General features: G+C 42.7%; 3 protein-coding genes and 1 long non-coding RNA gene across 9 annotated transcripts in view; 1 reads left to right on the forward strand and 3 right to left on the reverse strand.

Annotated features, from left to right (window-relative positions):
* Positions 1-3,180: 3,180 nt before the first annotated feature.
* On the reverse strand, positions 3,181-76,394 carry CEP192 (centrosomal protein 192). The gene is made up of 44 exons (XM_040264584.1): positions 76,312-76,394; positions 75,869-76,039; positions 71,696-71,863; positions 70,488-70,613; positions 68,009-68,184; positions 66,026-66,075; positions 64,827-64,947; positions 63,241-63,389; positions 60,002-60,362; positions 59,441-59,584; positions 58,269-58,333; positions 57,490-57,699; positions 55,459-55,585; positions 54,217-54,335; positions 50,783-51,614; positions 50,563-50,689; positions 45,084-45,255; positions 43,343-44,249; positions 42,567-42,715; positions 40,754-40,984; positions 36,294-36,419; positions 35,959-36,102; positions 35,795-35,858; positions 35,257-35,396; positions 35,067-35,159; positions 34,500-34,618; positions 33,693-33,869; positions 32,329-32,419; positions 31,990-32,166; positions 29,260-29,520; positions 28,912-29,027; positions 27,291-27,400; positions 24,402-24,552; positions 21,987-22,162; positions 21,343-21,466; positions 19,889-19,994; positions 19,285-19,489; positions 18,248-18,327; positions 17,313-17,408; positions 12,985-13,104; positions 12,487-12,608; positions 10,946-11,075; positions 10,414-10,472; positions 3,181-3,618 (listed from the first exon to the last, which is right to left on the reverse strand). Exons 2-44 carry the CDS (start codon positions 75,976-75,978, stop codon positions 3,477-3,479), a joined length of 7,473 nt encoding a protein of 2,490 aa, XP_040120518.1. The 5' UTR covers positions 75,979-76,039; positions 76,312-76,394; the 3' UTR covers positions 3,181-3,476.
* Positions 76,395-79,265: 2,871 nt separating this feature from the next.
* On the reverse strand, positions 79,266-99,979 carry SEH1L (SEH1 like nucleoporin). 2 transcript variants are annotated; one of them, XM_040264590.1, is made up of 9 exons: positions 99,749-99,979; positions 96,955-97,005; positions 93,098-93,244; positions 90,789-91,000; positions 86,921-87,019; positions 84,923-85,063; positions 84,061-84,218; positions 82,670-82,820; positions 79,266-81,675 (listed from the first exon to the last, which is right to left on the reverse strand). In XM_040264590.1, the coding sequence occupies exons 1-9, from the start codon at positions 99,857-99,859 to the stop codon at positions 81,663-81,665; spliced, it is 1,083 nt and encodes a 360-aa protein (XP_040120524.1). In that variant the 5' UTR covers positions 99,860-99,979; the 3' UTR covers positions 79,266-81,662. The 2 variants fall into 2 exon arrangements, with proteins under 2 accessions (XP_040120524.1, XP_040120523.1); XM_040264589.1 differs by having other exon boundaries at positions 79,266-80,052; positions 99,749-99,974.
* Positions 99,980-132,245: 32,266 nt separating this feature from the next.
* Positions 132,246-132,937, reverse strand: LOC120881048. Its single transcript, XR_005725195.1, has 2 exons — positions 132,624-132,937; positions 132,246-132,390 (listed from the first exon to the last, which is right to left on the reverse strand). It is a non-coding gene; the product is annotated as an uncharacterized LOC120881048 (long non-coding RNA).
* PTPN2 (protein tyrosine phosphatase non-receptor type 2) overlaps positions 132,629-144,179 on the forward strand; it is a 65,565-nt gene continuing 54,014 nt past the window's right edge. For 4 of the 5 annotated variants that reach the window (XR_005725193.1, XR_005725194.1, XM_040264592.1 and 1 more), the window contains exon 1: positions 132,660-132,846. Coding sequence is in view for 3 of the 5 variants with exons in the window: in XM_040264592.1 (XP_040120526.1) it covers positions 132,778-132,846 (69 nt within the window). In the remaining 2 variants the exon portion in view is untranslated. Of the gene's footprint in view, positions 132,847-144,179 lie in introns of all 5 variants that reach the window. The other variant, XM_040264593.1, reaches the window with a different exon arrangement.

The raw sequence follows: 144,179 nt of genomic DNA on the forward strand, positions 1-144,179 counted from the left end.
CGAGCTCCTCCAGAAGGGAAGTCCATCTAGAACTTTACTGAGATGTTTCAGAATCTTCTGAGAAAGATGGTCAACAGGCAGCATTTGGCTACCAAATACCTACATTAATAAGTGATACATTCCTTTAGGTTAACTAGCGTTGGCAGAAAAAGTGACGTTTAGATCTCTAAATATCTTATTAAAACAATTTTTTTAAAAAAAAATTTATTTACTTTGGCTGTGCTGGGTCTTTGTTGCTGCACTCAAGTGGGCTTTCTCCAGTTGCAGTAAGTATGGGCTTCTCTTGTGGTGACTTCTGTTGCAGAGCACAGGCTCTCGATGAGGGGCTCAGAGGATGTGGCACACGGGCTTAATTGCTCCCACAGCATGTGGGATCCTCCCTGACCAAGGATCGATCCCATGTCACCTGCACTAGCAGGCAGATTCTCAACCCCTAGACCACCAGGGGAGTTATGTTAACCTCTTCAAAACATTTTTTTATTACAAAAATACTTAATAGTTGAACATGGTAGAAAGTTCAGACAGTCCCATGAAAGGAAGCTCCCCCTTCCCACATCGGGACAGGGTCGTAAGGAGAGGAGGGGCCTCACAGGTGGCCCAGGCGGAAAGCGCCCGAGGCAGGTCCATCCTCCTCACTGGAGGCACCTGGAGGAAGCAGGGAGGGGAAGGAGTGACTCCAGGATGTGCCTGCCTGGGTGTGCTCTGCTCCCTGAGTCAGAGCCAGCGTACCTGTCAGACCCACCTAATGGAGTGGGAAAAGTGTGTGCAGATATTGTTTTGGCAAAAATGTAAAGAAACAGGCACTGTTCACAGAAGTCTGGCAGGACAGCAGTTGGGAACGTCCACCAGGTCACACTGACTGCCCTGCCGTCCCATTGACTGCGCTGCCACGCTCCACCCAACATAACAGCTACATAGGTGTAGTAGGAAAAGACTGCAATGGCTAACATGTCCGTCAACAAGAAACTTCCAGTTTGTCCTTTGTCTTTGGCCTTTGGTTATGCTTTCTCCAATGTGGGAGATGTAGGTTTGATCCCTGGGGGAGGAAGATCCCCTGGAATGGCAACCCACTCCAGTATTCTTGCCTGGGAAATCCCATGGACAGAAGAGCCTAGCAGGCTACATGTAAATATTACACACATTTCTTCATATGTTTATTCCTGGGGGATTCCTCGTGGATCTTTTCTTCCATTACTATTTTCTTATATAGAAAGACTACTGATTTTGTATCAGTTGTGTATCCAGTTACATTACCAAATTCGCTTTATGATTTTTAAAGGAAACTCTCTTGGAACCCAAGGTGGACGATGACATCACTGTCCTGCCTCACCTCCGCCCCCTCCACCTGCCAGGGTCGTGCCTAGCACAGAGGGGGCTGAAGGTCCCTGCCTGCTCCTGACTCAGCCCTTCCAGCACTTCTCCATTTGCACGGCCTGCTTCTGACTTGAGATGCAAGTAATTATTGTATACATTTACCATGGACTCTCGATATTTCTATGGAAAGATAAGATACCGACACTCATCCATTTGTTCAGACCATGAACCCTCCTCTCCCCCTCTCCCCACCTGCACTTCAAGCACTGAGGCTTCAAAGAACCAGCCTTCAGTACAGGTACCTGTCAGTCAAATGGGCCACCTCACCCAAGCACCTGGAAGGCAGAAAGAGAAGGTTCCCTGTGGGAGGGCAGGGGCTGGGAGCGCCGCCCCTGACCCCCAAGGACAGGCCTATGGAAGAACAAGTGAGGGGGATCAGGCCCAGCCTCAATGCATGCAGGCCTCCAAGAGTTTAGGAAGCTGCTACAGAATCGGCCTCTGGGACCCAAAGGACCAGGGTGACGCTGACAGCCGTTGCAGACCCAGGGTTTGGCATGGCGGGTCTGTGGTGCTCGCTGTGAGTCAGCTCAGATGATGGGAGTCCCTGCCCGGATTTAAGGCCTCAGGGAGCAAGTCTCACATGCGGCTGAGTCCACAACATAGCCTGTCCCCAGGTCAACTCCTCAAAGTGATTTCGTTGGTTAACCCAAGTGCAGGGAGAACTTTCTGAATGAGGGGGACAGGGCTGCCTGCTGACCTGCGGGGGTACTGAGGAGGAGGCCTGGGCCAGCCCTGCTCAGAATGAGCACAGGAACACCTCCACGTGCCCACGGACATCTTCTGGGGGCAGCACCGGACAGACAAGACAGGACGTCTATAAACACAACCGGCTCCTCCTCCACCTGCTGTCAGAGCTCTGCTGTTCCAAGTTCACCACTGCTCTCAGGGCTCAGAGCGCAGGTGAAAACTCACAGGCTCCCTTGGTCCCAGGCCACTTCCTGGGGATGAAATTAAAAACCTAAAGAAGAAACAAAACCAGGAAGTATCTGTGTTAAGACTGAAGGGAAGGTTTTAACCAAGAGGATGGGCAGTTGCTGGACCACCTCTGCTCTCACCTGTGGACAACAACCCACGTGGCTGGCAGGTAAGATGTCCTGGGCTTGCGCACAGGAAGGAGTGCACTTCCCTGTCTTGGGTGTAAACGTTGGGGTCAGAGCCCTCCCGGTGGCAGCTCTGCACATGCTCCATGATCCTCCTGCTCTGTCAGCAACATCAGCCACGACCCCCACGCTGCTGCACAACACCTACCAGCGATGGCCACCACTAGTGGAACCAGGGAAGTCACAGCACGGGGGCTCTGTCCCTGCCCCTGGGTCCCAGTGGTACCTGATGGCTGTGCCCTTCTACACCAGGTTCTGAAGTCATCCTGTTCACCTTTAACTTCAATAAATGCTCTCCTAAAATACACCATCAACCTCTCCCAAGTGTCTGCACAGATAAGGACACTGCCCCACTCTGGAGAAAGACAGTTTCTTTGGAAGGAAGCTTTCCTTTCTATTCTGGGCAACTAGATAAAAGACCAGAGAAAGCAACGGCACCCCACTCCAGTACTCTTGCCTGGGAAATCCCATGGATGGAGGAGCCTGGTAGGCTGCAGTCCATGGGGTCGCACAGAGTTGGACACGACTGAAGCGACTTAGCAGCAGCAGTGGAAAGACAAAGGAACCAAGAAGGAATTGCTTAAGGCAAACAAAACTTTGTGATGGAGGAGAAAATTCACAGAACAGAAATGTAGGAGCTTGGAAATATAGCAGAATAAAGTGATATTCTAATTTCTATATGACATCATATAAAAAAGACAAGTTCAATGGAAATTAAGTTTATTTCTGGATATACCAACTAAAACATATGCCAAATTTATTCAGAATATCATCATCAGTGCAAAAATAGAACTCTCTTCTCCCCTGTAAAAGTTAAATACAAGACTGTAGGCTAGATACATGATTATTTTAGTCTGGTATTAGCTTCTCAAAGCAACAAATCTACAGTTATAGACATCCAATTTTTATCATACAAAATATATACAAATGCATAACTGTAGTGTAGAAAAAATGAAATTACCAAAATGTAACTTAGGTCATTTACTTTACACACACTGGATTCTAGCTGATGTTTCCAAGAGCTTCCCCAATGAGTCGGACGGCGACACTCTTGCCTTCATCTGTTTGAATAACGAGCAAAGCTTCAAACTTGCCAACGGACTTGGGCTTGAACTGCACGGGCATGTTGATGTAATGCTGGGCTCTGCAGAGAAAAGGGGGTGTCAACATGGCATCAGGGCACCCAGAGCCCTCCAGTCACACGATGCCTGGTGGAGAGCGAGCCTGGTCAAGGAAATGGGAGCTGTGAGGCTTGGAGCCTGGTGCCACGTCTGCAGGAGCAGGAGGCAGCCAAGCCCAGGAAGGCTCAGGGCGCACATGCCAGCGGCCGCCCCATGGGTGCAACCAACGTTTACTGGGGCTGACAGGTTTGCTCCAAAATTCTTAGGAAACCTACCAAGAGTTTCTTTGAAAATTTATGATCGTATTCTACTTGAGGCACGTACAAGTAGTATGTTGGCAGGTTTGTTTCTGCTCACAAAACGAGGTTCCAAAAACTTCAAAAATAAAATACATTTTTATTCCTGAGAGGAACAAGATGCAGGCCCTTCCCACAGCCCATCTGATGCCACCGACCTTCCACCGTAATGGTTTTTAAGTGAAACCTCACAGCTTTCAGACTCTCCTCAGAGGGCAAGTCCCTCTGATCTCAGCCACACGTGTGCGGGCTCAGTAGAGGAACCGGACTGCGTTTGTTTCCAGCATGTTTCCTGACCCAGCACAGTGGGCTAGAAATTCAGAAAACAGGCCAAGTTTTCAAAGCCCTTTTCCTGGATATAACAAAATATACATATTGAAAGTCTGGGTCATTTTTCACCAATGCATTTACCTCATTTTTCCACATCAATGCAAAGCTGCTTTTAAAGAAACTGGTACCTGTTGATGGCACTGACAAATGACAACTTTCTCTTTCACGTTAGCATCTTAATCCTCAGGATAATGTAGTACAATCTACCAACCTAAAAGGCTTTGTAACTTATGAATTACTAAAATGCATTAAAATATCCAAAAACAAATCTTTAGATGATTCCATAATTAACAAAGTTCAATATGGAATGCAGAACTCTATGTTTAACTGAGAAAGAATTTTGAAAAACATACTATGACAAATATGTATCACCTGCTTTAGATTCACACACTGAATAAACTGGGACACAACCTAGGAAGAACCAGGGTCCACACAGCTCCAGCGCCCAGCAGTGTGGTGACCAAGGGGGCTTTACACCCATACATACATACATACATATACACACACACACGGGAACATGTAACTGGAAAGCATGCTGACACAATGTGGAGATCCTCAGCTGAGGACAACTTTTGCAGCAGAGGCATGAGAGCCAGTGCCTGATGGTGGAGAGGCAGGGCTGGCGAGGTGCCGGAAACACCTCAGCCCCTCACAACCATGAACCTATAAACTTCAACAACCCGAATCCTTCTTTCTCTGTAACTCAGGAGCGTCCCTCTGGCTGCTCAGCCACAAGGCCAGCTCGCAGAATGCATGTGTGTGTGAGCCCGGCAGACGGGGCATCAGCTACAAAGTCTAAGCAGACTAGACTTGAATAAACAGTCAGCAGAGGACGCTCTAGGGGCTAACTGGGAACACAACAGATTCTTCTTAAAAAGTCAAGAGAAAGAGGGGACCACCTAGAGCCCACAGGAGAACGTTGACCAAAACCCCGCCCGTCAGTGCCCCTCTTCCATCACCTCCACCATCACCTACCTTCGGTGGGCAACAGGATGTGCCCGGTACATGCCCTCGCCCCGTGCCTCTGCCCCAGGCAAACCCCCAGAACCTAGTGTCAGCTAACAGCCCTGCTGCAGGACAGCCAGGACAGGGGACTTCCTGGTATGGAGCAGAGCTCCCACTTGAGGAGTGGGGCTTGCTAGCCCCACAGCAGGCAGCCCCCTGAGAAAAACAAGGTGACCAGCAGGGACTAGGAGGGGCTCCCCTGGAGCCTCGCACAGACTGTCCACCTGCCGAGTCCAGCACTGTCGCTGCACCAGCCTCTACAGCTCACGAGACTGTCCAGCGGCCTCACCCCTGGGAGGAGTAAAAACCCCCAAGCTTACACGGGGAGTAGCCCCACCCCTGTTTGTGAGAGGATTCTCAGGGAGCTACGGGAGCAAGGCTCTACTTCTCCAAAGTGGAAAGAAGCCATTCTTACATATGAAGAGGCCAGCTTCCCGCCTTCCTCTATGTAAGATCTAAGCCTATGCACGTGTCACGAGGGAAGAGTTTTCTACGACGTAGAGTTTACTTCACCTGGTTGAACAGATCAGAGTTACTGCTTTGCACGCATGGTTTTCTTATTCATATTTCACCAAGTTTATACCAAGTTGCTAATTATTAAAGTTTTGATGGTGGAATCTGTAAGATTACATATTTATCCTAAGTTCCATAATGAAATGTATCAGAATAACTTCAGTACCTGCCACCAATAAAGCATAAAATTATCTTATTTAAATCTCTTCAAAGTATAAAAAGTTAAAGATATTTTAAAGTAATAACATGTTTAAGAGTATAAAGCAAACATATCTTATGAGGCGATTTGAAATGCTACCTTATGTACACTGTCCAAATTTTGCCTCGTTAAAAAATATTTTCTCATATTTCTAAGCTCTCTTAGATGCTGTGACATGACCTAGGCTGCACAGAAAAGCAGTGAGTATTTAGGACAGCTAAAAATGTTCTAGCACTGGAATGGCAAGTCATCTTGTTCAACTGTATAAAAATGTCTACTTTGAGATGGCAAGAATGAACACATCTTAGATTTTAAAACTGTTTTTTAGACAAATTGAAACTAAGCAAAATGCCATCTCACTGATAAAAAGTTCCATGTTAAGAATGCTTTAAGCATCACCCCTGTCACATCTACAGCACTGCAGGCATCTGTGTGTGAGGAGGAGGAAGAGCTCAGGGACAGGACGACAGGCAGCCAGGCAACCAGGAAGAAGGATGCTACCAGCTGGCCACAGGGTCAGATGAGGAAGCTGACGGTGGCAATGTGAAAATACTTTGACCTGTTCACTGCCAAAACCACATTTGCATTTAGGTTATGTGGTCGCCTGTAAGGGCCTCCCAGCTCCCAGGCAACCACAAACTGCCCATGGACCTCCCTTAGCCAGCCTTCTCACAATCTGGCTGGGAACAGAGACTGCTGCATGTGATACTACTAGTATTGAACAGAAACAGGTCTTTTCTCTGCAAAGGATCAAGAAGGAGCCGATTTACAAATTTTAGCTATAGTAGTTTAAATTTTTAAAAAGTCTGTGAAAGCAAATTAAGTGAAAAATGTGAAACTATAATGTATTCAGGAATGAAAGTTGGAATGTTCATCTCCAGGTAGATTGACTGCACCATCCTTCAGTCATAAAATGGGGAACAGTGACATAAGGCCTTTCCCTGGTAGCTCAACTGGTAAAGAATCTGCCTGCAATGCAGGAGGCCCAGGTTCAATTCCTGGGTCAGGAAGATCCCCTGAACAAGGAAACAGCAACCCTCTGCAATATTCTTGCCTGGAAATTCCCATGGAGAGAGGAGCCTGGTGAGCTACAGTCCACAGGATTGCAAAGAGTCGGACACGACTGAGCGACTAACACACTGACATAAGGCCAAACAATTTAACAAGTTACTGTAAGTCCTGAGTCTTTATCAAAACTGTAGATGAAGTGAATGCAAATATTGTTTCTTAAAAAGCTGTTAGCTCTTCAAACAATTTTTTTTTTAAATCTGAAGGTGTCTTAACTTTTTAAAAAAACAAGTTTATTTTTTTTAAAGATAAGTGCTCCTGGAAACAAAGATCTGAAGCCCCAGGTGTATGCTGGTTTACACAAGTGTTCCAAGACCCCTATGCTTCATGCTTAAAGACACAATGCCTGCAAAACACTGATCAAGGTCAGGGATGAACCAAGTAGACAGCAAACAGGAAGCAGAGTTATGCACTATGGCCATTATGATAAGGTTCAAATTCAGATAACAACAGTGTTCAGGACTAATCATTCAATCAGGATCAATCTGTCCTTAGTTACTAAAAAGGGCCCCAACTGGGAATTCAAATGACTATCTGTGAACAGCAAACTGCTCCTGCAGCTCAGCCTCAGCTCGGCAGAGCCAGCCTGCTCTAAGCACCCTGGAACATCACCAGTCTCAGGCCCCAGGGTAGGGACCCACAGACCAATGGGAGAGGAGAGCTCAGGGCAGAGAAGTGGGAAAGTTTGGACTGGAAGTGTTTAAGGCCGCCATCGTCCACGTTCTCGATGAAGAGGCTGGCTGGGAAAGCACTGACAGAACCGTGATGCTCTGTCAACACCTGTGGGTCCTGCTGGGGCTTCTCAGGACCCCCGGGACTGCCTCTCACGTATCCTGTAACAAGTTCAGGCTGCTGGCACCTTTACAAATTAAGACACTGAGGCTGAGAGAGGTCTAGGTGTATTCACTGCTGACTCCACACAACTTGTGCCTTTGGGCTGGGCTCCTAAGAGCTAGGTTTCCTAACACAGAGGATGGGGGAATGGGGTCGTGAAGGGGAAGAAAGTAGGAGGGGTGGAGGGAATGACTTATCTTCCAACAACAAGAGGAACCGTAAGCTTCTGAGTCAGTGTGGCTGGGCTAGTAACTCAGTCAGCCCTCGATTGCCTGCAAGGGGCCTATTTACACAGAATAGAACATGCTTCTAGGACTGCTTCCTGATGCTAAAGTGAAAAAGCTTATAATAAATAAAGTTTAATTAAAGATTCAAACATGAAGATAAAATTATTTTTTAGTATTAAGTGCAATGCAACCTTAATGTTAAAATTGTAAATATCAGTGACAACCCAGTTTGAAATTTCAACCTTTACAGGTGTCATATGGAAAAATAAAATTAGCAAGAAAGACCCCAAAACAATTAGCAAAATTGATAGTACATACCTATCCATAATTACTTTACATGTAAATGGATTAAATGCTCCAATCAAAAGAGTGGCTGAATGGATACAAACACAAGACCAGCATATATGCTGGCTACAGGAGACTCACTTCAGATCTAAAGACTTATACAGACTGAAAGTGAGAGGACTGGAAACAATGTTACACAGAAGTAACCCAAGTGCGGTCAACAGGTGAACAGATGAAGATATGGTACAGACACAGTGGTATACACCCAGCCATAAAAGAGAATGAAATCTTACCATCTGCAACAACATGAATGGACTGAGAGAGTATTATACTAAACTGAAGTAAGTCAGAGAGACAAAACATCAAATGACCTTACATGTGGAATCTAGAAAACAAAACAAATGAATAAACATAACAAAACAGAAATAGAGTCATGGAGAAAAAGAACAAACAGATGGCTGCCAGAGGGGATGGGGGTACAGGAGCAAAGAAACAGGTGAGGGAGATGACAAGGCACAAACATCCAGTTCCAAAATAAATGAACAGCAGGTATGAGATGTACAGCTAGGGAACACAGCCAGTAACTGTGTAATGTATTTGTGTGGTAATGTACCATCCTCGAGTTAGTGTGGTGAAATCAGTTTGAAATGTACAGAAACAAAAACAGAAATACAGTAACTAAGAGTGTTGTAGGTCAATTACACTTCACCCTCAAAAATAAAAAAAACAATGGTAAAAGAAAATATTAAAAGCAGCCAGAAAAAAAGACACATCAGGCAGAGGAATGAACACAAGGATGACAGCAGACTTCTTGTTAGAAACAATGTAAGCCAGATTTATAAGATTTATAAACCTGTGCAGCAGGTTTATAAGATGGGAGTGATTCTATCAGAATCATGTACTAAGTAAGACTGCCTCTCAGAAATGAAGGCAAGGGACTTCCCTGGAGGTCCAGTGATTAAGACTGCCTTTTAACACATGGGGTGCATGTTACATTCCTGGTTGGGAAGTTAAGATCCCACATGCCTTGTAGCCAAAAAGCCAAAAAACATAAAACAGAAGCAATATTGTAACAAATAAAGATTTTTTTAAAATGACTGTAAGATAAAAATATTTTCAGACATGAAAAAAAATGCATAGAAAAGATCAGATTTGTAGTTGGAGAAGGTGGTGGGTGGGACTGATAAAAAGTACATCAAAACTAGAAAGCAAAAACTTCCACTTGTAGGATAAATACGCACCAGGGATGTGATATACAACATGGAAAATATACTGAACATGTTGTGTTATATATGAAAGTTGTTGAGAGAATAAATCCTAATAGTTCATGTTGCAGGAAAAAAAAGCATTATATTCTGTTTAATTTTGTATCTATATGAGATGAGAGTATTCACAAAACTTACTGTGATAATCATTTCATGATGTATGTAAGTCAAATCATTATGCTACACACCTCAAATTTACACAGTGCTGTGTGTCAATTACATCAATAAAACTGGGAGAATATATATAAATACTTTAAAATGAATAAAAACAAACACTAACAAAATAAAATAAGCAAGGATGGCAAGAAAATGAGGCCTTGATTTAAGAACAATATAGGATTATTTTAAGAATTACACTGGAAAACAGGATAATAAAAGTTTTTCCAATTAATCTGGGAAGATTTTTGTCCAAATTAATAAAAATTTAAATCCTTGATTCTCAGTGTGATGAAAGTAACACCTGACCCAGAAATTACTCTAAAGTTAATCATAAGACAACAAAGGTTCTAGTTAAGTATATGGCTGTCAAAATACTGGGTAACAGGAGTCACACCCTAAGTCCAAACACTGCACAAATCTGAGTTGTTACTCACCACATACACCCACAGTCAGACTGTTTCCCCTGTAGGCTCCTCATCCCCTTTACCATGTGCTTAGTGCTCTGGGTGTTGGTGATGAAGATGAGGGGCTGTAACTGAGGGAGACCTCACAGTCCTAGCCCCCAAGAGCAATCTCAGTGTCCTGAACACAAAGAGCTACACCAGGATGAGAACACTTTGATTTATGATAAACTCACCTCAAAGAATATTTTGAATGTTTGACGTAGAAAGGCTCTCTGGGACTTAAAAACTTGAGCTGGAATTTAATATGAAACACTTTATGAAGTTACACAAGTTAGATATCTGTGCATATTTAAATCAACACATCGTGCATTTGCTTATGTATACCCACAAGATGAAGTTAAGACGATAAATGCTCATGAAAACACTTAAGGGAATTTTAATGAATTTACTATAGTTCTGACTGGAGTAAATGTTATCCAGAAATATGCTCATAGGATCATACAGAAGAAAACAAGAACAGAAACTAAAAAATGAAAATATGAAAATACAAAAGAAAAAAAAAAAGAAAATACTAGATAATTTTCAGACAAAGGATCATAAACTTCCCATGAGTTTCTCTTCAAGCACAGTATTAAGGTATTTTAAAAATTAACTATTATACCTTAAATATCATCTATAAAAAATCTTCTAATTCTTAGAAAAATGTTTATCAAATAGTAGAATACATTTATTTTTCCACAACCCACAGCAGTATTTCCAACTTACCGAGTGTGTAATAAAAGAATTATTTCGCAAATTGACTTTCAATGTCCTTGACTCCCCAACTCTCGTTGGCAGAAATTGATACACGTCTTCTGGGGCATAAACTCCACGGTGGGTCAAGTCAAGTTGCCTGCTATGGAGACAGGTTTGAAAGTTAACTATTTACAATCTACAGAAACTTAAACTATTTGTATATAATAAATTATATAACTTGTGTATATGGCTTTAACTTGTGTTTTCTCCCACATTTCAGTTAAAGTAGTTTTGTGAAGGTGACTGGCTGACCAGTATTAACATTGCTGGTGCCAGGAAGCAATCCAGGCATGCCTGGCAGCAGCTGATATGGACAGCAGAACCTCCTCTCTCGGAGAGATACTTAACATCCTTTTCTTAAGAGCATCTTCCTCCAGAACTAAGTCAAACCTAAGTATGAGTTAACTAAGAACTATAAGAAACGTTTTCATGTAAGTTAGAAAGAGAAAGCTGAATACTATACGATATCACTTATACGTGAAATCTAAAATATGACACAAATGAACATACCTACGAAACAGAAACAGACCCACAGACACAGAGAACAGACTTGTGGTTGCCAACGGGGAGGGGTCTGGGGGAGGGACAGACTGGGAGGTTGGGATTAGCACATGTAAGCTTTTATATATATAATGGATAGACAACAAGGTCCTACTGTATAGCACAGAGAATTATATTCAATATCCTGTGTAAACCATATGGAAAAGAATGTATATAACATTGCTTTGCTGTACAGCAGAAATAAACAATGCTATACATCAACTATACTTCAATAAAGTTATTAAAAAAACATATCCTTGAAAAAAAATTTTCATTGGGTAAAACATTCATATAGTATCATTAAAGCTCTGCAAGCCACTGATATACATTTTATTAAGTTTTAAAGAATCTACTTTCATACACTCTTTTTGGGAATATAAAATGGAAAGGCTACTTTGGGAACACTCTTCGATTTAAGGTTAAGGTTAAAAAAATTCCTTCCACATGATTCAGTAATTCTACTCTAAGACATTTTTAACCAAAAGAAATGAAAAAACATGTCCACAAAAACACACATATAACAATGTTCACTGCATCTTCATTCACAAGGGCTCCAAGGTGGAAGACACCAAATGCCAAAGGATAAAGAAACAATGGTGATGTGCCCCTGTGATGGGGCATGTGAATTCCACACGAAAAGGTACACACCACAGGTGGGCTCACCAACACCAAAGATCCCAACATCACCACCTAAGTGAAAGAAGCCAGGCAAAACCTAAGTGCAGGTGTACATGAAATCCACAGAACTAAGGCAACATACAGAACAGAATAAATCCCAGGTGAGGATGGGGGTGGCTGGAGAAGCCACATGAGAACTCCCAGATGAGAGGAACTGGGAGTCAAGTCTCTACCTTGACTGCAGTGGGGTGACACATGTCAATCACAGGTAAGCCACTGGGCATTTTGTCGAATGTGATTACACCTCAATAAAGTACTGGGAAAAACTCATGAGAATGAGAGAAATAACATACCCAGGTATGAAGGCAGAAGCCTCAGATACAGCCTGTCTTCGAAGCTTAAGTATATTATCTATTTTAATGAGGCTATTTGTGGAAATGCGTGAAATTCCAGGCTCACTTTCTGCTCTGACACTCTGTAGAAAAAGAATCACAGGGTGGAGGAGGAGAAATAAATACATGGACATTTACCCAACTGAATTTTACTACTTCCTAATTCTTAAAAAGGACACTTCAGATTTTTAAATTCCTTTAATTACAAATGCTTTATCTTATACTGTTTCTCTCTGTGTGTGTCTCACACACACACAAAACCTTACCTAATTAAGGCAAACACAGATTTCACAGAGCCAATAAATAAAGACACATAAGAAAACTAAGATGATAAGCAGCTACAGTAGAATTAATGGGATTATAATAAAACTGGGGACATACTTAGCTTTCTCAGGCCAGTTTCACCTGTTGTCTTCAAAACACACCCAGTAATTTACTTAAATTCAGTGAAATACTCACATGTCCAGAGAGCTGGAATCTTAAGGTGTGCTTCAGGTGAGGCTCTTTAAGAGGATGACACTCAACATCCCAAAACTGGGCATAGTCTCCTCTATCTCTGGGCAAAAACATGATGGAGACCTACAAACAACACATCCAGGAGAGAAATTTAGACTCTGAACCTTACACACATGCACTGAGGTTACCAATTCAAAGTGTGCTATGAAAAAATTGAAGGGAAAAACTCTTTGTATTAATTTTGCACTAATGGAAAAAGAATTTTAACATTTTTAGTGGGTTTGTTACTGTACCTGTACCAGAACAAGTATACTTTTCAAGTCAGGGAGCCAGATTCCTCCAGCTCTATCTTTCTTTCTCAAGACTGCTTTGGCTATCTGGAGCCTTTAGTGTCTCCATACAAATTTTAAAAATTTTTTCTAGTTTTGTGAAAAATGCCATTGAGATTTTGATAGGGATTACACCGAATCTATAGATTGCCTTGGGTAGTACAGTCATTTTAACAATACTGATTCTTTCAATCCAAGAACACAGTATGTCTTTCTGTTTGCATCAGCTTCAATTTCTTTCATCAGCATCTTATTCTTTTCAGAAAACAGGTCTTTTGCCTCTTAAGTAGGTTTATTCCTAAGTATTTTATTGTTTTTGATTCATTGGTGAATGGGATTATTTCCTCAGTTTTCCTTTCTGATAGTTTGTTCTCAGTGTACAGAAATGCAACAGATTTCTGTATGTTAATTTGGTATCCTACAACTTTACCAAATTCATTAGTAAGCTCTGGTTTTCTGGTGGCATCTTTAGGATTTCTTATGTATAGCAAGATATTCCAGTAAAATCCAAACGACCTTTTTGGCCAACGCAATATTCTGTCAAACAGAAACAGTGAGTTTTACTTCTTTTCCAATTTGGATCTCTCTTATTTCTTTTTCTTCTCTGATTCCCATCACTAAGACTTCCAAAACTATGCTGAATAAAAGTAGAGAGTGTCATCCTTGTCTTGTTCCCGACCTAAGAAAGAATGCTTTCAGCTTTTCAGTGTTGAGTATGATGTTACCTGTGAGTTTGTCATATGTGACCTTTATTATGTTGAGGTATGTTCCCTTCATGCCCACTTTCTGAAGAGTTAATTATAAACGGATGTTGAATTTTGTTAAAAGCTTTTTCTGCATCTATTGAGATAATCATACAGTTTTTATTCTTCAACTTGTTGATATGGTATATCACATCAACAAATTATGATTTGCAGTCATTGAAAAATCCTTGCATACCTGGGATAAATCCCACTTGATGACAGTGTTTGATCCTTCCAATGTATTGTTGGATTCAGTTTGCTAGTGGGTTTTTTTTGACAATTTTTACACCTACATTCAGAGATATTGGTCTGTAATTTTCACTTTTTGTGTGTGATTATCTTTGCCTGGTTTTGGTAACAGAATGATGGTGGCCTCATAGCATGAGTTAGAAAGTGTCTCTTCCTCTGTATATTTTGGAACAGTTTTATAAGGATAGGTGCTAACTCTTCTCTAAATGTTTGGTAGAATTCACTATACTACAAAGCTACAGTAATCAAAATAGCATGGTACCAGTTCCAAAACAGATACATGGATCAATGGAACAGGACAGTTCAGTTCAGTTCAGTCGCTCAGTCGTGTCCGACTCTCTGAGACCCCATGAACCGCAGCACGCCAGGCCTCCCTATCCATCACCAACTCCCAGAGTCCACCCAAACCCATGTCCTTTGAGTTGATGATGCCATCCAACCATCTCATCCTCTGTCATCCCCTTCTCCTCCTGCCCTCAATCTTTCCCAGCATCAGGGTCTTTTCAAATGAGTCAGCTCTTCGCATCAGGTGGCCAGAGTATTGGAGTTTCAGCCTTAGCATCAGTCCTTCCAATGAACACCCAGGACTGATCTCCTTTAGGATGGACTGGTTCAATTTCCTTGCAGTCCAAGGGACTTTCAAGAGTCTTCTCCAACACCACAGTTCAAAAGCATCAATTCTTCGGCACTCGGCTTTCTTCACAGTCCAACTCTCACACCCATACATGACCACTGGAAAAACCACTGCCTTGACTAGATGGACCTTTGTTGGCAAAGTAATGTCTCTGCTTTTTAATATGCCATCTAGGTTGGTCATAACTTTCCTTCCAAGGAGTAAAGCGTCTTTTAATTTCATGGCTGCAGTCACCATCTGCAGTGATTTTGGAGCCCAGAAAAATAAAGTCAGCCACTGTTTCCACTGTTTCCCCATCTATCTGCCCCAAAGTGATGGGAACAGATGCCGAGATCTTAGTTTTCTGAACGTTGAGCTTTAAGCCAACTTTTTCACTTTCCTCTTTCACTTTCAGGAACAGGACAAAGAGATCAAAAATAAACCCCATTTATGGCCAATTAATCTGCAACAAGAGAGGGAAGAATATAAAATAGAGAAAAAATCTCTTCAGTAAGTGGTTCTGGGAAAACTGGACAGCAATTAACACATGGAAAAGAATAAAATTGGGACATTTTCTAACACCATATAAAAAATAAACTCAAAATGGATTAAAGACCAGAAACCATAAAACTCCTAGACACAGGCAGAAGACTCTCTGACATTGCAGTATATATTTTTTTAATCTGTCTCCTAAAGTAAAGGAAATAAAAGCAAAAATAAACAAATGGGACCTAACTAAACTCATAAGCTTTTGCACAGCAAAGGAAACAATCTACAAAATGAAGACAACCTACTGAATGGGGGAAAATATTTGCAAATGATATGACCAGTAAGGAGTTAATATCCAACATATATAAATAGCTCACAGACAAAAAATCAGGCCAATTAAAAAATGAGAAGAACTAAATACACATTTGTCTAAAGAGGAAATGCAAATGGCCAACAGGTACATGAAAACATGCACAACATTGCAAACCACCAGGGAAATGAAAATCAAAACCACAAAGAGCTAGCACCATACAACTGTCAGGATGGCCATAACCAAGAAGAAGACAAATAACAAATGCTGGCGAGAATGTGGAGAAAAGGGAACCCTTGTACACTGTTGGTGGGAATGTAAGTGGGGGCAGCCACTGTGGAAAACAGCACAGAAGTTTCTCAAAAAACAAAATTGAACTACCATATGACCCAGCAGGGCTTCCCAGGTGGTTCAGTAGCAAAGAATCTGCCTACCAATGCAAGAGACATGAGTTCAACGTCTAGGTTGGGAAGATCCGGGGAGAAGGAAATGGCAACCCACTCTAGTCTTCTTGCCTGGGAAATCCCATGGACAGAGAAGTCTGGAAGGCTACAGTCCATGGAGTTGCAAAAGAGTCAGACAATTTGGTGACTAAACAACAATAACCCAGCAATTCCAGTCCTGAGTATTTATTTAAAAATAAATACATAAATAAAACATTACTTTGAAAAGACAGATGCACCCCAATGTTCACAGAAGCACTATTTACAATTGCCTAGATATGGAAGCAACCTAAGTGTCCATCAACAAATGAATGGATAAAGAAGGTATGGTATGTGTGTACACATACACACAATGTAGTATCAGTCAGGAAAAAGAATAAAATCATGCCATTTGCAGCAACATGGGTGGATTTGGGGGGCATTGTGCCAAGTGAAAAAAGAGAGAAAGACAGATATTGTATGATATCACTTATATATACGGACTCTAAGAAATACAAGTAAAAAATAAGCAGACTCACAGATGTATGGAACAAACTAGCAGTCACTGGTGGGGATGGGGGAGGGGCAATATAGGAGTAGAAGATTAAGAGGTACTAACTATTTAGGCATAAAATAAGGTATTGATAGGAGGATGTATTATACAACATGAGGAATATAGCCAATATTGTATAAAAACTACAAATGGATTATCTTTTAAAATAGTGATCATCATATTACATATCTATAACTTATATAATATTGTATCATAAACCAAATAAATAGAAATACAATGTTAAAATAGTGCAAATCCTTTAAAAAAGTTATTTTAGAGTGCAAGGTCAGCACTGGTAGAGCTTTCTGACTGGCTGGTTGACAAAACCACTATCTGGATCAGTCCCCTGGAAGCATGTTCCCAGCACAGGCTAGCCAGGTGACAACCTCACACCAGAATGAGTGAGCACCAGTCACACACCAAGCATGGTGTTGTTACCTACCTAGCAAGATGTCCTGCCGCAGGAGCACAGTACAGATTTGTGCTGCTGCCACTTTCACAGGAGCCTGGCTATGAGCAGCACCATCCAGGTGGAGTGAACTCTTCTGGGTGGAAACGAGGCACTCCTGGACAATTGACACTGTGTTCCCACCAGACGGCTATGAAAAGATGTCAGAACTCACCTTTTGGACACTATGGCCTTCCAGTACACCAGAAATAGGAGAACATCTGAATGCTGCATAGGTAGCTCTAAAAACATCTCCACTCTCATCAACTCCCTACAAAGACACCATTTAAACAATTAGATTTAAAAAAACAGTCAACAGATCAGTTCCACAGTGACACCACTGCCTTCACAGTCATCGAGGACAAACCCGTTTCCTGGAGACCAGGAGCACCCAGGCTCCGCTCACACCAGGCCTCACTGGACACAGACCCTTCCTCCCACCCCCAGCTGCAGTACTCTCTATAGGAGGCTGCTCCCTCGTCAGAAGACTGCTGCTTCCTCAAGAACCCTGCTGAGTGTGCGTTCAACACCCCCACGCAATATCAGCACTTCATTTCCTGTCAGAGGGCCCAGCACTATCTTTTGCACACAGCTTGTTAACATTATGGCTCAGAACCGTGATGGTCACATCAAGAAGAGAGCAGAGAGGCCGTTATCACATGTGACAACATGTGACCATGCACGCGGCTTGTGCGGTGCCTGCTGGCAGACACCACATGCGGGCACACAGGCTAAGACTCCCTGGCAAGTAAAGTTCAGCCCTGCCTCCAACACACAGCAGCACTCAGAACCAGGAAAAAGAAACACACACACATGTCTGGGATAAAATCTATATATATTTTTCAGAATAAAATTATTTCAGATAAAAAACTGGGCTGCAGGAGGCAGCACTAAACAGAGCAAGCACATATTTTCACATACATTCTCTAGCCTGATTCCTAAAACCACGGTGTGAACCAGACTGGGCAGGTCAGTTCCACCCACAGAAATAATCAAGTAAATGAAGCAGACTAACAAAAACCCAGTAATCTCTACCTATGGTCTTAATCCAGATTTTTAAACATCCTACATAAACATTAAAATGAGTCTATTAAGGCAATTATCACTGACCTTGACATAAGGTGGGGCTAAAGACGACAGGTGCCACCTCACTTCCCTGTCACCATGATTCTCAATTTCCAGATAATTTCCTATAAGGAACACATTTCACAACTCAAACTCTTTGAGGGGTAAGTAAACAAGCAGATCCCTATGATAATATGTGATAAATACTGTGATTTCCTTACCACAGAGAAGAAATACAATCAGATCCCTTTTAGTCCAACAAAGACACTATTTTCTAACTGTTCTGTTAGGTTCTAACAGAACCTAACTTTCTAGGTTCTGTTAAGAACCTAGATGCTCTGTCTTGTATTTTGACATTATTTTTTAAGTCCTATTTGACAGATGCCCTATTTTGTATTTAACCAAAGGGAAAAGTTACTGAAGGACTAAAGCATCTTCTTCATCACGTACTGAAGAAGCACAGAGCACCGTTCCAGGCCCCTGAGGAAGCTCAGAGGAGCTTCACACAGCACTTCACTATTCTCAGGCCCTGGATGGAGGGCTGGGTTGGGGTGGAGGCGGAGCAGGCAACGCAGGCCTAGAACCTGCAGTCACAGCCTAAGGGATGAGCCCTGGCTCTACCACCTTCCTCTCCTCTCTGGCCACTAACTTAGCAGCAGCTCTGGTCAAAGATCCAGTGAGAGTTGGGAAAGGATGGCTCTGACAAACAGTCTAAGCCTCTACTAAAGGCCTGAGAGGCATTGAGGGCAGGAGGAGAAGGGGATGACAGAGGATGAGATGGCTGGATGGCATCACCGACTCAATGGACGTGAGTTTGGGTAAACTCTGGGAGTTGGTGATGGACAGGGAGGCCTGGCGTGCTGCGATTCATGGGGTTGCAAAGAGTCAGACACGGCTGAGCAACTGAACTGAACTGAACTGAAGGCCTAGTTGTAGCTTCCTTGAATCAAGCTGGTCACTGAAACAATTTCTGAGAACTGCTGATTTTCTCCTGAAGTTAACACTGTCTCAAACTACGGTTAACTAGGAGCCGTTAGATCCCATCTATCAACATTTGAAGATGTAACCTTGTGATATAATACCTGAGGTCTCACCAGGTTCTGTTGGAGGAAAAGTAACTGTCTTGTTTCTTAGCTCAACTTTTGTGGAAGGTGGTTTTGTTGCTGGTTTTACCAGATTAACTGCACGCTCGGTTTCTTGGGAAAGGATCCCAAGTGGGCTGGAGGTCAAATGAGTGAAAAGTTCTTCCTGGGTCAAGTCTTCTCGGATTTGAACCTTCACAATTTTCTGAAATGAGACAAAGTGAAATTATTGGTTTTTTTTAATTCCTATTTTTTAATCATGTAGACAAAAGTAATGCCAAACAACTGAAACACTGATGAATTTAGAAAGTAAAGTCTATTCAGATCCCAAAGTAGCTATTTGACTTGATCTTTTTTCCCTACTCCCCTCTTTTTCAAAGCAGAATTTTCAAGTTAATGGTGGCTTCCAGGCCCTACTCCCCACTGCTGCACCAGGAAACTTACTCAGCTCACTGGTGGAAAAATCTGTACTAAGTGCTCTAGTTACATAAGCTGTTTGGGCTGAAAGGACCTCAATTTGATTTGTGAAATATAAGTGCCATCAATAGGATTATAACAGTTAAATTGCAAAAAAAATATTGATTAAAAAAATTTTTTTAAGTACCTTCTGTCCATTGTCACAGTGTATATAGATCAAGCCGCTCCACGGGAACATTGAATGTTTTGTGGATAAGGAGGAATTGGGACTCACAAGAATTTGCATCTTACTCCTTAAAAGAAGAATTGAATACTGAGAACCAAGAATAGTGTAGTAACAGCAATAACCACAAGAGTTAAAACACTGCACCATCAATGACCACCAAGAGTTTCCCCACTGTTCAGAAAAAGCAGAGAATAGAGGTGAGCTCCCATGTACATCTGATTTTACCTCAATCCCAACTTGGTTACTGACAAAAAGCTGAGTGGTGTAAAGCCAAGAACCTGAGGGCAAAGCTCATGTGAAAACAGACCACACCACAGAAATGCATCTATACAGTAATTCAAACTAAATATTTCTAGAGAAAGACCACTACCATGAATACTCTAAGCTGTCACTGTTGCAGAGAGTAACTGGAATGGGGGTGGGGAGAAGAGTGCTTCTTTCCTCCCCCAGTGGGTCAGGTTTCTGTGCTCACTGTGCTCAAGAGCTATGGGATGACAAAGACTGAAATGTGGAGTGTGACCAGATCTGTCACTTAAGAGACACTACCAGTTACAAGAGAGATCTATACCCACATCCAATATAGCTGAGCTAATAGCACAACACGAAGGGCCATGCACCAGTTGCTGTGGACAACCTGCTCTGTCACCTCCAGTTTTTCACCCATTAACAAGCAAGTACTTAACTGACTGCTTTGGTCCCAGAAGCCTTTCTGTGGAGTGTCTCTAACCTTACCTCAACCCAGTCTTGGTCAAATAAACTCTCTTGAAGTCCATACGCCATCATTTTGCAAAAGCAAAGAAAGCAGATTCCAAGTTGCTCTCGTGTGAAGCAACTTTCAGGTGTGCGTGTTCTGTGCCAGTTGGGACTGTTCTCAGGAAGTGGAGAGCTGAGGCTTACCCCACCAATAACCATGCTGCACAGAGAGGGCAGTGGCTCATCACCATTCGGCCCCCAAAGACTTCTTTTTAATCCTTTGTGGAAAACGGTAAGCTAGACTATAGCTCAGACACAGCAGAAGTCAGGAAGCCATGTCTGTAAAATGTCCTTAGACAAAACCAGCAGAGTAAGCTTCCAGGCCCAAGGTGACAAGCCAGGACCACAGGGCTTCGGGGACTACCATCCTCACCTCGTGCACAGATGTATACCATGCTGTAACTCTGTAGGCATAGCTGTGTCAGGAGATTTCACTCTAGGAATTCTCTCCCGTCTCACTCAGCTCTTGACTCTCTTAGGCTGATACTATAACTGGCTGTGGATGGGCCCCACCGCTAAGCAGTATGAGTCTTGAACTCAGTGTGTTCCCACAGAACCACGCATGGTGCTCTGTAGAGTCAGCACACTGCAAAATCCTACTAAGTTTAAATGGCCTATGAAGCATGTGAATAACACCCAGTGGACAAGGAGGTCATACTTACTCTGGTGCGATAAACCCATGTTGTGGAGTCACTGTAAGGCAGTGTGCTGGCCAGTACAGCTCAAATTTCAGCAACCTAATAGAGTTATTTACAATCTGGAAACGTCCAGTTTTTGCTGTATCACCTATGACGGCAGACAAAATGTTACTCACATTTAGCATTAATAATAAAGACCAAGATTAATAAATAGCAAAAACAAATCCTACATAAATATACTATAATACCAAATTATTTTGCTTTCTCAACTGCCCCTGACAGAAATTTCAAATTCCTGGTAAAGCAAGATCTTCATTCAACCTTGGGAACTACAAAGATACTGAATAAGATCAATACTGAACAAAGACAAAAAACAAAACCTGGAAATTGTTACCCTTGCATTATCTTGGGCACAGACATAGGTACTAGGACTTCCTCCTCTGGACCAACGGTACCAATGCTAAGGGTAAGAGGCCAAGTGTCAACTGGTTCTCAGGGTGGTGGGGAAGGGTGGCAGGAGGAAGGGTCTGTTCATGGGAGCTTGGCCTGGGGTCCGTGGCCTCATGTCAGGACAACACTCTGGTCTTCCCTACAAGAGCTGTGTGCACAGAACAGGGACAGCCAGGGCCCCAGACAGATTTTTGTCCTGCCGTTGGGGACACACTCACATGAAGGAGCAACCAAGATCAGGTGCTCAGGGTGGACAGCCCACACTTCCTCTGAGGCCAAGTTATCCTGAGGTGGATGAACAGCTTGTGAAAGAAGGGGAGAACCCTGAGGACCCTTCACTGGCAAAACATCCAAAGAAATGTTACCACCATGTGCTTCACAACTGCCAGATTCACTAGAGAGAGAGAAAAGAGATTAAAAATGATAAAAAGCAGATTGTGTCATATTTTTGTATTACTCATAAATCTGAAAATAGATAAAACTTCAAGTACACTATATACTATATATTTTTCAGCAAATAAAAATCCTTACCACTGTGTATTCTTAAGCAATGTGTATAAAGTACAGTATCGGTTAAATATTGCGTGTGTGTGTGTGTAAGTGCTTAGTCACTCAGTCATGTCCAACTTTTTGCAACCCTATGGACTGTAACTGTAGCCCACCAGGCTCCTCTGTCAGTTGGACTTCCCAGGCAAGAATACTGGAGTGGGCTCCTCTTTCCTTCTCCAGAGAATCTTCCAGACCTAGGGATCAAACCCCCATCTCTGGTGTCTCCTGAATTGGCAGGCAGATTCTTTACCACTGAGTCACCAGGGAAGCCAGGTTAAATATTACTAATCTTTAATTAGAATACACAACAATTTCTTCCCTGCTTTAACTTCTGAAGTATAAGATTTACTACAAAAATGCCCAATATTAAGAATTTAAGAAAAACAACAGAACTCTTTGTGTATCTTTAAGTGAATAATGAGAACCGGCTTCACAAAGCTAATAATACTAACAACTATGAGCACACTGCTGCCCGCGTCCGGGTTTCCAGGTTGTAAGAAAGTGAAGGATGAGTCTGTGGATAAGGAGGTGCCCACAGGTGCTATGGGCACAGGCACAGGACCGGGGAGCAGCTCAGGGAACCAAACAGTGACAAGGGGACTGGTCCTGCATCCGAGTCCACCCTGAAACACGTGAGTAAGAGGAAAAAGGACACTCCTTCCTCAGAATGGAAAGATAACTACAGAATGGAGAAAGAAAGGTGAGATCAGAAAATCACCAGTCAGCAGCCAAGACAGGAATAACATGGGTCAGGATGCCATCCATCCTCACTGGGCACACGAAGTCTGGCAAGGTATAAGATCATCTACCATTTTTAAGTCACTTACTGTAACACTCCTTCAAGATATTTATTAACTAACCTTACAGTAGAGAAACTTGGCAAGAATCTTCCCAGTAATGGGACAACCAGCACTGCTCAGCACCAGAGACGCTGCTCTGAGAAACAAATAGCATCACTCTGCATGTCCTGAAGTTGACGCTGAAATTAAGACTATTTCATTAAGTAATTGGCCTGCACTCTGTAAGAATACCAAGGTCTCTGGCCTATAGCCTACTTTTCCTGTTTTACAGGGAAAGCCCAGGAGAAATAAAGAAAGATGGCTTAGTCAAATCACCTGTCATCTTGCGAATGCCAGATCCCACAGCAAACGCACTCAGGTCCTTACCTACAATAGGCCTGATGGCACCTTGTCTGTCTCCTATCGTCCATGGTAAAGAAATATGAAACTTACTAATTTATGTGGCACAGTTGTTTAAAAATTTCACACAGGTTACATAATTATCAAAGTATGAGATACTTTTCATGATCAAAATAGTTCCCTCCTGTGTCACATATCAATCCAGAACTTACGGATGTGGTGTTAAACCTAAGCTAGAGGGGAGAGCTGATGCCGCGAAGGGGACCACGGGCAGTCCCAGGTTCTCCTTGTTTCATCCCAAGTCAGCACCAAAGATTCACTCTGGATAACACCTTTGACTCTGTAGATCTTACTTGCTAAACAACCCTGTGTTTTCTCAGGCGTGAAAAGAAGACCAAGGAACTCTCTTTATTGAAAGGGAGTAAAGGGACAAGATAACCAAACACACGTGTAATCTCAGATTCTGGACCAAAGAGGAAGTGGAAAGAGGCAGTGTCCTTTCTGTTGTTTGCCTTAGCTACACAGGGCACCACTGGGAAACTTGCAGGTACATGGGGAATCCACGAACCAGACGGTGGTCCTGGATCATGTCAGTGTCCTAACCTTGACAGGTCTGCCATGGCTATGAGGGGGTTAATGTGCAGCAAATTCAGGGCTGACTGGTCATCATGCCTGCGACTCACTCCTAAATACCTTATTCAGAGAAAGCTACATATACATAAAGGAAAATAATAAAATGTCATCAACCAGGGAATTTCTGTACAGTGTATGGAAGTTCTCTATACTATTTTTAAACTTTTCCGTAAGTTTGAAATTATTTCAATTTAAAAATAAAGCTGAAATAAACATTTCAAGACAAAAAGCACAAAGTATAAGGGAAAGGATCAGCTCTACTATGAATCAAATAATCTTGAAATCTGGTGAAAGATGTTTTGTTAGTTTTACCTTTTGAATTCCAAGCTAGGTTTGGCAGAAGGTGGAAGAAATTCTCTGCTGGAAATGGAATCTCTAAATTCTCCAATTACTGAAAGTATGATTTTACGCATGTTTCCATAAAAGAGCTGGACATCATTGGGCTGCTGGGGAAGGTCATACACTGAAACAGAAAATAATGTGTGAAATACATGAATCTTCACACAATCACACCATTTACATATATTCTTGTACTTTCTTAGTTGGGGTCAGGTGACACTCAGATTTTGACCCTACAGATCAGCATCAATGACTTGCAGCCCAGGTTCTGCCCTGGACTTGGGTGACAGCAGCACCCGTGCTCAGCAGTGAACTGTGGCCACCTCCTTTCCCGCCCTGAACTGCAGTCTTCCCCTACTGTAACATAACAACAAGCATCCTGACCCCTGACATAAATTACCCTGCTCAGTTTCTGCAGTGCTCAGAGGCAGCATCACCTCAACTCCAGAATGCAGCACCTGAAGCGAGGATCTGAGAGACCACCTCACAGACACTTAACCTCAGCAAATCCAGAAACCAGGCGGTGTTAGCATAACTACATGTATTTAGACTGATCAGACAGTTTATCTAGAGATAAACCCGCCTGAATGAATGCATACATACAAGAAATTTTCAGAGAATATGCCTGTATTCTACATATAAATTAAATATTAAGAATTATATATTTTTAAAATGAAACTTCAGAAAGAACACAGGAAGTATAAATTGAAATTTATATTAAGATATCTTGACTATAAAAGCTTAATTGTGAAATTATTTGCCACAATCATTACACATTTTACAAAAGATCACTATGAATGCTTGTCACAGTAATATGCTCAAACAAATGTTTTTCAAAATAATCATAGAAAAAGTTCAACTGCAATATTCTCATGGGGATCCACTATACCAATTAACACAAAACCAAGTGGGCTGCGTTCCCCCTCCATTTGGGCAGCATGCACAGCACCTCCAGGAGGCCAGTACACCCTGGGGTACAGCCTGGTGCCTGAGGACCCACCCACCTGAAGCCCCACTCAGCCCCAATGCAGAGGGGCTCAGCAGGTTACCTGAACACTTGGCTGGGTTTGTCAGCATGACCCTTAACACATCCCCTTCCAAATGCTTGCACACCAGCTGCCTCTGCCAGAACACACCTCTCCAGGCACCATGGTGCACATCTTCTCTTCCTTACAACCCCTCCCCACTCTCTTAGCAGGGCACCCTTCTTCAGGCCCCTGAGCCCTATGAAGGGTCTGTCAGAACTTTCATGCTGCACTTCCCCACCTATCCTCCTTGGTCTTTTAGCCCCCAGAGGCCAGGCTGCATACACGTTTCACCCCTATGACCGTGCCCTGTACTCCCCACCCACCAAGTCCATCCAATCAGTCCTGTGGCTGAGCCGAGAGCTGTACACGTGGCCCCGTTCTTATCAGGACTCACTGCTGCTATACCATGGCGTCCAGGGCACAGTCAGGTTAACCCTGCCACATGGCTTCTTCCTTCCTCTGAGGAGGGACATGCAAGGTGAAGCTTGGAGGAGCTGAGTTGGCAGAGGTGGGGCTATGAAGTTAGGTTCAGCTCCAAATCTGAGACTCTTCCCAGCCGTTTTCAATCTTTCCACTCTTCGTAACTAACCCACCCTTGAAGCAGATGATCTAGACTCCCAATCTGCCCAAAAGGTCATAAACTACTCTCTGTCACCTCTACACAGGAATAAATACCCTTTCCCTTATCATTTCCCACTTCAGAAGGAGTATGCACTTCACCATTAAAAAACTAGAAAATAGAAGTTGGGGGGAAAAGACAATTCTGCCTCAAATTCTACCACCAGAATATAACGATTCTTATTATTTTGGTGTGTACATTCCTGCAATTTTACCCACTTAACTATAAATATTATTTTTACCATATGGAGATCTTACATGCAAAATTTAAAAATAACTTTTTTCTTAATAAATGAGGAGATTTTCATGTCACTTAATACAGAATCATACTGTCTGAATGGCTTAAAAATATTCTTTTGCAAGATTAAACAATCCTCTATTCTTAGACATTTAGGTTACTTCTAACTTCTTCCTATAATGAACACTGTGATGAAAATCTATACATGTATTTTTACACAATTTGCATGTCTCCATTCTTATATTTTGTATGAGTAATAAATACCACTAAACACTTGAACTGTTCAGCTCAAACAGGTCTAAATATCTAGATTAGAGTCACTCAACCACAATCACATTCTCCAACAACTGCACACCCAGCACAAGAGCAGAGAAATCTCAAAATGAGCGTAAGTGTGAAATCATGAAACCTTAAGTAGTAATAACTTGAGTTTAATCATGACCATTCTCTGCCCACAAGTCCACCCAAACACTAAGTGCAATAACATATTAATATCTAACATTTACAAGGCAAAGCTCTCTCATCTGAACTCACAAGAGTTCACAAGAACTCTGTGCAGACAGTACAAATATTATTCCTCTCACTTTATAGCTAAGGAAACTGAATTTCAGTGATGTAATCTATCCAAAGTCATACAGCAGAGCTGTGACCAATTCAGTCTGACATCACATCTAAACCAACACACTTCTTCCTTATATCACATCACTGGACCCAAAAGATCTAAAATATACTGAAGGACTCCCCCGATGGTCTGATGGTTAAGAATCCACCTTGCAACGCAGGGGATGCAGGTTCGATCCCTGGTTGGGGAACGAAGATTCCACGTGCTGTAAAGCAACTAAGCCCACATGCTCTGGAGCCATAACTAGAGAACCCGTACGCTGCAACAAAAGATCATACACACTGCAACTAAGACCCAACGTAGCCAAATAAGAAAATACATTTAAAATAAAAAAAAAAATACACTGAAATTCTCACCTTCAGTTACAAGCAGCTCGTCCTGAAATGCTTCTGCAAAGTCGATGCTGTGCAGCACGCTCTGACTGGGCAGGACCTGCTCTCTCACCTCCGGCATGTGCAGCATAGCTCTGTCAGTAGAGATTTTATTCAAAGGCATTTTACAGACAAAAAACCTTCATTAGATTTTATTCATGCATCTGGCAATGACTGGCAAATCCCACTGACATCATGGTGCATTAATACATAAATATTTTGCTTTAATTCACAATATAGGTAATTTTAGAAAGAAAACTTGTTTTGGACGTTCCCTTAAAAGCTATACATGGTGGTATATATACATCATCATTTTCAGTTAAACACGTTAAAACAACAACTCTCTGACAGAAGAGCAGAAAGAAGAAAAATTAGATTCTTTTCAAGTCATGCATTTACAATATTTGTGATAATTTAGTCAGTTAGAAATTTGTCTCAGGAAAAAATATGATACAAATAATGCATCTAAAGAAAACATTTAAATTGCCATGTAATTCTGTCAGTCTGTCTGACTTGTTCTAGAGACTTTTGAGGTGACAGAACTGAAAAGTGAATTTCTCTACAAAACTGAAAAGTTCACAAACAAAAGAAATCTCATTACCATAAATTAATGGCAAAAAGGATTTATAGAGCAGTACACTGATTTCCATACTCCAATAGAGAGAAAGGGAAAAAAACAAAAAACTGTGATCTAATTTCTCCAAATGTCAGTTTCTATTTCTAAAATACTCAACTGAGAGACAAAACCACGTTCCAAGTTGAACCCTTCACATCTGGTCTGTGCTATTATTATATACTAAAAGTCAATACTAAACTCTTTTTAAACATTCTAATAGTCCTCCACAGACAGTACAGTTTCCTGAACGTGTATCAGGAGAAAACACAGCACGACACAAAGCACTGGAAGAAAGCAAGACTGGCCCGCACACACACCACCCCCGGGAGGCAGCAACTTCCCATGAACCATGAATTGGCATGACCTCCACTCACCTCATACCAGCTTTAGGAGAGGAAAAAGATTTTATGACATAAGAACTCTGATTTCAACTCATAAGTAAGTCTAAATCATACTTAGACCTAAATAAAAATTTGACAACATGCCAGCATATAAAACCACATTTAAATTGGTGTACTAAATTTTTTTAGAAGCACAAGCTTTAAGTAATTAAACACCCTACAACGTCTAAAATACAGCTTGATCCATTCAAATAATTCTCAACACTCTCAAAATGTTCCATGTCAGGTGTGTTTACACAATATACTTTCTTCCAGTAGTTTTTACATCTTTTCTGAAACTGATCTGCCATCATTACCAAGATGGTCCAAGGATGAAGTCCAAGGTCCTATCTGAACAAAGGAGCAGAGGCCACTATATATATGTTTAGAAAAGGACACTCACTGCGAGGAAACCTGGAGACGAGCTATTTCTACCTGTATCTCTCCTACAGGTAGCTTTATCGGTCACACAAATTTTACCAAAACTGTTCATCTGCCAGTTCACTAATAAGTAGTAAAACATCTTCCATAAATTACAAATCCCAACCAGTGCTAAGGCTTCAATACTTCCATTAATGCTCCCCGTCATGGTCTAAGGTAAGTAACCCACCTTCGATACTGCTGACGTGAAATTTCATCTCCACCAAAAAAGTATATAGTTGACAGTTCTGTGGTGGTTTTACAACTGCTTTCTCTGTCTGATGGATTATATATTATAGTAACATCCTGATGCCAAGAAAAAAATCAGGAGTGAATATTAAATATTTCACTCTCAATAAATGTCACAGGAACACAAACAGTGGCTGCAGACACTGATGCACATAAACAGCACCTCCAAGATCAGATAAGATCCTATATTCCTTTCAAATAAGATGTTAACTTTAGCCATAAAATACATAATTTTTACTTTAACCTAAAAATGAGCTCGTATTTTTAGTGCAGATACTTTCATACTTACTTCCTGTGTTCTTTCCTTCAGCACAAATTTGTCTGGAAAAATCCTTAATACTTTAGGATCCAGCAAAACTTTTTTCTGAGAATCCTTAAAACCTACAGCTTTAACAAAAGCTGCTCGAGGGCCAGTGTTACGGACAGAAATAACAACTCTACTTTCCTGGCCAGGCACTAAGTCATTCACTGTTACCATGTAACTGTCAGATAATTTTTTAACATCTTCCAAAATGAGGTTACTTGTGCCTCCATATCCAGACAAAGGTATCTAAAAACAGAATACAAACATCTGGAATTATTTTTATGTAAGCAGAAAACAGAAGATCAAATTACAGTCAGAGAAGACAATGAAACAGATTTACTGAAATTAAAATTATTCATTTTTGTGTACTTTGGCTAATGGTTACCTCACTGCCAATCAAGCCCTACCTATAGTAAAGACTCTGCTTTAAGAGAAAAACCAAAGAGCTGCAAAATTATTTACCTTCCCATATCCCAAGAATAATTATTTTTCACTGTTACAGAAACCAAGCTTAGATGACAAGGAAAAATAAGATCAGTATTGATATGCTTGCTTAATAAGTATATGCTTGCTTAAGAAGTGTTCAGCATGAAAGACATTGAAATTTAAATTTATCTTGAAATGAATACAAAAGTTAAATTGACAGATGGTTAAATGTGTGACAGAAGAAATACAGCACAATGTTAAGTGTAAAATCTAAGTGCCAGGGTATGTGAATGTTTGCCAAGTAATTCTTTCAAATTTCTAGTAATTTTAAATTTCCAACATGAAAAGTTTTGGGGGGAGAAAAATCTATGAGCATATACTCTTGTTAACTTTTGGTCCAGAAGAGTCAGTAGTGTGCCAAAGAGAAGCCAGAACGCAAATGGGCCTCACGGGACAGCCAGCTTGGCCATGGGGGTGCAGAGTGGAGGCTCCAGGGTAGACCAGGCACCCTGAGCCATGGGGCCCCCAGGGGTGTGGCACCACCAGGAAACAGGAGTCACAGAACAGACTCTATACATAGGAGTGCAGGAAACAGGTATCCTGCAAGGATACAAACTTTCCAAACTCTTTAAATGCACTCCATTAAATATGCTCTTTCATTCCTAATTATTAAAATAAATTCCAAAGAATCCTTGGCAAACTTGAAAACATCAGTGGCTTATTTCAAGTTGTTATGTATCAAATACAATAACATTTTGAAAAATTAAACTCAGGTTGATGAAACCTCAGTATTGCCTGCCTTGTAGTAAAAATTAACAGCATTTAAAGGGCTTCAGATCTGAACTCCTGCAAAGTCCACCTCATCCATGGTGAGCTCTGTTGGTTCCAAGAGCCAAAAATAGTTCTAATTTTTCTTTTCCCATAGAAAGTTGCCAGTAAATCTTATATAAGAAGCTAGAAAACAACAAGGAGAATCAGCTTTTGAAAACACTCAATACCAGTATTCTTCCTGTATTTTCAGTCTCAGAAGTCACAAATGACTACTGACTGAAAGGTTAAAAGATGAAGAAAGATTAAATAAAATGAAATCTGAGTAATGCTCACAGACCCAAAGATTCAACCAGAAAACTACTCTAGAGCAGGCTTCTCAGGGACTTCCCTGGTGGTCCCGTGGTTAGGACTCTGTGCTGCCACTGCTGGGGGACTGGGTTCGATTACTGGTCAGGGAACTAAGATCCCTCAAGCCTACACAGCCAAAACTAAAATAAAATAAAAACCCAACTAGAGCAGGCTCCTCAGCCTTGGCACAGTGGACCCTGGGGTGGGCCATCTAATGTGCGGTGCCCTGTGCACTGCGGGGGTGTCTGGCCACACCCCTGGCCTCCACTCAAAAAAAGGTACCAAAAGTCGAACTGTGAAAACCACAAATGTCTCCAGAAACCACCAAGTGTGCCCTGGTGGCTGAGAACCACCACTCTGCAGGCTGTTCTGCACATCACAGCTCGTGGGGCCACGTGAAAAGCTCCACAGAGCATGTGTCCACCTTCAGCATCAAATAGTTAGATTTGCCAAAAGTATCTATTCTTTTTAAAAAACCTTTAGGTGGTGTTAATCTTGTGACTTTTCCACCTTTCCTCTGTGACACTAGGGCAAAGACCAGCTTTGCAGTCCTAGCTCCACTGCCAGGTAGCTGCTCGGTTCTGAGCTGCTTTCAGAGAGCTTGGATTTCATCTGACTACCTTGTCCCTCTTTCCTCCCCTCCAGGGTTTATCACTTTTCTCTCTTAACGCCCTGAATCTAGCTAAAGAAATGACTTGAAATCTTCTGAAATTATGCTGGGAAGAAACAACACAGAAAAGTCCTGTGTATCCCTAGTGTACAGAACAGAGTCTAACAAGTAATGTCAGGAGAAACCCTGCTGAACTGAAAGAAGAAAATTTACTTGGAAAATCAACAACTTAAACAGTTCAATCTGGACTTAACCAAACAATGGGTTCCTGAGAAGTTCAAATCAAAATGAAATAGACAAGACCTATTTTACAGGATTACTACGGTGGCTGCTTTTAAAATGGACAATTCTACAAGGTATATAATTACTCTCTAATCTGTCTGTAAATCTAGGTAACCAATCACATATTTTGACTTATAAAAGAGTACATATATTTACCAATATTTAACTGATTCATGGGGTCGCAAAGAGTCGGACACGACTAAGCGACTGAACTGAACTGAACCAAGTTACAATACATCATAAACTCCATGGGAGAAAAAATAGCAAAATTATCTTACCGTGAACTTAACACCTGGTTGTGATCGAACTCCAAGTTGTTTAATTTCGAGTTTGGCCAACATACAAGACAGGCGAGTAGGTGCAAACAACACGGAGATATAAATGTCTTCTTTTGGACGAATCCTGACCTCACAGTTATTGGTCAATCGCTCTTCTGAGCCAAAAGTGTGCTGCAGCTACAATTCAAAAGCAACCTCTGTGTAAGACAGAGCAGCAGCCACCAGAGCAGCAGCACAAACAAAACATGCCAGTAACACAGACTCTTCAAGAATGAACAACGCAAGACAGCCTGAACGTAAAAGAACATGACACAGAACAGGGCCGTGTACTCCACAAACCTGAAAGCAGTCCTGGTCTTGTCCTCTGACAAGCAGGCGTAAATGCTGGGCTGTAGATGCAGAATTGTTTCTTAAAGCTAGTTTCTGAAGCCTAGAAACAATGGCACATTTTAAATGTGGTTTTCTTCCATGGATGCTGCTACAATCTTAAAAACAAAACCAGTTAAAACTGACTGCAATGCATTGAGGCAGACGGACTGCCTGAGCCATGTGGGTGGCGCTCCACAGTCCTGGAACTCCGCATTTCTGAGAACGTGCACTCAAGACTCACCACATTGGAGAGGACTTTCAGTTCAATCTCTCCTGTTACAGCTCCTTAGCTGCTCTTATTATCCACACTCTATGTGTAGGAATTATCTGTTTTACAAAACAGTCTTCAGAAAATACAGATGAACTATTTCATTTAGTCAAGACCATGCTTAGCTCCAAAACCTACCTTTCATGGAAACAAGAGTCCTAAGCACGTTGTACAGATTTTTTACTTTAAGAGGTTCATCTGTACAAAGTAGTCTTTTAAACAGCATACTGCAATTAACCTAACTTTTAAAAAACTTATAATGCAAGTAGCACTGCAGCTGGCTGGCAATATGAAAATCCTCTAGCCTCTGCAAATACATGCATTCTCTCTTCATTAGAGAAGAGAAAATACGTGAATAAATCTCTATTTTACACAAATTTTGAAAATTAACAGTTAAATTATCTAAGCTGTGGTCTATGCCTTGTGTACCTTGTATTAAAAAGGAAATGCTGCTGAGTTTAATTAACCTCAGAGTAAAATCAAAGACCTTTGGTTATTAGCACACCAAAGAAAAGCCTTCCACAGGTACTCTGCCTGGGAAAGACTTGCAGAAAAAAACTTTTTTCATAAAAACAAAGCCAATTAAAACCAAGTGCAGTGTTCAGAGATGGACTGGCTGCATGGGCACAGGAGCCGCTGGGGAGGATAGTCCTAAAACCCAGGGCCATGCAGGACAGTGCAGGAGTCTAGCTGAGAGTGCTCTCACTAGAGCTGCCATGGAAAACCACCCTTCACCAGCTGGACCGTAAAAGCCTCTAAGAGGCAACGTCGCTGTTCCTTCTTCCCACCGGCCCCCAGTGCTTTCCAGAGAGGAAACCAAGATACTTGTAGCTGTCTAAGTTTGGTCATCAGCAGAGAATTCACCAAAGAGCTTAAGAAAACTGAAACCTAATTTTTTTGGCTTGTATTTTAAAAACATGAAAAATTTAACTAAAAGATAGGAATTCATGATAGGATGAATACTGAATATAAGATAGTTTTATTTCAGTTCTGAGAACGTGAACATGGTCATCATGGAGATAGCGAAGAACAGCAGTCAGTGATGACAGCTGCTGTACATACTCACTGTGTTCGACCGAGGGGGACACCTCCCCAGGCCAGAAACTGCTTGTTGGATAAAATCGAAGGAACATCTGAGGTGAGAGGTTCAGGCGCCAGAGGCCTATTTCCCGAAGAAACTACTTCACCTTTTAACATCACTTCATACTGAGGTCCAAATGGCTGCACGAATATTTTCAAGATCCTAGCAAAGAAAACCATCTAAGTTCAGTGTTCAGAACTCAATTCTTTCAGCAACTACTGTCCTACCCGCTTCCTTCATCCAAGAGCCTGAGCTGGGTGCTGAGGACACAACGCGTGCTCTTCCTCAGAGCTGATGTCCCAGAAGAGGAAGCCAATGGGGAAGGAGACAGGCACGTGCCTGAGTGCAGAGGAGAGGAGTTCACAGGTGAGGAATCCGGGTAGGCCTGAGGAAAGCCTCTGAGTGGAGACTCTACCCCAGAGGGAGGGGGCTGGGCTAAGCTCTATGTACCAGGCAAGTTCACAAGCTGGTGACAAGGATGCTCTGACCAGTGTATGGTGATATTCACTCAGGATTTGAAGGAGTGGGGAAATATCTTTAACAACTGACAAGGTCAACAGATGGTGTCCTTGGAGAGGAAAGGTTAGTGAGAAACACAGTAATACTTTCAAATATATTTGAAAATAGTGATTTCTTACTTTCTAGTCAGTTGGTTTACAAGGAGATTTTCAGTGAAGGTCTGTGGCAAAAGGAAAGAGCTGTGCTGTCTGCCACACAAAGTGAAGCATGTTCTCTGTCCTCCTAGCCACAGACCAGAGCACAAACTTGCCATGGTGAACAGCTTTACATTACCTTTCCTCACAGCCCATGGGATCCTTTGGAGAAAATGAAACTATTACTTCATGCTCTTCTCCAGGTTTAAGGAATAATTTCTCTGGATCCACTGAAAAGTGACTTCCTTGATCTGGGATCTAAATGTTGACAGATAAGAAGTCACAGATTTCACCCATCCATGCCCTTGTCTCCCACTGACAACCATACATCTTCCCTCCTCCTTGTCCAGAGCCCCACCCATCCTTACTTCCTGACTGCGAACACCTCCTCACACACCCAAACATATCATAAGTGACATCTACACACCTGGATCCTGTCCTCCACCCCACCAGCTACAGGGTAACACGTCTTCAGGAACTAATCTGGGGCTCAGTTCTTGTGTGTACAATGTGAGGCATCCCAGCTGAAGTTCTTTGTCATCTGCCTTATGCTTGGACAACATTAGCTCTGATTCTTCCTCCTGACCCCCCCCCCCACCTCCCCAGCCCCAGACAAGGTCGGCAGACAGCAATCTTCAGAACCCGAGGGGTCACTGATCATCTCAGTCCAAGAGAATAAGCTACCATCTCCAATGCAAATTCTTACCTTGATATCCAGGTGGACATCAATATTCCCAGCATTTTTCAGAGGTAAGCACTGCCTTGCCGAGGAAGCCACACTGGCAAACAAGCGCAGAGTCTAGGGGACAGAATAAAGCAGGCATTTTTTAAATATCATACTTAGCATGGAATCAATGCTGACATATGATAACAGCAAAGGGAGGAGCCCAGGGTACCTGGAGGTCTCTTGGGGCATGGATGCGGGCAATTCCTGTTCTTGCTCGAAGACTGATGCTTTTAATGACTGGTGTGGGGTTTGGACTATCAATTTCTATATCGACTCTTGCCAAAAACTCTTCTGCTGAGTCTAGAATCTCTATAAAAGGTCATTCTTTTAGTTCAGACAACAGTTATTTAATCCTAAATGCCACACATGGTCCAACACTACGCCCTTGGGGGTACAAAAAAATCTTAAGTGAAATGACTCTTTAAAGAACTCAGAAGAAACAGAAATGAGTGGAGGAGAAAAAGGAAGAAAATATCTGATAGATGAGATAACATCAGTTAAGAGAAAAGATCCCAAAAGGTCTTCAGTGGTACTTGCTTAGGTTACCCACCAATAGCACGCTGTTTGCCCAATTTTAAAACATCATAAAATATCTGACAAATTACAGGGAACATCTGATACATTCACTGATGGAAGAAATAAGCCTCAACTTGCTAGCTGATTTAGCTACAGAGTAAAGCAAATACCATAAAATGTAAACATGATACCTGAAGAAGTGATCTGTTTCTTTGGACTATGGAAAAGAACCCAAATTACCAGAAATTCTGGATCCTGTAAAATAAAAAAAATTTTGCATATACAGTGAAAGAAAAGTAGTTTGGAACTTGACTTCCTTCTTAACTCTAAACCAGTCCCTCCACCTCCCAGTTACCTGTCCATCGTCACTGGCAGGCATCATGTGGTTGATCACCGATGGGGCGGCCAGCTGCGCGATTGCGTGGGCATAAGGCAATGCTCTCAGAGCTGCGTGGATGGGCTCCTTGGAAAAGGTGAAGCAGCGCCAGGCCACAGCATTCTGTCAGAAACGGGAGGGGTTACTTCAGCAGAGCCAATGGTGTCATGCTGGTGGGAGGCTACATCTGTTCACAGAGCCTTAACAAAAACACTGAAATTCTTGACAGAAGTCAGCCAAGGATGCTACCAGCTGTACCTACACCACCTGTCCACGAAACTCTGTGAAAGATCCGTCATGAGCAGTGTACTTACAGCACTGATAATCAGTCTGATGGGGATGTTGGCATGTGTCTTGTTCACCAGTTTTAGAGGCAGAGCTTTCCAGCTTCCATAAGTCAAGTCGCCAAAATCAAGAACACCTTTCTTTTCTGTTTCTACCTAATTATGGGGGAAAAAGGGATTTATAGAAACAATATATTACTAAATATGACAGTTTATATCACTGCCCTTCTAGCCACAAATAGTCAGCATTAACGGTAAGCTTACCTGAAATTCCAAGGGCTACTTTACAATTGCTACTTTCTACCAAAAAAATTTTTTTTAATGTAGTCCATGTACCCAAATATACTACACAGAACAAAGTTACAGCTAAGCTGAGGCTGCTTTGAGAAGACTGCTAGTCAAGCCCTTAGGCTCTTCGCTACCATGGATGCAGTGCTGCCTTCATGTGCCCACAAAGCCAAGTCTCCATGTGCATCCACACTGAGCCCACAGCACTCCTCAAATCTCCGAGTGATGCTCTCACTGGACACAGTTCCAAGAGAAGCCCTCCTTCACAGAACACAGGAGGCTGCCCTGGTTGATTCTGCATGTGATACTCCAGACCTCTCACCTGACCACTTACCACACTGCTTCTTAGAGTGCAATCTAAAAGGTCAATGTATAACATCCAACATTTACAAAGCACCAGGAATAATCCCTGGATATGCTTCAATTTCTCAGTCTCCCCCACTTTTTAAAAAAACTAGTTCTATCAAGTGACTTTATTGAACATTCCACACGGACATCCATTCACATGGTCACAGGAAAGCTAACGCTGACCCTCAAGAAGTGAATCTAAAGTAATTTTCCAAGGGTTACTTTTCTGGGGGAAAGGAAAATCAAGCCTTGTTTTATGTGTGGGAGATAGGTTCTTGGCTAACTAGGTTATACTGAAAATTTCAGCACAACCAAAGTGGGAAAAAAAGTCCATAGTGTTGAAGAACCAAGAAATGGGAGAAAATAATCACAAAGCATAACGAATGACAGGGATTTATACTCCAGAATACAAAGAACATCTACAAAAATTTATAAAGACATTCAAAACTAAATAAAAATGGGCAAGAAATATGAGTTCAGAGAAGAGGAGGCCAGAACAGCTAACAGACACAATAAACAATGCTCAACACCACAGTCACACAAGCATGAGAGTCAAAACTGGAACTTCACATCCACAAAGAAAGCAAACAGTTCACAATCTAACAACAGCACGCCAGCAACAACAGGAACTCACATGCCAGCCAGCCAGAATAAAAGCATGCATACTTAAAATGTCATGTTCGCTACAGCCACCTGGGACAGCCTCTTAACAAGTCAGGAAGGTTACTGAGCAGTCTCACAGATGCAGCCTCTGTGTGAAGTCCCTGAACCACCTCTCGTGGGGACATAGCTCCCCCATCATATCCTGCTACACCTTCAGGTCCAACTACTCCTCCAGGAAGGCTCTGCCCCACTGGGCTAAGGCTGAACCAACCCTTACACTGAGGTCCCCAGGCTTGTCTGTGCGCTGGACTCAGAGCTCAAATCACACCCCAGACCAGCGAAATCGCAGTCCCTAGGGCTGGGACACAGCCATCACTATTTCTTCAAGTGAGTCACGTGACTCCAAGGAGCAGACCAATCCACTAAGTGTGACTTACCTGAGCCTGTCAAAACACGACAGCCTCAAATACTACTTAGTTTTTGTTTCTGCTACAAAAATGTAGTCTGAATGTAAAATGAGAATTTAAAACTCTTAGAGAAAAACATAGGCAGAACACTCAGTGACATAAATCAAAGCAAGATCCTCTATGACCCACATCCTAGAGTAGGGGAAATAAAAACAAAAGTAAACAAGTGGGACCTAATGAAACTTAAAAGCTTTTGCCCAGCAAAGGAAACTTTAATCAAGGTGAAAAGACAACCCTCAGAGTGGGAGAAAATAGCAGTAAATGAAACAAAGGATTAATTTCCAAAATATACAAGCAACTCATGCAACTCAAGACCAGAAAAACAAACAACCGAATCAAAAAGTGGGAAAAAGACCTAAACAGGCATTTCTCCAAAGAAGACATACAGATGGCCAATGAACACATGAAAAGATGCTCAACATCACTCATTAACAGAGAAATGCAAATTAAAACTACAATGAGATATCACCTCACACCGGTCAGAATGGCCATCATCAAAACGTCCACCAACAATAAATGCTGCAGAGAGTGTGGAGAAAAGCTCTTGAACTGTTGGTGGGAATGTAAATTGATACAGCCACTATGGAAGATGGTATGAAGATTCCTTAAAAAGCTAGGAATAAAACCACCATATGACTCAGCAATCCCACTCCCACGCATATACCCTGAGGAAACCAAAACTTAAAAAGACACATGTATACCATTGTTCATTGCAGCACTATTTATAATAGCTAGAACATGGAAGCAACCTAGATGTCCATCGACAGATGAATGGATAAAGAAGTGGTACATATACACAATGGAATAATACTCAGCCATAAAAAAGGAACGCATCTGAGTCAGTTCTGATGAGGTGGATGAAACTAGAACCTATTATACAGAGTGAAATAAGTAAGAGAAAGATAAAGTATCCTAACACATATATATGGAATCTAGAAAAATGGTACTAAAGAATTTATTTACAGGGCAGCAATAGAGAAATAGATGGAGAATAGACTTATGGACATGGGGAGAGGGGAGGAGAGGGTGAGATATATGGTAAGAGTTAACATGGAAACTTACATTACCATATGTAAAATAGATAGTCAACAGGAATTTGCTGTATGGCTCAGGAAACTCAAACAGGGGCTCTGTATCAACCTAGAGGGGTAAGTGGGGAGGGAGATGGGAGGGAAGTTCAAAAGGGAGGGAATTTATGTACACCTATGGCTGATTCATGTTTGATAGAAAACAACAAAATTCTGTAAAGCAATTATCCTTCAAAAAAATAATAATTTTAAAAAATGTAGTCTGTTTAAGGACATGTTCAAAAGCCTGGTCAGTGGAATGTACGGAAACACAGGAAGTCAATGACACTGTCTCAAACGGGTAATTTGGTAAAGGCATCACAACTGGGGGAACACAGATGCTACTGACACCCAGTGAACAGAGACCAGGGCTCTGCTAAGATCCCTACACTGTACATGACAGCCTCCACCACATAACCACCCAGTCAGACATGGCAATGGTGCCAAAGCTGAGAGTCCCTACCCTGGAACAAGCATGGCACAGCTGATTGAAAAATTCATACAATGCCACTTAAGCATAATGTAAAGATCACTAAGAGTTGTAATAACAGAACTTCCACAAACTCTACTTCCTTCTCCACACTATAGACAAGTAAACTGCTAAGCCCAGGCAGTAAGCACAGCCCCAGGGAAGACAAAGAAAAGCATGTGCATGCAAGAAAGGAGGCCCACAAGGTCCTCTTCAGCCTCCTCAGGGAACCCCACCCTTACCTCACCTCGAAACAGAAGCACAGTTCGAGCTTCTCTGAGTCAAAGAAAAAAATGGGTGCGGTGGGAGCAGTTCAGAGCCCCAGTGAGGGTGGCTAAACTCACGTCAGCTTCCACCGCAGGCCCTTCAGTCTCTAATCATCGGGAAGAGTGTTCTGCTCACCCTGCTCTGCACCCAGCCCACCCCCTCGCTGGTTCCCGAATCGTGTTCAGGGTGCTAGTTCTGATTCTACTCACAACCAATAAAAATAAGACACTGCATGCGCAGTCACACGTGTTAACTAATGCTACAGTCTGTAATCATCCAGTGAGGTTTAGAAATCACTGCTACTTGGCCACATCCTCCCCCTCCCATGATTCTGACTTAGCTGGTGTGGATGGGACCAGGCATTGGGGTGCACCTAAAGCCCCCCAGTTATTTCAATGTCCAAGGTAAAGAGCCACTGTCCTAAGGAGCCTCCTATCCAGAAGGCACTTCATTGTCCCAACTGGGCTAGACCCAATTTCTTTCACTTCCAGAAAAGGGGAGATTGTAGAATAGGAATATTTTCAGGTACGGAAAACACTGGAGGAGAGAATCTGAACATGGTGCTTTACCCTCACAAGTCAAACTACAGAATGGAAACCAGCTGGAAAACTGGGTTTAATGTTATACTTTGTTTACACACTTCTTAGCAAGTATACTGTGCGTCTGTAAGACAACAGAAATAATTTTAAGTGTCTTGTTTGTGGCAGTGCTCTGCAGCTTGTGGGACCTGAGTTCACTGACCAGGGACTAAACCCATGCCCTTGACAGCGGTAGTACAGAGTCCTGACCACTGGACCACCAGGAAATTCCCAGAAATAATTTTAAATTTTGGAATAAGAAGATATTAAGAACCAATGTTTAGCTTGATTGTAACTTTCTGGCAGTCATCCACAAATTCATTTTACCCAAATATTACTTCTAAGGTTTACATAGCCTCATTAAAATACCACTTGTGACAAAGACCCACTCACAGACAGTCACCTCGATCATGGGAGTCTCAGCAATGGCAGTGAGGACAACCCTGCTGGCCAGGGCTTCCGCCTGTGCCACGGTCTCTGCGTCGGCTGAGAATGGCCAGGAAGCAACACTGAATATACATCGGAAGATCCCAGGATCAGATGGTATGAAGAGCACTTTAATCTCTTCTGTGGCATGAGGTCTTATGATGACTCTATTCTTGAAAACTAAACAAGGATAAGCTGAAAAATCCACCTTAAAAAGAAGAGACATGTGGTCCGTTAAGAAATAACTTCACACTGAAAATCAGGAGGAAAAAAATAATGAGCTTAAGATCTGTTTTCACAGTCAAGCTACCAAATCTACACGTTAGCTCTACAAAAACACCCATGTCTCATAATTCGATATCTGGAAAAATAAAACCAGTCAAATTTATCAGGACTTTTTCTTTTTTTGGCTACGTCACATGGCTTGTAGGACCTTTTCCAACCAAGGACTAAAACCAAGCTGAGGCAATGAAAATGCCAAATACTAACTACAGGACCGCCAGGGAACTGCCATAAGGACTTCTGAAGAGAAGTTATTTTTACCTCCACTTTCTTTGAAAGGGTGCTGGAAATGGCAGCACTTTCAGCCCTGGACATCACCCTAGGATTCACCTCTCACCCTGGACGTCACCTAGTACCTGGTCTCTGCAGCTGTGTGCAGACTCATTTCCAAGGTTCCTCGTCAGGCCTCCAAGTTTATGATTCTGACTCATTCAAACCCCTCCCTCCTCACCCTAAATGAGAATCTTCTTTACTCCCACTTCCAGAGACAACATTACCTCCTACATGCCCCTCCAATCTCACCACCTCTCACCCTCAACCCTTTCTCCAGCCACTTGTTTTCCTGTGCCCTCAGGATCAGAGGGGAAGAGTCAGGGAAAAGGAGAGAGGGTACAGTCTTATTAATTAGGTAAATCAAGGTTATCACTAGGAGCTAAGAGGAAAGAGAAAACCCGCCCACCAACATCTGTCTGTGAGGAACTGCTGACAGTGCTTCCCATCCTGCCCACTTGCTGAAGCCCACAGGGTCTAGAGTCTAGAAGTCAGTGGTTGTGACTGATCATGTGAGAGACTCCTACTCTCATGTTGAAACTGTGTTTCCAGGCATTTCAAACGGTCATGTAAAGGACTTCCCTGGTGGTTCACTGGTCAAGTGCCTGCCTTGCAATATGGGGAATGTGGGTTTGATCCCTGGTCAAGGAACTAGGCTCCCATATGAATCAAAGCAACTAAACCCACGTGTTGAAAATGAGTCCACATGATGCAATGAAGATTCCAAGTTAGGAGACCTGACACAGCCAAGTAAATAAATAAATACATACTAAAAAAAAGATCATGTAAGAACACAACCAGATAAATTCATTTACCAAAAGCAGGTATAGGTCCCAACAGTAACTTGTTTCTTTTGGCGGTTTTGATTTGGTTTTTTGGATAAATGCAACAATTTATATTCAATCACATTGAACAAAACCAGCAGAGACCAGAACTCAGAGCTCCAGTCAGGGGTTTAAACGATAGCACAAAAAGCACATTTACATGATTTTATAAACAAGTGACAATGAAGATCATGGTTAATAAATAAACAGTAACACCTAGTAATATCAGAAACTCACTTTCACCACAAGTACTACAACAAAAGGAAAACCAAGATAAAGACACCTTCCAACGCCTCTGTGTCAAGTGCAGGGCGGGGACAAGCTCGCTTCATCAAGGGAGAGGTAGGGAAAGGAGAAGTCCAGCATCAACCTTAAGGTGACCGCTCAATCAGGAGACAGACACAGGAAGCTCACCTTTTCACCGTCAACACTGACACTGAGAACCCCGATGCTGACCTGCAGCCAGCGGTCAGCAGGGTTCAGGACACTGAGGTAAGTTTGTGAAGCAATGCCAACACAGCAAGCATGAGGAAACTTCAGTTCCTCAGGCACACTTACTCTCCCTGGAAAGAGAAAAAGCAGAGTCAAAAACACACCCAACTTAATTAAAATAACAAAAGAACTCCAAGTTCAGAGCCTGAGACAGAACCAGAGAGACAAAGACAGTAGTTTTACCTGAGTTTTTACATTTTTCTAGGGCTACTCAGGAGAAGGCAATGGCACCCCACTCCAGTACTCTTGCCTGGAAAATCCTATGGACGGAGGAGCCTGGTAGGCTGCAGTCCATGGGGTCGCTAAGAGTCGAGTCGGGCACAACTGAGTGACTTCACTTTCACTTTTCACTTTCACGCATTGGAAAAGGAAATGGCAACCCATTCCAGTATTCTTGCCTGGAGAATCCCAGGGACAGAGGAGCCTAGTGGGCTGCCATCTATGGGGTCGCACAGAGTTGGACACGACTGAAGTGACTTAGCAACAGCAGCAGCAGCAGCAGGGCTACTCAGGGACCCTTGCACAGAAATATGGTCATGTTCCAAATTCAGGATAAAGAAAAAAGCTCACATGAAATTCACTCTAATCATTACTTCCTTGAAACAAATCAGTTTTAAGGTCCCAATTGAGAAAATAATTCAACCTTTAAATAACAGCAACCAACAACAACAAGCAGCATCAGAGTAAAAGGGTCTTACCAAGTCCTGACACCACTGCTGAATCCCATGGTTCAATTCCACAGTCTGGATGGAGAGACTGCACAGGAAGCACTTTGGCCGCATTCAGAAGGTTCTGACTGAAGGTGTCAGAGTACAGATTACAAAGGGAAGAGGAGGCCATCAGCCCTGAGCTGATATCCTGTCCCAGGCAGAGGCCTGCAGTCACCGAGCGCTGGACACGCTCTCTCACAACAGCAGGGTGACAGCTTCCCGGGAGCCCACAGGAGAGCCCGCAGGCAGTGGCGCCACAGGCCCGGCAGCGAGGCAGGGTGGCACTGCTGGCTGCAGGCAGTGCTCCAGAGTGCCATTGGGCACAAGGAGCCACGGGGAGGGGATAGCGCACCGAGATGGCAGGACCTGTGGGGGGCATGTGCTGCCTCATGGGTGCAGGGCCGCAGCCCTCGGTGCTGGGGACAGACGTCTGGTAAGGACCCTGGCCACTGAATTCGCTGTCAGTAGCTGATGTGTCTCTAGGAGTCACGTGCCGACCGTCGAGCACAGGTGCCTGGCAGGACATGGGGAGGCACGGTGTGGCCAGTGTGGCCGGGTGGAGGCTGGGTTCACTCGGCAGAGCCAGGCTAACCTGCTCCAGGTCACCTCGGTCTGAGGTCAAACCCGTCACACTGGTCTGTGACCGATCTTCACTCTTGGAGGAAGGCAGTCTACTGGAGCTAAAGTCCAGTTTTACATCTTCAGGTCTACTGCTCAGAGAATTCGTTTCAGTCACTTTTTCTGTGTCCAAGTTCTTCTGGATAATATATGATAATGCTCCTTTTCCTCTACTTTGAAATGGTCTTTTTTCTCCCAGCTTATCTGCAGCCGGCTCCTGAGCTGGAACTGGACTGGCCTGGATAATTGTGGTGCTCAACTCACTGGTGATATCACTCTATGTGACAGAAAATGTTCAGAAATTATCCACAGATAAAATGAATATTACAAATGCAAACCATGCTGATATACTCTCAAAGAGCAGAGATCTACAAGATATCACAACTCTAAAAAAAAACAGGGCTAGAAGAGTAGTAGTTTCTGTAGCTGTGAAAAGCATGATTAAGAGTTAGAAAATCTGCATTCATTGTTTTTTGGCAACCCACTCCAGTATTCTTGCCTGGAGAATCCCAAGGACAGAGGAGCCTGGCAGTCTACAGTCCATGGGGACACAAGAGCCAACCACGACTTAGTGAATGAACCACCACTACATTCCCTGTTTTTACCAATTACAGAACCAGAAACAAGTAGTTTTATTTAGTAATTAAGTGTCTTCAAACACCCAAATTTTACATCTACGACATCGTGGTCTGGCCTCCCTTCCTCTCGCCACATATACAATTCAGTGTGGCCATGAATCAAATGCAGGGTGTGTTCTGTGATTCCCTCTTCTCCCACAGCTGACTCCAGGTAGGCCCCATCGAGCTCTGCTGGACACGCCATCAGCTGAGGCCGTCCATTGCCTCTTGAAGCTCCCACAGTGCACTTCACTGCACAGCATGTCTTCGTGTGCTCCACCAGACTGAGAGCTTTTTGAGGGCAAGACACTAAATATGTGTACCTGCAGTGCCAACCCAGCACAAGTAGCTGTTTGAGCAAACTATGTGTGCATGCACGCACGCACACTTACTTTAAAAGAAAAAGAGGAACCAAAATTAGTCAGGCCTGAATTCAAGTTTGAGTCTTACATCAGTAAGACTTCAGAGGTAAGTGTGGGTAAAGAAGTGTTTACCTTGCAGTCATCAAGGCCACGACGTGAGGCCACAGAGGGACTGACGCTCTCCTGCTCGGACACGTACGTCAGCCTGCTGACACTGGCCTCCGGACACGTCAGCTGGGACAACTCCCTCTCACAGGGGTGCTTCTGTGGATGAGCTGCTGAACCAATAGACTCCAGGGCACACCTGGGAGAGAGAATACCTGTGTCTGGACTTGTCCATCCCTTCACTTAACATCATCTACATGGCAGAAAGCCCTTCCTGCTTACCCCGTCAACCTTCTCTACTGTCTGTCCTAGTTGCCATATGCAACTCAACCCTGGGTTCATTCTTCTTACCCTTGATTACACCATCTTATCCTTATCTAAATCTGTGAATTATAGTCCTATTGAATGAAGTACCTGGTAAGCTACTGAAAAAAAAAAATGTTGTGGCAGTTTCATTAATAAATTCCATATACAATCCCTTAACAGTGTTAGCTTTTCAATTCAACAGTTAATGAAGACCTGATATAGACCAATGAACAGAGAACTTGGCAACTCCTGTCCCAAAGAGCAAAGCAAAAACAAGAATCTCATGGACGAGTACACAGAAATGGGCAGAGCCACACCATGGTGGGGAGACAAAGGGCCCAGCTCCTGGCTGATCATCAAGCAGTCACAGCCAAACCCCTGTACTCAGGGGCTATACATCAAGAGATGAATCCTTAAGAAAAAATTAGGGCTAACTATAGAGATTCACTAAAAGGATATGTCATACATCACTATAAGTACTAAAGCAGGGCATCTTAGATGTCATATAGGAGAAGGAGGCTATGACAATTAGGGTACAGACATACAATAAAACACTGGGCAACTATTTTAAATCATGCAGCTGAATACTACCAACTGGCTCAGAAAGATGTTCAAGATATATTAAGTTTTAAAAAAAAAGTGAGCAATAAATGTAAGATCACACATACACATTCCACATTCCATCAATCCCCAGCACAGAGCCAGGCCAGCCTGACAGAGGAGGGACCAGGCTTTCTCTCGAGGAGGGATAGGAGACACACTGGGTGGGAAACACCATCAAAGCCACCTTTGCCAACAGCTGCTGCACCCCTGTGAACTCCGCCACTTAGCTTTAAGTCTGTAATTAACTGGACTGAATTTTACTCCCGCCTCTTCCCCCCGCCAAAGTCTGCAATACTCAGGTGGGCAATGGATACAGAGAGAAAATCCTATTTTGAATTCTGGATTTTTACAAGGACCAAATCAAGACAGCACTGACCCAACACTAGTGAATCTCTAACCAATGGAAACAAAATACTAATCAACTTGCTTCAGGCCCAATTTAGCCCTGAATCACATGCACCTGCATGGGTTCTGTATGCACATGCACACACATGCACACACAGTCATACTCACACAGACAACATGGGGCGGCACGAAGAGTTCTGGGTACTGTGGAGCATGCTGAGTCTAGCTCCTCTCGTCAAAAGGAACAGAAGCACTGAGGCTGTTATTACCTCAAGCAATGAGAACTGAACCGTAAGAACACAAAGAAACAAAAGGAGAGCAATTCAGGATGCCAGACTGGTGCCAGCCACACAAGAGACTCAAGGCAGCACTGGTCCTGCCAGAAGGTGACTGGACATTAAAGACCAGCAGCAGGAGTGCTGGCAAGCAACACAGTCAGCAGACAACGCACTCTCACCAGAAAGATGTGGCTGCTCAACAGATCAATGTTCTGACCAACATTTCACCATGAATGTGAAGAAACTTAATGAATATGAGTTGGAAGAAACAAGAAAAAAAAAAAAAGACTAAAAACATGAAAGCCATTCTTCAGTAAAAAAAAAAAAAATACAAGTAGGATTTCAATAAAAAGAAATGAATACAAAATGAATGTTCATACTGGCAGCCATGAAAAGCATTGTTGGTACAGCAGAAAATCAGTAATGCTGAATAAACACCTGAACAGCTAAGCTACTCCATGATACAGGGAGAATGCAGAGATATGAAGATGAGGAGAAAGAAACCCGTGGGGATGCCCCGAGAGGCACTCCCAGCTCTGGGCATCTCAGGAGGAACAGGTCACAGGACTCAGGAAATGAACTCTCCTCAGGGGAGAAGAGTAAATGCAGCCATGAAATTTAAAGACGTCTGCTCCTTGGAAGAAAAGCTATGACCAATCTTGACAGCATAGTAAAAAGCAGAGACATTACTTTGCCAACAAAGTTCTGCCTAGTCACTATGGTTTTTCCAGCAGTTATGTATGGAGGTGAGAGTTGGACCATAAAGAAAGCTGAAAGCCGAAGAATTGATGCTTTTGAACCGTGGTGTTGAAGAAGACTCTTGAGAGTCCCTTGGACTGCAAGGGGATGAAACCAGCCCATCCTAAAGGAAATCAATCCTGAATATTCATTGGAAGGACTGATGCTGAAGCTGAAGCTCCAATACTTTGGCCACCAGATGCGAAGAACGGACTCATTGGAAAAGACCCTGGTGCAGGGAAAGATTGAGGGCAGAAGGGGATGACAGAGGATAAGATGGTTGGATGGTATCACCGACTCAATGGGACATGAGTTTGAGCTAGCTGCAGGAGTTGATGATGGATAGGGAAGCCTGGCATGTGGCAGTCCATGGGGTCACAAAAGAGTCACATACGACTAAGCGACGGAACTGAACAAAGGGAGAGACCAGCGTGCACAGAGAGCACAACCCAGGAAAAGCAACTACAAGACGCAGACATGTACACTTACACTGATGACACGAAAAGCACAGGCGCAACAGCAGGAAGATAAACTGCAGCCAGAAGTTTGGCCTTGGCAGGAAGGGCTGTCCTGCAGCAGAAAGGACAGGAGGACGTGGCATGCCCACCCACAGAGCATGAGGCAGCAGCCAGGAGGACAAGTGACAGCAGAATGAACCTCAGAACCTGCTGTGACCACGTTCTTTCCCACCAAGCCTGACATCTGGCCCTGGCTGAGCGGTGGGGATGCAGGTGGCTGACCCTCAGAGAGGAGGAAGCTCACCAATCCCATGGTCACTTTAGAAAGGGCAACAATGCCATTGTCAAAGTATCTGACCACATGCCAAGTTCATGAGAAAGTTTAGCATCTCCCTAAGGTATGTTTCCTACACTTAAAGAATGAGTGCATTTTCTTAGGCACACAAGATAAAAACAGGTGGGTCCAACTGTAAGAGCAGCCAGCCCAGCGTTTTGTCTCTGATCATGCAGTAAAAGGCAGGGTGAAGGGAAAAAATTATAATAAGTCTTTATATGGCACTTAGTTTTTATTAAATGCCTGCATATACAATTTAAAAATATAAAAACCATAGAAAACAAGATAATATTGGAAGGTACACAGGAGTTAAGAAACAATAAAGAGAATACTGAAAGGAATCTAGAAAGCAGCAATGTGAAATGCAAACAAAATGAAAAAGAAATTAAGAAAGAAGCATTACTATTGTGATGGAAAAGCTCTGTGTCTCGAACTACAGAGGTGGTTACACACATTCACATCTGTGATAAAATGGAACAATTCTAGCCACACACCATGCCCAGGACAAGTTCCTGGTGGTGATCCATGCAAGAACTAGAGAAGCTGGGGAGGGACACAGGCTCTCTTTATACTAGCTTTGCAACTTCCTGTGGCTCTAACAAGTTCCTCAAGAAAAGGGGGAAAAAATGAAAAAAGAAAAAAGAAAGGATTAAAGAGAAAATAAATGCAGAAGTCAAGCAAAATTTGGTCAGGACCAATATTTTAACAACTAAAATAATAATAATAAACCTTCCTGATAAAAGGAAGCTCGACTCCAAATACTAGAAGGGCACTGCATGACAAGGCGCTGCACGGTGGCCAAGAAGTCAACACAGAGACACAGTCTAATGAAGTTACTAGACTCAAAAGATATTAGACTCGAAAGCATCTTTAGCATAAAGCTTACCAAAAAATCATGTCAATTGTGAGGCAAAAACTGCTGCCATATAGAAAGTTTACTTTATTAAATGTAAGGATTTTTTCTTTGATGGCTTTATAAAAGATCTTTTATATGTTTAAGGAAAGATTTTAGTAAGCTGGAAATTTTACCTAAGCAGTGAAATTATCATGAATATTTGATATTTTCAAACAAACTGAAATTACATTTGATATCCAAGTTACCTACTAAGTGCTGCCCCAGCTGTTCCTGGATTTTACATATCTTGAGAAACAATGAGTAAGCTGGAGGTAAGAATTCACAAGAGCAAAAAGTACAAGAGAGGAAAAACTTTCTAAAGACTAGAAACTGTACAATTCATGTCACAAAGGGCCATTCACTCTCTTTAATACATCCAGGGATCCAAGAAATGGAGACAAGAAAGACTAATAGTCCATGAGGGCAACAAACACAAATAGGTATTTGACATAAAAGGAAACACAAAAGATGCTCACCATTGCTCATGATTTAAAGTTACACTGAAATAGTATTTTTTTCATCTATCAAACTGTTGACAGTAAAAAGTTTAATAAGCATTCTGTTGGTGAGGCTGTAGAAAAGCAGGCTCTTCCCTAAATTGCTGGTAGAAAACTAAACCAACACAACCTCTAGGGAGGGGCTGCACTAATTTAAATAGGAACATGAACAAATATACTCTTTGTCCCAACAATCTCATTTCTAAGAATTTATCCTGTAGCACATCCACCTACCCATCTATACATAAATACACATAGACACATCTGATAAAGCACTATATTTAAACTGTTCAAAGTTCCATGGACACATACACATAACTATATATGTGTAAACTTTTGAAGCAATGTTGACTTACATCATTTTTGAAAAATTAAAGTTTCTATAACTTGAAGATTAAGTTAATCTACAGACTGTGTTCAAACATGTAAAATATTAGCATTCTTATCCTAACCTTTGAAAAAGCACCTACCAATCTCATTAGTATTAAGAGCACAAACTAACACTGTTAATATAAAAAAATAAATCCAAAATTAAGTTATTTAAAATGCTAATAAGAAAACAGTGAATTGCATACCTTCATCACACACAGATATAAGAGCAAGTCAGTAAGATTCTTTTAGAAAACAGGCTGCCAATCTGGAAAGCCTGAAAATACTCTTATTCCTGACTTGGTAATTTTACTTCTGAGGAAATCAGTTACAACACAAAGAAAAATTTTATGAGCAAAGTTGTTCATCTCAGTATCATTAAAATGGCAAAAAAAAAAAAAAATCCAGTATCTCCAATATCTACCAAAAGCACCAAATAAACCATGACAGATCCATTATGCAGTTTATAACATTAATTTTCTTTTAAATACAAGGAATTATTGTAGTGAAAACAGCAGAGTATAAAAATTTGCAAAGAAATATGGCTTGAAAGATACAAAATATAATTGTTAGCTTTGAGAGATGAACTATAGTGACTAGTTTTCTTTACATTTTATTCCAATTTTCCTATACTGAGCATGTATTTTTATTACTAACAAAAAAATATATATATAAGCACCTACCCTGATAAACTAGTTCCTGAAATTTCACTAGGAGAAGAATGACTCAGTGGAGAAGTGGAAGGTCGGAAGCTGTCCTCGCCGTTCTCCGAGCCGTGTCCACCTCGCTCAGGAGAGGGACTTTTCAAATCTATCAGAAAGATGTATTTTCCAATGAGGACACAGAAAAAAACAAAACACTCCATGCAATTTTTTGAGTGTGACCAATTACTCTGACACTTACCAACACTTTTAGGTGAGATTATGGAATGGTTTTCAAAAGCCACGTGCTTTTCACTGTTACTTGTCTCACTAATGCACTCATTTTGCTTCTGGTAGTCTCTACTCTCCTGTAGGCCTTTACACTCTTCTGACAGCCAGAGAGATGCTACTCTGGGGTTCCCAACGATGGAGCAACTATCAGAGGCTGGAATGGGTACGGAGGCAGCTTTTTCGCCATCACCAGAATCTGGGGATTTATGGTCAACGGAATGTGTCTTCACATCAACCGCTGTACCCACTCTCTCACCCACATTTGTAAGAACTGAATTTGAAGAGCTAACTGTTCTCAACGATGCCTGATCCACGCTGTCTCCACTTTCACCATAACAACCGGCTGCAGTGCCTACCTCTGGCTCCCTTACGCTTATGCTAGTAGCACCCAGGTCCACCACATGGATGTCGTGTGTAGTCCGTTCTTTGGACAAAGATAAATCCCAAATACCAGACACACCAGCTCTTGAAAAGTTGTCCAGCCCACCTTCATACTGACTAATTTCTGTTTTCTTAAGGTATCTTTCCATATCAAATGTGCTGGATCCATTACTTTTTTCCAGATCATTAGGTAAGAAATGAGACACAGCAGAATGGTGCCTTTGTTTACCATCCTCCTGACAAGTCTTCTCTCGGGTTTTATTTGAAAGTGCTTTGATCATGGCGGCAAGCTGGAGAGGGTCAGCGCTCACTGATGCTTCCGCGATTGCAGAAGCAATGGTGCTTATCCTCAGCACAGAGTCACTCTCACTGGGCAGCTCGTCTGTATGTCTCTGAGGTTTGCTGCTGACAACGAAAGTGTCCTAGAGATCAGAAAGTTCACATCAGTTCCATGTACATATACATATTAGTTTAATCTTTATTTGTAAGTGCTACATAAGACCTAACAGCAGCAAGAAATTATAGTATACCAGTTGAATCTCCTAAAGAAAAAAAACAGCTATCAATTGTAACTGCAGAGTACTAGTTCACTTACAAGGTCCGATCATCAGCTGTTCAAAAAACATCTTCAAGAGTTAAACGCTAAAACTGAATCAGAGAGTAACTGTAAACCGAAAAATTAAACTACTGAAACTGAGAAGCCACTGAGTCACAGTGATTCCAAGTATATTCTTGCTAATTTTAGTCAACTGTTAGAATTATTTATGAGCAAGACAGAAACAGAAGCCATGGGTAAAACAATGAAATGGAACCAACAACAAAGCAACATAAACCTATTTAATATTTTTTAAATACAAATTAAGACTTCAGCCTCCAGGAATAGTAGACTAAGTAATGCAAACCAACTCTGGCTGAGAGCAATCAGAACAACACAGCATGTTCAAAAACAACTCTGAGAAGGTACTAGACAGCTAAAAAAACAGAATGAAAAACTATGGGGCCAAAATCCAAGAGAAGAGAGAATCCCAGAGGGGTGAGCTCAGTCCTGGGGATGCTATTCCTCAGGGTCTCTGCTGCTTCAAGAGGGGGCTACTGCTAAGACGTCAGGAAGCTTAAGAAGCTAAGAAAATAATTTTTTAAAAAGAAGCTCAGAAAAGCGGCTCTTAAGGGAGTAAGAGTACAAAAATCAGGTTCAGAGTCTGCCAATGATAAGGGAGAGGTGGTGATCACAGTGAACATCCACGCTTTAGGACAAGACCACAGAGGGCTACACTTGAGGAGTAAAGGTGGCTTAGCTCTGAACAGTTCGATCCCAGGAACTGAATTAAAGCAACCTAAGACTGCTGGGGTTCCTCACTCAGAAGCAAGTGAAAATCCTGTCTGGAAGGTATCTTCCATGGACTCAAATATTTCGCCAACTTTTGCTGTAAAAATGTACTCCTCACAATCCTCCAAGGTAATGCGTCCCACATTCCAGAAAAAGAGAACTGCAGAGCATGCAGACAATGGACTCTCAGAGTCTAAAACACATCTAAAACATCAAATCTAACAAAACCTAAAACATACTTAAGGAAATAAAAAGTAACATTAAGGGACTTCCCTTTGGTCCAGTGGCTACATTCCCAGTGCAGGGGGCCTATGCTTGATCCCTGCTTGGGGAACTAGATCCTGTGTGCTGCAACTAAAATGATCCCATGTGCCAAAACCAAACACATACATACATATTTAAGAAAAACAACAATGACACTGAGAACTCAACAGGAGACGAGAAATTATCAAGAAAGAACTAAATGTAAATTCTATAATTAAAAAACACAATAACAAATCAAGAACCCTAACGACAGGTTTCACAACTTGGACACAACTGAAAAAAGAATCAGACTTGGAAGAGAAGTCTGAAAAAAATAATTCAGAATGCAAGAAAAAGTAACAGAAAACACAATAGAACAGAAAGAATATAAAAGAAAAAGATACTGAAAAGTCTAACATACTTGTTAACAAACATACACCAAACAACTACACGTTTCAAGAATAAAGGTAAAGTAAACATATCTTCAGACTAACAAAACAGAGGATTCATTACCAGTAGTCCTTCACAAAACAAAATTGTAAGGGTATTCTTCAGGCAAAAGAAAATTAATCTTAAATGGAAGGTCAGAGATACACATTGGTTGTATGTAATAATAATAATCACCAACAACATCATCATAATCTCTTATGGGGTTTACAAAGAGAAATAAATATAAACAACGGCAATTATAAGACTGGAATAAAGTAAACTGAATGTTTTGATACTTTTAATGTTAAGGAAGAGATAGGGAAAACCAAAAAACCCCAACATGGACATAAATTTGAGAAAACTCTGGGAGACAGTGGACAGGGAAGCCTTACGTGCTGCAGTCCATGGGGTCACAAAGAGTTGGACATGACTTAGTGACTTGAACAAAACAACAACAAAATAGCCAATGTACTTTTACTATAAAACTACACTATTTAACAGTGTCATACTGATATAAGAAAGATTTCAAATATCCATCAACAGTAGAGTAGATATACCGATGGTAGGATATGCATGGTAGAATACTATATAGCAATGAAAATTATCTACTATACTGATCATAGTTGAATCTTACAAACATAAGTGAAAAAAAAAGAAAAAATATATGCTACTACATGACTTCTTACATATAAAGTTCAAAAAGAGATGAACAGGTGACAGTGTTAGAGGTCAGACAGGAGGAAGCAGTCTTCAGAAGGGACAAAAACATGGCTCCTGGGCTGCTGACAACATTCTCTTTCTTGACCTTGGGTGTACATGGATGTATAAGTTTTGATAACTCACTAAGTTTATGTTTTATAAACTCTTTTGTACATTTACTATACACTGATAATATTTAAATGATACTTGTAATAAAATTGAGTAAAAAAGAAAGTTAGACATTTTTACATGTGGCCTCATCTTGATCTTGTGAAGAATTATGACAACGTGGGTTTTAGCTCTCCCTCACAAAAGGCTTAAAATACCTCTGCTTCTCCTTTACTGGCAGTTAATGTCACATCATTTTCATCCACTTGTGAAATACTCTCCAGTTCTTCAGCCTGAAGTGTAACTGATCCTTCACTTAGCTGTGCCTTTATATCTCCTGTAGAAAATATACAATACCCAATTTACATCCATAAACTATGTCACAAAGACAATCCACGCGATGAAGTGTGAGGTGAAAGTCACCCAGTCATGTCTGACTCTTTGCGACCCCATGGACTATACAGTCCATGGAATTCTCCAGACCAGAATACTGGAGTGGGTAGCCTTTCCATCTCCAGGGGATCTTCCCAACCAATAGATCAAACCCAGGTTTCCCAAATTGCAAGCGGATTCTTTACCAGCTGAGCCACAAGGGAAGCCCAATCCATGGATAATGACCACTAAATATAATTAACAAGGAAGAAATCTTTATATACCAAATATCAGTCAGCCTCATAAAAACTGTTTAAATTTCCTTTGTCCTACAGTCACTAGGACAAAGAAACATATCATTTGTTCATTTAGCTGGATTCTTCAAAGTCTGAAGTTTGAAGAAGATTGTGGAGTTTAATCTCTTTCTTACAAAATACTGACAACTTCATTTAATACTTTTCACTTTGAAACACTTCATGAATATGCAAGTTGAATTTAAAAATAAGTAACTCTTTATAGTAACAGAAAGTCAATACTATGCACAGCCTCTTTATCCCACCACCCCACCCCACTCCCCAGCCTCTGGAATATAAGCTCTTTAAGGACTAAAGCACATTTTATACCATTTCATAATATAATACACTAGGCATTATATTAGCAAAAAGCAGCTGTATGATAATTGTATATTAATCATGGAAGTCTGGCTTTTAATACTCAGAGATATTTATCATGTTTATTCTACCATGGCCCAAATCTGAAAACTCTTTTTTAAAAGTCTACCTAAATAATACATATAGTAAGTTATAATTCATTAACTCAGTAGTTTAACATGCCAAAGTTAAGCCAATCGATCACCTGAACAAATTATATTCCATTCACTTTGGTTTTTAACAGAAGGATTTAGGTGAATTTTGGATGACTTGTTTCAGGCTTAAACTGAAAAGGCAATGTGAAGTTGTATAAAAATCAAATTGGTAACTAATACTCAAAAAATTCAAATACTTTCTTCCTCATAAGAACATGATCACACAACCACTAATTTACAGGTTAAATAAAAAGTTTACTAAAAATTTCATTTAATCCATTACCTGAAAACAAACCATGGTTAAGATCAGCCACTTCTTTTCCCAAATTACTTCTTGATAGGTCTGATTTTCTTATTAGGGCAATAGGTTCTCTTTTCTCTGGTGATCTAATAAAATAACCAAACGATGGCTACAAAATAAACATGTGAATTATTTTCTTTATGTTCAACTCCTCTGAGAAATTCTAGACTATTTTATCCTAATACTTGTAACCTAGCTAAACGGATTTCAACAAAGTAATTCTGATTTTCCATTTAAATGTAAGTTGCTAGAAATGAACATTACAAGTCCCGACAGGACCTTTTATTTCCTTACTGCTAGCTATCTGTAATCATCAGAATGAATACTGCCAAACAATTTGCCCTTACTAAGAAATCCAAATGAAAACAACCCAGAAACGACACTGTTCCTTCAGCAATTATTATTGAGCACCTACTATCTGTTAGGCACTGTTGGTAATCATCAGTGACATATCAGTAAAAAAAAGATAAAATTTTCTGCCTTCCTGGAACTTATAGTACTTAGAAGTGTATTTTATTTTACACAATAAATAGGTCCCTGAAAACCTATATTAAGATTAGGCATGTTCCTACTGCCTTAGATGAGCATTCAGAAGGTCTGCGTTCAAGGACCTTGCTCAGGGGCAGGGAATTCCCCATCCAGCTTCTTTCCAGAGCTCTCACAGAACAGACCTGAAATGCAAATTCACTAAAGGTACTCAATTTTCAACTGATTTTCACTTGGGGATATCTTCCTTTGATCCAGCAACCTGAACCAAGCAACATTTCACAACTAACACAAAGTGATAGATACATCTTTCTAGTACCTGGTGTTTAGTCCAGCTGTTCAGAAAGGAATTCAGTTACTCTTCAACTTCTCTCATAATGTCAAAACCAATCAATCCAGGAAGAAATATCTGCCTAAGTATTTACTCTCATTTCTTAATTCACTGCACAGATAGGACCCTCAGTTCAAATTTTTCTGTAAATCGGCAGTGTTCTAACTCGCTAGCTGTTTCAAATTACACCCTCAATGAAGCTCAGGTTTAGCATACACTCACTATGACAGCACCAAGTCCCAGCACGGAATTCTCCAGAGGCACTCCTGCGCCCTAGACTCTTCTGTTTCCTACTGCCATCCTATTCCCCGGCCTTCACGGCACCTCCTGTGTGGCTCAGTCTCTGCCCACTGATCCTCCTCTGGGGCTTAGGAGACTCCTGCCTCCAGCTCCTCTCACATCTGGGCCTGAAAACTATGCCCTGCCTCCCTGTCCCCGTGAGATGCCCTCAAGCCCTGTGAGGGCCCCTCATGACCTAGCCCTTGTCTACTTCCACCAGCCATCCGCCTGCTGCCCCACTCACAGGAGCTGAGTGCTGTCTGCCTGCTCTCTGCTCCTCAAATGTGCCACTCAAGCTCCACTTGGCACCTCCAGGCCTTCACTGCGAACACGCCACCTACTCCCCACCTGTCAGGCGCCAGCACAGCACCCCTCCTCAGACACCGCCCTGACCCTAGAGACGACATAGCTTCCCCTCCTGCCTCATACAACTTACCACTTCCACTGGCATTTAAAACTTTTTACACGTACATCTTACTAAACCAAAACACTACTATATTTTAAAACATGTTTTTAGACCAGAGGTTTAAAAATTAATGAATCTCTGAATTCTTCCCACAACCAAAGACATAAGAGAAACAAACATCAAGTACTTGATGCACGTGAAGCTGTGCTAAACACCGTAGTGCAGCAGCACAGTAACCCCCAAACCCTGTCAGGCAGTGTTCCATCCCAGAAATTGGAAAATTAAGGCAGAGAGGAGTTACATGCATTGTTCCATGATGCAGAACTAGTTAAAAGACAGAGCTAGGACTGGAGCAAGGGTATGACCACTAAAAATCGAAACCTTTTCCCACCATCCCACCACGCCCCTATTCTGTCTCTGCTTTAAAGACACTATGATCTGGCTACACTGTCACTGCATTCAGTACATAAGAGCTGGTGCATTTACCACTCCCAATATACATGGTACTCACTCTTTTCACATTGTAACCACCACCAAGGCAACCAAGAGCTTCAGACCTTTGAGCAAAGAACTCCCCTAAAGACAGACGTAAGTAACTGGCATCATCTCTGTCCACATCTGACGCACTCAGTGATCTCCTCAGCAGACCATAGTTGACCGAAGTTCCCCATGATGTATCTCCAAGGGCAACAGACAGGTTCTGGGCATCTATATTTTCTTCCTAGGGAGAAAGTTATCATTTCATTTCTACAGCAAGCCTTCTGTTTTTCTAACACATAAAATACTAATTTAACTAAGGAAATTTAAGTACTTAAATTTTTAAAAAGTTTGGACAAATTCAAGCTTCAGCAGCTAAGAAATGTTAATGAATCCAAAAGAAATTTTTAATAGTTGAGTTACAATACACATTGCTTTAATACACTGCTTAATCAAATACTGATTGTCATTGATACAAATCTTTAGAAACGAATGTATCTTCAAATAAAAACAAATAGCACTACCTCAGTTTAAAACATGATTAAAAACTATGGAAATATCTTTGAAGCCTATTAAGGCAGTTTTAAGTGAATTAATAACCATTATTTCAGTAGGCCATTTATTTTTCAATTAATAATTAAGTATATGAAGGAAAAGGCAGAAACTATCTAAAGATAAGGAATATCAAGATGTAATTCTATACTATGTATCTATGTATTCTCACTATGTATTCTCAGAAAGAAATGAACATTTTACCTACATTTAAATACAAGAAAAATTCTGAACTGTTGTTAATGTCAATAAAATACAAACCTGCATAAACTGATGCTCTTTATTAAATTCTTCTTCATCTTGTGCAATCAAATCCAATGCATCAGCTTAAAAAAGAAGTTTACATAATTATATTGTACTAGTGCCCAATTAAATACTAGCATATAAATAAAACTTAGCTAATCAGGAAAATGAAATAGTAAAGAAATAAAACAAAAAAATATGTGAAAGCTTCTATCAATGAACTGACGGCATATCTGCATTAAGCACCTAAGAGTACATGGTTCTGGAACTTTTCGTAATGAACCCCCTACTGCAACTGATTTCATCAGGTACTAACTTGCTCTAACTTACTAACAGGGCTTTACGATGTAAGCTTTTTATAAGATTCACATTAATTTCAGCCTTGCAAATCTGGCACACAAGAGTTATAGCAGCTGCCCATGATATGCATGGAATTTCATCTGGAACCATCAGACTAACAAGCCCCTCTATAAATTCATCATGGTGTAAACTATTCGTCCCAACACCCAGGACTGCCCCAGTTTTTGAAAGGCAAAATCCCACATCCAAGTAAACCCCACAGCCTGGGCAAACAGGGACAAGTGATCACCCAGTGTCTGTTCCTCAATGTTTCAACTGAGCAACTGTTTACCTTAGGAAACCAACGGGCACACAGCCCTCCATCTCTAGGCCAAGGCCACAAGGCTAGGTGAGTGAGCAGAGGGCCAGGTATAACACGATGGGGAAGGGCACAGACAGAATGGACAGCAAATGACCCTGCTTAAGGCATTAGAATTAACAAACCTGACTGAAGTTCCTAATGCTCTTATCCCGAGATCTCATTTATCTTTCTCGTCACTTTTCTCTCATTTCTACATTATGAACTTTTATTCTAAAATGGATTCGCTTTTCTAACTTCTCATTTATCAGAGTAGTTCTTTTGTTCAAGACGATTTACAAAGTGAGAAAGTACTACTAACTGCAACGCACAGATGCTAAAGTGACTTGCTGTCCTAGATTAGGGAAGGCTTGGCTCAGTCCCAGTGATGAGCAATGATGGACATGAGCCTCTGTTCCTAGAGAAACAAGTGAGGAGCTAAGCACATCCTCCAAAAGGGATTTGATGTGGCCGACCAGGATGACAGACTAACCTCAGAAGACCGCCAGAAACAATGAAAACGATTAAAAGCAGAGGCTATCAGAACACTTACAGCCAGATCGGAAGTCTTCGCTCAGTTCATTACTGAGTGACACATTGAAATCTTGTTCTTTATCAAAAGGTGTATAATAGGCGAGATCAGTGACCCATCTGCCCTCCTCATCCTGATAGACCACACTCTGTGGTGGGTCCGCTTCTAGAAAACAGAATTCCAAACACATCCAATGACACACAACAAACAAAATGATATGATATTTTTAAATGATCTCATTTAGCTGACTTATCTTAGTTATCAATGGTATTGAAATCTGCCCCAAATTAGGAAACCCATTTCCCCAAAAGGAAAGCCTCTCTCTGATGGTGAAATCACCAGCCTTAGTCCCAGTAAACTCCATCACAGAGGATGAGGGAAGAAGAAGAAGACAACAAACACTGACAAAGGCACTTTTCCACCAGATCGGTGAATAAGTACACCATATTTAAATCCACAGAACATGTATATACTTTAATACGAAAGATTACACAAGTTTTACTTGGAAATACAGTGCGTATAAGTATTTTATATATTTCTTATTTTTATTTAAAAAGAAAAAAGAAACAAAGGCCCACTCACGGTCCTTGGTCTTTCCAACCAACTCGTAACATTCACAGGTTTGCCTTTCACTGGTGGGTGACCACGGAGCATCAGTGGAATTAAATGCATTGTCACTAACAGGCTTCAAAGATGCTACATCCACATTTGTTTGAATGGACACTTGAGGCGTCTCAGTGTCTAAAAATCTATCCACAGGCAAAACAGTTTCTGAGTCTGACGCCAAATGCTTATTTTGATGAGGAGACCCTTCCTCCAGCTTTAGAGAATCCATCAAATCAAAATCATCTTTACTGGCATTTGTGTCATGAAAGTCAACGGGGTTAAGTTTTGCATTAGGAGTCCTAAGAGTCTTCACCAGAACTTCTGCTCTTCTGCTTTCCTTTAAAAAGTAAATAATAGACCAGAAATGTTTTGTTTTCCATAACTTCTTTCAAAAACAAAAGTTATGCAGATGACATAAAATATTTATTCTAGAAAGGAACGGACTACACAGTATTCTTCTAGACTGTATGTGAATCAATTGTAAAGAATTTACCAAAACAAATGGCAAATATACACCAACAGACTTGGATACCAAAAGTACGGCCAAGGTGCTCACTATAGTTCAGGATTTTAGAAGTGTAACTTTTGTAACTACCTTCCTACCCTATCTAAAAGGATAGGAAGGCCATCAGTGTGGCTAGACTCAAAGAATTAATATGACTAACAGACTTTGAAAACACAAATGAATCACATTTAATAGGAGTAAAACAGCAAATACTACAAATGACCATTAGGAGTCCAAGAACAACTGCATTAGACACAGCAGATTAAGCCGTGGCCTCGAAAACACACTCTCCAACAATCCTTCCCAAATGGCACTCCACACTCTTTCCTAGAATAACAGCTGCTGAAAGAGAATTGTGTGCCCACAACACTCTTCTCAGATATTCAGCCACTGCTAACTATCAAGTGCCAGCAAAGCCTTTAATAGGCTTCTCTGCTATGAGATGTATAATAAAAACAGCTTCACAGATAAGGCTTTCAGAGTCAGGATACCACACAGAGATAGTTCTTTATAAAAGATAAGATACTGACTTTGAAATAAGCAATTTAAATTCTAGTGATATCACTGATTGGTGATTTTCCAACAATTTTTTATACAAAAAATAAACAATCTCTACTTTATCTCAAAATAAACTCCAAATGACTTAAAGATTTAGATGTAAAAGCACTAGGAGAAAATACAGATGGACAGTTTTATATTCTTCAGTGAATAATAACTTCTTAGTGGAACACTTTTGTGGGTTAAACTCTATCTCTTTGAAAAGATGTGTCCAAGTCTTATTCCCAGGTGGTACCTGCAAACTGTGGCCTTATTCAGAAACAGGGTCTTTGCAGATACAACTAAGCTGAAGATCTTGAGACGAGAACATCCTGAATTTGGAGTGGGCCTTAAACCCCACAAGCAGTGTCCTTACAAGAGAGAGGAGGAGACCTCAGAGGAATCAGAAAGACAGGGACAGGCCATGTGAAGATGGAGCCGACAGTGGAGTGGTGTGGCCATGAACTAAGGACACCAGGCCCCCAGAGGTTTGTTTGAAGTTACAAAACTTTGGTAATCTGTTCTGGTAGCCCTAGGAAACTATCATAAACACCTGAAAAACTACCAAAAGCCTAAAATACTCAAGGATCAGCAAAGGGAGACCCAGTGAAGTCACAGGAGAAGTTGCCGTCTCCAAGGGGAGAAGCCACAGGGGCCCACCCTGCTCACACCTGGATCCAGACTCCCTACCTCCAGAACTGTAAGGAGACATGCATCTGTTGTTAAGTAAAAAAAAAAGAAGTGCACAATGATCAAAGTATCTCAACATAGGAAGTTTATAAAAACAAGTTAAAATATGAATATTTCAATGAGGAAAAAAAAAAGACAAAGGAGACAAAGAACTGACATTTAAAACTATTTTTCATATAGAGTACTAGCAAAGATGAAAAAGAACCAGAATGCAGGAAACCAGCTCTCTCCTCCACAAAGCACCTGAAAACAATGCTGAAGGAAGAATGCTCTTCAGGCTAACAAAGCAAAGCTACCACCTATGGGACTGTGACTGATGGTGGCATGCAGAGGAGGACAGGATAGCACAGGGAGGAAACCTGGAGCAAAGCCACTGGTTGGCAACCCATGCCAGGTCAGAGCTTCTAACAGAGCAGAGCAGCCCCTCATTGCAACTGAAAGTCACAAGTTAAAAAAAAAAAAAAAACAAAGGCGGGGGTCATTACAGCTGCTCTGACAGCTTGTACACCTAAACACAAAAATAGAGGTCTCTGTCTACACTTGGACACTATAACCCAGCAAAACTTGAGAGTAAGGAAATGTGAGACAGGAAAAAAATAAAAGCAATCCAAAGGTCTCTTAGGAGACAGGGTTTCAGAAGGAGGCAAAGAAAGCACATGAAATCCCACAGACCACCTCCTGTTAACAAAGGAGAAGGAGCAGGAATCTAACACGTTCATCAAGGTGGTCAAAGAGCACCACCAACAGGAGACAAGTGGAATGACAGGCCTTTCCGGAGGATGTAATCTGAGTGTACAGCACTGCCCTCTATGTTTCAACTGTTCACACCGGGTATGTTTAATCAGGAGAGGAAAGCAGTCACATATATCTAACATATGGATTACTTTACAAAACAATAGGCCTAAACTTCACAAAAAGTTTAATGACATGAAAGACATCCATGTCACGGCAACCAAATACAAGTGTGACCCCCGATCAAAGCCTGGATCCAAAACCAAAGAAATAAAAGGATATCTGTAGACAGTGGATAAATGTGAACATGGACTGTGTATTCATTTAAATCACAACATCAAAGTTACACTAGCAAATAAAAATTGTGATTATGTAGGAAAATGTCCTCATTCACAGGAAGTAAACATTGAAGTGCTAGGGTAAAATATCTGCAACTTTCTTTCAAATGACTCAGTAAAAAAACTACTTTTTGGAAGGACAAAGAAAACACAAAAATGGCAAAAATGTTCACAACTGGTTGACCTGGACAGTATACAGATGTTCAATGCATCACTCTTTTAATTTTTCTGCAGGTGAGGGAAAGGTAAGCAGCAGCAGGAAAGAACAGGAAGGGTATTTCTCATCAGTGTGTATCTGGGAAAATAAAGCCCAAGGAAAACCAACAGAAGTTTTATGTTAATAATTTTCTAATGAGTCCAGTAATAATTTTATAATGTCTAATTTCTAAAAAACCATAAAGATTGGAAAATACCTGACTAGGATCACTTGTAGGTAACTTAAAATAATTTTCTGGAGGTTCCTGTCCTTCTAGGTCTTCATACATCATTCCTGGAATCGCCAGTTGCTCAAAATAAGCCTCCAAATGATCATCATAAAACTCTTCATCATCAATATCATCATCTATCAGTAAAATGGAGGAAAAGTAATCAATAAGGTTAATAAATCATTTGCATCAACAGTCCATGATTCCGTCTAAACATTTGACATGAAAAAACCCATAGTTTTCATCTATAAATCACTAAAAGCATTCTAATATTTAACCAAACTAAATACTTAACCTTCACTGAGAAGACAACACAGAAGCAGCCACCACCAAACACTGGAAGTTAGGATAGGGCAAGTGTGGCCATGGGAAAAGCACCGTTTATTCAGAAAGCAGTGTGGCAAATGAGCAACTATCAACAAAGGACAGATGAGCCTGCCACAGGAGAAATAAAACTAAATCCCAGTGAATTAATGGTTAATGCTAATATGAAACCTCAAACAGTATCTGATCTTAAAAATGAACAACAAAAAAAAGATGTAACAAACCTGAGTACTAATATGATAAAAAATTTATCTTTCACTAAACCCAGAAAGTTACAGACAAATAAAACAACAGTGGCAGTGCTTCTCAATGTTCTACACACAGCCTGGCAAGGGCAGGATAAAACTAGAACTGTCAACCACCTGTAACAGTATTGTGAGCCTTTTCAAGAGGGTAATTTTCCTACTGCCTCTGAGAATCTAGCATACTAAAATAAGAACCTATATAAATTCAGGTCAACAATTCCTCATCCACAACTTCATAATCTAAAAATATTTTTAAAACTTTAGTAGCAAAACCCATTTTGATTTTACAGTTTCAATTTATCCCACTTAGCTCACCAGCCTGGCCTCCAAAGCCATGGATAATTTGGTCTCTGCCTACTTTCTGGGTTTATTCCCAAGTTCATCTTCCCATAGGTGCTATAAACCTGCCACACAAAAGCACTGGCTACTCTCCGAATGTTGTCTCTATGCCCCACCTTTGGGTCTCTGCTAAAGCCGTTCCTTCTTCTTAAATGTACATTTATTCCAGTGTCTGTTTTAAAGCCTATCAGAGGTCTCCTTTCTCAAAGAGGAAAAATGACCTCTTCTTTCATTGAAGCCTCACAGATACATTCCTCAGTCAGAATTAACTTGTCACCCTCCTATGACCCCCACACAGTTTGTATCATTGAAACACACTTCACACAGAGGGGAGCCATGCATCTCTTTGCCCACTTGGCAGGACTTTCAGAGCTCAGGGGCAAAATATTTCATTGAACCCCAATGTCTTAGCATGGTGCTTTAACTGTTTATACGGCAATGATACTCAACAGAGAGATGAGAGTAAGCCTATCAGGAGTGCTATAAAGAAAAAAAATTTTAACTCCCATCGCTTAACAGAAGCGGCCATTTGAGTGCTGGTGGATAAGCGGTAAAGAAGGCAGAGAAACAGAAAGCTGCATAATCACTACAGCAACGAGGCAGCAGAAACAAATGGAGCAACAAGCTCAGGATGAAGAAAAGACAAGCCAAGTTTCGTGATGCTACCAGAAGAATCTTCCAAGCTGGCAAGTGATATCAGTTTCTCGTTTTCTAGGAAACTAGTAAGGCTTAAGTCACTGTTTGGATTCCTCTCTTCAAAATGTTTTCCCGCATCAGGAACACCAATCTGTAAGAAATAAAACAAAGTGAGAAATAAAATTCAATCATTTTACAAAAATAATGTTAAAAAATTCTTTCAAAAATAAAATAAAAATTGCATTTCTTTTTTGTAAGATTTTCAAGTACTTTGTTTACATTTATAAACATGAGACTGCTGGACACAAACTGTTGATCTGCTCAGCATCTGTCCTCCAAGGAGTCGGTCTCTTTTGAGTTCAGGGGGGCATGCGGTGTGGTTCAGTCACACCTGTATATCTGTATACATACACGCACAGAGGCATGCACACAAAGAAGCAGATGTAAGGTCCAGAGGCTCACAGAATGAAGTTTTACCCCAATCCACCACCTGGTACAGTGATTTACAGAGGGGAGGGTGGGCCCAAATGAGCTCATTACAATTGTGATTTTTTGTTAGTTTTTTAACTCTACACTTAAAGAAAGATGACACTCTTCTTTTTGGTCATGAATGTTAAAAGTGTACACTCAGGTTGCCTACAAACAAATTCATCCTCCCTACCATTCAACAGATGATAGAGTGCCAGCTATGTGCTGGGGACTCAGAATGCAATAAACCAAACAAAGCAGAACCCTCACCCCATAGAGTCAGTACTCCGGATCCGGCATGGAGCCAGGCACAGCAGCAGTGCAGACAGCCCTGGAGACTCAGGGAGTCCCAGGCCAGCCCTATTCCCCACTTCCTGGTTACTATAGCAGTTCACAAGTAGAAGACTTCTACCTAATATTAACGGTACTCAGCACTCATACTTGTGAAACAGGAACTTTCACTCTCCTAACAATAGAAATTGGTAACAAGAAGGCAATGGCACCCCACTCTAGTACTCCTGCCTGGAAAATCCCATGGACGGAGGAGCCTGGAAGGCTGCAGTCCATGGGGTCGCTGAGTGTCGGACACGACTGAGCGACTTCACTTTCACTTTTCACTTCCACGCATTGGAGAAGGAAATGGCAACCCACTCCAGTGTTCTTGCCTGGAGAATCCCAGGGACAGGGTAGCCTGGTGGGCTGCCATCTATGGGATCGCACAGAGTCGGACACGACTGAAGTGACTTAGCATAAAAGATTACCTTATTCTCTTTACTCATCCAGGATTGTGAACAAAAATCAACAGGTGAGTCTGTTAAGAAAACAAAAACAAAAACTGACATACCAAGGTATTTTATCAACTAAATACCTAACAACTCTCAAAAATATTAATAGCAAATTAACAAACTAAACAATTTTTCCCTTTAAATAGAATAGAGCACTTTTAAATGACAGTATAGAAGCCGATCACTGGCAGTTAAATTAAAAAAAACAGTTAAAATAATAATAGTAGAAAAGCTTAAAAACTTATACACATACCAAAAACACCTGAATAGGAATCTGATCAAGTCTTTAAAGCTAATATCTGCTTTACAGAGGATGTAGGAAAGACAGAATCAAGGAGAATGACACCATGAATGAGCAAACAGTAGGACAGCTCCAGGAGGACAGGCCTAAAGACACCACAGCAAATGAAGCAAAACACAATGGACCCTTCCGCGGACCCCAATTCAAGCAAGTCAACCGAGATAATCAGTAAAATATGGACCAGGGTACCATATGCATCAATAATAGCACTGTGGTTACCCAGGAAAATGTTCATATTTTTAGAGAGGCAAACTAGTATACAAAGGAATAAAAGGATGTCTGGATTTCTTAAGTATCAGAGGAAAAGGTAATAAAAAACAGAAAAGATGAAGCAAGTGTGACAAAACTTTATACTATCAAAAACTGTGAGAGATACATGGGGAGGTTTTTTTTTTAAACTGATATAAAACTTTAACCCTTTTAAATATATAATTCAATGGTTTTTAATACATTTACAAAGTTGCATAACCGTTATCACTCTCTAACTGCACAATGTTTTCATCACATCAGAAAGAAATGCTGTGCCCACTAACAGTCACTCCTCCTTCTCCCTGTCCCCAAGGCAACCACTAATCTTCTCTGTCTAGTGGATCTGCCTATCTGTACCAACAGATAAATTGACTTGTAGCATATGGCCTTCTGAGTCTGTTCTCTTTCACTCAGATGCTTTCAAGGGTCTTCCTATTATAGCACATACCAGTACTTCACTCAGTTTTAAGGCTGAATAATACTTTTCTGAACGGACACACTACATCTTATTTATCCATACATTAGCTGATCCATACATTAGCTGATGGTTAATATACACAAGGTAACTAACTGTTAATATACACAAGGTAACTAACTGTTAATATAAACTGTTAATATACACAAGGTAACTGTCTCCACTTTTTAGCTACTGTGACTAGTCAAGTTATGGACACTCAGGTATATGAGTTTTTGTGTAGATACACACTGTCACTTCTCTTGGGTGTATGTCTAGGACTAGACTTGCTGGGTTGTGTGGTGATGCTATGTTTCACGTTTTGAGGAACCATCAAACTATCTGCCACAGCCACACCACTTTACTTCCTAATGAGCAATGTGGTTTCCACAAGAAAGGAGACTTCAGCGTAATCAAAAAGGACAATGAAGAGACTGATTAAGAGCTCTTCTCTTACAAAAGTATTACGACATTAATAAGTAAATGCCAAATCAAAGCATTTTTATAGTATCATAGTTTAAGATAAATACTGGTCCAAAGCCAGAAAAACAAGAAAGGAAATTAAAACTGTGTGATATCACTTATATGCGGAATCAAAAAAAATACAACCAACCAGTGAATGTAACAAAAAAGAAGCAGATTCACAGAAATAGAGAATAAACTAGTGGCTACCAGTAAGGAGAGAGAAGGGGGAGGGGCATTATAGGAGCAGGGGATTAAGAGGAACAAATTAGTAGGTCTAAAATAAGCTACAAAAACATACCGTACAACATGGGGAATATAGCCAAAACTTTATAATAATTATAAATGAAGTATAAGCTTTAAAAATCATGCATCACTATATTGTACACCTGTAACTTATGTAACTGTACAACTACATTTCAATTTAAAAAGACATTTTTAAAAAGGAAATTAAAACACACACATTAAGAAATAATTTCTCCCAGTGGCATACCTTGCTCTTGCCCCAGAGGGGAGGCTCTGTCAGAAGGACTCTGGCTCAGGAAGGGCTCTGCAGCTCTGGCCTGCTCCCCTTCTGCTCCTGCTCCATCACTGGGAAAAGCAGACTCTCTGAGGACAGCATCTGACAAACACTGACTTTCTGTCTGGTTCTTTTTCTTAGCAACAGAACTTTTAAATTAGGGAACAGAATAATAATGAAATATTAGCTACCTTGTGTATATCTATAAAATACCCATTAATCAGTTATTTCGCAAAAAGTAGACACAGTGGGAAAAAAACATTTCTGGACCCAGCCATGTCCGAGGGACTACACCATCATTTTGGTCCAGCAATGTACATCTACCAAAACCAAATACACCGTTACTCTGCCTCTCAAGTGATAAAGTGAGGTGCTCTTTTTCCCCTTCTTTCCCAGATCTGTCAATCTATCACATCTAGAGGAACGCTCAGCTTTTTAAAAAACAAGACAGATTTAAAGGATATTGGGATATTTGCCAAATAGCTACTTCTGTGAATTACAAATGCTTTTAAGTCATACTTCTGTCCCTGCCACTGTTCTTATCCCTGTCTTCCTTCTGCCTCTGTTGTTTCATATACGGATGAAAAGCTTCTTCCTTAAAGGCAATTTTTCACCCAAACTACTACAAAAGTTCCTGGTTCTCTCACCGATCCCCATGGCCATTTCACCAGCAAAAGGAGGGGGAGGAATGGAACTTCAGGAAGAAGTTGCTACTGTAACAAATTCATCAAGTGACAAACGGATACCCAGGGTCAGGCTTATATCAGGCCAGGATGAAAGAAAATAAAACAGTTTTTTCATCAATTCCAAGTTCTAACTCTCTGTCCTAGTTTCTCCACCTTTTTATTACAGCTGCAGTAGACAGCTGAATCAAAAAACAAACAACCTGATTAAAAAATGGACAGAAGACCTTAATAGACATTTTCCCAAAGACATACAGATGGCCAACAGGTACATGAAAGATGCTCAACACTGATCATCACTAGGGAAATGCAACTCAAAACCACAAAGTGGTATGGCCCTTACACCTGTCAGAATGGCTAGCCTCAAAAAAGACAACAAATAGCAAGTGAAGACAATGTGGAGAAAAGGGAACCCTCCTACACTGCTGTGGGACTGTAAACTGGTACAGCCACTGTAGAGAACAGCACGAAGAAATGACCAGTCCAAGTTCGACGCATGAAGCTGGGCACCCGAAGCCAGTGCTCCTGGACAACCCAGGGAGGGGAGGTAGGTGGGAGGGTGTTTAGGATGGGTGGGGAACACATGTATACACATGTTGATGTATGGCAGGAACCATGATATTGTAAAGTAATTATCCTTCAATTTAGATTAATTGATTTAAAAAAACTGAAAACAGAATTACTATATGATCCAGAAATTCCACTCTTGGGTATTTATGCAAAGAAAATAAAAACACTAGCTGGAAAAGATACATGCACCCCTATGTTCACTACAGCACTATTTACAATAGCCAAGATATGGAAGCAACCTAAGTGCCCATCGACAGATAAATGGACAAAGAAAATGTAGTTGTGTATAGTACTCGGCCATAAAAATGAAATCTTTTGATTCAAAGCAAATCTAGAATGAATACACAGAGTTAACAATTTTTATAAAGTATTTATGCATGTGTGCTAAGTCATTTCAGTCGTGCCCAACTCTCTGCGACCCTATGGACTGTAACCCACCAGGCTCCTTCCTCTGTCCATGGGGATTCTCCAGGCAAGAATACTGGAGTGGGTTGCCACGCCCTCCTCCAAGGGATCTTCCCAACCCAGGTATCGAACCCATGCCTCCTCCGGCTCCTGCACTGCAGGTGGATTCTTTGCCGCTGAGCCACAGGGAAAGGCCCATGTACATGTATATGTGCACAGAAAATTGTCCAGATTAAATAAAAAGATGCTAAGCTGCTAAGTCACTTCAGTCGTGTCCGACTCTGTGCGACCTCACAGACGGCAGCCCACCAGGCTCCCCCATCCCTGGGATTCTCCAGGCAAGAACACTGGAGTGGGTTGCCATTTCCTTCTCCAATGCATGGAAGTGAAAAGTGAAAGTGAAGTTGCTCAGTCGTGTCCGACCCTCAGCGACCCCATGGACTGTAGCCCACCAGGCTCCTCCATCCATGGGATTTTCCAGGCAAGAGTACTGGAGTGGGGTGCCATTGCCTTCTCCGAAATAAAAAAATAATCAACATCTATTTTTTAATTAGTAGGTTGACAGGTCTTTGCTGTCTTCCTTACAACTGCCTGTATTTTATGATTTTTTCCCAATGAGCATGTATTACTCTTAGAAAAAAATTTTGAAAGACTAAAAATGTTATTAATATCATATAAAGAAAATGGCTAAAGATTCTTAGAATTGATTAGACACACAATCAGTGTTCATCTTCCATCAGACTGAGTGAGACTCGCTCTTAACACAGTGAAAGCAAGATGAAGTAAGAACTCACTCATCATCCGAGAAGACAAGCCGTAACCTCTCTCTCGGCTCATCTTCACTCTGGCTACTGGGCGATGTCTCCGATGGAACTGAAAACTTCCCTTCCACTAAGTAAGATGTCTGGACATCAGAATACCTACACATAAAAATTTTGTTGCAATTTTTAATGATTAAACTATACATATTCAAAATTCACATGACACAGAACTGTGTGACTATAAAATCAATCGCCAGAGGTTAAAATAGATAGGGCCCACAGTGTTGAAAACCATCACCATACCTGTAAAGCACTGAAAACCTATGTAACAGCAGAACATATTTTCAACAAGAAACTCGTGGAAATCGTAAAGCTAAAAGTTTTTAGAGAGTTAATCCAACCCCTCCATTCTAAAGGTAAAGACGATGCTCCATACAAAATGTTTAGGTTGGGAAGAGGATGGGAAAGAGGTTAGAGTTCCTTTTTTTAATTAAAGATTTCTCTGTAGCACGCAAAAGCCTTAAAAAAAAAACATGTATGTATTTTAGTTGTACTGGGTCTTTGCAGCTACAGGGGCTTTTCTCTAGTTGCAGCGAGCAGGAGCTACTCTCTAGTTGTGGTGCACCAGCTTCTCACTGAGGTGGCTTCTCTTGCAGAGCACAGGCTCTAGGGCGTGCAGGCTTCAGCAACTGCAATGTGTGGGCTCAGTAGTTGCAGCTCTCAGACTCTAGAGCACAGGCTTGATAGTTGTGGTACACGGGCTTAGCTGCTTCGTGGCATGTCAGATCTTCCTAGATCAGGGATTGAACCCGTGTCTCCTGCATTGGCAGGCAGATTCTTTATCACTGAGCCACCAGGAAAACCCAGAAGTTAGGTTTTTAAGCACAGGCAAACTTCACACATTACACAAAATGGGTGAACTATACACATCACACTTGGGGATGCAGCTCAAATCACCAGCTGCCAGGGGGCTGAACTAATACAAAGCCAAAACACCATGAACAGGAAAACCACTGGTAGGTCAAACGGTCACCGGTGCTCAATTCCAAACCTACCCACCCACCACTGATAAGATGAAGGAATAGGAGAGGATTTTATCTTCTATGTTGACTTTACGTAAATGGTCATCTCCCTCAGATAAACCAAAAGCTCAAGCTTGGCTGATAAATTTCACAGAAGTATCAATATATCACAGGCTTTAAGGACCTGTAAAAAAAATCATCTGTTAAAACAATTCGTACCTGTTTTCCGAGCTGGATCTATTTCTAGCAAGTGTGGAAACAGCAACAGGCAGGCCAAGATTTGAAGAAAGAGTGACATTTTCCAAAATCCCACTATTACCAAGTAATGAATTGGTTAAAAAGCTTGGAAATGACTCCTCGGCTATACCTCGAAAATCTTCCATCTCACTGCAACAATAAAAGTATTCTTATATATCAAATATTACTACAAAATTTTTTCAAATCATTAAGAACAGAAGTCTCATAAATCTTAGAAAAATGATAAAATTCTTGTTTTTGGAACAGCACTAAGGGGATACTATAGCTGAGAATATAAACCTCAAACTATCTTCTTACAATTAACAAAACAATGAAATACAACAGCTTAATTACTCTTGAATTTTGAATTTACTAATAAAAAATCAAAGAAGACAATGACATCAATGGCACATACAGATGATTTCAGGACATTACTTAAAAGTATACCAGTAGAATACACATCCTAACATGGAATAGAGAAAATAGAACCAGCAAAATCCAGCCCCTGATTTCAGAGATTAAAGATGAGTAAACGGTTTAAAAAGTGAGTCTATCCAAAGAAAAATGTTCAAGTTTATAAAGTATATCTGGCACATGGACAAGACAGAAATGGTAAAAGTGGCACACAAAGGCTAGGTCTGGGGAACCCTGGCACACTCTGTACTGATGGAGAACCTCCACTGCACGCTGGCCACAGGCTCCATGGATCTCGAGCTCAGTACTCAGGAGATGTCACTTAATTTAAAAAATATTTCAGAGTGCTTCTTATGTAAGGGTTGTGTGGAATTCAGTCAAGAAAATAATTAAATCAGGAAAAACAAAATGAGAGGATACTGGCCTTATACTTTGAGGAATGCGAAGGACTTTCATAGGCAAAGTATGAAATAAGGGAGCTTTTAAAGAAGACAAACATAAGCAGTGGTGGGAGAGATTTAAGATTTATTGTATACCCACTACCTTAACTCACTTATCCTCAATTTACTAAAAAAACAAACTCAGAGACTAAACTAGCTAAATTTATCCAAGGTTGTGCAATTAGTAAGATTCATGCCCAGGACTAATTCCAAACTGTTCTAAGCACTAAGTGTATGGTGACCATAGGAGATGCTCCACTGTATTCAGGCAACAGGTAAGCAAAACCATGGAGCAGGTCCCATAAGACTTAAATGGTGTATTAGGAAGTCTGGCCTATTCCCATCAGCTGAAAGGAGAGGAAGAAAGAGGGCTTAGAGCCTGGAAGGATATTCTAAGCACTGCCACTACTGGTAAGATGGACAACAATGCAGGACTGTGCTAGGTTCAGTGATAAATCTCTCATCTGTGAGTTTAGGTATTACAGACTAATCCAATTACTCAACAAAGTAGGAAAAGTCTTAAGATCAGTAGAAACCTACTAAACTTACCTGAGCATAGATGATGTTATCCACACTCCTGGCAGAAGCCCACCCTTCCCACTTCAACACCAGTCCCTCCTCCTCAACACTGTCCCATCTCTTGGTGCAGTGGCCCCACCCAAAGCAGCCTTCCTCAACTTCAGCCCAGCTATCCCCTGGAGCCACCACAGCCTCTGTCCATGCTCCCTCTGCCTCTCAGACCTCCAGCGGGAGTCACTATTGTCCACCCGGCTCCAGTCCTCACTGGAGCCCACTCCCAGTTGGCTTTCATCCCAAGGCCTCACCAAACACTTGTCAACATCATCACTGACCTCTCTGTCGCCTACCCCATAATCCCACGGTCAAGTTTCAGTCCTCGTCTTGGACCTGACAGAATGAAATTCATGCTTCTTCCTCACAGAAATACTTTCTCACCTGGCTTCCAAAGCACCTCTGTCTGACCCCCACATTCACCAGGGGCTGCTTCTCCTCCTTGCCGGGGCCCTCCTCCTCTCCTGGACCTGCACACAGCAAGGCTCCAGGGCTGGCTCAAGGTTTCCCCATCTATCCAGCCTCACTACATGACTGTCCTCACTTTGGAAGTTTTATATCCCAGCCTGGGCCCCTCCCCTGAGCCTCAGATATTCAACTACCTACCTGACATTTTTACATGGATATCCAACAGGCACCTGACACCTCAACCTTGACTCCACTTCATGGCAACCCCCTCAAGAAAAACCACTCTTCAATCTTCCCCACAGAGAAAACGACAGCTCCGTTCTCCCATTGCTCAAACCAAATTCAGGGCCCATGTCCCCACCAGCCAGTACAGTCAGGCACGGCATGCCTGTTTCCTGGCACTGCTTACTCTTCTCTTTACAGTTCACCCACTTAATTACCCTCTCCCACACCAGAATGTGAGCGCCATGAGGGCAGAGACTGGGCCTGTGTCACAGTGAATTCCTATCTAAAGCAGTGCCCTACAAAGTAGACCCTCAATAAATCTGCTGAAGAAAGGAAGGTTTTCAAACTGAGTTAATACAAGCAAATTCATCACCACCTATCTTGTAAGCACCCACCACATCTCAGATCACACCCCAGTGTTTTTCTCTCTGACAGGTCTAATTCCTCTTCTTGATTCCTATAAAGACATTCAAACTCTCCACATTAGGATGCAGGAAGTGGAAAACCTGTCCCATCCTTCCTCTGCACTTTACCCACCCCCTCCCCCCGCCACAGCCAACCATCTCATCTGACAGCCTCCCCTTCCGTGTTAGGGACACCCAGGACCCTGACCTCAGCTACACAATGCAGCACACACGTTATACAGACGAATCTCAAACTCAAATGCCTTCAACAACACACTCTGTCAGACAAGAGGCCTCTAAGAACTGAGATCAACTAGAAACTAGACTCCACTTGAACCAATTTAAATGCAGTGAAAACACCACAGCCAATCAAAACACACTTGTGAACCTTATTTTTGAGAAAAACACAGGGCTTGTCTAAAACAAACCCAGAATCACTCTCCATATTTCTGACTCTGCTACGACCACTCTACCCAACAGAAAGGCCTCCTGACCAGTCTCAACACCCTACAATTAATCCTCGGCATGGCAGTCAAAGGGACCATCAAACATAAGCCAGGTACCATACCCTTCCTGAAAACTTCAATGAGCCACCTCATCTTCCATGTCCCAGCCTTCTGCACCTGTTCCTGTAACACCCAAGCACATCCCCGCCCTGGGGGCTTAGAATATTCCTCGAGATGTCTGCACAGCTAGCTCCTTCCCAATATTCACCACAATTCAAATGTCACTTTCTAAAAGAGGCGATCCCTTATCATTAAGTGAAACCTAGTCCCACAGTCCATCACAGTCCTTTTACTTTCTGCTAGACTGATGACTGCCTTTTTGTATTTGTCTGTCTTCTTACGCTAAAATGATTTCTAAGAGCAGAAGACTTGCCTATCCATCCATCACACTTTAAAATCCTGACCAAGTCATCCAGGTAGGCTCCTCAAATCTAGTCTTGTAGCTACTAAGTTACACATTTACAAACATATTTAACACATCAAAATATACATTAACTCTTTTAAGGGTGATCTCAGCTTAGAAGAAAACAAATCCAAGAAAATTAAGATATTAAGCAAAGATCATTCAGGCAACAATCACTATCAAACAGAAACTGTGAAAGACAACTTTGTTTGGCTGCATGAAGCAAAGCAACAGTAAATATGGTGGTTGTCCCCAGGAAGCTAACAATCCACTCCAACATGATACAGTGTTAAGTGTAGAAGAGCTTTGCTGCGGGTCCAAGAGTAATGCCATCCAGGGAAAGATTCCTCCAGATGTAATCTAATGCCCAGTCTCTCTTTTCCAGAACAGGATTACACTTATTCTAAGCCATCCTAAAGCTTTCCTAGAAGAGAAGATCTCCTAATTTCCATCTGTACTGCATTACCAAGCCCCGACTCACCTTAAACCAAATCAGTAGGATGCTGTCTTTCCTTTCACTACATTTGAACTAACCAGCCACCTCTGAGATTTTTCTGGATATTTCCCTAAAGCAATAACTTCAAAACTTCTTGCTCGAGTTTACTAATACTTAACTGCTTTCAAGCCTAGATACATAAAATATCATGGGCTGCAGCTGTGGACCAGAAATATACGAGAAAAAATATCACCTGTGGGGGAAAAAAGCAAAGTCAAACTTCCCCAAAGCTCTAAGATACTCTCTATCATTAGGTAGGCACTTTAGCATAGCAGTTTTCAGAACTTACCGTAAAGTTTGCCCTAAAAACTGAAGTCCAGAGAAAAAGTTGATCTTGGAGCAGGAAAAGCTCCAGTCGAGTGACCTCAGAATGCTAACAGCGAGTGAAAACACAGTCATGAAAACAGCTGTCCTCCAGGCGACTGCCTCGAAAGGGACCTCATGCTTCGGGGAACAAAGTCTGCCGTCGGGAGAAAACAAAAGTAGAGCTACCTCAAACACTGTCTTCTTTCCCGTTTTTCCGTGAAACGACTCGCACGAAGCCAAGAGCCACTGGGACACGCCGCACCCGCGGAACGGCAGCGCGTCACCCGCGCCTGGCCCGGCCGGTGAGCGGGGGCCGTCGTGTGGGGAAAAGGGGGCGGGACCAGGCCTGGAACAAGATAACCTCGTTCCGGAGGCCCCGCTCTTACGGCAACCCGAATCGCCCTCCCCGACCCAACTACCCCTCACCGAGCGCGCGACGCCAGCCGCTGCAGCCCAGCCGGCTGAAGGTCCGCTGAGGAAGGGGTCAGGCGTCCTTAGTGGGGCGGTGGGTGGTTCCGACAGCGCGCGTGCGCACGTCCCCTCACGGTTGCCGGCCGTACCGCAAGACCCTCCGATTTACGTCGGTTCGCGGCACGGGCCGAGGGGCGGGGACTCCGAGCCGGCTTTGGATTGGGTGGCGCGAAGAGGCGAGCCCGCTGATTCGGCGAGGGCGAGCGTCCGGATTTGAAGCGGGAAGCCGCGCCCGGCCCAGGGGCGCGGCGCCTGCCTTACCTGTCGCCAGAGCACCCGCACTGTGCGCGGAGACCTACTTCGAATGGATAGGACAACTGACACACCCCGAGTTCGGTCGGAAGTGTTGGCATTGCCCCTACGGGAGCAGACACTGAATTGTGTGGTCACCTGCCGCACGTTTACACCTAGAGCGCTCCTGTTAGAAGTCTTATCGTGGGGGCGCGCTACACTGAGTCGCCTGTGTGGGGCAGTAAGGTTGGTCCCGGGTGGAGAGGGACAAGATGAGACGGTCGGTCCCTAATTACTTTCCTCCGTCTCCGTTCTCCTTAGGTCACAAATCCCATCACCAAAGCCTGCTCAGCATAAGGCCCTACTATTTTACAGAAACCACTCCTTTCACTTTCCTTTATCCCAGAATTTATTGCTTACAGTTCCTCTAACAAATTTAACTCCTTAACTTCATCCATTCAACGGTTGTTGAATGCTGACAGGCACGGCACACTTGGGACTTTAACAGGCTCTACTCCTAATTTTAGCCTGGTGGGAAAAAAGACATCCGCTTACAACTTGACCTTCTACCTCCTCTAAAGTACTGCTCAGTGATCCTCCATGGATGCCCTTTTCACTTTTTTGTCTCTACCTTTGGAAACGCTCCGTGTGCAGAGAATAAAACACCCACCCTTCCTTGATTCTGTTTATCACACAAAGACCACTGTCTCTCCTACACTTAATTGCCTCTTTGCACACCTTGTCACTCATCCCACGTTTTCTGGCTTGGCCCTGAACACTACTTGCACACTTTAATCAGGACTGGCCTGTAAAATTCAGTGATGTCTCCACAGTTCTCTTGCCATCTCTCCTTGAAACCTTCTATCCTTGGCATTCAACTACCCCTAATTCTACCTGTGTCCACAATGAACAAAGTTTAAATGGAGAAAAATCTCAAGAGTTTCTCAATCTTGGAAAAATAAAGACTTAGTTCTAAGAGCTGAAAAGATGCTACCTGAGAGTAAAAAGCAACCCTTTGTCTACACCACTCACTAGCAGTTAACTGCTGGTCTGTGTCCATGTGACAGACTCACCCACCCTGAATCCCTCAGACCCAACTCACTGTCCTTCCATCATGAAGATCAAGTGACCAGAGCTCTCTCCCATGCAACCGAGCAACCTGACCATAACAAAGAACTATGTACAGGAAAAGAGCCTAGACTGATGCCAAACTGCCTAAATCTCAATGCTCTCACTTCCTAGCTGTGCAGCCTGCAGGTGGCCTCATCTGTAAAATGGGGATCATCAGGGCACTTGCCTCAGAGGACTGCTGTGAGGATCAAGTCACTGAACTTGCATCCAGAAGAGCACTGGCAGGTGGAAAGCACTCAGGCAACATTAGCTGTTATCTGACCAGCTGAAAGGGAAGAGTAGACCCCCCACCCAGTGAATTTCAAAGCTGTAATTCCAGGTAGAGCTTGAAGCAGCCCCACAGCAGGGATTCAGTTGAGAAAGGTGGATGTCTCACACACCCTTTACCAACTGCTCTGAGTGCTAACACCTCAACACCAAGATCCAGCACCTTCTACAGTGTGAACACAAGGTATGTGTGCAGATTCATCTCCCACTAGCTCCCCAAACAAACCTTATTCTTTCAGTGGATTAACACTTAATCCTCTTGCCTCTTCTATTTGGGCCATCGCCCTGGACTCCGCCCTCCTCCACTTTAAGTATTCCAACCTGTCAAAATTCTACATCCATTCCAAATCCTGCTGACTCATAAAAATCCCTTTCTTTAACGCCTACTCTACCATTCAACCTTTACTGTGAAGCTAAATCTTTATTACTGTTTGTAAATTCTGTAAATACCTTCTCCCACTAGAATGAATGTGTACAGACTACCTCTTTTTTTACATACCCAAAGTGTTGGCACAGTTCTTGCACACAGAAGATGCCTGATATTCCCTATATTACCCCAGACTGCTTCCCTGGTGGCTCAGATGATAAAGAATCCACCTTCAATGCAGGAAACCTGGGTTCAGTCCCAGGGTCAGGAAGATCCCCTGGAGAAGGGAACGGCAACCCACTCCAGCATTCATGCCTGGAGAATCACTTGGATAGAGGAGCCTGGGAGGCCCAGTCCATGGGTCGCAAAGAGTTGGACATGACTGAGCAACTAACACTTTAACTTTTCACCCCAGGTACCTCTATAATGATTGAAATCTAACTTGAATTCTTAATTCTGAGTTAGATCCAGACTTAAAGTGAGACCTCTTGCTTTGAAACTAAATAAGTTGATTAGTTTAAAATAAGTCCTTTAACAGAAGGAAGACCTCACCTTAAAGCATAATGGACCTTATTTATCCTTGCATGTGAAAAAGCTCTTAGGGTTTAAGTGGAGAGTGTCTATTGATAGGAAAATGTCCTAGAAAATTAGATTTTAAGTTATACATTTATAACAACTCTACCATCAATGTGTGATTAGCTGACAGGCACATGAAATGCTGTTCAAATAGTTTAGACATCTGTTGGATCTAGATGTTAGTTACATACTAACTTTCTAACTTCTTAATTAATGCCATGATCATCCCTCAGTTTCTGATTGTTTGGATTTTTTTTAGCAATGTGATATTTTAGGAGATATAAGCTTTACAAACCATCAAATAGAATCCATTCTATTTTTATAAGGCAACAGTTCATATATTTAAAAATATATTTTATTAAATAATCTACTTGGAGAATAATTACAAAAGCTTTAAACAGTAATTCCAAGTAGTGAAAGGCAGTTTTCTTTAAGAGAAAAAAAAGACCAAACAGTCTTTATTATGTTTTGCTGCTTTATACACAGGAATGATTTATTTTACAAACTAGTCAGTTGCAACATTAGCCTGAAAAATCAAAAACAGTTCTCCGTATGTCTCAAAGGCAAGGTGAACTTTATGATATGCTTTCACATTAACCAGTATGACAAACCATAAGAAACTTAACACCATAACAGTTCAAAATAAAATGTACAGAACAGGCACTCTGAAGTCAACCATTTGTGTGTAACTCACAGTTAATGTGTGTACACGTCTCATCATTTCATCAAAGGTTATCAACCAATGAAACAAATATTCCTTTGATGCAAAACCACAAACACATTTAGGTTCCAAACACCATGTTCTGGTTTTAATACATGCAAGACACACCCTAAATTAGAAAAATCTTCTGAAAGAAAAACAAAAAGCCAGGAATGAAAGCATTTACAAGCACTTGAATAAGGCCTTTAAGTGTTAAATCAGTGTTTTTTAAACCCCTTCATTCTCAGGTAAGGGATTAAGAGGCCGAGAGAGAGATCGTCTGCGAGGGTGAGGATACTGGAGACTGGCAGTGTCAGCATCGCAAGAGTGCTCTACCAGAGGAGGAGGAGGAGGAGGAAGGAGCTGGGCATAACTGGACCATCTCGATCCAGCCCGTGGGGAATCCAGAGGGGGAAAGAAATACCTGAAACAATGAAGACAGGAACAAAACACCAAAACAAAACAAAAACAACAGAGAAAAAAAAAAAACAGAAGAAAAAGAGAAAAGTAGTAAATACAAAGAGAACCAAAGAGGGGAAAACACATGCTAGAAAAAAAAGCTTTAGTATATTCATGCCAAAACTAACAGAACATAACAGCAAAATCAAGACCCTTACTCAAATTAGGCTTGCTTAAGCAAGTATAGAAACTTGAAAAAAGAAATAGAATCTGTTTAACTTAAAATGTTAAAAAAAAATCTTCAGTATGAATGTTACAAAAGAAGACATTAATTTTATAATTTAAAACATTTTCTAATCTCTCAGAAACATACTGATGCTATCCTGAAATTTACATATCACATAAGCTTTTCTTTAAGCAACACTTCCCCTGTAGCAACAGCAGTTTTAGTGCACACATGACTCTCGGGACCAATTCAGGGAGACGCTCACATGGTATGGCCAGCTACTGCAACATACTTTCCAAGAAACACAGTCTTTGAATACACTTAGATGTTTTTCTGCAAAAACCTTTGATTAGTACAAAATGTTGATAAATAAAAGGGCTCAAAAATATGTCCTACTGTTAGCCTACTATTTTATAACTTACCCGTAATACTTTAGCATTTTCTCAAAAAAAGATTTATAGCTCTGTCATCAGAGGATATGAACTAAATGAAGCAGCCAACAAAATTAAGAAAATCCTGGGACATGGAACCTGGAGGTTTAACATGCATGCACAATTTTAGCAAAGCTTTATCTGCTTCTTATAGTATGCTTATATATCTGCTTCTTATGTGTTTCCAAATTTTGACTTGAAGGAAACTTTAAGCCATGAAATCACACCATAAAGATATACAAGCACGTATTAGAAATTAGAAATGTTTACCTCTTTAGTGAATATAAACTGAAAACTTACAATGATGTTTTCATTTTACTACCAAAATATAAATGAAGCAATACCAAATGTTGTCTGGCTACAAACTGTACAGTCAAGTTACTGTCACTACTATTTCTCTCACTCTTTCACTAATAATAGTTTAAACATTTCAAAGAAATAACAGTTATACTGAATAGTATCATGTATAAACCAATTCTACAAAAAGTAAACAAATTAGCACTCAAAACAATCTTTATGAAAAATACTTATTCAATCCTCAAATTGAAATTATAAAAATTCATTTTAGCCTACTGTTTTAGAAAATAAAAGACAGAAGTCTATATACATTCTCCAGATGGAATAGTGATATTTTCCCTCCTCCCAACTACTGAGGATGGTAACAATCTTTTAATTTTAAAACCCGTGAGTTTCAGAAACATTTCAAAAAATTGTTTTGGTGACAGTGTCTCAACAAAAAGCCTCTCCATTTATATTTCAAAAATTTTAAGTAAGTGTCAATAAACTGGCTAGTACAAAAAAAATGATATACACTGTATTTTTAAAGGCCTTTTGGATTGCGTTTAGTAGTAAGCAGGCTGCTGGTGTATCTTGGGAGAGGTCAAACGGCGCTGGGGAAGGGGAAAAGGAGCTCGCTTTCCATTCCTGTGTGCATGCAACAAGCAGCAAAACAGCAAAGTTACTCCAGTTAGCTGGTACTCAGCTGTGCTTTCTGTTAAAGGACATAATACAAATGGAGAAGGGAAAATGCATCACAGATCTAACACACATGGTTATTGGCACAATAAGAACACAGATCAAAACTTCAAAGCTCTTTACAAAAGAAAATATGCAGTACAGGCAGCAACCAAACACTAGATTTTTTTTTTTTTAAAGAACTAACACTAGTTATTCTCTGCTTCATGAAATAATCTTTATATTCTTATATCTCGTATGGTACCTGAAGTTGTTTTTATACAAATACTTAAAAATCAAAAAGCAGGACTTCTGTATAAAAAATAACAATATAAAAATAGTAAATTTAAAATACAATTCTCTTAAATTGACAAAAGAACCATTACAGTATAGTTTGTTAAGGCTGTGCTTTAAATTTTCCTTAATAGTATTCCAAATTATTCACAAAGGCATGTTAAAATAATTTTACCTTACAAATTCATATTTGAAATTTGAATATGAAAACAAAGGATGACTCTAATGACATCAAACATGCTTTGCGAATCTAAAATATACTAAAAATTCTAAAAATCAATTCAATTTACCATTTCCTCTTATAATCTCCATGAAAGTTTTAAAAACACACACACACAAAAACACTCAATTCACTCTTCTACAAAGCCTTAGTTCATGTGTTTTATATACAATTTTAGTTTAACCTGACTCAAAGGCTACCCTCCCATCACTAACGACACTGACTCCTCTGGATTACAAGCCCCAGCGCTGTCCCACACTTCCTCTTCATCTCACTACTTCCCAGTTATACACGTCTCTGGTAGACCACTAAGTATCACAATATCATAACCTACCTGTAAATATTATGACCAAGTAATAAACCAAATACAGAGATACTAAAGTGCTTTCTCTTCTAGTGTCACAATTATGTGCGAATTTCTTGATTCAATCTAAAAACCCACAAAATAACACACCTTTAGTATGGCTACCTGAATGATTTAAAACATAATTGCTAGTTTTCTCACAAAACAGCCTACCTGCCAGCAGAAGATCCATTTAGTGAATTCTGAAGACTTGGGATATTTGAACCTACGGACGGATTTGAGTTTCCCTGCTGAGAACTCCCATTGACAGGGCTCCCATTACCTTTCAGAATGCCAGTACACTTCCAGTTGTCCATATAGTTAGCTGGAAGGAAAGTGGTCAACACATCAACATTACTAACAACTATGTTCCAGTACACAAATCTACAATTAAAGAAATAAGAGAGATCTACAGGCTATGTATCTCTTAGGATTAACGGCAGAGATATGAAACACATATATCTCAATTTTAACAATTATTTTTTGAAGTTTTTTAAAGAATTACTAATTTAAAAAACAAAACTTTCACCACTCCTTTCCTTACAAGATACATATTGACAGATGGAAGCTACCACATTATCACATTAATATCAAAATAAATTCTGTCTTCATTACAATGAATTTCAGGTATGATGTGTGGGTAACAGAGTCACATCCTCTGTTAAGCAGGTGTAAGTCACGTGGGTATCTAATGTCCCCCTGGATGTAGGTAACAGAACCTCTGGGGTCTGAGTGGCTTATCCAGCTTGGCCTAATGGTTTGGATGCAAAGCTGGTCACTAAAGACACTGAGCCCAGGAAATCCAAGTAGGGAACCTGCTGGGTGGAGTGGGGCTGTCCTGACTAAAGTCCAGAAGTAGACAGGGCAGCAGAGGCCCTGAGGCCTGGCTGGTACTACCACAGCCAAAAGCTGACCCCAGGAGACTCAGTCAAACTCCCAAAGCTGACCCCAGGAGACTCAGTCAAACTGCATTTTAGGAACGGCCACTTCTCAGGGGAAATGAACTGGGCTGTAATCACATCCTCAGAAAGGGATGCTGCCAACTAGAGTGGAGCACAGACCATGGCACCCCTGCCCAGTGGATAAACATCCATGGAGAAAAGCAGACCACAACACCCACAGTGTCGAATGTCCACAGCGCCTTCTCTCTGCTTGGCATTTGTAAAACTTTTAGAATCAGTGGCCTCAAGATTCTCTAACTTTTGGGAGCTGTAGAGAAGTGAGGAAGACCCTAAATTTCTTCTAAGGGCTAATTGGCTAAAGCAGTTGTTCAATCAAGAGGTGACTCTATCCTGAGTCTGTAGAGAACTCATACAAGTTACACCCATAGCAAATGGTATCTCTGGAGGTAGTGTATATTCTGTCACAATTAGCTCTACTTTATTCCACACGGAAATGTAATTCAATTAGTCATCACTGCTATGAACTAGGTAAAATGATAGAGATTCAAAACAATATGAGACATTAATTTAAAAGTAACCACAGACGTATTTCCGAGTTTACATTTCTAAGGGAAAATTCTAAAGTAGCAACATACAGCAACAATTCTTCCACTGAACTATTACCTTTCCACAACCTCACACAGCCATCGTCTCCTGAAGATGCCAGCACTGTTCCTGTTATATTCCAACTCACTCGCCAGACCTGAGAATTATGATTATCAAACTGAGCCACGATATGGATTTCAAATTTTGTTGGCCCACCAGAGGAAGTAAGTTCTTTCCTGTTAAAAAAAAAAAAAAAATTCCTAAGGAATTCTGAGTATGGACACACACATACACTCATACACTCTCATTGTCCTAAATAATAACAATGGTCTCATACATGCCACCAGAAGGTCATATCCATATCCACCCCCAACCTCTGTAACATCTTACTGAGAGTTGGGCCAAGTCACTTTCATTTGACAGCCCAGTACCTGGCATGATCCTACTGCATAAAAGATACTCAGCAACTAAAGAGGATTTTATTCCCCACAAAACGCTGAAGAATAAGAGAGATGAAAATGATTACTTTTTAAAAAGAAAAGTAGTAGGAAGAATAAGAAAAGAGAAGAAAGAGGGGAAAAAAAAGAAAAAGAACTGAGGTTCAGAATTCCAAAATTAAAGCTAAATAGGTTATTCACAAGAATGTCTCAGCACTAATCTTCCCTAAGTAGACTGCCACTTCTCATTCCTTCAAACATGTATAGCATCCAATTATATTCAGAGGATCTAATTCATTTTTAGTATCTGCCTAAATAAAACACAACTAAGAAAACATCTCTCTCTCTTTACTCAATTCCCCATTCCCTAAAGTCATATATTTATAGATAAAATGTTCATAAGAATCTATTATTCAGATCATTCTTGCCTATATACTTTCCTCCACAAATGAAAATAAGCAAAAGGTAAGAGAATTTTCAAATTAGCTGTTTCAAAAACTCACCTCACAGGCTTTAATGTAAAAATTCTCACGTCTTTGGTTGCTATGGCAAGAATGTGGAAAGATCGTCCCAAGTTTGGAGCAAAGGCGATATCATGGACAGGGTCTGTGACAGTCAGGAGAGTTTCAGCTTTTGCATATTTCCTAATGAATAAACAATTTACCTTAAAATTATCATAAATGAAAATTTTACAAAGCCATATGTTTAGGTATATCCATTATTCCATCTTGCTCATATGTAGTAGTGTTCACCTCTGCTGTGTACAGTACGTCCCAGCACCAACCTCTAGGAACTGAGACTGTGACCTAAGGAAAGGGGCTTTTGCAGATATAATTAAGGATCTCAGGGTGACAGAGAACAGACATTAGAGGAGAAGCCATGTGAAGACCAGGCAGAGACTGTAGTTATGCTGCTCAGCCAAGGAACTCCTGGAGCCTCCAAAAGCTGGAAGAGACAAGGAAAGAGTATGAAGGCAGCAAGCCTTGACAATACCTTGATCTCAGATTTCCAGCCTCCAGAAGCATGAGAATAAACTTCTGATTTAAGCTACCAGTTTGTAGTAATTTGTTTTAGCAGCCCTAGGAAAGTAATATAACCTCCCAGGTTTCTTCCTTCAATTTTCTTAAGTTTAACTTCAAACAGAGTTAACGAAAAATTAGAATGAGATCTTGCTTTGTTAGCTATTAATATCTTTTTTAAGAAAAAGGGTACCTGAATTTCCCAAGATTTGAGTGTAAAGAAAAAAGTTGCGTTAATAACAGCAAGAACTGAATATTTTTAAGTGATGATAAAGGAAGCTATACCAGAGCTACCCTGGTGGCTAAGTCTTAAAGAATCCGCATGCCAGTGCAGGATACAGGGGTTCAACCTCTGATCCAGGAAAAGTCTCCCATGCCACGGAACAACTGAGGCCCATGCGTTACAACTACTGAGCCTGTGCTCCAGAGCCTGAAAGCCGCAACTACTGAAGCCTGCTTACCCTACAGCTCAGGACTTTGCAAAAAGAGAAAAGCTACTGCAATGAGAAGTCCACCTACTGCAACTAGACAGTAGTCCCCACTTGTTGCAACTAGAGAAAAGCTTGAGCAGCAACAAAGACCCAGCACAACCAAAAACAATAAATAGATAAATAAAATTAAGGAAAAAAAATCTCTAAAAAAAGGGAAGCTATACCAAAGTCTATTTCCACATCTCAGGAAGAGTTAAAAGACCATCTGATCCTGTTACCCTCCAATTTGGAAGTCTTTTAACAGCTTCAGAATACCCTTAAAATAAAGACAGGACGCTAAGCAGGAGGTCTTGAAGACATAAGCCCTACGGGTTTCCCACCACATAGTCTCCCTTTAACCCATTATGTTCCAACCACAGTGAGATTACACTGGCTCACTTTCTCCACCTGGAAAGTTGCACTCTCTCTGTCTGGCCAACTTCTACTCATTCTACAGTCTTTTCTTGAATGAATCTTCCAGTTTATAAAATTCATCACCATTTTGCATTTTTTTGTTTTCCCTGCATGATGGTACATAGTGGGAGACCAATTTTACCTTTTCCTCTACATCACTCTGGAGAAGGAAATGGCAACCCATTCCAGTACTCTGGCCTGGAAAATCCCATGGGCGGAGGAGCCTGGTAGGCTACAGTCCATGGGGTCGCTAAGAATAGGACACGACTGAGTGACTTTTCACTTTTCACTTTCCTGCACTGGAGAAAGAAATGGCAACCCACTCCAGTATTCTTGCCTGGAGAATCCCAGGGACAGAGGACCCTGGTGGGTTGCCATCTATGGGGTCACACAGATTCGGACACAACTGAAGTGACTTAGCAGCAGCAACAGCAGCTACATCACTCAATTTAGTTATTACCAGAACAGAAAACTTAGCATATCATAGGAAATCAGTAAATATGACAAATAATGCATAACTGAATTAATGAATAAAGAAATAACATTTTAAAAAATTAACTGCAATTCAGAACAGTAACTAAACCAAAGCAGTACTGACCTGGTGTTTTCATTATATTCGAAAATCTGAACCTTGGCCATTGCATTTGGACTACTGTCATCACTTCCTACAGCAATCATGGGAGCATGAGCACGAGAGCTGGAATGGAAGAGAAAAATGGGTTTTCTCAATTATAACATCAACACACATTTAGTTCAGACAATTAAAACCTCATCCAGCAGCTGTGCAACCCACCAGTCAGCTGTGGACTAGACCCCCGCTATGCACAGTGCCGCAATCCCAGGAAGGGTACCCCAGAGGTCTCATCTGGAAACCAAGAACACCAGCCTTTCACCATATTTCTACCACATTTTCTTATGGCTGAGATAGAAAGTAGTCTTTTCCCCAAAGAAAAGGCTTCAAGCATTCAACTGATTTAAGAAAAAAAAAAACACCTAAGAAATCTTAGAATTTTTTTTCTAAAAAATCTGGTCATTAACTATTACATGAAAAGTAACTTTATGGTGACCAAATCCATGGCAAAAAAAATTTTTTACATGCTTTGCACAAAAAGAATCCCATCCCAATGGAGGAGGAAAGTAGAAAAGACCATCCTTAGGAAGGCATGCCTATCATTCTTTAAGTCTTCACATTCATTTGTAGCCAACTACATTTTTAAAAAGGCAAAAGATAAGCAATAAAAGAACGAACTCTGAGGTGAACTCTAGGTTAATTTTTTTTTCCATTTCTATGTCTAATTATCTAGATACTGATTTCCCTTGCCTCCCACATTCAGATTAAGTAACACCTCTATGAAAGTGACATACAGGTACTGTTTAACCTTGATGTTTAAAGACTGTTTAGTCTTGATGTTATGATCTGCCAATCTCATAAAGCTGAAAACAAAATGTAATTTTAAAAAAAGTAAAAATTTAGGTCTTTATTACTAAAGCTTCTGATAACGAGATCAAGTCACGTAATATAAGAAAAACACCAAGTAAACCGTAAAGTGCTATAGTGACAAAATAAAATTATAAGTTATATACTATAATTCCTGGCTATATGAAGGAGTGTAAATTACAGTAGTTTCTGTATCTCACAAGATTTCTTCTTTCAGTGTTCCACAGATTATTCTTTCACGTTGTTAAATATCTGAGGGTTATGATAATATATTCTAAAATCACTGAAAATATAAATCGTTTGTTAAGTATTCTAAAAAATAAATTATAAAACATCCAGATAACAACCTGAATTGAGGATTACCTCATTTGTATATTTAGAAAAACAAAGAACACACTTAAACCATCTTCCAAATATGGCTCATAACTAAACAGTGAGCAAAACCATCCAACTCTCTGAATACGGGAGACTGATCACCTGCAACTTCTTTCTATACCTCCATGAAAAGAAGAAAGAATACACTGTGAGAGTGCAGAAATCAGAATATTCCATCAGAAATCAAGAAATCTGGAGGAATTTCAGGAAGCAGAAGGACATAAGACAGCAAAAAAGCTAAGGGAAAAAGACCTCAACCACTACCACTAAAGAGGAAATTCTAGAACTACAACCTCTAATCAATAAACAGATAAATAGCAAATCAATCAACTAACCAACCAATTGTAATAAGTCATGGGCACTCACAAACAAAAACAAGAGTGGCTCTGTATTATTGTAGCAAGGTGATGGATATATGAGGGTCTATTGTATTATTACTATATTTGAAATCTTTTCTAATAAAGAAAAAATACCTGGAAACATCCTGGTTAAATTTTAGAATTCCACTATCTTAAAACGATACAAAGCAATTCCTAGAGGTTTAATGACCTAAGAGTGACAGTAAAAGTGGCTCAGTTGTGTCCGACTCTTTGCGACCCCCATGGACTATACAGTTCATGGAATTCTCCAGGCCAGAATACTTTGAGTGGGTAGCCTTTCCCTTCTCCAGGGATATTTCCAACCTAGGGCTCGAACCCAGGCAGATTCTTTACCAGCTGAGCCAGAAGGGAAGGCAAAACCAAAAACCTTTCAGAATACACTTGATAACATCAAGGTGGGGAAGAATTTCTCAAAAAAAAAAAAAAAAAAGGCACAACAACATATAAGAAAGACTTAAATGTGGCCATATTAAAATTCAGAACTTTGTGCAATCAAGTCATTATACTGTCAAAATGGACAAACCACAAACTCACAGAATATACTTGAATCTCAAAGTAGTAGTAAGATAAAATCCTAAAACTTTCCAGAAAGAATAGGCTCCCTACAAAAGATCCAGTATCAAACTGACCACACACTTCCCACCAACTAAAATTTAGAAGATTCAAGAATCTTTTAAAAATCTAAAATTTAAAAATCTCTGAAATTCTTCTACTTTGAACTTAGCCAAAGTTCTAGAGCTAGCCAAACTACAATTAAGCATGGAGTAAAACTAAGACATTTTCAGGTGTTCTAGAATCTATAGTTTGCCATCAACCCCTATGGAGGAAAAAAATAAGTTACTTTAAGAGCTGCGTGACCAAAGGAAAACAAAAAATCCAGAGACAACTCATGATATGAAAACTTTGACACCTAAATATAACCCGAAGTAAAGGAATCAATAACGAGAAAAGAGCACCTGTCAAGCCAATGTCACATTATTCTGTGAACTACAGCTACGAAAACAGATTAATTTGTGTCTAGAATGAATACTATCTAGTCTTACAAATTCAGTTGCTATTTAGAATTTGAATCAACTTATAATCAAAAGATAAAAGTACTTTTATGTGTACTACAGGTTTACAAAACATAAAGACAAATACTATGAATCTTGTCGCTATACAAGCAGTGTAACAAAACATTAGGAAATGAGCGCATAAATGTGTGATAGAAGCAAAAAAGAGCTAATTTCCACTTTTTTTAAAAGAGATGTGAGTCAACATACAGTCTGAAAATTGATAAATCACTAAGTGGAGAAGTATTTGAATTATGACAATTACATACAACTGAAGAACAACAAATAAAATATGTTGTCACATCTTCACAAGTAGAAAGCTTTCTTAATTTGCTAAAGTCATCTTTCACAGAGTGAGTATAAATTCTGTTTAAAGATAACATGGCAAGAACCAGAGGCATAAGGAAACCACTTAAAATATAAAACAGTTAGTCTTAGAATCACACTCTGCATCAAGGAAAGGAGTAAGATAGGACTAGATGCACTAAGACACAGGAAAACACCCACGATGAGGGGACCTCCTTGCTGGTCAAGTGGTTAAGAATCTACCATCAAAAGCAGGTGACGTGGGTTTGATCCCCAGTCGGGAAACAAAGATCTCACATGCCAAGTGGCAGCTAAGCCTGGGCACCACAAGTACTGAGCCCACACACCTCAACTACAGAGCCCCTGTCCTCTGGAGCCCACATGTCACAACTAGAGAGAAGCCCCCGCACTGCAACGAAAAGATCTCTCGTGCTGCAACCAAGATCCGACACGATCAAAAAAAATTTTTAACTAGAAAATTTTTTTAAAAGCCCACAATGTATTTTGTAAGCCCACAAGCTTACAAAATGTATTTGTAAGTGTAAGAAGCAAACTGCAAAAAAAAGGAAAATGTTAGGTCCATACACGTCTGTTTTGGGTCCACTTGAACATGATAGCATATACCTGGGTGTGTTTGTGTATATATATGTGTGTGTTTACAAAGGCAGAAAATATTTACTTGTATATGCATGGGAAAAGTTCAGAAAGTGCACCAGAATGTTTACAGTGGCTAGCTTCTTATATGGAGTAGAAACAGAGGGCTAAGAGACATGACAGGGTGGAGAAAAGAGAATTATTATTCTACATAATATATATTTTTAAAAACAGATAAACAAGACCACTTAAGAAAAGCATATTCAAAAAAATAAAGTATCTGATGCTAAGTGTAATGATTACTAGGCTTATATCACCTACCTTGAAGGGTTCCAAGAAATACAACTACAGCTGAGTTTGCATGAGATCTCATGCTGCAGAGACCACTGGCTGAGATTCATGACGTCTGGAGCCTCGTAGATTCTAACTATCCCATCTGCTGAACATGTTGCTAACATGAGACCCATATGCTTAGGAGCAAATTTCACATCGGTAACGGACGTTCTGCTGTCCACCAGCGTTGTCCTCTTGACCTGAAAAAAAAAAAATGTAAATTACACACAAAAAGAAAGGATGTCAGGGTGAAACAGCACAGGCTCTGAATCACAGAGATCCGTTGCCACTTCCTCAGAAAACTGTACCACCTTGAAAAGACACTCAAAAACTGGGGAGGCCTCTATTTCTTCCAAAGGACCTGGCAAAACACCATGTACACAAGCTCACAATCAGTGACCTATAATCAGCTGCTCCTTTAATGCAGAAGAAAGATGACCTTGTGAACCCTAACTTTATTAAATTAAGATAAATTCTTTCTTCTTAAGCAGCCTGTGTGTGCTAAATCAGTTGTGTCTGACTCTTTGCGATCTTATGAACTGTAGCCCTCCAGGCTCCTCTGTCCATGGGATTCTCTAGGCAAGAATACTGGAGTGGGTTTGCCATGTCCTCTTCCAAGTGATCTTCCCAAATTTGCATTGAACCCAAGTCTCTCACGTCTCCTGCATTGGCAGGTGGGTTCTTTACTACTAGCGCCACCTGGGAAGCGCTTAGGCAGATAGGAGAAAAGCAAAAAATGTTAGAATTTTCAAACGGGCAGTTTTGTCATGCAAAGCAGGCTGCAAACAGCCTTAAGATCCTTAGACAGTAAAAAGGAGGGAGTACAACTTCTCCTGTCAAGTCTAAGTGCTGGTTAACCCTGCTCAGCCCAAGAGTATCCACTTTTAAATAAGGCATGCAGCAGAGACCAAGAGAATGGTAGGAAGCTGGTGTTGCTGGAAATTAGGGAACCCCAGCATGGCAGATACCAACCAGCTACTGCCCAACTTCTACATGAGCTGACTTTTGACTGAAACTGTCAACAAAATTTAGAAATCAACAGCTTACTGTCTATAGTTTTGGGACCCAACTCCTATAAGTTGGGTTTAGGAGTGGTAGCAATTACAGGATTATAATATAAATAATTAATATAACACAAATGCTGAAACACTAAATACAAATCATTAAGTTTGAAGAAAAAAATCCTTCATATTGCCACCAGTCTCCAAATACGGTCACTTGATTTTTGACAAGGATGCCAAAGACCATTCTATAGGGAAAAGACAATCGGATGCGAAAGACCATTCTATAGGGAAAAGACAATCTTCTCAATGAAAGGTGCTCAGAGAACTGGACACTGAAGTGCAAAAGAATTACGATAGATACCTGCCTCATGTCACATACAAACACTAACTCTATGAGTCAAAGGCCTAAACATAAGCACTGAACTATAAAACTCTTAAAAGAAAATTCTGGCCAGAGTCTCCATGACAATGGATTTGGCAATGACTTATGATACAAGAAACACAAGGAAACAAAAGAAAAACTAAACTACAGTTCATGAAATCCTTGCACACAACCCTTGAACACTATATCAAGAGACTGGAGAGACAACTTAACAGAATGAGAAAGAAGATTTGGAAATCACATATCCGTTAAGGAAATAAAGTACATAAAGAATTCCCGCCTACAACTCAACAACAAAAAATGGACAAAGGACTTGATTCGGCATTTCCCTAAAGAAGTAAAAGGGTTCTGGTAACAATTTCAATCCTGGAGAGCGAGGTTGGGGGCTAATCCTCACACCCACAGACAATTCTGACACCAGAAGGGTGTCCAAGGAGAATTCAACTCAGTTTTGACACTAACTACCTGTAGATAGCATCAGATTCTGGAGTGCAGAGTTCAGTCCCACAAGACCATCATTCTTCAGGTACCAGTCCAAAACCCGGGTGTTACCTGTGCTTCTCACTGCTTGCTGTAACTCAGGAACAGTCACATGGAAGAGACCCACGGGGTACGGTCAGGGACAGGTGCAGAGCCCCCATGCTCCTGCCAGCGCCAGGTCCCCAGATCTCCACCAGCCCAGGAGCCTCCAAACCCCGTCTTTTAGGGTTCTGATGGAGGCCTCATTACATAGGCATGAATGACTAACTCACTGGCTACTGGTGATCCGTCAATCCGCAGCCCTCTCCCCTCCCTGTAGGTCAGAGGGGTGGGACTGAAAGTCTCACTTCCCCAAAGTGTCCTTAGAAAGATCACTGCTCTCCAGGTGCTCTGGCTTCCACCCGCCCACCCATTGCTAACAAATGTCTCACCCAGTGGCTCTGTCCGCGCAGTTTATCATTTGATTCTCCTACTATTTCTTCCCAGACAGCAGCTGTTCGGTCAAAAGAACAGGAAGCCAAAACCTGTCCAAACTCAGGATGGGCCCATGTCACACGCCACACAGATCCACTATGTGTCTGAGGAATCAAAAAAAGAAAAAAATGGAAAAAGAGGAGTTTACTCATTTTTCACACATATGTCACTTGAAGAAATAGAATACAGATATTTTTAGCCCAACAAACAGAAAAAGCTACTCAATTTAACATTTAAAAATTTAACTTCTAGGGAATTTCCTGGTGGTCCAAAAGTTAGAACGCCACACTTCTACCAGAGGGGCACGGGTTCAATCTCTGGTTGGAAACTAAGACCCTGCATGCCATGCAGCATGGCCAAAATAAAACAAGCTAAATTCTAGAACTTTTAACTTTTAGAAGATGCTTCATCTTTAGGATTACAGCTCTTCTGGAGTCAAGTTCTTCTAACATTTTATGAATTTTTAAAAAACCCTTCTGGATAAAGTTGACCTTTTCCAGTGCTACTAACAGAGATCTGGTTCAGAGTTTAACCTAACAAAGCTTTTAAACAGAGATTCTATCAGTCCATTATTTTTTTCACTTGCAAATAGCTTCTAAAGGGAACATCCACCTAATAAGTAAAATTAATCAAAATTATATGCTTCAAAAGCCTGACACTATAAGAAACCATAGCAACAAAATGCTTAAAATGATTCTGATGTCTGGCTAGGAAAAGAGGCAATGAGAGGACAAATGCAGGGAAGCCCACATCTCCAAATTGTGAGGGAATAATTTAAAGCTCAATAGCACTATCCTTATATATAAAAAATATCAAATTACTATTATTCAACTCTTTATGTTGACCAAGAAAAAAAAGGCAGAAAAGTCTTAAAGCATTTCACATCAATAGAATTGTCTGTGCTTTCCAATAAAAATACTGTATGACCACAAGCACCAGTCCACCCATGATGCCCAAAAAATCTGTTTTAGGCTTCTGTGTATCTAATACTTTTTGTACACTCAATCTCAGAACACTTTCATAATTCAATAATTTCTACATGGTAACAATGTCATCATCCAGTGGTAAACTCTGCATCTTTTTTTGGCCTCTGGCATGTGGGATTTTCATTCCCTGACCAGGGATTGAAACTGTGCCCCCTGCAGTAGAACCAGAGTCTTAACCACTGGACCACCAGGGAAGTCCTTGCACCCTTATTTTTATCCTCTGTTCTGTCTAATCTTTTTATTTCACTTTTCTAATTTATATAGCCTATTAAGTCAAAGATGCACTAGCACAGTGAGATTCTGCTAAATGTTAGCTTCCAGGTAAAGCATGATCTAACTAAAGAACAAGGACTGCACAAAGGATTCATCATAATAAAAAGCAAACAAATATCAATTAGTAAGCAAAATAGGGTATATCTGTTGTCATATTTGTTTTGTTGCTGCATTTGTTTTAAAACATACCAAAGTACTAATGAAACCTGTTAATTATAAAGCAAAAATACGAATCTCCTTTTGAAGTGATAAAAATAAGTTTTAGAACTAGATACAGGAAGCAATTGTACCATATTGTGAATGCAATAAATGCATTTACATTTATTTGTTTACTTGAAATGGTGAACTTTATGTTGACTCTCACCACAATTTAAAAAATGGGAGGGGAGGACAAAAGATTTCAATAAACAGTTCATCATAGATGGTAAGTAAGTGACAAGCACACACATGAAAATGCTATCAACACCGGGTTAGTTATTAAAGGCATACAAACCAAGATCCAATGAGACACACTTTCCACCCACTAAAATCACTGCAGATGGTGACTGCAGTCATGAAATTAAAAGACGCTTACTCCTTGGGAAAAAAGTTATGACCAACCTAGATAGTATATTCAAAAGCAGAGACATTACTTTGCCGACTAAGGTCCGTCTAGTCAAGGCTATGGTTTTTCCTGTGGTCATGTATGGATGTGAGAGTTGGACTGTGAAGAAGGCTGAGCGCTGAAGAATTGATGCTTTCTAACTGTGGTGTTGGAGAAGACTCTTGAGAGTCCCTTGGACTGCAAGGAGATCCAACCAGTCCATTCTGAAGGAGATCAACCCTGGGATTTCTTTGGAAGGAATGATGCTAAAGCTGAAGCTCCAGTAGTTTGGCCACCTCATGCGAAGAGTTGACTCATTGGAAAAGACTCTGATGCTGGGAGGGATTGGGGGCAGGAGGAGAAGGGGACAACCAAAGATGAGATGGCTGGATGGCATCACGGACTCGATAGACATGAGTCTGAGTGAACTCCAGGAGATGGTGATGGATAGGGAGGCCTGGCATGCTGTTGATTCATGGGGTCGCAAAGAGTCGGACACGACTGAACCGAACTGGACTGAACTGAAGATGGCTACTAATATAATCAAAACGACAGACTGGAACCCTCATACGTTGCTGTTGGGAACATACAATGGTTTAGGCACTTTGGAAAATGGTCTGGCAGTTTTCAAAAAAGTTAAAACTATACACAGTCTGAAGGAAAGTTACCTGGCTCAAAATAGCCTGGAGTTAAAAACTCCCCTCCAGATCCTCCCCACCATTCTATGCAAAGCAAAGAACTCTCTCACCCGAAGAAAAAAATGGACATTAAGGTTGATTACACCCAGCTCCCAGCTGGTCCAGCCTCTGGCCAATCTCCAAACTTCCTTGCCCAAGCCGTTTAAAAGGTAACTAGTCTTGACCAACCTTGGAGAAGAACAGGCCCCCTTAAAACAGTAACTTTCCACATACACACCTATACATACTTACTCTTTTCTTGAGTAAGTGCAGCAGTTCACTAATCTGACTGCTGCCCCTTCTTGCCTCATTAAAGGTGATCTGTTCCTATAAAGTGCCAGTCTCGTTCTTTTTCTGAACCTCGCTTTCTGTAATTCCCTTACCTTACACAGTCCAGCAATTCTACTCCTAGACATCTAAAAGAATCAAAAATGTCCACACAAAGACTTGTATGGCATGTTCATAATAGCATTCATAATCATCAAAAACTAAAAACAAACAAATGTCCATCAAATAGTCAATGAGTAAGTAAAATGTGGCTTTATCTATACAATGGACTACTACTCAGCTTTACAAAGGATCAAACAACTGATACATACCACAACATGGATGAACCTCAAAAACAAGCTAAAGAAAGCAAGTAGAAACAAGTAACTACATACTGTAGAATTCCATTTATATGAAATGTCTGCTGCTGCTAAGTCGCTTCAGTCGTGTCTGACTCTGTGCGACCCCATAGACGGCAGCCCACCAGGCTCCCCCCATCCCCGGGATTCTCCACACAAGAACACTAGAGAAAGTAAAACTTTATAAACAGAAAACAGTTCAGTGGTTACCTGGGGCATAAGAAGGGAAAAATTAACTCCCAAGCTGCCACAAGGAAAATTTCATTGTTGATGGTAAGTGTTCTAAAACTAGATTGTGGTAGAGCTGCCAACTGTGTAAACTTACTAACACTCATTGAACTGTACATTTAAAACTGACGATTCTCAAGATACGTAAAACTCTACCTGGGTAAGGCTATTTTTTAAAGCAAAAAATAAAGCTATGTACAAAACATCACAACTATTAAAAAAATATGTAAAGGAAAGAGGTAAGAAAGACATACTGAGATGCTAAAAACAATTAGGTTAAAAATGCTACTTTCAAATTTTCTGAAGCACATTTGCTACTTTAATAGTGAAAAAAAGTAAAAGGTATAAATTTTATAATTCTCAAAACTGAACAAAGTCACTAATGCTACCCAAGAGTAAATGTTTCAATTTTTTAAAATCACCATAAAAATAAATACTAACCTTCCAGCTAGCAGTGCAATGCCATTCCCCACTTTCACTTTTATCCCAGACCTGTAAGAAAAAAGATATTTTGAACCAAGAATTCCTAAAATTAATTGAATCAGTGAGGACAAAGGAGGGAAACAAATTCACAAAAGATAAAATCAGTAAGTAAACATTCATTCATTCAACCAAATATTTACTGAGGACTGAGGACATGTCAATCCAGGAACCTTCGCTCCAATAGTTAATGGAGATGATAACAGTGCCACTCAAGTCAGGCACTTATGGTGCTGCTGCCCTAGAAAGTCACTGGGCCAATACTGACCACTCCCCCGCAGGGGAAACAGGTACAATTCACAGGAGTCTCTGGTCACAATGTATTTATCAACCAATCAATAACCTTGTTTTACCTGTGCATGTTTGCAAACACCTTATTTTGTATACAATATCGACTCACCAACACTGAACACTGGAAAAGACCCTGATGCTGGGAAAAGACTGAAGGCAGGAAAAGGGGAGGACAGGGGACGAAACGGTTGGATGGCATCACTGACTCAATGGACATATGAGTTTGAGCAAGCCCCAGGAGTTGGTGAAGGACAGGGAAGCCTGGCATGCTGCAGTCCATGGGGTCACAGAGTCGGAAGCAACTGAGTGACTGAACCGAAATCACACCAACACTGTAACTCAGGTCTGAATGAAGCTCCCCTAACACATACTTTTTCCGGAAGGCACTCACAGCCTTTTTGCTGTGGGACATTATGCAGCACTACACTTGAGAACCACTTCAGCCAGTGAAATTCACCAACAAAAAGAATGAAAATGTGAAAAATGTGGCACCAAACACACACTCAGAAGGACGCTTGTTTACACTATGAAAGCCTAAATGAAAGGCAGAGTGTCCCCTGTCCAACCTCAGCTGGGAACACAACCTGGACAACTCCAATTTTTCTGCCACCTGGTCATGTCAACAAATAACCATGAGCGTTGCTTTGGGGGTTACAAATAAACTTTATAGAATAAGCAAATTCACAAATACAAAACTTGCAAATAACGAGACTCAACTGTATATATAACAGTCAAAGACAAAACACTGAACCTTCATACCAACAAAAAACAGACATTACAATAACATGACATTTTAACCAGTTTTTTTTAATGTAATATGTCCCCCAAATAAATCAATTTTTTAAAATGTAATGATAAAACAGTATTGTGGCTCCTCATAAAACTTCAAACAGGACTTCCCCGGTGGATAGAATTTGCCTGCCAACGCCAAGTCCACTTTCTAGAGCTGATGACCCACAACTACTGAAGCCTGCGTGACCGAGAGCCCATCCTCCACAAGAAGCGCCGCTAATGAGAAGCCTCGAGCACCGCAACGAAGAGTAGCCCCAGCTCTCCTCAACTAGAGAAAGCCCAAGAACAGCAACACATATATAAAAATTATTAAAATTTTTTCAAATAAAAATAGAATTGCCGTGTAGATTCAGCAATTCCACTTCTGGGTCTGCACCCAAAAGAGTTGAAAGCAGGGTCTCAAAGCTATACTTGTTCACCCACATTCACAGCAGCTCTGTTCACAACTAAAATGTAGAAGGACCCAAACTCCACCAACAGATGAGTGATATGTAAAATGTGATATATGCAGATACATATACTCAGCCTCTTTAAAAGTTTTTAGATTATTTAAACGCTTCCTTTTCTCGGGAAGGAAATTATGACAAATGCTACAACACGTATGAACTTCAAAACATTAAGCTAAGTGAAATCAGCCAGTCACAAAAAAGACAAATCCTGTATGATCCCACTTGTATGAGGCCGCTGGAGTAGCCAAATTCAGAGACAGAAAGTACAAGGGCGGGGACCAGGGGTGGACGCTTCAGGGATCGGTGAGTCATGCTTAATGCGGACCGTGCAAACTGAGGATAGCGGTGACCGATGCAAAGATACATACTTAATAAAAACGGTTAAGGTGGTAAATTTTGTTACCTGTAGTTCACTGCAATAACGAAAACACTAAAGAAAAAACTGCAATGATAATGCCCGACACGGACAACTATGACACCGATACTCTTCACCGGCAGCTGTAAAAGAGTACAACCTTCAAAAAGACAATCTACCAAGTACTCTCAAGAGCTTTTAAAATACTCATTAATTTCTTTACTGGAATGAGCCTAAGGAAAACGTCCAAAAAACATAAAGAGCGGGATTAACAAAGCTTTTTCACTGCAACACCCCGACAAACACTCCGCACACGGGACAATCCTCCAGAACACAGCTCTAAGCGGATAAGGAAACCTACTCGGTTAACGGACGCCAATTATCGCGACGGTCACGCGGCCGCGGCGGGCGGAGAGAAAACCCGGGCCTCGTCACAGACCCGTCAGCGAGGGCCGCGCAGCCGCGGCCCAGTTGTGAGTACATGGACGGAGGGAGCCCAATCCGACGGGCGCCCGCGGAGCGGGCCTAGGTCCCGCCGACCACCGCCCAGCGAGACATCCCTCTCCCTCAAGGTGCTCCGGACCCAGCCTGGAGCCCAGGGCAAGCCTGGCCGACCGGCGCGCCCTGCTTCCCCCGCAGCGGGAGCGCGCCCGCCGCCGTGACGCACGCACGCACGCAGACAACCGCAGAGAGGCGGCCCGGGCGGCAGTGACCCCACAATACCCGGGAGGAGGGCGCCCGCCTGCCAAGCCGCCGGGCCTCGTGCCCGGCAAGGCGCCTCAAGTCGGGAGCACTCCCCTCTCCACGCGCCCCTCGCTCGGACAGCGGGCTGCGCAAGGTCCCGCCCGCTTCCAGGCTCGGCCCGCACCTTGACGCTCTGGTCGCTGGAGCAGGTGGCCATCCGCCGCCCGTGGAAGTCAAAAGACACATCATGGATGAGATCCTTGTGGTCCGCCGCGATACTGCGCGCCACGAACATGGCTGCGCCGGACCCCTCCCGCCTCCGACACGGCGGCGCGGCGGCGCGCGGACCGCAGCCCACCCGGACCCGGCGCCGGGGCGCGCACGGCGGTGCTTCCCGCGTGCTGCTCGCACGTCCCGGGCTGCGCCCGCCCCGCCCCCTGGCCCGTCATACCCCGCGGGGCCCCACCCCCTGCCTGTCACACCCCGCAAGGCTCCGCCCCCGGTTCGCCATACCAGTCAAGGCCCGGCTTCCAGTCAAACACCGTGCGGCAGGGGCTGCCGTAGTTACTCTGTCGCCTGGCTGCGGCGCAGTCTGTGCCGTGAAGTAAAAGTCGCTCAGTCGTGTCCGACTCTTTGCGACCCCATCCACTATACAGTCCATGGAATTCTCCAGGCCAGAATACTGGAGTGGGTATCCTTTCTCTTTCAGGGGATCTTCCCAATCCAGGGATCGAACCCAGGACTCCGCGCATTGTGGGCGGATTCTTTACCCGCTGAGCCACAAGGAAAGCCCGTCTGTGCCCTAAGGGGACTTAAGGAGCTCTCCGTCGAAGTGTGGAGATTAGGGGAATGTGAAGGTTAAGACTATCATCTGCAAGCCTCGGCCCTGAGTCAGTCTCATCGCGCTGGGGCGTGTGTCCCCGGGAGACGGGCCGGGCCCCGGGAGTCGGGCAGAGCCCCGGGAGTGGGCGCAGAGATTAACGGTGCGTAAGGAGCGTGTGTCCAGGGTGTGTGGTGTGGCGGGGGCGTGGCCCCGGCAGTCCCCGTTCCCCCAGGATCTGCAGAAATGGCTTGGCCTTACTGGAAACGCCTTCACTTGCCTTTCCCCTCCCACTAAAAATGGTAAGATTTTATTGGTACTTTAAGAAGACACATACATGTGACAGTGTGGACTGTAGCCCGGTACGTCGAGGGCAAACCCCCAAATCCGTGAGTTGCCGGTATGATAACTGAGAACTACTGTAACTGCTCTAAGGTCAAAGACACTCGTTGCCAGAGAACATACTCACAAAACTCATAAAAGCAGAGTGACATAAAAGCAGAGTGACAGCCTTACAATCAACGTCACACTTGACCCAGTTTACAGACCCAAAAACCCTTGAATAAAGAGGAAGCCAGATCACCTTGAGGAAAGACCCTACTGTGCTGCCAAAAATACACACTGAATCTTCCAGCCTTCCCTCAGGGGACCTGGGGCCTTTTACCACGGTAATTATGCTTTGGGGAAAAGGAAATAATTAGACTTTTAAAGAATTCTGAACACGCAGCTCCAAACTGACCCTGATTTCAGGAGACCCAAAACATCACTGTGATCCACAGTCAGAGCAGGCCTTGAGGAGGTCAGCTGACCAGAGATTTTCTGGCTCAGGTGTGTCTCGCAGTGGGTCCTCAGAGCCACCCTGTGGTTATTTCCCTGGTTCTGGAATGTGGTTGGGCAACAGACAGAATCCTTGAGTTGGTTCCCTGACCTGTGGAAGGAGGGCTATATGCTAGGAAAGGTCAAGTGGATGCCACTAGAGCTGCCCCTGCTGAGAAGAGTAGGGAGCCAGAAACACTACTGCAGAGCTTAGTGCTACCAATAACGGCTTGAAGGGTGCAGGGCTGGTGGCACCCACCACATCCCAGTGCTGCTTACCTCTGGCCTGTGCAGAAGGCAGATGAGTCTTGGAGAATAATGGTGCGTTATTGTATACTTATGCAGGCATTCACTGCAACTGCCCTTGCTATTACAGATGTCATTTCATTGCTCAAGCTGATTAACTCATCCCATGGGAGCTGGTTCACAGCAGTTGAGTCCGACAGATGCATTTCCCTCAATACTTGCTAATTAAGATCTCCACCTGAAACAGTTTGCTTTAATAGGCTTGGCTAGCAATGCACTTTCACAGTTGTCCTGGTCTGCTTCGGTACCACAGTAAGATACCGCAGACTGGGTGGCTTAAACAACAGAAATGTGTTCTCTCACAGGCCTGGAGTCTGGAAGTCATGGATTGAGGTGGCAAAAGACTTCATTTCAAGGTGAGAGTGCTATTCCTGACTGGCAGACATCCACCTTCTTGCTATGTCCTCACATGGCCTTACTCTGTGTGCAGGGAGAGCTCTCGGATGTTTCACTGATGTCTGATGTGGCTTCAATGCTTGAGAACTTACACATCTCCGGCACCAGCTTTGCAGGTTGTTGATCTGACAGATGCCATTCTCTTCCTCCCCTGTCAGTAAAGACCCCCAGGAACAGTTGGCTTTCATCTGGCAAGGCCAGCACCACACTGTCACTGACCTATCTTAGGCGTGTGTCACTCTTCAGTCCTGTGCCATAATTTAGTCCACAGGGTCTCAATTGCTTTTCTCTTCTATGAGCTACCACATTCACCCATTCATGACACTGTAGTGATTGGATCTAAGGGAGAACTATGCACAGGACAGTTGTATTGTGCTAGGCAGATGCAGTGGAGAAGGCAATGGCACCCCACTCCAGTACTCTTGCCTGGAAAATCCCATGGATGGAGGAGCCTGGTAGGCTGCAGTCCATGGGGTCGCTAAGAGTCAGACACGACTGAGCGACTTCACTTTGACTTTTCACTTTCATGCATTGGAGAAGGAAATGGCAACCCACTCCAGTGTTCTTGCCTAGAGAATCCCAGGGACGGGGGAGCCTAGTGGGCTGCCGTCTATGGGGTCGCACAGAGTCGGACACGACTGAAGTGACTTAGCAGCAGCAGCAGCAGCAGCAGGCAGATGCAGGGCATTGGATTGGTCTCATCCATTCCATTTAAAGCCTCAAGAGCAAAGACGGAGGTTTCCCACAGAAGAGGGAAGTCTGCCTCAAGACTGTAGCACAGAAATCCTTCCTGAGTCTTCAGCCCTACAGCTGGTCCTACAAACCTCAGCTTGCCAGCACTCACAGTCACATGAGCTGATTCCTCAAAATAAATCGCTTTAAATATAAACCATATATAAATATATATTGGCATTCTCTGTGCATTTACATAGGGACTTATGCTATATAAATTATTCTATATTATTATTTTATATGAAAGGGATTTGTTTTAAGGGATTTAACGAATATACTATGGGTTCTGTTTCTCTGCCACACCCTGATACAATTAGTTTCACCTGTTTTTGTACTTTCATAAATTGTACAATACTTTTTCCTTTTAGCTTGTTTAGCTCTGCATTCATTTACTGAACTTCAGGTCCCCCACCCCACTGGGTGGGCTGTGGGGTACACCACCTGTCCACAGCACCTCCAGAGACAGCGACCTGTAGGTGGCACTAAAACATCTCATGCAGAACTTTGAATTGCACAGCAACTGGGCAGATTCCTAGCTGTGGGCAAGGCAAGGTCTGAAAATTTCCATGATTTATAACAGAGCAGACAGCATATCATCAAATTGGAAATGAAATCTTCACATTTCTAAATTCAGTGCTTGTTGGCTAAGTACACTTGAGCTCAGAACACCAAGACGGAGCCTGCAGCTGCCCTGAATCCAGACCCTGGGAGGGGACCCGACTGGGAAGGGTCATGCAGGCTCTTGGGTTTGGCAGGGCTTGGGCTAGCAGGAACCTGTTATTAGCCACAACAATCACAGCAGTCAGAGCACCTGCAACTTCCTGCATCACTCCCAGAGCGCAGACACCGCTGGTGACAACACTGCACAGGCAGTTCAGAAGGATCTCTGAGCTGGGGCACCCGGAATATCTGATGACGAGCAGGAGTTCATGTTTTCTCTACCTTCTAAAGGTGTGGGCACACTGCCTTTTCTCTGAAGAAAGGCTGCTCATTGGACAGATGTTCTTGAAATGATTAAGCAAAACAAAGGGAAGCCAGTGCCTTGTGTGCAAGACACACAGAAAAGTGAGATCCATGGAAGATCCACTCCAAGAGGAGGGATGTGGGGGCAAGAGAGGGAGAAAGGGGTAACCTCCAGACTGGGAAGAGAGAGGCTGACTGGGCAAGGCGTCTGTGATCCCTTCCTGAGCATCTGAGAGGCAGCCTTCTCCCTCCCTCTCCCTGCAGCACCTTAGGGAGAAAGCAGTCCTGCAGACAGGTGCCCTCTGCTCCACTGCCCATCTAATCCAGGGGCAGAGAGCCCAGGGCAAGTCTTCCTTTGGGTTTGGGCAAAAGAAGCCGTGCTGGAAAGGGCAGAGGAAGCTGGCAAGGAGGGCACCACCCACATGGGCCCAGCTGAGGCCTGGTGAGAAGGGAGGCTGCTGCTGGAACACTAGCCAGGATTCACCTTGCCATTTGAGCCTCCCTCCTGGTGTAGAAGCAACAGCTGGCACTGGGATGAAGGACTCGGCCTCTCTCCTGCACAGGTTCAGAGGACAGCTGTGAACTGAACTGCCAGGAAGACTGTTTCAGGACTAGGGTGGCTGTGGCTACTGGGCCTAAGGAAAGCACAGCCTCGGCTCTGTTCTTCCCACTCTTACTTGAATTACATGTTAAAAGCACATAGTAAGGCTTCCTTGGTGGCTCAGTGCCAAATGCCGATGCAGGAGACACAGGTTCAATCCCTGATCCGGGAATATCTCAAATGCCTGTACACCACAACTATTGAGCCTGTACTCTAGAGCCTGGGAGGGGACCCGAGGCTCTGTAACGAGAGAAGTCATTGCACTGAGAAGCCTGCACACTGCAACTAGACAGTAGCCCCTGCTTGCTGCAACTAGAGTAAAGCCTGTGCAGCAATGAAGACCCAGCACAGTCATAAATAAACAAATTTTTTTTTTTCTTAAAAAAAGCACATGGTAGGAGTAAAATTACAAGATAATGGACTTTTACTGGTGTTAAGGACTGCAGAGAGGCCCAGTCTGGGAGTTTCCTAACCGGTGTGCTTGGCTGGGCTCCAGAGGCCCAGCTCCCTTCCAGCAGATCCACTTGACCCTCAGGATATTTGTCATTTGTTGAGGATCAAACCAAACACCTGGGTGTGGGAGATCTGGGTGGGAAAAGTTGGTGAGGCCTGGCCAGGCAGGAGGTGGCGGCGTGGAGCCAGAGGATGGAGTCGATATGGTTGGAACCCTGTGGCTTTGGAGTCCTCAACAGGAACATGAGGACAGGACATTCCTGATGCTCCTTGTCAGGAATTCAGGCAACTAAACAGAGAGGGAGGGAGAGGTTGGGTGTGAGGAGGGAAGAGAGTGGTGGGGCGGCAGGGATCTCCGCTCAGTTCTGGGGCTGAGGGAGAGGCGGGGCCTGACTGTCCTCTAGGTCTCCTCTTGTCATGAGGCTTGTTGTCCTGGGATCTGAGGGAAAAAATGGAGTTTTCTGCTACTGTGATCACTGCCCGGAGCAGTTATCTGGGGCGCTGACGTGTGGTGCCGTGGTGTCTAGGGAGAAGGGGAATCTTTTTGCAGGTCACTTTGCCAAGTAGCTGGAGACAGCCGTGGAAACTTCCTGAGCCCTTTGTGTTCCAAGGTTCCAGGAGAGGAGTCAGTTCTCCTGTCATCTGAAAAACTGCACTTGAGCAGTGGATTCAAGGCCCATCGGGTCTGTCCGCGTCCTAATCCCCAGGACCTGTGAAGAGGTTACCTTCCACGGTGAAGAAACTGCTCAGGTGTGATTAAGTTAAGGGTCCTAGGATGGGCGAGCACCCTGGACTATTCAGGAGGTCAGACAGTCCTATGGGGGATGCAGGAGGGTCAGCATCAAGGGCAAAAGTGACCTGATGAGAGGCAGAAGTTGGTGCGAAGTGGCCGTGAGCCCGGGAACGTGGGCACCTCCAGAAGTCAGAGGAGGTGAGGAGCAGAGGCTCTTCTGGACCCCCAGGAGGAACAAGACATCTCAACACCTTGATTTTAGCCCCTTAAGACTTGCTTTGAACTACTGGCCTCCAGAACTGTAAGGGAATAAGTTTGGGTTGTTTTAAGTTACGACATTAGTGGTCATTTGCTCAGCAGTCGTAGGAAACACACACAGTGAGCACTGGGTTCTACAAAGGAAATTACACAGCCCTCCCTGCCCCTCCTAGGACTGGTCCCTGGCCTGGCACAGACGCCCCCACCTTCATTTTTACACTGGAATCACATGGGGAACTTTTGAAGCTCCTCTTGCCCAGATCACACCTCAGGTTAACTGAGCCACACTTTCTGGCAGTATCAGCACCCAGGCGTAGCAGCAAAACTTTTTTTTTTGTAAATAGAGAAATAGTCCACATGACAACAAAGTGTCCGTGTCATTCTGTTATTCATTTGTGAGACAGCCTTAAATATTCCGGATGCAAGGCTATTGTCAGATAAATGAACTGTGGATATTTTTTCCCGGTGATGTAAGACATTGTTTCTCTCAAAGCTCCCTAGGCAGTGCCCTGGTGATGCCAAGGTTGAGACCACTTACCTGGTGCTTGTTCCCTTCATTTCCTAGAGGATGAGATCTGTGTCCACCAGGCAGGTTTGTAGTCAGACAGCTTGATGCTGGTGTAGCTTTGACCCTGGCCTGCCTTGTGAACTTCAGCGAATCCTGTTAAATGATACAATGAGGCACAGTACACATCTCAGGAGTTGACCTGAGTGCATGTCACTTGGAATGTGGTTAGGAGTGTGCCACAGCGGGACAAGGGGAGGTTCTTGGAGAAGACGCAGAAGCAACCCGAGGGCAGTATTCGCTTGGCTGCAGCTTCTTTGGGGTCAAGCTGTGGTTGTCCGGTCGCTCCTTTCTCTGGCATGCAGATGCCCTGGCTCTGGCTTTGGTGTGGGTTTGCTCATGAAGGCTGCCTGGGCATTACAGCCACCTGGTCTGCTGGTCTCCTCATTGATTAATAATCACTTTACCAGTCAATTAATAGCTCTGTGCCTCCTCTTCTCACCCCTCTGATGGAGTTAGTAATAGTACTTGTAAGAGTGTCCAATAATTAAAGGAACCAAACGCAGAGCCCTCGGTGCTGACTGGCACTCTATGCATGGATTATGATCTCTCCGGATAGTGTCAGGACTTCAGGTTTTCTCATATTTACACAGAATCTTCTATCTTAGGCAAAATTTCCAGGTCACTGATATTTGCCCTGCAGGAAAGCCTGGTGTGAGGGGAGCGGATGGTTGTAACACTTTAGATACCAAAGAACATCCTTGAAAACAATGTGCTCCACAACAAGGGAAGCCACCAAAATGAGAAGCCTGTGTGTGGCAGTGAAAACCAAGCACAACTGAAAATAGATAAATAAATAATTAAAAAACAAAAAATCTTCCCTGAAAAGTATCAGGGAGTTCAGGCCTGTTGAGCATGAGCTGCCCACTCTTCCTGTTGGCCTTGTAATGAACCTTTTCTACTCCAAACCCCGACATTGGGTTTGTTAGGCCTCACTGTGGGTCAGGAGCTCAGACTTGGGCTCGACCACTCTTCTGCCTTGGTTTGGTTCAGATCAGAACACAGCTCCCACGCCTCTTTCCTGAGATCTCAATGCATGAAGTGTCCTGGCTACTCATCCCTGGAGACATCCTGGGGCCAGGTGGCTTGAGGGCTGAGAGGAGGGCAGGGCTCAAGCAGGGAAGATCTTAGCTAACAAGCTCCTCCCACCCCCACTCCCCACAGCCATTCAGCCCACTGATGGGGGTCTCTCCAGGCACTTTCAAGTTTCTGATGCCTCCTCCTCCGGGCCTGGTGACGCCAAAGCACGAGCAGCTCCCAAGAGGGATGAGGGAGGGGGGAGTTGAGCACAGGCTTTGCGGACAGAGCTGTACCTGTGTTGTAGCCACGCGTTCCGGGAAACAAACTCACTTAGAAGGATAATGCTGATAGTGGAGTGCAGTTTATTACACTGGCGGACCCAAGGCAGAGTCAGTCTCCTCTTAGCCAAGGACCCTGACCAGTTTTTGTGAAAACCTCATATACCCTAAGTGTATAAGTTTCCCTGAAACTAGTCTGAACAAAAGAAAAAGAAAGATACAATCAAAGTTAACCCATGATTCATAAGCCTAGGTAGTTAACAGTGGACAATTATCAATAGGCCTGTGGTCATACCCTGCTGCTGCTGCTGCTGCTGCTAAGTCGCTTCAGTCGCGTCTGACTCTGTGCGACCCCATAGAGGGCAGCCCCGTCCCTGGGATTCTCCAGGCAAGAACACTGGAGTGAGTTACCATTTCCTTCTCCAATGCATGAAAGGGAAAAGTGAAAGTGAGGTCGCTCAGTCATGCCCTAACAAGCATAATGTGAAAGTGAAAGTGAAGTTGCTCAGTCATGTCCGACTCTTTGCGACCCCATGGACTAGTAGCCCACCAGGCTCCTCCCTCCATGGGATTCTCCAGGCAAGAGTACTGGAGTGAGTTGCCATTTCCTTCTCCAGGGGATCTTCCCGACCCAGGGATCGAACCTGGCTCTCCCGCATTCCAGGCAGACGAATGTATGATTCTATCCGGTTACACAGGTAATTAGGGTATTCTTTTAGGCTATGGAGAGCCCTGGGGCTCTTCCTTCCAGCCTGGTTTTCCAGTTGGAATGCTGTTTCTATAGAAAAGCTCGAAGTCCACAGTCCGGCCCAAGATGGAGTCCTGCTTTCAAGATGGAGCCTGTTCTGTCTATTTCCTCCTTCACCTGTACCTGGGCCCTCCTGCTGCCACCTGCCTCTCATGTCGTGTCTGTGCCACAGGTGTGTTCAGAGCAGAGGGGCAGACAGAGTGCCAGGAACCAAGCTCACTGAACCTCTCAGCTTGGGAGAGAGTAAGGTGTCTGGGGCTCTTCCCCCTCCACCCAACTTTAGAGCAACGAGGACATTGCTTCTTCCATCCCCTGAGGCTCTCCTGCATCAAACACTCCTGATGTGATAAGAATAGCACTGGGCCATCAGAGAATAATTTGCCAGGCAATTATTGTTTTCAGAAAGTGATGCTGCTTTGCAAAATGTCTTAAATTGAATGTGAACTTCCACTTACAGAGAAAAAACTTATCATTGGTTTCATTTAATAATTATTTAGATGATGGTAAGAAGAGTAAGTAAATTCAAATTCAGTTATTGATTTTTATAATATTAAACGAGAATTTCAACAAGGATAAACGACAGCTTGCTCTCTGAGTAAATTCTGATTCTTAGAAAGTAGCATGAAAAATACGTGTTAGACACTATATGTGATGAATGGATATGGTGACATTGTTATTTATAAAGTCCTTGTAGAGCACAGGCCTTTGCCGTGTGTTAGGAGATGGTCATTTTTCTCTGGAGACGCTGAGGATAGCGTCCTGGTTCTTCTGTATCTATTCCTGCTGGTCAGTGGCTGCACCGCCTGGTAATAGCTAATGAAACTTGCTAATAATAACTCAGTAAAAATTGAATATCTGCAATGGCAATAAAATTCAATTCAAAAACAAACCTCAGTCTCTACATAAATGTTTGCGATTGATCCATCACCATATTGATTCTGTTTCTCCTATTACAGCCACACTGGTTTTTATTGTGGAAGCCCTATTTATACTGAGGGTGGAAGACAGCAGTGAGATGAGAGATTTTATACCCACTGAAGTTTACTTCTAGGTGAGATGTGAAATCAGGAACTCTCACCTAGAAACAATGTTTCCACTTCTGGGAGACACAGAGCACCTACTGCCAAGGTAGTCCATTCCTCACTGTAGCTAGATCGTAACTTTGTCCACCTGGAAGGAATGATTAATACATTGGCAGTTGCAATTTTTTTAGTCTCTCAGTCGTGTCCGACTCTTTGCAACCCCATGGACTGTAGTCTACCAGGCTCCTCTGTCCATGGGATTTTCCAGGCAAGAATACTGGAGTGGGTCGCCATTTCCTTCTCCAGAGGATCTTCCCGACCCAGGGATCGAACCCAGGTCTCCCACGTTGTAGGCAGACGCTTTACCGTCTGAGCCACCAAGGAAGTCTAAATTTGTTTAAATCATAAGGTGAATGAAACTCAGTTTCCTATATTCTTTCATCATAAAATTTTACATTGTACTCTACTTCCTTCCAGTTTGGTGCCTGGCCTTGACCCCTGCTCTCTGTAGCTGCACTTCTGAAAGACAGAGCCCTTGACCGTATCCCAGACTTTGCCTTCTGAGTCTTCCAGGCAAAAAACAGATACATTTCTTTGATTGAGGCTTGGTTTCTCCATCATGAAAATGGGGTAATATTCCCCCCTCAGCGGGTTCTTCAAAGATTCAATATGGGATTACTTAGATGACACCGTTTTGCAGCAAGTTGTGTTCTTGCTATACCTGTCCTCCACTAAGAACATTCTGGGGTCTCCCTCTTCCCCGAGTCGCCCTGAGCCCCAAAGTAAAGACCTCCAGCTGCTTGCCTCCACCCCTGTGTTTGTGCACTTTCTCTGTGGTCCAACTTGGCTGACCATGCGCTGCACCCAGCCTTGCACACCTCAGCTGTTGCCACCATGCACATTTGTTCACATGGGAAACTCCCAGAAGGCTTTGTTCCAAATTCCCGTGCTGCGTGTGACATCGATGTCAAGTGACAGGATCTCATTGTATTTCCAAAGCACTTATGGACTGAAGTGGGATTTGGTATATCAGCAAACGACCAAACTAATTCGAAAGTTCTACCTTTTATAATTGTGCTAGAATTGAAATACTGTACTGTTTGCTATATAAGGAAAAAGATTTTTTTTTTTTTTTTACCAAATTTAGTGTCTATCCATCAGGTTTCTTGGGTGCCATCTCAAACACAGGCAACACTTATTGGAGAGATATTGGCACCCACAGAAACTACAGGATCCAGAGGATCCAACCTGGAGAAGAGGAAGGACCAGTGGAGCCTTAGGAGCAACAGAAACTGAAGCAAAGCTGAGGCCATAGGAACGCTTTGGTGCACACAAGGCACCCCAAGCATAACAACTTCCATTTCTTTCTTAGGTTGATTACTGATGAATGTTTCCTCAAGAAGCAGAACCAGTCACCAGCTAACTGCAAGGCTGCCAGGAGGACAGTCAGTGGAAGTCAGTGAGAGCTCTCAGTGTCCCCCCACGCTGTTTGTCCTGTTCCCAAGGTGCTCCTCTGCCACCCCTCCTCCTCCCAGCAAACTTTCCTGCTTGCTTCACTGTCCAGCCTGAGCATTCTGTCCTTTGTGAAGCTCCCAGCTACAAGGACAGAATGACGGCCACTCACTTCTCCATGTTTCCAGAAACCTAGTTCACAGCCTGTGGTCTTTAATTTGCAACCTAACTCTCAGTGGGGTCACCCTTTCTTTCAAAGGTAAATAAAATAGGAACTTCCCCGGGGGTCCAGTGACTGGGACTCTGCTCTTCCAATACAGGGGGTATGGGTTCGATCCCTGGTTAGTGAACTAAGATCCCACATGGTGTGTGGGGTGGGAAAATAAATGAATTAAAAACCTTAAAAAAAAAAGTAGATAAAATAAGCCTCAAACCAAGATCCCTCTAGGACTGCTGACAAGGCTACCCTGGGGGACCCCCCAAAGTCTCGGTGTTCACTGGGGCCTGACATCCCTCCTAGTCACTTGGCTCCCAAGCTTGGCTACCATGAATCCTCAGCCTCCCTCCCATCTAGCTTCATTTGGTGTGTCTATCAAGTTCCCTAAAATACATGCATGCAAAGCATTTAAGTGAGGGGCAGAGTTCAGTGAAGGGTTGGGGTTCCTGAGGACATTTGTATCACACAAATACCACTTAAAATTGAATACCAGACATGTTTGTCCTTTAGTTTTGTTTAACCTTTATATAAACAGTTTACTCTAAATAGCACCACAGACAAGAAACTATATAAACACAAAAGAAGTGATGTGAAAATGAGATTGTTTACTCTTTTTATTACACAAAAGTAATAAACACTTATGATTTTAAACTTCAAAAAGCAAATGAAAAGCTAAATATTTCTTTAGCACTTTCTCCTCTGTCATCCATTTCTGCTCCCCATAAGTAGCCAGAAGTACGGGTTTTTTTTTTAAAAAATGTACCCTTCCAGAAATTTATTACACATATATATTTTCTTCAAGAATCAGATTCTATTATAAATAAAATAATTCTGTAATTTGTTTTTTCACTCAACATTATATATTGACCCTTTCTATAGATATGTGTATATGTACATGCATATATATGTATATATAAACTGCTATAGATGCTTCATTTTATACAAGTGAATACACATTCATTCATTCAATAGGCATTAGTGAGCGTTTGTACATGCCAGGCATTGGGACCAGTCTTCCACTGATGGACAGTTGGGTCCATTGTGCTGCTTTGAGCACAGTGCACTAATGAACATCCGTGTGAAGCAGCAGATGTGCTGTGTCAGAGCAGTGCACTGTGAGCTCTGGTGGAATCTGGGGACCTTTTGCAACATGCTTGAGTCAGTCTCACCAGCAGCATTCCTACACCCTGCGGAAGTGCTGGGGGATCGTTGAGCGTTTCCATTTTTCCCATGTAGTAGAAACAGTGGCCTTACTGTTTGATTCTCTATTTCTCTCTTAACAAGTGAAGACATGCATCCCCGCAGGTGCTGGAGACCCTTTGTTCTTGTAAGGCTGGAACTCTGTCAGCAGAAACCTTCCCCTGGGCCCCTTATGCCCCAGTCCCATTGGGTTGTCGGCCCCTCTGGCTCCTCCCCAACCTTCTCTTTGTTCTCTAGTTGTTCTATCCCACCTCAAAGCTGGTCTTAAGGGATGTGGGTCAACAGTTGTGAAACTACTACCATGTAATTGAACAATTTAGTAAATGGAAAATATTTGGTGGGAACCAGGGTTCTCAATGTTGAAGCTAGAGGTCACAGGTAAGAAAATGGGAAAGACTAAGATAATTTGCATGGTGATCAAGTAGAGTTGGGAAGCTCCACTTTGGTTTAATGTATGTAGATACAGATTGTTATATTTTGAAATGTTTCTGGATGTTAGTAAACACACTTCCCTGGCTTCACAAAGTTGTAAGCTTGTTTGTTTCTGTTTAACTTTTTACTTCTTTGCTGTTTTGGGTTTTCAGAGCACAGTTGGTGGTTTGGCAGCAGAACTTTTCTTTATGATTCTTGTTAACATTTAGTTTGGCACAAAGATCACAAACGGGCCCAAGGGACACATCACCTCTTTCATTATGGAGGATTTCAGAAGCTTTCTAAGTGATTTCAGAAGCTTTTACTAAAAGCCATTAATTTTATAAAATAATGATTCTTTACTGTAACATTTTATATTATCATAGATCACTGCCCCTTTCTTTACAGCAGTAGTGTGTGTGGTGTGAATTTCCTAAACCAAAGAGTTAGTTTCTTTATCTAAATTTAAAAACTTTAGCAGCATATACTGAGCTGAAGGCCACCAAGTTATTCTCAACAGAGGTGGATCGGAAATACCATTGGCTGCACTCAGGCTTTCTTATATATATAATTTTACTTATTTATTTATGAATATGCTGTGTTTTTGTTGCTGTGTGGGCTTCTCTCTAGTTGTGGCTAGCAGGGACTCCTCTCTAGTTGGGGTGCTCAAGTTTCTCATTACAATGGCTTCTCTTGTTGCAGAGCACAGGTTCTACGTTGCTCAGGCTTCAGCAGTTGTGGTTCCTGGATTCTAGCACACAGGCTCAGTAGTTGTGGCACGCAAGTTTAGTTGCTCCTTGGCATGTGGGATCTTCCTGGATCAGGGATCGAACTCCTGCCCCCTGCATTGGCAGGCAGATTCTTTACTTCTGAGTCGCAAGCAAAGCCTCTACATTCAGGCTTTCTATCCACACAGAACAACCTGCCTGAATTCAGTAAGATCAACCTTTCCTATGTGTCTGTAAAAAGTAAAATAACTTATCAAACCCAGGTCTCCTGCATTGCAGCTGGATTCTTTGCCAGCTGAGCCACAAGGGAAACCACACCACTGTTATACTTTCTGTTTTTATGATTTTGACCATATGTTTCACAGTGAAGTCATATAGACTGTAATTCTTTTTTTTTTTAATTTAAATCTAATTTTTGTATTGTGTTAAAATACACATAACAAAGTTCACCATCTTAACCATGTTTAAGCATGCAGTTCAGTGATATTCACAGGCTGTGCAGCTATCAGTGCCACCTACTTCCATAAGACTTTTACCTTGTAAATCTGAAACTCTATATCTATTAAGCATTAATTCTTCATCCCCTCTCCCTTCAGCCTCTGGCAACCACTGTTAAACTGAAAGTCGCTCAGTCATGTCCGACTTCTTTCGACCCCATGGACTATACATGGAATTCTTCACGTCAGGACTGGAGTGGGTAGCCTTTCCCTTCTCCAGGGATCTTCCCAACCCAGGGATCGAACCCAGGTCTCCTGCATTGCAGCTGGATTCTTTGCCAGCTGAGCCACAAGGGAAGCCACACCACTGTTATACTTTCTGTTTTTATGATTTTGACCATATGTTTCACAGTGAAGTCATATAGTATTTTCTTTTTTGTCACTGGTTTAATCCACTTAAGATTGTGGATTCTAGAATCTTGATGCAATGGAATCCAGAGGTAAGTCAAAGACACCTAAAACTGTAGTCCAACTCCCTTACATATCAGATTCTGACAAGACCACAAGGAGTTGGACAAGACTGAAGAAACTTAGCACTTAGCACACACAAACAGAAAAATATAAATAAAACCACACCTTGGCATGTCATAGTTCAATTGCTGGAAGTGAAAGATAAAGAGAAAGTCTTAAGTAGAGGCAGAGAAAAAAAGATTACACGAAAAAAATAATAAGAATGACAGCTGATTTGTCATTAGAAATAATTTAAACCAAAAGGCAATGAAATGACATTTTTGAGGTGGGGGTGCAGAGAGAGTCAATTTAGAATTTGCTATCACTATGAGTTGAAAAGTTGAAAACTGAAATGGGTGAATTTAACTCAGATGACCATTATATCTACTACTGTGGGCAGGAATCCCTTAGAAATGGAATAGCCATCATGGTCAACAAAAGAGTCCAAAATGCAGTACTTGGATACAATCTCAAAAATGACAGAATGATCTCTGTTCGTTTCCAAGGCAAACCATTCAATATCATGGTAAGCCAAGTCTATGCCCCAACCAGTAATGCTGAAGAAGCTGAAGTTGACCAGTTCTATGAAGACCTATAAGACCTTTTAGAACTAACACCCAAAAAAAGATGTCCTTTTCATTATAGGGGACTGGAATGCAAAAGTAGGAAGTCAAGAAACACCTGGAGTGACAGGCAAATTTGGCCTTGGAATACGGAATGAAGCAGGGCAAAGACTAATAGAGTTTTGCCAAGAAAATGCACTGGTCATAGCAAACACCCTCTGCCAACAACACAAGAGAAGACTCTACACATGGACATCACCAGATGGTCAACACCGAAATCAGATTGATTATATTCTTTGCAGCCGAAGATGGAGAAGCTCTATACAGTCAACAAAAACAAGACCAGGAGCTGACTGTGGCTCAGATCATGAACCCCTTATTGCCAAATTCAGACTTAAATTGAAGAAAGTAGGGAAAACCACTAGACCATTCAGGTATGACCTAAATCAAATCCCTTATGAATATACAGTGGAAGTGAGAAATAGATTTAAGGGCCTAGATCTGATAGATAGAGTCCCTGATGAACTATGGAATGAGGTTCGTGACATTGTACAGGAGACAGGGATCAAGACCATCCCCATGGAAAAGAAATGCAAAAAAGCAAAATGGCTGTCTGAGGAGGCCTTACAAATAGCTGTGAAAAGAAGAGAAGCGAAAAACAAAGGAGAAAAGGAAAGATACAAGCATCTGAATGCAGAGTTCCGAAGAATAGCAAGAAGAGATTAGAAAACCTTCCTCAGCAATCAGTGCAAAGAAATAGAGGAAAACAAAAGAATGGGAAAGACTAGAGATCTCTTCAAGAAAATTAGAGACACCAAGGGAACATTTCATGCAAAGATGGGCTCGATAAAGGTCAGAAATGGTCTGTACCTAACAGAAGCAGAAGATATTAAGAAGAGGTGGCAAGAATACACAGAAGAACTATACAAAAAAGATCTTCACGACCCAGATAATCATGATGGTGTGATCACTCACCTAGAGCCAGACATCTTGAAATGTAAAGTCAAGTGGGCTTAGAAAGCATCACTACGAACAAAGCTAGTGGAGGTAAAGGAATTCCAGTTGAGCTCTTTCAAATCCTGAAAGATGATGCTGTGAAAGTGCTGCACTCAATATGCCAGCAAATTTGGAAAACTCAGCAGTGGCCACAGGACTGGAAAAGGTCAGCTTTCATTCCAATCCTAAAGAAAGGCAATGCCAAAGAATGCTCAAACTACCGCACAATTGCACTCATCTCACATGCTAATAAAGTAATGTGCAAAATTCTCCAAGCCAGGCTTTAGCAATATGTGAACAGTGAACTTCCAGATGTTCAAGCTGGATTTAGAAAAGGCAGAGGAACCAGAGATCAAGTTGCGAACATCCGCTGGATCATGGAAAAAGCAAGAGAGTTCCAGAAAAACATCTATTTCTGCTTTATTGACTATGCCAAAGCCTTTGACTGTGTGGATCACAATAAAGTGTGGAAAATTCTGAAAGAGATGGGAATACCAGACCACCTGACCTGCCTCTTGAGAAACCTATATGCGGGTCAGGAAGCAAGAATTAGAACTGGACATGGAACAACAGACTGGTTCCAAATAGGAAAGGAATAGTCAAGCCTGTATATTGTCACCCTGCTTATTTAACTTATATGCAGAGTACTTCATGAGAAACGCTGGGCTGGAAGAAACACAAGTTGGAATCAAGATTGCCGGGAGAAATATCAATCACCTCAGATATGCAGATGACACCACCCTTATGGGAGAAAGTGAAGAGGAACTCAAAAGCCTCTTGATGAAAGTGAAAGTGGAGAGTGAAAAAGTTGGCTTAAAGCTCAACATTCAGAAAACGAAGATCATGGCATCTGGTCCCATCACTTCATGGGAAATAGATGGGGAAACAGTGGAAACAGTGGCAGACTTTATTTGTTTGGGCTCCAAAATCACTGCAGATGGTGACTGCAGCCATGAAATTAAAAGACGCTTACTCCTTGGAAGAAAAGTTATGACCAACCTAGATAGCATATTCAAAAGCAGAGATGTTACTTTGCCAACAAAGGTCTGTCTAGTCAAGGCTATGGTTTATCCTGTGGTCATGTATGGATGTGAGAGTTGGACTGTGAAGAAAGCTGAGCGCCGAAGAATTGATGCTTTTGAACTGTGGTGTTGGAGAAGACTCTTGAGAGTCCCTTGGACTGCAAGGAGATCCAACCAGTCCATTCTAAAGCAGAGACATTACTTTGCCAACAAAGGTCCGTCTAGTCAAGGCTATGGTTTTTCCTGTGGTCATGTATGGATGTGAGAGTTGGACTGTGAAGAAAGCTGAGTGCCGAAGAATTGATGCTTTTGAACTGTGGTGTTGGAGAAGACTCTTGAGAGTCCCTTGGACTACAAGGAGATCCAACCAGTCCATCCTAAACAAGATCAGCCCTGGGCTTTCTTTGGAGGGAATGATGCTGAAGCTGAAACTCCAGTACTTTGGCCACCTCATGCAAAGAGTTGACTCATTGGAAAAGACTCTGATGCTGGGAGAGATTAGGGGCAGGAGGAGAAGGGGATGACAGAGAATGAGATGGCTGGATGGCATCATGGACTCAATGGATGTGAGTGTGAGTGAACTCCGGGAGTTGGTGATGGACAGGGAGGCCTGGTGTGCTTCGATTCATGGGGTCACAAAGAGTCGGACACTATTGAGCGACTGAACTGAACTGATCACTATGAGAACATCCTTCAAAAAACAAACGTGGTAAAATAATGATCTTTTCAGTGAAACAAAAGCTGAGGGAAATTATACCAGATGGAAACCTGGATCTAAACAAAGATCCAAAGTGTCAGAAAAAGATTTAAAACATGGATAAATGTAAAATACATATAGTTTTCTTTTCTTAATTTCTTTAAAGTCAATTTACTGCTTAAGGACATAAATAATACACCAAGAGGGGTGGGTGACTGGAAGATTCAAGTATGATTTCCGGGTTTCATGACTGTGTTTATGGGCATGCCATAAGAAGAGATGGTTGGATGGCATCACTGACTCAATGGACATGAGTTTGAACAAACTCCAGGAGATGGTGTAGGACAGGGAAGCCTGTCATCCTGCAGTCCATGGGGTCGCAGAGAGTTGGACACAACTTAGTGACTGAATGACAACAACAATGGCCCTGCTGTTTGCTAAGGCTGGGAGAACTAAGGGAAGACACAGAGGCAGGAGGAAGGTAAAACACTTCTCCCTGGACACTGATGACTTCCTAGTCTAGTTCTTCCTTGTATCTATATTTACCAGACATTCCTCTACTCAAAGTGATTCAGGAAAAGCTGGCTTCACCTTCTCCTCCAGAGCTGGCAGAATGGCTCTAAGGGTCAGTTCATCTCTCCTGGTTAATGGCTAATTTGGGAAACCTGGCCTGAGGCAATCAGTGCGGGCCGTTCCACACCAGAGGGCAGGTTTAGGAATGAGTTAGGGGAGAAGTATTGTGGGGACTTACGAGAACAAAGTATATTCTTCCCTGAGAGAAATGCATCAGAAAACAATGTCACTTCTTCCTCTGGACACTGTGGTTCGAAGGGGTGAGGCTGGTACCCTGACAACTGTCTCGATCCAGCGTGAGGGGGAGTAGGCTTCACCCCAGCACAGAGCTCAGAGCAGGCACGTGACTCCTGTAGCTACTGCTGATGCACTGTCTGCATCAGGACTTTCCCAGCGGACCGTGACATTCAAATTACATCACAAGTAGCCCAGACCATTCTACCTGACACAGACACAGCAGGTTTAAGATGCCTGCTTCCCTGGTGGCTCAGAAGGTAAAGCGTCTGCCCGCAATGCGGGAAGACCTGGGTTCGATTCCTGGGTCGGAAAGATCCCCTGGAGAAGGAAATGGCAATCCGCTCCAGCACTCTTGCCTGAAAAATCCCATGGACAGAGGAGCCTCATAGGCTACAGTCCATGGGGTCGCAAAGAGTCAGACACGACTTAGCAACTTCACTTTCACTTTCAGGTTATCTGAGTGGAGGTGTCAACCAGGCCATTGGATATCATAGGTGAGTTCAGAGGGCAGTTCCAGGAGACAGAAGTATGCCTGTTAGCAGTGTAAACAGTATCTGAAATCATTAAGGGGTTAACTGTCCACAGAGATAAAAAGGGGGCCCCAAAATAGACCCACCCCTCAGATTAGGATTTGGATATGATGGGGTAAACGGTGGGGTAGGGGAGAGTTTCACATTCTTACTTTATATATTTTTGTTGTTGGTTTTTTTAATGATCAGATATTATTTTCCTAATTTCAACTAGAATAAGGGAAAACACAGCAAAACTCTGTGTCAAAAAACATAAAATTTAAAATTAAACAATAAGAAAAATATTTAAGCTATGTGACAGATAACGGGTTAACTTGAAAATCTCTTACAGATCAATAAGAAAATATGGACCACAGCAATGGAAAATAAGCAAAGGTCATGAACTTAAAACATGTACACATGCACGCCCACATACAAATACACAAATATTATGAGTGCCCATTAATATCTCATAAAAGGTTCAATTAATAAAATGAAAAATTAAAATGAAGGTCCTGTTTTCAACCTAACATACTGTCAGGGACAAAAAAAGTAAGAAGACTGACAACAAATAGTAAGTTTTGGGAGGACAGATTTAAACAGGGGCTGTCAAATACTGCTCCTCCAAGTATAAGTTAATTGAAGGCAATAAGCAATACACATTAAAATATCCACACAGCCTAGCAATTAAATTTCTTGGAATTCAGCTCTAGAAAAAAACTGTGGATGCATTCAGGGATATGACTACAGGATGCTTATAATGCCAAATATTGGAAACAATGGGGGATTTATAAATAAGCCATGCTTGTTTTTGTTGTTCAGTCACTAAGTCCTGTTTGACTCTGCGACTCCGTGGACTCCAGCACACCAGGCTTCCCTGTCCTTCACTTTCTCCCTGAATTTGCTCAGATTCATGTCCATTAAATTGCTGATGCCATCCAACCATCTCATCCTCTGTCGTTCCCTTCTCCTGTCTTCAATCTTTCCTGGCACCAGGGTCTTTTCCAATGAGTCAGTTCTTTGCATCAGATGGCCGAAGTATTGGAGCTTCAGCTTCAGCATCAGTCCTTCTAATGAATATTCAGGGTTGATTTTCTTTTGCATTGACTGGTTTGATCTCCTTGCTATCCAAGGGACTCTCAAGAGTATTCTTCAGCACCACAGCTCGAAAGCATCAATTCTTTGGCCCTCAGCCTTCTTTATTGGAGAAGGAAATGGCAACCCATTCCAGGGATGGAGGAGCCTGGTGGGCTGCCATCTATGGGGTCACACAGAGTAGGACACGACTAAAGCGACTTAGCAGCAGTAGCAGCAGTAGCAGCAGCAGCAGCCTTCTTTATAATCCAACTCTCACATCCATACATGACTACAGGAAAACCACAGCTTAGGCTATTGTTGTTGTTAAGTCGCTAAGCTATGCTTGGTTTAGTTCATAAAATGAAACAAGTTGCAGCCTTTACCAACTAGCTGAATATTTAGTGGCATCTCAGGAAGCTTTTGGTCACTCTAAAGGGATATAACCAGGTGATGCAAGTGCTCTAAGTCCCTGATGACTAAGGACTGGCAAGAACTCAGCTGGGCCACAGTGGGGGTTCCAAGCCATCAGAGAGGCCACCTGTCTCTGTTTCTGGGGCCAGGAGGTCTTCAGTTTCCATGGCCTTTGTGTGGACCCACTTCTCTCTCCAGACCACATTTCTCCTTGATCTGCTGAGCTTCTGTCCTCATCTGGCTGCATCTCCCCAGGGTCTTAGAGCTGCAGGTTACCCTCTGTTGACTGGCTTGGTCTCCAGCCACAAAGTTTCATTTTTTGAGAAGGAATATCTAGCTGGCTTTACTGCGCTGGTGGCCTGGTTCCCCTGGTGGGCAGTGTGGTCAAGACTGGAGTTTGTGGCTCTGAAAACGGTCCCTGGGGATCCCAGCCTGGGTGCCTCTGCTTTATGATTCATAGGGACATGCCTGTGACACTTGCTAGGGTTGGTTAACTGATCCAGGGCCAATCCTCTTCAACCTGGTGACCACATATCCCTCACAGCCCCACCATCCCTGGGAGCAGAGAGCAGACAGAAGCCAGACTTCTAGGGCGCGAGGCCTTCCCTGGCTGCTCAGCTCGCTCCTTCGCAGGAGCAGAAATCCTTCTCTGCTTTGGTGGAGTGATGAGTTCTCAGAATAACAGAGCTCAAGGGGTGGGCGGGTCATCACACAACCAATGTTTCAACATCCTGCAGATGTCTAGATTCTGGCCAGGAACCTAAGAGGATTACACATCTTTCATAGATATCTTTTGTGAACAGAGAACATGTATTTCTGTATAATGTCAATTCTGAATATTCATTGGAAGGACTGATGCTGAAGCTCCAATACTTTGGCCACCTGATACAAAGAACTGACTCATTGGGAAAGACCCTGATGCTGGGAAAGATTGAAGGCAGGAGGAGAAGCGGATGACTGAGGATGAGCTGGTTGAATGGCATCATCGACTCAATGGACATGAGTTTGAGCAAACTCAGGGAGAGAGTGAAGGACAAGGAAGCCTGGAGTGCTGCAGTCCCCAGGGTCGCAGAGTCGGACACAACTGGCAACTGAACAATGAACAACAAATAATGCCAATATTCTTGATTCTTCCCAACATACTGCCTGGGACAAAGATGTAGCAAGCATGCAGAAACCACAGCTTCTCATCTTTTATATCCCTGACTCTGATGCTGGTATAGTTTGAGGATCAGGCTCAATCACTTGAAATTTTTAAACTTCGGTTCAAAATTTCAAAGCTCTACAACAACTTAAGTGTGTTTAAATCCATATATTTGAAAGAAAGTATTGACTAGGAAAAAGAATTACTTGCTATTTGGAACTAATATTAGTCCACAGCAGCCTTCCTGGGGTCATGAGGCTTTTTGAGTGCACACGACGTTAGCAGCTCTCCTGCCGGGATGAGGGTGACATCAGAGCAGTGTTTAACTGGGGAATTGAGCAGCTCAGCAGTGCGGGAATTACTTCTGTGATGTCATCTATGTTGTGCTGCCAGTAAGTGTTCTGAAAATACTCTGCTCCGGAAAAGCTATGTCTGAATGAGAGAAGTCAGTTTTCCAAAATGATTCTCATCAGCCCCTGCCCCCAAACAACCTAGTCCAGTAGACCAGAGAGGAATACAACAAGCAGGCTTTGCAAGGGGCACTGCTGAGAACTCTGGGGCAAGGACCATCCTCTGGTAATGACCTTCAATCACAGTCACAAATGGACATCATTAGATGGATAGCCCATTAACTGTGAACCCAGAGGTTTCTATCTTCCCTCTTTCTCTCTCCCTTCCTCCCTTCCTTTCTCTCTCTCTTTCCCCCCACTTCCACCTTTTTTCTCCTTCCTATCTCCCTCCCTTTCTTCTTTTCTTTCTTCCCTGGAAGAGAATCAGACAGGCAGAACTGCTTATGTAAAGTTTTCATTTCAAAGCTAATGCTACATGCTGAAGGATGCAGGATGATTAAAGACAAAACCTTTCACTCAGTTTAAAATCTATGCAACAAAGAAACAATTATCATTCTCTCTCACACTATAAGGAAAAGTTCTTACCAGCCCATAAAAGATTAAAAATCAGTTAAAAAATTTATAAACCCTCAGTCTTTAAAACCACATATTTTTGTTAATTAAACCATTATTTTTGCTTTAAAGCAATCCCCAGAATATTATAGAAAGCATTGAGACAGCATTTTTCACAAATTCGGATTCTGAATGTTTGTTTGAAAAAGGTCATTATTTGTTTCTGGGAACCCTGGTTTTGTTTTGTTTTTTTAAAGTCATTCTTATCTGTTTTGGCAGGCTCTGTGAAAACATTACCCTTCCTTGCAACAACACTTTGATGAAAGTTAGTCTGAAAGCCTAGGTAAAGAGAGTAAGTCATCCATAACCTATGAAACAGATTCCTAGTTAAAAGAGGATTACTAAAAAAAAATCAACATGAAAAGTTATCTTTAGTTGGTGAGACTTATGTGTCCCCCACACTCTCCTCTCTTCCATCATAAGCCATTTCTGTGCATTTTCCAACAATCTGGTCAATCTAGTGCCTCTGACTGGAGAGTGTGAGACTTCCCACGTTTGCTTAGCTGGTATTAAACTCACCACTGACAGTGGCAGTAAATATAATGGCTCACTCTCAGTGAATACACTGCAGAAGCCATCACCAGCTTTTGCTGTGGGTGGTTGTCTGGACTCTGCCTTTGGATCCGGGATCTGGGGCCTAAAGCTCCCTGCATCCTGCCCTTCCCATCTTCTGCCCCCTGAGGTTGGGCCACCTGGGTAGGTGCCCTCCACCCAGCCTGGCCCTGTTCTTCAGGGCACACTCTGACTTACTGGCCCTGGGGTGGGGGGTGGTGGGGAGGAGCGAGGGACCCAGGACAGGACTCTGTCTGAGGGGTGATGATGGGGGGCGAGGTGGTTGGGGGTCGAGGATCACAGCCCCTCTCTGCTAGCACAGCACTTCTCCGAGGAGGCTGGACGGCTGGGGTCCATAGCGGTGCCAACACGGGTCCACGTGACTCCGCATCACCTCAGTCCATGTGTGTGACCCCATGTGGCCCATCTGGGATGAATGCTACTTTGGTCACAGCCCTGAGGCCAGAGGGCTGACCCCCAAAGTGGTGGCCTCAGCCCCACTGCAGGCTCTGTGCTCCTCTGGGGGCCTCTGTTCCCCAACCCTGGGGTGACCTCCGCTGACTACCAGCCTCTCTTCTCCACTCACTGTGAGGATTCTGGCTTTACCTGATCAGTTTCAAGTCCTTCAGCAGGAGTTTCTCCACGTTGCGCACCATCCCCCGACACACACACACACACACACCCCCCCAGCTGGTGGGGAGGCCAGTGTGGGGTCCGCCGTGAAGTGGATCCCATTCTGAGAGGGCCGCGATTAAAGCTTAGAGAACAAGAAAAGAGAGGGCTGGGGATTGTCCTGCTTTGTGGCATAAGATTCCAAAGAGTATCTTCACCCCTAGAAGATGAAGCTTCACCTGTATCCTCCTGTGCACCCTGGGGTACCTGCTCAGAGTGTCTGGGGGGGTGAACATCAGCAGAGTGCAGGGGCTCCACGGAAGCCAGGGTGCAGACCCCCCTGAGCGGACTCTGCCTGACAGCATGGACAGGCCCCTGGCACTCCACATGGTCCCCACAAGAGTTCGTGAAAGTCACTCAGTTGTGTCCAACTCTTTGCAACTCCATGGACTATATACAGTCCATGGAATTCTCCAGGCCAGAATACTGTAGTGGGTAGTTTTTCCCTTCTCCAGGGGATCTTCCCAACCCAGGGATCAAACCCTGGACTCCCACATTGCAGGCGGATTCTTTACCAGCCAAGCCACAAGGGAAGCCCATGAAGACTGGAGTGGGTAGCCTATACTCCTCCAGTGCATCTTCCCGACCCAGGAATCAAACCAGAGTCTCCTGCATTGCAGGTGGATTCTTTACCAACCAAGCTGTCAGGGTAGCCCCCACCACGAGGGTGCTCTCTCTCAAATGGGAGTCGGGTGGCCACAGAGGACCTTCATGTGCACTAACGGATGGTGAACAGGTGTGCACTGCGTCTCTTCTCTGGCCACTATTCCAAATCTTTATCAATACATCCATTTACATCACACAGGCCTGTGGATTTTGTGATATATTCCTAAAGCAAGCTGTGCATACATTTGTTTTCAGACAAGTTGTGTCCATTTGTCTAGGACTCCACAGGTCCTGGATTTTCATGGCCAGTTTGTATTTCCAGGTTTCTGGACCTCAGTCACAGAGGGAAGGGAATTAGGACCACATCTCTGTGGTAACACGCATTGTTTTACTGCTAGTTTGCCATAGTGAAAAGCTGGAAACAATCTGAATGCCTGATAGTATAGGACTGGTTTAGTAAATTGTAGTGGGACATTTCAACGGAACTGTCACCCGCAAATTGGGACTTGCCATCTAGCTCAACAAGGATTAAATCATGTGCTGCTACAGCTGCTGACTTTCAACACCCACTGAAAGGAGTTCAGGGTGGAGCGCAGAAATGAGGCACTCTGTGCTCAGAAGGGAAAAAACTGGCAGGATTGGTCCTCAGACAGATTTTTGAAGAGCCAGCTTTATGAGTCCAGTTCTTGTATCTCTTCATATCTAGAAAAGCACTAAAGTCCTTCAAGGTGACAACTGTTCCTTGTGACTAGCAGTCTTTATGAGACTAAAAGAAACTTTCTGGAAAAATATGTGCTTGATTGCATGTCAAGAGCCACATCAGAATCACAGTCTTCATCAGAATCACATCTATACTGACCTTCTCCAATGCTTCTTTGGAGCAGTTTCTCAGAGCTACTGTGAGGGGCTATCTCCTGGGATACAATCTTCATTTTGGCCCAAATAAAACTTAATTCACAACTTTCACATTATACACTCTTTTTTTATTTAAGTTGACAGAACTATGAAAATGAAACTGAAGGTCAGCTGTTCTATTTCTAAGTTTAAATTAAGGGGGTTTACTTTGTTTTCACGAGACTCAGCATAAGGCAATTTGATGATCATATGAATGTTCCTTCTGGCGTCAGCAGAAGGACAGGTGTCCTCCCTGCCCTCCACTACAGAGATGCCCATTCAGTGGAATGAAGGGAGGAGGGGTGGTGTTGGGCCTATTTTACCACAGTAAAAAATATAACAAAAATAAACTCCAGACCAATAAGACGAATACCCCTGTACCTATCACCTGGAATGAACAAATATAAATATATTGTGTCATATTTTACTCAACCTAAGTTTTAAAAGTAAAATATTATGAATTTAAAAAATGACATAAGGCTTCCCTCGTGGCTCAGTGGCAAAGAATCTGCCTTGTGATGCAAGGGACACCAGTTCCATCACTGGTCCGGGGCGATCCCTCATGCCGAGGAGCAACTAAGTCTGTGTGCCACAGCTCGAGTTTGTGCTCTGGAGCCCGGGACCCAAAACTCCTGAAGCCTGAGAGCCCGAGAGCCCATGCTCCACAACAAGAGAAACCACAGCAATGAGAAGCCAGAGCACCACAACTAGAGAGTAGCCTCCGCTAGCCACAATTAGAGAAAAGCCTGAGCAGCAGCAAAGACCCAGCACACCCAAAATAAATGAATAAATAAGTAAATGAAAATTTTAAAAGTGATACGGAAGACTTAATTTCAGTTAGGGCCCAAGAAAAAATATATATGCAAGTAATTCCTATATCCTGAAGTCAGAGAAGGAGGACCCACCCACAGAGAGGATCAGAAGTACTCTGATTTATTTGGATGAGCAGCTCAGACAGCAAGTGAGTATGGGGGCCACAAAGATCGAGATCCCAGAGGGCTGTACTGTGAAGGGAAGGCAAGAGCCTGGGAAGCACAGTGAGAACTCACTTCCAGCCCCTTTCTTGGCCAATGTGCAGGCAAACAGCCAGGTAACAAGCGCTGGAAACCATCCATCGCTCAGTCCTCAATGAGTTGGGTGAGGTGCCTATGGTTGGGTTCTTAACTAAGTTCAGTTTACACTTGTCCACCTTTCCCTGCCAATATCCTACTGGTTTTTGATGAAGACCACCACTCTCTATCCCTGCTGTCCCTTCTGATGGTGCTACTCTCCACAACTCCTCCTAGGATTGCTCCTGACTTTTTTCTTAATGGTTGGGGCAGTTTCCCCATGGCTCTTATTCTACACATCAGGAAATCCTTATAAGGGTTCTGCCAACTACTATGTAAAATCCCAGCTATGTAGATGGGAGCTGGGAAATAACCACGGGCAGGCCAAGGACCTGGCAGCACTATAGGGTGTTCTTGGACCAGAACTCCACTTGTCACCTGCCTTCATAAGCCCAGCTCTTACTGCAGAAACATAACACTATTTCAGATCAACCCAGATGCTCTAACCATTCTACCCTGTAGTGGGGTTGCAACATCCTTCATCAAAGGGAATTGGCACCTTCCTTTCAGTCAGTGAGCTTTCAGTTCTGTGAACTGATTTGGCTTTGGACAGTGAATGAGAGACTGTGATTTTCCATTACCATGACTCATTTCAAACTTCAGCCTTCCAACACTTGGACCCTACTTGGTCAGCTGCCATCTCTCTCACTCCAGAGTGGAGCACCTGGATCTATTGGTCATCAGCATGTAACTTCGAAGGTGGAGGAACTTCCTCTAGTGCTTCTGCCCCTGCGCTCCCCCAACCCATGCTCTTCCAGGACCCCACCATCCTCATTTCCAGCACCTTCTTCTGGTCAGCTTTGGCCCACGCAAGATGTGTCCCACCCATCTCTCAGAGACGCCATGCCCCACCTCCCCAGCGCACTCCTTGAGCTTTATGAAAGGAACATCCACTCAGTTCTCCGAAGAAGCAGGGCCAGGCAGTGGGGTCTCCACTTGCACGGAGGGTTCCATTCTGAAGTCCGTGCTCCCTGAGCTTTTCCAGTGCTTTGCAAGGAAGTTCAAACCTCACCTCATTCACTGTGGATCGCAGTCCTGTCTGCACTTCAGGAAGCTTTCCTGGCAGTGAACGAAGAGGGATGCAGGTGCCCCTGCCAGGACTCCCATGTCAGCAGAGTGCATTTCTGTATTGATACATTCTCCTCTCCTCATCTTCAAAGGTCCGTCCTTCTTTACTCAACACCTTAAGATTTACAACTGCCCATTTCCTTGTCCTTCCTATCAGTGCCTGTGAGCCAAGCCCTACGATTCTTTTGATTGTATAAGCTTTCTTCCTGGAGTGTGACCTGTTTTCCCAACTAAAGCGGCACTGAGAGCAGTCAGGAGGTAACACATGGTGGTGGTGAGGAATCTGGAGAAGTAGAAGCATTATCGTGGGACAGCTCTTCAGGTGAGTCTAGCAAGAAGTTTAGCACTCCAGGGGGCATGCATAGAGAGGTCCAAAGAACCTGGACTCTCAGATGCTATTTTGGAACTATCCATTTGGGCTGCCAGAACCCAAATACCATAGACAGGGTAGCCCAAATGTGTATTTCTCACAGTTCTAGAGGCTGAGAAGTTCAAGATCAAATGCCAGCAGATATAGTATCTGATGAGAACCAGCATCCTGGTGCATAGTAATGTGTCTTTTGTCTTCTTGCCCCCTCACCATTCGAAGAAAGAGAGCAGCAGAACCTGCTGGGGTTTCTTCTAATGAGGCTTCACCATCATGATGAATCATCTCCCAAAGGCCCCACCTCCATCTCAACATACAGATGTGGGGGGAAGCAGATGCCTATGCAGTCCACAGTAGGGCCACATGCATTCTGATGAGAACCTCTAGAAGCTTCTTCAGCTCATGACACATGGGGAGTTGGCAGTTAACACCCCAACCTCCCTTCAGTCTGGATAACTCAGCAGTAGTTCTGGACTTCCTCTCAGAGTTCTCCAGTGGGACCAGGCCTGGTTGCCTACAGTGGTGGCGGGCTGTCAACAAACATTTCACTGCTTCCTTCCTTGCTTCCTGTTCCTGCCTCCCTTCCAGTGTCCTTCACCCAGGTTCCTGGCATCACCCACTGTGGAACATACTTGCACTCAAATCTCCCTCCCAGGGCTTGCTTCTGGGAAAATCTAATGGAGTAAGAGTCATTCCTTTTTGCCCAATAATTCCAATTCTGAGTATTTATCCAAAGGAAATACTCCTTAAAAAGGAGGGGGGAGTTGTATCCAAAAAGGATATCGCAGCATTTTCATATGATGGGAAAATTTGAAACAATCTAAATGTCCAACAAAGATCCATTTGGTCACATTTATTTTTCATCTATCATGTACCAGGTATCATGCTGAACTTGGGATTCCCAAATAGAATGTCCCACAATTGGATGGGACAAGAGACAAGGCAGGAAGATGATGAAACCTGAACGAAGGCAGTGGCAGTGGGGACAGACTGGCGCGCAGAGTTTCCTTAAGGAAGAATCAACAGAAGCAAGTGACCTGTTAGACATAGAAGAGAAAGGATAGGGAGACAGTGAGGGTGATGGGAGGCATGGTGGTGGGACAATTACTGCTTAGGAGACAATTTGGAGGTATTTTTATGACCACTGAAATTTGAGAAGAAGGAGCGATGTCTACAAAGTCCACGTCTACCTGAGTCCAGGTTTCTGGCTTCAGTGAACGGGAGACAGGAAACAGAATGTAGCTAAAAAACCAGGTCTGAACAATAAGGTGTTTTCATGTATTTCCTTATTTTTAGCTGTGCTGGGTCTCTGTTGCTGTGCAGGCTTTTCTCTAGTTGTGGTGCAAGCGCTTCTCCTTGTGCTGGCTTCTCTTGTTGTGGAGCATGGGCTCTAGGTGCACCGGCTCAGTAGTTGCAGCTCCGGGCCTAATAAGGAACTCTAGAGCACAGGATCAAAGGTTCTGTTGCACGGGTTTAGTTGTTCTGCAGCATGTGGGATCTTCCTGGATTAGGGATTGAACCCGTGTCTTCTGCACTGGCATGCAGATTCTTTACCACAGAGCCACCAGGGAAGCCCAAAAATAAGGTCTTGAATCCAGATTTTGTTGAGTTTGAAAAGCTTTACTAGATTGTTTTTGTTTAATCGATAAGTCATGTCTGACTCTTTTGTGACCCCATGGACTGTCGCCTGCCAGGCTCCTCTGTCCATGTAATTTTCCAGGCAAGAATACTGGAGTGGGTTGCTTTTTCTTTCTCCAGAGGATCTTCCAACCCAGGGATTGAACCTGCGTCTTCTGCACTGCAGGTGGGTTCTTCACCACTGAACCACGAGGTTGCTTCAAAATTATTTAACATTTGTGGACCCTCAAGCCACTTCACTATACAAGTCAGGCTCCTGGACTTCTGTCTACAAGAAGTTTCATTCAGAAGAAATGAAAAGCCAACTACATAACCTTTGAAAAATACTTTAGATCTTTATCAGTTTTCTTCAAGTCTTATTCCAGGAGTTTCCACAGATAGACCCCAGAAACATTCCCTGAAATCCCTCTTTGATCATTTCCTCCTCTGCTCTCTGCACCCCCCATGTGTCTCACCACTGAAGATGCCATGAGGACCAGCAGCCAGTGGAGGCCACACTGAGCCTCTCTAGGGAGGCTGATGGAACCACGTAGGCAATGTAGCTCATCTCTGTTTATTTTGTTGCTCACCGTCAGTGCAGATGCTGCTGGTATGAGAACTGCTTGCTGCCTTAGAGTCCTAGCTACACGCAGCAAATGAGGGCAAACCCACAGAGGGCAAGCACTGCACCCCCAGCCAGCATTTGCCAGAGTTCCTGAGGGACCATGTCCATCTGGTGACAAGAACTGCTGCTGTGAGATCACAAGTTGATGAGCTGTTTGACCCCAACAGCCATGGGGAATCCAGGAGATATTATGCCTTTAATTTAGTCAGTTTGAAGGATGGAACTTCGGAAACCAAGACACTTACATTGTGGGGCATTTCTGGAGGGAGAGTGTATGTATTCCTCAGTTATATTCTGTAAGGGCTTATTGGCTGCTTAATGTTCTGTGTTACAGTTTCTTCTTGGTCCAACAGCTTGCTGGTTTTCTCTCACCAGTGTTTGCATTATCTTACTTGTGTAAGGACACTTTAAAATACCCAAGTATTTTAAACCTCTCAGGAAGTTCTTTACCACTGAGCCACCAGGTTGCTTCAGCATTGTTTAACATCTGTGGACTCTCAAGTCACTTCACCATACAAGTCAGGCTCCTGGACTCCTGAAAATCCCCTGGAGGAGAGCATGGCAACCCACTCCAGCATTCTAGCCTGGAGAATCTCGGTGAACAGAGGAGCCTGGAGGGCTACAGTCCATGGGGTCTCAAAGAGTCAGACACAACTAAGACACGAAATGTCAATGTCAAGGACACTTTAAAATAATGAAGTATTTCAAACCTCTCAGGTAGCTCTGTTCCACAGAATTTCGATGGTTTGTGTGCTCTGCAATCAATCCTTTAGCCACTAGCCTGCGTGGCTACTGAGATTTGAAATGTGGCTAGTTCAACTGAGGAACTGAATTCTTAATTTCTGTTAAAGAAAAAATCTATGCCTGACACTTGTAGAAGATGATGAGGTAAAAGGAAGACTTCATTCCAGCTGTACATGGGGTGACTACTGTGACAGGTATAGGGGCCACCACAATGGGTCTTGTAGTGGAGGAGGGATGGGTTCAACTCCAAATTCTGAAGAGGAAGTGGGAATTAAGAGGTGTTAAAAAACAAAATTCAACTGAGTAAAATTTAAAGATTTTATTGGCTTTATTAAATGATTCATGTTTTGGGCAGATGGACAGAAGCTCCAAGGAGCTACCCAAAACAAACGACTAACAGGCAGAAGGGAGCTGGAACAAGGGAGTTATTCCAGGCAGAGAAGCAACTGGTTACTACAAGGTCGAGGGAAGTCTACCTAGCAGATCACCTACCTAGTGGTGATTAGTGAATCTTGATTTATTCCTTTAAATCCCATTTCTGGGAGAGCTGAAACTATCATCAAATCTAGATTGGTGACATGGGGCTTTCCATCGACTTCCTTTTGGGCCTGTAGTCTTGTTTTTAACAGAGGCAGCACAGGGGGTTTTGGGTGAGCTGACCTAATAGGATTCTAGGTAAAAGCAGGGCAGAGAGATAAGATGTCACGCGAGGGATGCAAAGATGAGGAACCTGACTAAATATCAAGAGTGATCAGTTACTGAGAATAGGGGCTTCTGGCTAACTGACTCAGCAGGATTGCAAAAATTTGACAATGCAGAGAGAAACAGGGCAGTCCAAAACTCAAGACCTAGCTGAAAAAGAGCTCAGAGAATCTTGAGTAGAGTTTGGTCAAGAAGAGAATCTTTGTTATTTCATTTATTTAAAGTTTAAATTTCAGTGTTGGACAGCACAGCTTAATTTTTCTAACACATCACATTTCTACTGAAGATGATAAGCTATTCTAAGAACGCAAGTTTCCCAATAATGAATTATCTTACTGTAAAGGGAGATGATTTCCATAATCAGCATGTTTGTTTGAGATGATTTGTTCTTTTTACAGGTAACAAAAATCTGTATAGTCAAAGCTACGGTTTTTCCAGTAGTCATGTATGGATGTGAGAGCTGAACAATAAAAAAGGCTGAGAGCTGAAGATCTGATACCTTCGAACTGCGGTGCTTGAGAAGACTAAGAGTCTTCTGAGACTGAGAGTCCCTGGACTGCAAGGAGATCAAACAAGTCAATCCTAAAGGAAATCAACCCTGAATATTCATTGGAAGGACTGATACTGAAGCTCCAATACTTTGGCCACCTGATGAGAAGAGCCGACTCATTGAAAAAGACCCTGACGCTCAGAGAGATTGAAGCAAGCCAGAAGAGGAGGACAGAGGATGAGATGGCATCACTGACTCGATGGACTGAGTTTTAGCAAACTCTGGGATATGGGGAAGAACAGGGAAGCCTGGTGTTCTGCAGTCCATTGGTCGCAAGGAGCCGGAGACGACTGGGCGACTGAACAACAAAGGTAATACTAACTTTTAAGCTGTATAACGTTTACTTAACAAGCTGTCGTCTCCAACCTCCAGGAGACGTTGCCTATCCTGGTGTAACAGCGGTTTATTTGGCACAAAACCCGGGGGCGGCCAGGCGCAGGCATCAGTCCCGGTTTACATTATCCTAGAGAAGAAAGTGGGGCACATGCCGCTAAACTGACCTAGATGATGTTCAAAATAAAATTCAAACCCCAGGGCGCTCAACCTGCAACTCTCCCTGAAGCCCAGCCTCCCCGGCCTGCCCGCTCCGCCCCCGGGGCTGCCTGGCCCCGCCCCCTCCACCTGGGCACCGCCTGGACCACACCTCCCGCGGCGCCCCGCCCCACGCAGCGCAGACAGCGCGCTGACGTCACGCACCAGGTACTTTCCCCGCGGCCCCGGCGGCGTGGAGGCGGGGCGGGACAGGCGTGGAGCGCGCATGCGCGGCAGCGGCTGCGCGCTGCCCGGATCGTGTGGGGCCTGAGCCTCTCCGCCGGCGCAGGCTCCCTCGCGACAGCTCGCTCCCGCCGCCATGTCGGCTGCCATCGAACGGGAGTTTGAGGAGTTAGACGCTCAGAATCGCTGGCAGCAGCTGTACCTGGTGAGTGGCTGGCTCACAGAGCCGCCGCGGAGGACCGGGCTCGCGGCCGCAGGCGCCCGCCGCCTCCCCCGCCTCCCGTTGGGGCGGAAGTGGCGGCGCGCGTGCGCGCGCCACCCAGGGCCTCTGCGCTTCGGCGCTCGGGGTTTGGGGTGGGGGGGGGGGGGGGAGGCCGAGTGCGCGCAGGCGCAGTGGGCTCCGAGGGGCGGTGCCGGTGGCGGGTGTGGGCGTGGCCGGGACACGGCAGGGGGCGGCTGAGGGTCGGGGGTCCTGGGAGGGTCGCGGGACCGTGGCTGGGCGGCCGGCTCGAGGCTGCCTGAGCGCCTTCGGCGCGCGGTCGCTCCCTCAGAGCTTTCCGGAAGGCGCTCGGTGAATCAGGGGAGGCTCCGAGGGGCTGCCGCGACCCCGGGCCGGGCCCGGCGGGGTCGGGTCTCCGCACGTCGTGAGGCGGCTATGCGGACGCGAGCGCCTGACGCGACTTTCTCGTCTCCTCGGGTAGACGTACCCTGGGACGGTCTCCCGACTCAACCACGGACCTTTTCTGTGCGAGTAGAACTTCATTTTATGTCTTAAAATGATCTAGTTGTCCGCTTCCTCCTGCTAATCATTGCATGTTTTTCCCAGGATTACAGTGAGTGGTGTGAGGTAAATGCTGTTCTGGCTCCTCAGGTCGCTCTCTGTACAGTCAGACGACAAAAAGGGCTTTCCTGTAAATCTAGTTGCTCCCGGGTTTTTTCCCCTTCCCGTTTAATTAAATGACAGTTCCTCTTGTCATTATGTTCGTAATGTAACGTTTTCTTCTTGAGCACGTTAGCAGGACGTGTAATAAATACCCTGATCCACGTGGGTCAGCGTGCGTTAGAATTGGGTACTCACTGCAGAGAAAACTGGTAAGGATTTTCCCAATAATAGGAAGTTTTAAATGCAGATTCTCGTAGGAAGCTTTATGTGAGAGGCTGCCAACTGTGTCTTCTCTAGTTACATTTGTTTTAGAAGAGACGACTGTCCCCAGGTTGCAGGCAGTTTATCAGAACCCAGGTTTGAGAAGAGGTGGTGCTTGCTACAGCTTCATTCACCTGGACGTTTTGATAAACCACTTTTGACTTTTTGTTTTCATTAGTAAATACCCTTGAATATTCCATGAGAACTATAATTCATCTCATCAGAAAAATGCATTTATATCCACTAAAAATTGTATTCAATGGCATGGAGTTCAGGAAACTTCATGGGCTTCTGCCTAGGAGTCCTTTAATAGGTTGGTCAAAGCTCTTCATTTTTATTTTTTTCCTAAGGGAAGGACAAGAGCTTTAGGTAGGTCAGTACAAATCATGCAGATGGTTTGGAAATGCTGAAGGCCAAGGACAGAATCTTGACAGACAACAGTAAAGGACACAGGTAAAAGTTTGCAAAAAGAAAGGCTAGGGAGGAATAGCCTTAGGAGTGGGGGTAAATCGTTGGTGGGTGTGGAGCGAGCTGATGGTCTGTAGGCTTGTGCTGTAGGGGGCACAACAAGGTCACAATCCAAGAGGCCCATTGAGTTAATGTCTCAAAGATCAACAGGTTCCTTAAAGAGAGCAATTTGTGTGGAAAATAGAAGTCAGATGGAGGACAGAGCTGGAATGGTGCCTTGAAACCCCTGCCACAGCTCCTGAGACCACAGGTCTTGCCTCCCCATGTGTCTTTCTTGCCACTTTTCCACTGGTTTCTTCTGCCCCTTGAAATGTGCTGTCTGACCTCTTAAGGCCTTTGTAGAGACAGTTCTCTTTGCCTGCTCACAGCTTTTCTTTCCCTGTTTCTTCCCACCTTTGCTTAACTACCTCCTCCTCATCCTTGGGTTCTTACTTCCTTGAGGAGGGGGTGGTTTCCCAGCCCTCCCTGGCAGGGTGGGATCCCCTGGATGTACCTATGGCCTCCCCTTTCAAGGCCGGGCATTGGCTGTGAGGCAGAAGCACAGGACTTCAGGACAGCGGTTTCCATTAAGCAAACCACTGTTGTTTGAGTAGGAAAAAGTGTTTCAGTGGACTTTCTGCTTTGTAGATCACAGCAGTGGGTATGTTGATGATAACGTTTGAGAAGAGTTGTGCTTTTTTTGGCAATACTAATTTGGTTAGGAAAAGAAAGGCTTTGCTCTTGAGCAAAAAAAAAAAAAAAAAAAACTGAATAAAACTAAGAGCTGGACTTGCTTTTAGTGTGTGAGGACTTTTACTTTATACCTTATCAGTCGAAGTCCTGTAAGAAAAGGGAATGTATTATTTTTAGTCTGAAACTCTGGCCCCTTACTCCTTTTTTCCCTCTCTGAACAGTTGCTTTTACAATGTAACTTATGACATGGGAGGTTTCTGGTAGTGAATGACTGGATTGGAGCTCCCTCTTAGTTGCTTGTGTTCACTGCCTCATCAGGCTTCCTGCAGGCCATGCATCTATCTAGTGGGCACTTAATACCTGTTTGCTGAACACTGACTTCCTACCATAGAAGGGTGACTTGATGGTTTACATGATCCGGATGGAGCAGGGGAGGCTAAAGAGAGGTTGGAGATTGAAGAAAGAGAAGGGATGCATATTGGAGCCAGAAACCTCAGGAAGCAGGGGCTGATCGGACCAGGAGCACAGGGTGGAAAGCCTTGCTGTGAATGGGCGCAGCTGGCAGAAGTGAGATTGCTGGAAAGGTCTAATTTGGTCTGAGCGACAAGCTAGTAGCATTAATATAGTCTGAGGTTAATTCTGGCTTTTTGAGAAATGTTCGCAATCCCTTTCTGCCTTTCCCTTGTTGCTGCTGATTGCCATGTGAATCAGCAGGGGCATTAGAAGGGCAGAGGAAAGGAATGGAAGTGTGTGAGCCTTTCGGGGAAGAGAGTAAAACTGTAGGGAAATGGCAAAAGCTAAGTTATGGAGTAATGTTTCTTGTAAGTGGTAGTTCAGGAAGAATTGGGGTAATTAATCAGAGTTTGTGGAACTGGTCATTTTTCTTCAATAGAAATTCATGGTTCAAATATTGTCAGAGTAAGAGCAGTTTTTATCATTTGTGAGTCAGCTGATTTTTAAAAGTAAAATATCAAATGAACTCTATTCTTCTAGTATTTACCTTGGCAGCCAGTGTGGAGGAAAAATCAAAGTTGTCTTGTTCTAAAACTGTTCCCTTGCAGTATCTGTTCCATGTTCTGCCAGCCTTAATGTAAGTACTCGGGGCTTTCTTCCATATTAAACTCCTTGATTTTCTTGAGAATCACTTGCGTTTTCACACCTTGGAGTCTTTGTCTGGATATACTGGACAAGTTGGACATACTCTCTGTCTACCTTACTTGTCTGGAAAATGTCTTCAAGACTAAACATCAGTCATTTTGTTGTTGTTTAGTCGCTCAGTCATGTCTAACTCTTGGTGATCCTGTGGACTGTAGCCCACCAGGCCCCTCTGTCCATGGGATTTTCTAAGCAGGAAAAGTTGGTTGCCATTTCCTTCTCCAGCGGATCTTCCATTCTAGGGATTGAACCCACATCTTGTGCATTGACAGGCAGATTTTTTACCACTTCGCCACTGTGGCAAAGCTATGTGTTCCTTCTTTGATTCTGAATGCTCTTTTATTAGCATATGAATCCCATTGTTGTACAACTGTCTGCCAGTCCATGTGGTTCCTTGGGGACTGCCTCATTTTCCTTTGTTTCCCCACCGTCTGCCTGTAGCCTAAGGTGTGCTTGATGCTCAGGTAGCATTCACTAAACAAAAGTACTGCTGTGAGATGTCAGCACCTTGGTTCTTCCAGCCCCTCACTTGCCGCTGAGGTGACCCCGTCTAGCCACAACGAGGCTGTGACTGCTGTGGGGTTACCACATCGACTGGGAACTCACAGCCTGTGCTGTTGAGTCTCACTGCACTCTGCCCTGCTCTGCCAGCATGACAGCCTCTGTTGCTTCCTTTATGATCTGCTTGAGACAGTGGCGCTGAAAGAATCATGACATTTTCAATGGCAGGAGAGAGTGGGATGTGCTATAATAGGTTGGTCCTTGTGGGACTGGAGGCCTTGAAAACCACATCTGGGACCCATGGATCAGACTGGAAAGGGATTTCCAAGTGCCCTGAAACTGCAAACTTGTTTGAATGCCCCCGGGGATGTGGTTTCTAGGGGATTCCAGGGCTTCGGTCAGATTCTTAAATGGAACTCTGTGATTCCTCAGAAAGTCAGAACCACCATTTTAAGGAAAAGCAATCTGGAGAATGATACCCTGGTGAAGGATATAGAACTGGAAACAGTACTGTTTCGCCTTTGACAGGATCTGTAGGTTGTGTTCATGGTGCTGAGTTGTGTCTGACTTTTTGACCCCATGGACTGTAGCGCGCCAGGCTCCTCTGTCCATGGTATTTCCCAGGCAAAAATACTTGAAGTGGGTTGCCATTTCTTCCTCCAGGGATCTTCCCAGCCCCAGGATCTAACCCACATCTTCTGGGTCTCCTCCATTGGCAGGTGGATTCTTTACACTGAGCCACCTGGGAAGAAGCCCAGTTCTCTAGGTTATGGATACCTAGAATCATGGAATTCCAGATGGCTGCATTGGCCCTGCCCTTTCTAGGTTGCTCTCGTTCAGGGTATTGACTTTAAAACAGAATCTCCAGTAGCCCTTTTTGGTTTCTCCTAGATCATTAGTATCCACAAGAATTTGCTATTCCCTGCTGGAAAACTGTCACAGTTCTTTTTTTTTTTTTTTTAATGTATCTATTGATTTATTTGGCTGCACCAAGTTTTAGTTGTGGCTTACGAACAGTTAGTTGCTGCCTGTGGGATCTAGTTCCCTGACCAGGGATCGAACCCAGGCCCCCTGCATTGAGAGCACAGAGCCTTAGCCACTAACGCTAGGAAGTGGCTAGCCACTAAGGAGCACAGAGCCTTAGCCACCAAGGCTGAGGAAGTCCGTAGCTCAGCTCTTGGTGTCTCTTCCTGCAGTTCTGATCCCCTGCTTGATTGCTTTGTTTTCTTATTCTGTTCTCTCTCCAGAGAGTAAACCAGAGATAAAATCTAGGAAAGCAGAATTAAAATTTACATAAGTGCTAAATTAAGTTAAATGTGCTTTACTTTCTCAGCATTCCTATGATTTGTTTCCCCTGGAAATTCTTACCTAGATTCTCCACACTCTGTTCCCTGTTGGTCGCGCCATTAAAACTTTTATTTCTTACCCGTAAACTGTTAGGGGTAGAGAATATTTAAACCTACTAGTTTATTAGAACCTTTGATAATACCATTCAGTTCAGTTCAGTTGCTCAGTTGTGTGCAACTCTGCTACCCCATGAATCGCAGCACTCCAGGCCTCCCTGTCCATCACCAACTCCCGGAGTTCACTCAAACTCACGTCCATCGAGTCAGTGATGCCATCCAGCCATCTCATCCTCGGTCGTCCCCTTCTCCTCCTGCCCCCAATCCCTCCCAGCATCAGAGTCTTTTCCAATGAGTCAACTCTTCGCATGAGGTGGCCAAAGTACTGGAGTTTCAGCTTTAGTATCATTCCTTCCAAAGAACACCCAGTTCAGTTCAGTTCAGTTTGGTCGCTCAGTCGTGTCCGACTCTTTGTGACCCCATGTATCGCAGCACGCCAGGCCTCCCTGTCCATCACCAACTGCCGGAGTTCACTCAAACTCACGTCCATCGAGTCGGTGATGCCATCCAGCCATCTCATCCTCTGTCATCCCTTTCTCCTTCTGCCCCCAATCCCTTCCAGCATCAGAGTCTTTTCCAGTGAGTCAACTCTTCGCATGAGGTGGCCAAAGTACTGAAGTTTCAGCTTCAGCATCATTCCCTCCAAAGAAATCCCAGGGCTGATCTCCTTTAGGATGGACTGGTTGGATCTCCTTGCAGTCCAAGGGACTCTCAAGAGTCTTCTCCAACACCACAGTTCAAAAGCATCAATTCTTTGGCACTGAGCTTTCTTCACAGTCCAACTCTCACATCCATACATGACCACTGGAAAAACCATAGCCTTGACTAGACGGACCTTTGTTGGCAAAGTAATGTCTCTGCTTTTCAATATGCTATCTAGGTTGGTCAGAACTTTGGATAATAGTGACTAACCATATACTAACTCAGTTTAGCATATACATTTACAACATAGCAGCTGATAGCCAAGGAGCAGATATGGTTCAGCCAGTTAGTGTTACAGCATGTGAGTTCTGACTCTGCTGTTCTGAGTGGAATAGTAAGCTTTTCTTTTACGTTCTTAGTTGGGATGATGTTCTGCCTTGCTGGGCTGTTGTCTGAAATGAGTACAGTGCTAATTTAATGTTCTATTTATGGTTTAGTAAACAGTGAAATCCTTGCTTTTAATGATCATGGACACATTTAGACACCTTTAAGATAAAACCTATGAACAAGAGACATGACCACATACGTTCAGTTCCCCCAGATTTGGTGTATGATTTCAAGGGTACCATAGGCCCTGAGGACCATTGGGATTCCTGACTTCCAGGAAACTTGTGTCTGTGGATTTCTGGCATCTTTTCTGTTTGTTTGTTTTAATACGCTCCTACTCTTTCACACCCAGTACTCGAACTTAATAAGCTCATTGTTCTGTCACTTTGTTTGGCTCATGTCTCATCATTGATAACTTTGTGTCATACTGCCTGCATTCCTCTAAAGAAATTCTCATGCTGAATTACTTTGTTTCTTCTTTCACTGTATTCAAACAGTTCAGTATTTTGAAAGCTATCATTTCCTCTTGACAGTTTGCTTAGTTGTGCTTCCAGGAGTTCTTGAAGTGGGCTGGAGTAAGGTTCCTGGACGGTGGTCCGCTCCTCCTAGTTAAGTTTGGGACCTCAGACAGTCCAGGTTCTCCATGACAGTGGCAACTGTCTCTACCAATGAAATTACAAAACTCAGGTGATGTGATGTGAGGTTAGTTGCTCAGTTGTGTCCGACTCTTTGTGACCCCATGGACTATAGCCTGCCAGGCTCGGCGTTGCCATTTCCTTCTTCAGGGAATCTTCCTCACCCAGGGATTGAAACAGGATCTCCTGCATTGCATTCAAATCATAAGTTTTTATTTTTTGAAATCCCTATTACTGTAATATCAGGGTAAGAAAATTACACAATATTAAAAAATATGGCACTCCACTCCAGTATTCTTGCCTGGAAAATCCCATGGACAGAGGAGCCTGGTAGGCTGCAATCCATGGGGTCAGTAACAGTTGGGCACAACTGAGTGACTTCACTTTCACTTTTCATTTTCATGCCTTGGAGAAGGAAATGGCTACCCACTCCATTATTCTTGGCCAGGAGAATCCCAGGGACAGGGAGCCTGATGGGCTGCCGTCTATGGGGTCGGACAGAGTCGGACACAACTGAAGCGACTTAGCAGCAGCAGCAGCAAGCAGTATTTTAGTACTTGCTATATAGCTTTTTTTACATAGTATATGGAAAATGTATCCTTGTACTGTAGAATGTTCTATGTTGAGCTCTTGTGATAGAACAGCAAGTAAGAATTTAGGAAATGGGAAAAGAGCTGTTAATTTTATAAGAAAAAAAAACAGCCTTTAAGATAATCCCAGATTGGTTGTTTGTAATTATGGGAGAAATACCAAAATTTCTTCTTTATACTTAAGATCCCTAAGGGAATCCTGAATTATATGATGGCTCATTGTTCTCTTTATTAGTCAGATGTTTTTGCCTGTACTCTGTATGAAGGTCCTGTGGATGGACACAGTGAAGTGTGAAGCTAAGTATCTCACATCCTTCAAACCCCATTACTTAAGAGTGTTCAGGCTTGGTTATGGCTCTGAGAGTGCCCTTCACTGTCTGGGGAGATCAGATTCCTCATGGTGTATGTCCTGCTGTATATCATGCTTTCTGAGAGGCCTTCTTTGAGTAAAAGAGTTTAATAAGAATAAAATAGCTTATCTTGCCTGAACCTCCTCCTTTGTAGGAGACATACTATGTAACTTCATGTGGATTATCTCATAGGTGGTTGCACTTGAGAAAACCTGAGATTCAGCTTCTCCAGATGTATGCTGCAGTTAACCAGCAGGTCCAGACAGGAATCCAGTACTGAATTCTGGAGCTTGTGTTTTAATACCTGAATAAGTAAATGGTTGGGGTTTCAGGAATATGACAAGAATGAGAAAAGTACAGAAGGGCATGCAATGCAAGAGCAAGTCACTGCTCCTACCATTCCTGGTTCCTTCCTGTGGGCGATCACTGTGCTTCTCCATTCATACCCATCTTTACCTGCCTGCCTGCCTGCCTGCCTCCCCTCTCCCTCCCTCTCTCTGTCCAGCCCCGTTAAAACAAATGTTAGCATACTGTTTTACACCTTGCTTTTTCTCTTACATATAGAAAATCCTTCCATAGAGATCTCATGTGTTCATTTTAACGGTTGAACGGTGTTCATTATTTAAGCACTCATCTGTGCACATGTAGGTTATTTCCAGCCGTTAGCTGTTGGGAGCAGTGCTGCGAAGAGCGTGTATACACACGCTCATCAGTAGTGTAGGAAAGTGCCTGGTTTCCTACAGCTTTATATGCCTCGTGTTTAATCTTGTTCATGAGGTGGAAAATGGTCTTACTGTTGTTGTATTTTGCAGTTCTTTTTTTATGAATGAAGTTTAACAGTGCTTACTTTTAAAAGTCACTTGTATTTCCTTTCCCTTTCTGGTATGTTAGAGCTCTTAACATATTAAGGAAGTTAAACCTTTGTCATATATTACAAATATTTTTTTCAAATTTTATTCATAATTGTAATATTTTTCAAAATATCTTTGCCCTCATTTATGATAGTTTTTCATGTAGAAAATTTAAATATTAATGAAATGAGATTTATCAGCCTTTTCTAAGTTATTGTGCCATAGCTCAGAGAGGCTTTCTCTGTTCTCTGATTACAAAAAAACTTTCTCCAATGTTTTTCAACAATTTTATGATTTTATTTCTTTTACATTTGAATCACTGCTCAACCAGGGCTTGATTTTGGTATGAGGAATGAGGTAGACACCCTATCAAATTATTTCTGTGGTTAAATGTAAGTAACAATTTGCCATTTTCACCATTTTAATGTATACAATTCAGTGTGATCTATGCCATTTATAGTGCTGTGTAGCCATCACCCCCCCATTTACCAAACCCTTTCAGCACCCTGAATAGAAACCTGGTTCCCAGTAAGCAGTAACTCCCTATTTCCTCCTCCCCCAGTCCCTGGTGACCTCTGCTTTACTTGAGCTCTATGAATCTGCCTCTCTACATCCCTCATACACATGGGCCCATGTAGTACTTTTCTCTTTGTATCTGAATTATTTCACTGAACATGATGTTGTTAAGGTTGAACAATGTCATCTGTAGCAGCCTCATTCCTTTTTATGGCTGAATAATTTTTTTTGTATGGATATACCACATTTTGTTTCTCTGCTAATGGACGTTTGGATTGTTTCCACCTTTTGGCTCTTGTGAATAATGCTGCTGTGAACGTTGGTGTGCAAATATTCATTGGCATCCCTGTTTTGTTTTTTTATTTTTCACTGTTCTGGGTCTTTGTTGTGTGCACAGGCTTTCTCTAGTTGCGTTAAGCAGGGACTACTCGTTCATTGCAGTGGCCTCTCTCGTTGCGGCTCCTGAGCTCCAGAGCACAGGCTCAGTAGTATGGTGTACTTGGTGTGTGGGATCTTCCCAGATCAGCGATCAAACCTGAGTTGCTTGCATTGGCAGGCTGATTCTTATGCACTGAGCCACCAGAGAAGTCCTGGGGTTTGTTTTTAATTCTTTTGGTTTGGACCTAGAGGTAGAATTGCTGGATAATACGGTAGTTCTGTGTTTAACATGGAAGAGCTGCTAAACTGTTTTCCACAGTGGCAGCAACATTTTACATTCTCACCAGCAATGTTTGAGGATTCTGCTTTCTTCACATCCTCACTAACACTTGTTATTTTCCATTTTAAAAATTATGGTCCTGCCTAGTAGGTATGTTTAGATTTGCATTTCCCTCATGTCTAAGGATGTTGAACATCTTTTTCATGTGCTTATTGATTGTTTCTGTATCTTTGGAGAAATGACTGTTCAAGTCCTTTGCCCTTTTCTGGTTTGTTTTTAATTAAGACTTTACTGGAGTCGTTTCAGGTTCACAGCAGAATTGAGAGGAAGACAGAGATTTCTTATATACCCCCTGGCCCCACACCATTATCAGCGTTCCCCACCAGATTAGTACATTTGTTACAATCCATGAACCTACACTGACAATAATCATCCAGATCCATAGTTTAACATTTAGATTCACTCTTGGTGTTGTATATTTGGTGTGTTTGGACTAATGTATTATATGACCTCTGTCCATCACTGTGCCATCATGCAGGGTATTTTGAGAAATCCTCTGTGCCCCACCTTGTCATCCCTCCAACCCATGACAACCACTAATCTTTTACTGTCTCCATAGTTTTGCCTTTTCCAGAATGTTATACAGTTGGAATCATACAGTATGTAGCCTTTTCAGGTTGGCTTCTTTCAATTAGAAATATGCATTTAAAGTTCATCCATGTCTTTCATGGTTTGATAGCTCATTTCTTTTTCACACTGATTAATATTTTATCATCTGGGTATGTCACAGTTTATTTATCCATTCAACCTTTGAAGGACATACTGGTTGCTTCCAAGTTTTGGCAATTATGAATAAAACATATAAACATCCATGTGCAGGTTTTTATGTGGACATAAGTATTCAGCTCCTTTGGGTAAATACCGAGGAGCCTGATTGCTAGATCATATGTTAAGAGTTTGTGTTTGTGTGGTTTTGTAAGAAAGCACCACACTGTCTTTCAGAATGGCTGAACCATTTTGTATTCCCACCAGCAGTGAATGAGAGTTCCTGTTGCTCCACACTCTTGTTATCATTTGGTGATGCTGGTATTTCAGATTTTGTCCATGTTAGTATTTGTCTTTGCCTATTTTTTAATTGTCGTTTTGTTGAATTGTAGGAGTTCTTTACATATTCTGGTTATTAATATCTCATCAGATATATTATATATAAATATTTTTCCCAATCTGTGGGTTTTTACTCTTTAAATAGTGTCAAGTAAGTCTTCAGTTTTGATGACATCCAGTTCATCTATTTTTGCTTTGTTGCCTGTACTTTTGGTGTCATAATTTAGGATATCATTGCCAAATTCGAGATCATGAAGATTTTCAAACCTTATGTTTTCTCCTAAGATTTTCTTATGTTTGGCTCTTACAAATAGGTCTTTGATCCATTTTTAGTTAATTTTTCTGTGAGGTGTATTGTAAAAGTCCAACTTCATTCTTTTGCATGTGGTTGTCCAGTTTTCCCAACACTGTTTTTTGAAAAGACTGTCCCTTCTGTGTTGGATGATCATAGCCCATTTGTTG

The sequence above is a fragment of the Oryx dammah genome, unplaced genomic scaffold (assembly GCF_014754425.2).
Source record: "Oryx dammah isolate SB20612 unplaced genomic scaffold, SCBI_Odam_1.1 HiC_scaffold_22, whole genome shotgun sequence".
Lineage (NCBI taxonomy): Eukaryota > Metazoa > Chordata > Mammalia > Artiodactyla > Bovidae > Oryx > Oryx dammah.

Coding starts and splice junctions, on each gene's coding strand:
- CEP192 (XM_040264584.1), bottom strand. CDS start 75,978: ATGACTGTGTTTTCACTCGCTGTTAGCATTCTGAGGTCACTCGACTGG. Junction 71,864..75,868: donor TTTTTAGGGCAAACTTTACG/GTAAGTTCTGAA, acceptor TTATTGTTGCAG/TGAGATGGAAGATTTTCGAG. Junction 63,390..64,826: donor CAGCTTGGAAGATTCTTCTG/GTAGCATCACGA, acceptor TTTTACTGATAG/ATGATGATATTGATGATGAA.
- SEH1L (XM_040264589.1), bottom strand. CDS start 99,859: ATGTTCGTGGCGCGCAGTATCGCGGCGGACCACAAGGATCTCATCCAT. Junction 91,001..93,097: donor TGCGCGGACAGAGCCACTGG/GTGAGACATTTG, acceptor TTTTTTTTTCAG/GTCAAGAGGACAACGCTGGT. Junction 80,053..82,669: donor AATGGATCTTCTGCTGGCAG/GTAGGCTGTTTT, acceptor TCATTGTTTCAG/GTATTTCTTTCCCCCTCTGG.